This window comes from Erythrolamprus reginae, chromosome 13 (assembly GCF_031021105.1).
Source record: "Erythrolamprus reginae isolate rEryReg1 chromosome 13, rEryReg1.hap1, whole genome shotgun sequence".
NCBI classification, from domain to species: Eukaryota; Metazoa; Chordata; class Lepidosauria; order Squamata; family Dipsadidae; genus Erythrolamprus; species Erythrolamprus reginae.
In genome coordinates, this window is record NC_091962.1 from 3,655,129 (window position 1) to 3,764,438 (window position 109,310).

The 109,310-nt window shown below is 44.3% G+C and overlaps 6 protein-coding genes across 9 annotated transcripts in view; 4 read left to right on the forward strand and 2 right to left on the reverse strand.

Moving 5' to 3' along the window:
- The window catches only part of LOC139175535 (ras-related and estrogen-regulated growth inhibitor-like protein), an 11,613-nt gene extending 3,812 nt beyond the window's left edge, over positions 1–7,801 (forward strand). The window contains exons 2-4 of the mRNA XM_070766687.1: positions 197–250; positions 1,083–1,159; positions 6,738–7,801. Of these exons, the coding sequence (XP_070622788.1) occupies positions 197–250; positions 1,083–1,159; positions 6,738–7,157 (551 nt within the window). The 3' untranslated portion in view covers positions 7,158–7,801. The remainder of the gene's footprint in view (positions 1–196; positions 251–1,082; positions 1,160–6,737) is intronic.
- A 9,378-nt stretch (positions 7,802–17,179) lies between these two features.
- On the reverse strand, positions 17,180–34,511 carry GLMP (glycosylated lysosomal membrane protein). The gene is made up of 6 exons (XM_070766696.1): positions 34,368–34,511; positions 29,144–29,401; positions 27,747–27,929; positions 23,806–24,024; positions 20,369–20,646; positions 17,180–18,392 (listed from the first exon to the last, which is right to left on the reverse strand). The coding sequence occupies exons 1-6, from the start codon at positions 34,458–34,460 to the stop codon at positions 18,224–18,226; spliced, it is 1,200 nt and encodes a 399-aa protein (XP_070622797.1). The 5' UTR covers positions 34,461–34,511; the 3' UTR covers positions 17,180–18,223.
- Positions 34,512–36,521: 2,010 nt separating this feature from the next.
- CCT3 (chaperonin containing TCP1 subunit 3) lies at positions 36,522–56,946 on the reverse strand. Its single transcript, XM_070766677.1, has 14 exons — positions 56,265–56,946; positions 52,131–52,192; positions 51,387–51,437; positions 50,885–50,947; positions 50,488–50,584; positions 48,602–48,719; positions 45,825–46,011; positions 44,586–44,735; positions 42,880–43,012; positions 42,686–42,767; positions 42,311–42,491; positions 40,766–41,011; positions 39,440–39,571; positions 36,522–36,939 (listed from the first exon to the last, which is right to left on the reverse strand). The coding sequence occupies exons 1-14, from the start codon at positions 56,416–56,418 to the stop codon at positions 36,835–36,837; spliced, it is 1,761 nt and encodes a 586-aa protein (XP_070622778.1). The 5' UTR covers positions 56,419–56,946; the 3' UTR covers positions 36,522–36,834.
- On the forward strand, positions 56,237–66,989 carry TSACC (TSSK6 activating cochaperone). Of its 4 annotated transcripts, none has more exons than XM_070766691.1 (5): positions 56,237–56,523; positions 60,420–60,488; positions 62,859–62,888; positions 64,145–64,285; positions 66,484–66,986. In XM_070766691.1, the coding sequence occupies exons 2-5, from the start codon at positions 60,422–60,424 to the stop codon at positions 66,714–66,716; spliced, it is 471 nt and encodes a 156-aa protein (XP_070622792.1). In that variant the 5' UTR covers positions 56,237–56,523; positions 60,420–60,421; the 3' UTR covers positions 66,717–66,986. The 4 variants fall into 4 exon arrangements, with proteins under 4 accessions (XP_070622792.1, XP_070622790.1, XP_070622789.1 ...); XM_070766688.1 differs by lacking the exon at positions 56,237–56,523 and adding an exon at positions 56,582–56,818 and having other exon boundaries at positions 66,484–66,987; XM_070766690.1 differs by lacking the exon at positions 56,237–56,523 and adding an exon at positions 56,584–56,860.
- Positions 66,990–69,226: 2,237 nt separating this feature from the next.
- SSR2 (signal sequence receptor subunit 2) lies at positions 69,227–84,105 on the forward strand. Its single transcript, XM_070766619.1, has 6 exons — positions 69,227–69,337; positions 71,689–71,846; positions 76,969–77,067; positions 80,504–80,612; positions 82,433–82,510; positions 83,578–84,105. The coding sequence occupies exons 2-6, from the start codon at positions 71,689–71,691 to the stop codon at positions 83,686–83,688; spliced, it is 555 nt and encodes a 184-aa protein (XP_070622720.1). The 5' UTR covers positions 69,227–69,337; the 3' UTR covers positions 83,689–84,105.
- Positions 84,106–86,091: 1,986 nt separating this feature from the next.
- LOC139175599 (cystatin-like) lies at positions 86,092–100,094 on the forward strand. The gene is made up of 3 exons (XM_070766770.1): positions 86,092–86,506; positions 88,246–88,374; positions 99,687–100,094. The coding sequence occupies exons 1-3, from the start codon at positions 86,117–86,119 to the stop codon at positions 99,762–99,764; spliced, it is 597 nt and encodes a 198-aa protein (XP_070622871.1). The 5' UTR covers positions 86,092–86,116; the 3' UTR covers positions 99,765–100,094.
- Positions 100,095–109,310: the final 9,216 nt, after the last annotated feature.

Consider the following 109,310-nt stretch of genomic DNA (forward strand, 5'->3'; position numbering starts at 1 on the left):
ATCAGCTAGCCATACCCACTGGGACTTGAACCTGCAACCTTTGCCTTGTAAGGCAGAGAATTATCCTCTAGGCTACAGTATCTAATCCCTTCAGCTCTGTACCAGGGAAGGGTTATATATATATATCAGACCATCACCTCATGAAACTTGGATAGCGGAGCGGCAGCCATGACACTTCCTCTTCCTTTCATTCCAGCTTTGACTGTCCGGTTTCTGACCCGAAGGTTCATTGGCGAATACGGGAATATTGGTAAGTGAATCTCTTCTTCCCGTATCAGTTAATTTGTAATATGAGGTGCCGCAAGGAAGCCCTATTAGTTATAGGATAATAATATGAATACAGTGGTAGCTCTGCGTAGAACGTTTGTAAGAAGAAGCAATTTTTCCCATAGGAGTCAATGTAAAAGCAAATAAGGCGTGCGATCAGGGAAACCACAGGGAGGGTAGAGGCCCTGTTTCCTCCCAGGAGATACCTAGAGAGGCCCCACACAGGCGTCTCCCCACCTTTTCCAGCCCTGTTTCCTCCCAGGAGATTCCTAGAGAGGCCTCACACAGGCTTCTCCCCACCTTTTCTGGCCCTCTTTCCTCCAAGGAGATTCCTAGAGAGGCCCCACAGAGGCTTCTCCCTGCCTTTTCCGGCCCTGTTTCATCCCAGGAGATTCCTAGAGAGGCCCCACGGAGGCTTCTTCCTGCCTTTTTCAGTTACGGTTGCGGAAGCTCGGGTTCGTAAGTGGAAAATGGTTCATGAGAAGAGGCAAAAAAATCTTGGACACCCGGTTTTTATCTAGAAAGGTTCGTTTGTAGTTAAAGGTACCACTGTATAATATTTATGAATGTTTTTGCTTTATATTGGGGTATTCTTTTTTTCTTAGTTTTCTTTGTGTGTGTATTGTAATTTTCTCTTGTATTGTTTTTAATGTATATAATTCAATAAAAAAAATTTTTTTTAAAGAAAAGATTATCTTCTTCCCTGTAGCACCTCTCTGTTCTTTCTAATTTTCTTCCCTTCTTTCTTTGCTGTCCTTCCTTCCGTTGTCACCTACTGTCATTTTTTATCATTATTATTATTTCTTTACCTCCAGAATCCATTTATAATCACAACATGAAGATGGCTGGACGGAGTGCATCATTTAGTATCTGGGATTCGGCTTGCCCACAGGTAAGCATCATTCATTCATTCATTCATTCATTCATTCATTCATTTATTTATTTATTTATTAGATTTGTATGCCGCCCCTCTCCGTAGACTCGGGGTGGCTCACAACAGCAATAGAACAATTCATTTCAAATCTAATAATTAAAAAAAACATTTAAAAAACCCCCATTATTAATCAAACAGACATACAAACATACCATACATAAATTGTATAGGCCTGGGGGAGATATCTCAATTCCCCCATGCCTGGCGGCAAAGATGAGTTTTAAGGAGTTTACGGAAGGCAAGGAGGGTGGGGGCAGTTCTAATCTCCGGGGGGAGCTGGTTCCAGAGAGTCGGGGCCACCACAGAGAAGGCTCTTCCCCTGGGTCCCACCAGACGACATTGTTTTGTCGACAGGACCCGGAGAAGGCCAACTCTGTGGGACCTAATTGGTCGCTGGGATTCGTGCAGCAGAAGGCGGTCCCAGAGATATTCTGGTCCGATGCCATGAAGGGCTTTATATATATCCTGTTCTCATTTATACACACACACCAACACCAACACCAACCCACAAACACACTGGAAATCCTATCCAGTCCACACGACAATCCCATTTTTAGTCACTTTAGATCCTTGATACTTAGATTTGGGAAGGGGTATTTGGGACCTACAACACACCCTCACTCATTGTAGGAATGTACTGCGTCCAGTTTGGTCATCACACTATTTTTAAAAAAAGATGTTGAGACTCTAGAATGAGTGCAGACAAGAGCAACCAGGATGATGAGGGGACTGGAGGCTAAAACGTACGGTGAACGGTTGCAGGAACTGGGCCTGGCTGGTCTAGGGAAGAGAAGGACCAGGGGAGACATGAGAGCATCTTCCAATATTTGAGGGGCTGCCCGAGAGAGGAGGAAGGGGATCAAGCTATTCATCTGAAGGAAGCAGACAAAGAAGAATGGATGGAAACCGACCAAGGAGAGATTCAACCTGGAAATAAGGAGGAATTTCCTGACAGTGAGAACAATCAACCCATGGAACAGATGTTGCCTTTGGAAGTTGTAGGAGCTTCATCCCTGGAGGCTCTCAAGAAGAGACTGGACTGCCATCTGTCAGAAATGGTGTAGGGTCACCTGCTTGGGGGTGGGTGGGGTTGGACTAGATGACCTCCAAGGTCCCTTCCAACTCTGTTAATCTGTACGAGTTGGCCATGCTGAGATTTCACAGATTTTCAGCAATTTCTTTGCCTTCCGCGCGTGCACAGAAGCAAGAAGATGCTGAAAATCGACAAAAAGTGTCCTCGCATGAGATTTTTGCTTGCTGCGCATGCACAGAAGCAAAATCTCATATGTATATATGAGATTATATATATATACAGTGATCCCCCGCTCGTTGCGAGGGTTCCGTTCCAGGACCCCCCGCAACGAGTGGGTTTTCGCGAAGTAGCGCTGCGGAAGTAAAAACACCATCTGCGCATGTGCAGATGGTGTTTTTAACTTCCGCAGCGCTAGCGAGGAGCCGAAGATTGGGGGCGGCACGGCTGTTTTAAAACGTCGCCGCCGACATGGGGGGCTCGCTAGCACCCCCCCGAACCCCCAACCCGGGTTTGGGGGGGTGCTAGCAAGCCCCCCATGTCGGCGGCGACGTTTTAAAAACACCCGCGCGGCTTTCCAATGAGTCCCGAAGACAAACGCGGAAGTTTGACGTTTGTCTTCGGGACTCATTGGAAAGCTCCGATCGTTTTAAAACAGGCGCGCCGTTCTCCGCTGACTCCTGGCGAACTTCCCCGCTTTAGGAGTCAGCGGAGAACGGCGCGCCTGCTTTAAAACGATCGGAGCCGGCCGGCTCCGATCGTTTTAAAACAGGCGCGCCGTTCTCCGCTGACTCCTGGCGAACTTCCCCGCTTTAGGAGTCAGCGGAGAACGGCGCGCCTGCTTTAAAACGATCGGAGCCGGCCGGCTCCGATCGTTTTAAAACAGGTGCGCCGTTCTCCGCTGACTCCTGGCGAACTTCCCCGCTTTAGGAGTCAGCGGAGAACGGCGCGCCTGTTTTAAAACGATCGGAGCCGGCTGGCTCCGATCGTTTTAAAACAGGCGCGCCGTTCTCCGCTGACTCCTGGCGAACTTCCCGGGCGAAGGGCGAAGGGCGGGCGAGCGGGTGCTGGGGGGGGCTTCGCCCTCCCGCCAGCAAGAGGGGGAAGACCCAGGGAAGCCGCCCAGCAGCTGATCTGCCCGGCGCCATCTACGCATGCGTGCCCATAGAAAAAAGGGCACGCATGCGCAGATGGTGTTTTGACTTCCGGGTTCAAAAATCGCAAATTACCCTGTTCGCAATGGTCGGGGACGCAATAACCGGGGGATCACTGTATATATATATAAAACGTATCAGGAAAGACTTCATGAACTCAATCTGTACAGTCTGGAGGACAGAAGGAAAAGGGGGGGACATGATCGAAACATTTAAATATGTTAAAGGGTTAAATAAGGTCCAGGAGGGAAGTGTTTTTAATAGGAAAGTGAACACAAGGACAAGGGGACACAATCTGAGGTTAGTTGGGGGAAAGATCAAAAGCAACATGAGGAAATATTATTTGACTGAAAGAGTAGTAGATCCTTGGAACAAACTTCCAGCAGACGTGGTTGGTAAATCCACAGTAACTGAATTTAAACATGCCTGGGATAAACATAGATCCATCCTAAGATAAAACACAGGAAATAGTATAAGGGCAGACTAGATGGACCATGAGGTCTTTTTCTGCCGTCAGTCTTCTATGTCAGTGTTTCCCAACCTTTTTTGAGCCACGGCACATTATTCATGTTTTCAAAATTCTGGGGAACACTAAAGGGGGGGGCGGCGGGGCTAAAGAAAAGTTTGGACAAAAAAAATATCTCTTCCTCCATTTCACTCTATTTCTCCCTCCCTCTTTCTCTCCCTTCCTTCCCTTCTTTCTCTCCATCCCTCTTTCTTTCTTTCTCTCTTTTTTGCTCTCTTTCTTTCTCTCTCCCTCCTTCCCTCCCTCTATGTCTTTCCCTCTCCCTCCTTCCCCCCTTTCTTTCTCTCTCTCTCTTGCTTTCTTTCCCTCTCTTTCTCTTGCTTTCTTTCTCTCATTCTCTCTCCCCTCCTTTTTCTCTCTCTTTCTCTCTCGTTCACCACGCCAGCAACAGAGAGAAAAAGAAAGAGCGAGAGAGAGACGGAGAGAGAGTGGAGTGCGCAGCAGCCATCAGCCTCCTCGTCCTCCCAGACGTCCCCAGCGCCCGGCCTCGCGCCGCCTCCCGTTAGCCCGGCCGAAAGCCACACAGTCCCGGACTCCCAGATCGCTCGCTTCTCCGGCCAGCGCGGCGCTTTCCTGGGCAGATGGCTTTGCTGACCGGAGAAGCGAGCGATCCGGGAGTCCGGGACTGTGTGGCTTTGCGCCATGAAGAGAAAACGGCAGCAGGGAAAAGTCGGCCGTTTTCTCTTCATGGCGCAAAGCCACACAGTCCCGGACTCCCGGATCGCTCGCTTCTCTGGCCAGCGCGGCGCTTTCCTGGGCAGATGGCTTTGCTGACCGGAGAAGCGAGCGATCCGGGAGTCCGGGACTGTGTGGCTTTGCGCCATGAAGAGAAAACGGCAGCAGGGAAAAGTCGACCGTTTTCTCTTCATGGCGCAAAGCCACACAGTCCCGGACTCCCGGATTGCTCGCCCCAAGGCAGGAGGCGGCGGCGGAGGAGAGTGGGTGGATCGGGCGGGCAATGGGGCAGGGCGGAGAAGCCAGGGGCGCGTTTGGCCGGAGGCACCGTGGGGAGGCAGGGGCAGGGAGGTGCGGCAGTAGGTGCCTCCGGCCAAACGCGCCCCTGGCTTCTCCGCCCTGCCCCATTGCCCGCCCGATCCGCCCACTCTCCTCCGCCGCCTCTCACCGCGGCACACCTGACGGTGTCTCGCGGCACACTAGTGTGCCGCGGCACACCGGTTGGGAAACGCTGTTCTATGTTTCTATATGCACCAGGCGCATCTCCATTTCCACTACCAGAACCCTGATCCCAGCTGTACCAGCTGCAACCCACTAGTGTTCTCCGGGTCCTGTCGGCTAAGCAGTGTCGGTTGGCAAGACTGTGGGGGAGGGCCTTCTCTGTGGTGGCACCAGCTCTCTGGAATCAGCTACCTCCTGAGATCCATACTGCCCCCACCCTACCGACCTTTCGGAAAGCCTTAAAATCCTGGCTTTGTCAGCTAAGCAGTGTCGGGTGGCAGGACCGTGGGGGAGGGCCTTCTCTGTGGTGGCACCAGCTCTCTGGAATCAGCTACCTCCTGAGATCCGTACTGCCCCCACCCTACCGACCTTTCGGAAAGCCTTAAAATCCTGGCTTTGTCAGCTAAGCAGTGTCGGGTGGCAGGACCGTGGGGGAGGGCCTTCTCTGTGGTGGCACCAGCTCTCTGGAATCAGCTACCTCCTGAGATCCGTACTGCCCCCCACCCTACCGACCTTTCGGAAAGCCTTAAAATCCTGGCTTTGTCAGCTAAGCAGTGTCGGGTGGCAGGACCGTGGGGGAGGGCCTTCTCTGTGGTGGCACCAGCTCTCTGGAATCAGCTACCTCCTGAGATCCGTACTGCCCCCACCCTACTGACCTTCCTGAAAGCCTTAAAGTCCTGGCTTTGTCAGCTAAGCAGTGTCGGTTGGCAGGACCTTGGGGGAGGGCCTTCTCTGTGGTGGCACCAGCTCTCTGGAATCATCTACCTCCTGAGATCCGTACTGCCCCCCACCCTACTGACCTTTCGGAAAGCCTTAAAGTCCTGGCTTTGTCACCAGATAAAATGACACAGCTTCCAGTTCCATCTGTAAAAGGTACGCACAATTCGATTAAGGGGTTTTAAATTGTCTTTCCAATTGTCTCTTTTTAGATGCTTCTTGTCGTAAGCCGCCCAGAGTCCTTTGGGGATTTTGAGGCATATGAATTAAATTAAAAAGTGTTCGGAAACTTCAGATCGTGCAAAATGCAGCTGCGAGAGCAGTCATGGGCCTACCTAGGTATGCCCATGTTTCACCAACACTCCGCAGTCTGCATTGGTTGCCGCCGATCAACTTCCGGTCACAATTCAAAGTGTTGGTTATGACCTTTAAAGCCCTTCATGGCACTGGACCAGAATATCTCCGAGACCGCCTGCTGCCGCACGAATCCCAGTGACCGATTAGGTCCCACAGAGTGGGCCTTCTCCGGGTCCCGTCAACTAAACAATGTCGGTTGGCGGGCCCCAGGGGAAGAGCCTTCTCTGTGGCGGCCCCGACTCTCTGGAACCAGCTCCCCCGGGAGATTAGAACTGCCCCTACTCTCCTTGCCTGTCGTAAACTCCTTAAGACCCACCTGTGTCGTCGGGCATGGGGGAACTGAGACATCTCCCCCGGGCATATACAATTTATGAATGGTATGTGTGTATGTATGTGTGTTTTTAAAATGTTTTTAGTAGAAATTTAGATTTGTTGTAAATTGTTTTTTCACTTTGTTGCGAGCCGCCCCGAGTCTGCGGAGAGGGGCGGCATACAAATCTAAATAAACAAACATAATAAATGAATTAATAAATCCTCATCCTTTCATTAAAGCTCTTTTGGGACTCTCCTCCGCAGGCCTCCAATATCCAGAGCTACCTGAACGAGACGAAGCTCCACTGGGCCGACGCTTTCGTTATCGTCTACAGCATCTGCGACCGGGCCAGTTTCGCCTTCGCCCGCCGCCAGCTCCACTGGCTCCGACGTTCGAAGAGGAGAAACGAGTCCGGGAAGACGCCCATCGTTTTGGTGGGCAACAAACGGGACTTGGAGCACCGGCGGGCCGTGTCCAGCGAGGAAGGCCGGCTTCTAGCCCTGTCGACCAACTCGGGCTTTTTCGAAATTTCCACCGCCGAGACCTACCACGGTTCCTTGGTGGTCTTCCACGAACTTCTCGACATGGTCCAGGACTCGAAGCGTTTCGCGAAGAAGGCAGTGGGCCTTCGAGAGATCGTCCGCCGCGTGTCGGCCATCTTTGGGCGGAGAAATACTGAGTGAAAACCTGGCTGAAATGTAGAAGGTTCCGATGGTGGTTGTTGACCCAAACCGGAGTTCCGTTTCAAGGAACGTCAGATTTTTTAAAAAAATGTTTTCACAGAAGGAAGCAAGGGAGCGAAAACGTGATGTACTAGTCTTTCGGCACAGCTTGAAATGTTCTTCCTGATTGCCATGGGCAACCAGTGAGAAATAGTAGATTTTTTCACCCCTATCCTAGCGACACACTCGTCTCTAGCAATTCGCAGGCCTCCGTTTGTAAGACAGAGCTATCAACACATAACGGCAATTGCTCAGGCTTCGAGTAAGGAACAGGAATAAAACTGAATTTTCTGCAGGAGAGCCTTGAATTTTGACAAACTGGCATCTATACCGAACACGGAATAAAAAGGGATCTTGGAGGTCTTCTAGTCCAACCCAAAGACGGGCTACAAGAATGGTGGAAGGTCTTAAGCATAAAACGTATCAGGAAAGACTTCATGAACTCAATCTGTATAGTCTGGAGGACAGAAGGAAAAGGGGGGACACGATCTGCTGTGTTTTGTGGCACACTCACATTTTTGATTCTGGGTGAACTGGCTGTTCAATTATACGAAGCCCAACTCTGGTTCTTAACGTATGTTTTGTTTAAAACTTTGGAATATAGAGAGGAGTTAAAATATCGAAACATTTAAATATATTAAAGGGTTAAATAAGGTTCAGGGGGGAAGTGTTTTTAATAGGAAAGTGAACACAAGAAAAAGGGGACCCAATCTGAAGTGAGTTGGGGGGAAAGATCAAAAGCAACATGGGAAAATATTATTTGACTGAAAGAGTAGTAGATGCTTGGAACAAACTTCCAGCAGACGTGGTTGGTCAATGCACAGGAACTGAATTTAAACATGCCTGGGATAAACATAGATCCATCCTAAGATAAAATACAGAAAAGAGTATAAGGGCAGACTAGATAGACCAGGAGGTCTTTTTCTGCGGTCAGTCTTCTAGGTTTCTATATAACTCTCTTGCTCAGGCAGGAAAAAACTATACCATTTCGGACAAATGGTTATCTAATCTCTTGTTAAAAACTGGCGTTGGAACATTCATAATTTTTTTGGGAGGGAAATTGTTCCCACTATGTGATTGTTTTGATGGTCATGGATTTTCTACAGTTGCTTTTCACTGTGGTTGGTTTCCACCCGTTGCTTCTTGTTTTGCCTTCAAGAGTTTTGGGGAATAGCTTGATCCCTCTTCTTCGTGGTGGCCCCTCAAATAGTGGAAGACCGCCATCCTGTCTCCCCTGGTCCTTCTTTTCATTAAATAAGACATATAATAATAATAATACATTTATTGTCATTGTCAAAACAACGAATTGTCATTGGCAACGGAAGTCATATGACATCCAAGGACCAGTCCCACCATACATAAAATCAGAATAGGTAAATTTAAAAATAGAATAAAAAATAGAATAACATTTATTTACTTATTTATTGGATTTGTATGCTGTCCCTCTCCGCAGACCCACCCACTACAAATTCCCCACCTTGAACCACTCATCGAGTTCCAGTTCCTCCAACCATTTAAAAAAATATTTTAGCCTCCAGTCACCTAATGATCTTTGTTGCTCTTCTCTGGACTCTTTCTATCTTTTTTATAATGTGACCAAAACTGGATGCAGTATTTCAAGTTTGGCCTTACCAAGACCTTATAAAGTGGCATTAACCCTTTATATTGTCATATGTTTTAGCCTCCAGTCCCCTCATTATTATTATTATTATTATTATTATTATTATTATTATTATTTATTAGATTTGTATGCCGCCCCTCTCCGCATCCTGGTCGCTCTTCTCTGCAGTCTTTCTACAGTCCAATATACTGTATATATATATACAGTGTTCCCTCAATTTTCACGGGTTCGAACTTCGCGAAACGTCTATACCACGGTTTTTCAAAAATATTAATTAAAAAATACTTGAGTTTTCCCCCCTATACCACGTTTTCCCCCGCCCGATGACGTCATATGTCATTGCCAAACGTTCATCTGCCTTTAAAAAACATTTTTTTAAATAAACTTTAATAAATAAACATGGTGAGTAATAATCTAAATGATTGCTAAGGGAATGGGAAATTGTAATTTAGGGGTTTAAAGTGTTAAGGGAAGGTTTGTGATACTGTTCATAGCCAAAAATAGTGTATTTACTTCCGCATCTCTACTTCGCGGAAATTCGACTTTCGTGGGCGGTCTCGGAACGCATCCCCCGCGAAAATCGAGGGAACACTGTATATATATTTAAGTGTGGTGACCAACATTGGATGCAGGATTCTAGATATGGTCTTACAAAGGCATTAGTACCTCATTTAATCTTGATTCTATCCTTTGGTTGATGCAGCCTAGGATTGTGTTGGCTTTTTTGGTAGCTGCAGCACATATTTAATTGGTTGTCCACTAAGACTCCAAGGTCCCAACTCAGTTACTTCTGTTGAGTAAAATACCACCTATATTGTACCTGTGCATTTGGGGGTTTTTTTTGCCTAAATGTAGAACCGGACTTTTTTCGCCATTAAATTTCATTGTTAGATAGTGCCCAAATGTTGAAGTCTGCATTTTGCACCAATCTTCTGAAGAGGTGGCTATTCCTGCCAGCTTGGTGTCACCTTCAAATTTGACGAGTTCTCCGTCTATCCCCTCAACCCGATCTTGCAAGTCCCAAGAATGTGGAAGAAGAAGAGACCGATACTTTTCACCATTTGTATATACGGCAGAAAGATCAAAAGCAACGTTGGGGGAAAGATCAAAAGCAACATGAGAAAATATTATTTTACTGAAAGAGTAGTAGATCCTTGGAACAAACTTCCAGCAGACGTGGTAGATAAACCCACAGTAACTGAATTTAAACATGCCTGGGATAAACACAGATCCATCCTAAGATAAAATACAGGAAATAGTATAAGGGCAGACTAGATGGACCATGAGGTCTTCTTCTGCGGTCAGACTTCTATGTTTCTATGTTTCTAAATATCAATATTTATACATAAGACACTCGCTTTGCTGCCTCTCTTGTTTTGGTAAATACATCAATTATTACAACTCTCCCTCTCCACTCTCCTAAACGTGAATACATTTCTGAAGTCTTTCAGAGACTCTACAGCAGGGTCCCCCAAACTTTTTTCACGGGGGGCCAGTTCACTGTCCCTCTGACTGTTGGAGGGCCGGACTATAAAAAAACATATGAACAGATTCCTATGCACATTGCACATACCTTATTTTTTTCTCTCTCACTCACTCTCTTTCTCTCTCTCTCTCTCTCTCTTGCTTTCTTTCTGTTTCTTGCTCTCTGCCTCTCTCACTCTCTCTTGCTATCTTCCTCCCTCCCTCCCTTTCTCTATCCCTCTTTCTACCTCTTCCCTCCCTCCCCTCCATCCTTCCTTCCTCTCCACTTCTCTTTCCCTCGCTCTTTTCCCCTTCTCTTTCCCTTTTCTTTCTTTCTCTCTACCTCTCTCTCTCTCTTTTCCCTCTTTCACCCTCCCTCTTCTCTCCCGGTGGAGGACTCACCCGACAAGCCTCCACCCTCCAACCCCGGACTCCCATTCAATCCCCATTCAGAAAACAGGAGCTAGCAACTCAAAGAGGAGGAGGCGGGTGTGTGCGTGTATGTGTGTGTGTTGTGCCCAGCTCGGCTTTCCGCAAGCCTTACTTTACCTCGGGTGAGATGAGATTGAGGGGGACGTTCTCACTGCTTTTCCAGTGCGGCCTTGGAAAAGACCCGTGGGCCAGATAAATGACCTCAGCGGGCCACGTGTGCCATAGTTTGGGGACTGCTGCTCTACAGGGACTGAAGAAATTATTAGGGGGAAGAAATGATGAGAGCTGACTTCAGGACCAAAAAATGTACTGTACTTGTCAGCGCGCAACCCAGCTCAGCATGCTTTCTTCAATTAAGTGCTCAGATAAGGCGGCAACAGGCTTTTAGCTCTTTGGAAAGCTGTGCTTCACACCAAGCTCTTTTCCAATCCCAGTTCCACCCTGCACAATTCCCTTTTTAAAGACAAGTACAGTGTAGGAGGGAAGGCAGAATAGATGATGTGGGGTTTTTTTTTGCTTACCAGAGATGGGATTCAACCGGTTTGAGCAAAACTGGTAGTGGCAACAATCCCATCCTACATCGCTGTGTTTTGTGACGCCGTACCCATGCGCAGAAGGTGCACCTGAATGAATTGTCGTGTTTTGCGATGCTGCACGACGGCGCGCACAAGCGAATTGCTGTGTTTTGTGGCACACTCACATTTTTGATTCTGGGTGAACTGGCTGTTCAATTATACGAAGCCCAACTCTGGTTCTTAACGTATGTTTTGTTTAAAACTTTGGAATTTAGAGAGGAGTTAAAAAATTAGGGTCTGCTCACTAGATTTGGCAGCCTAAGTATTTTTTTTTTAATTTAAAAAACACATTTTTAGGGAAAACATTCAAACTGCTATGTTCATCTGATGTTTGTTAGAGTTTATTCCTTAAATTGGTAATGGGACTGGTAAATGGGTACTGGTAATAAGCTGCTTTTTAATATGAAATAATGTGCCCGAATCATGGCCTTAATGTATACTGCTCAAAAAATAATAACAAAGGGAACGCTCAAATTTATTTATTTATTAAATTTGTATGCCGCCCCTCTCCGTAGACTCGGGGCGGCTCACAACAGTAATAGAAAACAATATATAATACAAATCTAATAATACAAATAACGCATCCTAGATCTGAATGAATGAAATATTCTCATTGAATACTTTGTTCTGTACATAGTTGAATGTGCACAACAGCAGGTGAAATTGACTGTCCATCAGTGTTGCTTCCTAAGTGGACAGTTGGATTGCACAGGAGTTTGATTCACTTGGAGTTATATTGTGTTGTTTAAGTGTTTATTATTTTTTGGGCAATGTATTTTGAAGCTGCTTCACATATGATCCTAACTACACTGCTCAAAAAAATAAAGGGAACACTAAAACAACACAATATGACTCCAAGTAAACTTCTGTGAAATCAAACTGTCCACTTAGGAAGCAACACTGATGGACAATTTCACATGTTGTCATGCACATTCAACTTTGTACAGAACAAAGTATTCACTGAGAATATTTCATTCATTCAGATCTAGGATGGGTTCTTTGAGTGTTCCCTTTATTTTTTTGAGCAGTATACAAGCAGTCCATGACTTATGACCAAGTTTTCTGTCGTTAAGCAAGTTTTGCCCCGTTTTACGACCTTCCTACCCACAGTCGCTAAGTGAATCTGTCGTTCTGTTTTTTTTTAATGATAACAATATATCAGTAAAACATTCACACAACACATTTTTATTTTTATGATAATAATGTTGGTAAAATATTCACACAACATAAAACAATGTGTTCAGTGCTCAAAGTGCCCACAACCAAACAACATTCATACCCCTCCATCAAAATAATGATAATAATGATAACAATAATAATAATTTATCATATGGGGCATATTTTTATATACCATTTTAATGAAGAGCAGTATAAATGTCGTTTGGTGGGCCCCAGGGGAAGAGCCTTCTCTGTGGCGGCCCCGGCCCTCTGGAACCAACTCCCCCCGGAGATTAGAACTGCCCCCACCCTCCCTGTCTTTCGTAAATTACTCAAGGCTCACTTATGCCGCCAGGCATGGGGGAGTTAAGATATTCCTTCCCCCTAGGCCATTACAAGTTATGCATGGTATGTTGGTGTGTATGTTTGGTTTTATAATAAGGGTTTTTAGTTGTTTTATTAGTTGGATTGTTACATGCTGTTTTTATCGTTGTTAGCCGCCCCGAGTATGCGGAGAGGGGCGGCATACAAATCCAATAAATAATAATAATAATATTATAAAGTAATTCTAAATTATTCTTTATACCTTGGTCTCAAATTCTACTGACCACATGTCCTCTTACCTTGTCCCATCAGTTCCCACAGATTAGTTTCATTGGCCGAATTCATCCTCTTATCCATAATCTCAAACTGAATATGATCCACCATGTACCAATGCCAATTTTGTATTGTCCACTTTGTGGCATCCTTCCAGCCTAGGACTATTACTGCCCGAACGCTTTCTATCGCTGCTTCTTTTATTTCTCTAAATCCTCCCATCTCGTTCCTTTTGACTAAAACCGCCATTTCCTTTGTAATTGTCCATCGTATATTTAACATCCTATTAGTGTCCTCTTGCACTTCTTTCCAAAAGTTCTGCACTACCGGGCATTCCCAAAACATATGCATAAACCTTCTTAACCACAGTCACTAAGTAAATCGCTGCCATTTGATAAAGTTAATAACCCATGTCGTTAAGTGGATCTGCCTTCCCCATTTGACTTTGCTTGTCAGTCACAAAAGGGGATGGCGTGGCTCTTGGAACAAGGCAACCGTCATAAGTGCCAACCATTTAAAATTTGATCCCATGACCCTGGGGAATTCTGCTACGGTCGTAACTCTGAAAAAACAGTCGTAAGACATTTTTTCGGCGTTGTCGTAACTGAACAGTCAACTAAATGAACTGTTGTAAGTCGAGGACTACCCCGTATAATATTTCATTTGATGTTGTGCATTGTGATGAAAATAATTGTTTGTAACCGGCATGTAACCGAGTCTGCGGAGGGGCGGCATACAAATCCAAATAATAAATAAAATAAATAATAAATGAATGAGGGCAAATTGAGGTTTCTTCAGCAACCTTGATTAAAGCAAATTATGGCTTTTTGTACTGCCAGTCTATTTGAAAGTCAGATTTAATTATTTCTCCTTCGAGGAAATACAGCCGACCGTTCTCCATCTTCATGAAACATTTTAGATGGGCCAACATTTGAATTTGCAAGGTAAGGTGACATAAGATTCTGAATGAGGCTTTCTGGTCACTTAATTTTAAGAATCAATCAATCCAGGACTTGAAATTTTAGCATCCTAAGTAGCTCTAGCCGGAATACAGTGGTACCTCTACTTACGAACTTAATTCCAGGTTCTTAAGTAGAAAGGTTTGTAAGAAGAAGCAATTTTTCCAATAGGAATCAATGTAAAAGCAAATAATGCGTGCGATTGGGGAAACCATAGGGAGGGTGGAGGCCCTGTTTCCTCCCAGGAGATTCCTGAAGAGGCCCCACGGAGGCTTCTCCTCGCCTTTTCCAGCTCTTTCCTCCCAGGAGATTCCTAGAGTCCCTACGGAGGCTTCTCCTCGCTTTTTCCGGCCCTGTTTCCTCCCAGGAGATTCCTAGAGAGGCCCCACGGAGGCTTCTCCCTGCCTTTTCCGGTCCTGTTTCCTCCCGGGAGATTCCTAGAGGCCCCACGGAGGCTTCTCCCTGCTTTTTCCATCCCTGTTTCCTCCCAGGAGATTCATAGAGAGGCCCCACAGAGGCTTCTCCCCGCCTTTTCCGGCTGTTTCCTCCCAGGCGATTCCTAGAGAGGCCCCACGGAGGCTTCTTCCTGCCTTTTCCAGCCCTGTTTCCTCCCAGGAGATTCCTAGAGAGGCCCCATGGAGGCTTCTCCCCGCCTTTTCCGGTGACAGTTTCAGACGCTTGGGTTTGTAAGTGGAAAATGGTTCTTGAGAGGAGGCAAAAAAATCTTGAACACCCGGTTCTTGTCTAGAAAAGTTCATAAGTAGAGGCGTTCGTAGGTAGAGGTGCCACTGTATTGCTTTGTTGTGAGCCACCCTGAGTCTGAGGAATAGGGTGGCATAGAAATCTAGTTAATAAATAAATAATATATAAATAATATAAGCAGCCTTCATGGTCTCCCAGGGTAACCAGTGTTTTCCAGATAGTCTTGGCTGCAAATTTTACTGGGACCAAATTGAAGGAGACAATTGGTGTGAAAACCCCCACTGAGGGGAGCTGGAAGGAAGAGGTGACACCCCCCGCCCCCCAAGGCTGGTAAATTTCCACCAGACAAAAGGAAAAGTACCCACAAATGTCATACATTTGCAGGAAAGATCTGAAAGGCTGTTAAGGAAACCACATGAATTTGAAACTGGATTCGAACAGACCACCACAAACAACCCGTGTTGCAAAAAACTCTCTTTTAATTGGTCCCTGAAAGGCAAAACAGCAGCGGGCAGCTCACAAGGCTCCCATTCTACCAGAAATCCCCCACAACGCGGTGTCTTCTCAACCTTGGCCCCCTTTTAAGAGCTGTGGACTCCAAATCCCAGAATTCCCCGGGGCAGCTTGTTGGAGGCCACACCTTTTAAAGGGGCCAACACCCTTTTATGAACCACACCTTTTAAAGGGGCCAAACGCTGAGACAATGGACATTTTCATGGAACGGCAATACCCTCACGGTGTAGCCGAAAAGCTCTTAGATCCCAGCAAGGATGTTGAGCCCCCCCCCAATTTTCCACCCCAAAGCAGAAAAGACCCCACAGAAAATGAAAGGGGGCAGGCAGGTTCTTGCAAGCTCTCCTTGCCTTCCTTCCTCACCTTTGATTTAATTTGATTTTTAGACTTCCTTCAACACGGAGAGCCCTTTAAGGGCCGAAGACTTCAACTCCCAGCATTCCTAGCTAACGTGCTAAGAATGCTGGGAGTTGAAGTCTTTGGCCTTAAAGGGCTCCTCCATGTTGGGGAAAGTCTAAAACCAACTTAATCCCATCCCAAGGTCTGGAATCCCAAAGGAGAGGCAGGCTTGCTTCAAAAAGTTGCCAAGACTTGGGTTTTGGGAACTTTACAAAGATTTTTCTTTTAAAAAAAATCGATAATTTTCCAGTCTTGGCTTGATCTCTACAACACCCCATGTAGGCAGATCTACCCTGTGAAGCCCAGGGCTCCAACCCGTTTCAGCTACTTCGGGTCCCAGCACAGGGGGTCCATTTTTTCCCCCAGAGTGCATTTGACCGCAGTGTGCAATTATGCCTGCTGTTGTTTTCAAGAACAGCAGCCTGTAAACATGACTGGTGGCTAATCCAGGTCCACGACTTTTTAAAAAGGAAAAAAAAACCCTGCCAATTTCCCCCAACTTTGCTCCTTGCTGGTAACAGGTATAAACCTATGAATGATCTAAAGCAGTGTTTCCCAACCTTGGCCACTTGAAGATATCTGGACTTCAACTCCCAGAATTCCCCAGGCAGCATTCGCTGGCTGGGGAATTCTGGGAGTTGAAGTCCAAATATCTTCAAGTTGCCAAAGTTGGGAAACACTGATGTAAAGGATGTGATATTTCAAGAAAATAAAAGGCTACAAATACCCTCCAGAGGAAGGAAGGGAGGAAGGGAGGAAGGAAGGAAGGAGAAATGGAAATACGTAGGGAGGGAAGAGAATTGAGGGAAAGGGGGGGAGGAGAAAGGAAGGATAAGGAAGAGAGGAAGGAAGGAAAAGGAAAGGGAGGAAAGAGAATTGGAGGGGAAGAGAGGCAGAAGAAAGGGAGGGAGGAAGGAAGAAAGAAAAGGGGAAAAGGGAGGGAAGAGAATTGGAGGGGAAGAAGAGAGAAAGGAAGGGAAAAGAGGGAAGAGGAACGAAGGGAAGGGAAAAAGGGAGGTAAGAAAATTGGAGGGGAAAAGGAGAGAAAGGAAGGAAAAAGGGAAGAGGAAGAAAGGAAGAAAAGGGAAATGGAAAGAGGGAGGAAAGAGAATTGGAGGGGAAAAGGAGAGAAAGGAAGAAAGGGAAGGAGAGAAGGAAGGAAGAGGGAGAAAGAAAAGGAAAGGGAAAGAAGGAAGAAATAATTGGAGAAGGGGTGAAAGGAAGGAAGGAAGGAAATGGAGGGAGGAAGGGAGGGAAGGAAGGAAAAAAGATGAAAGGGAAAGAGGGAGGAAGGAAGGGAGGGAGAAGAATTGGAGAGGAAAGGGAGAGAACGGAGGAAAAGAGGGAGAGTAGGAAGAAAGAAAATGGAGGAAGCGAGGGATGGAGACAGGGAAGAAAAGGAAAAAGGGACAAGGAAAAGAGAACTTAGGGAAAGGAAAGAAATAAAAGAATGGATTCTTCTCCCCCATAGTGGAAAGATCAAAAACACGATGATTGAAAACAACAATTCAACATTCTGGATCTTTTGAGAACACGCAGGAAACACAGAACTATCCCGGGAGAGAGGTCACACCCTGTCCCGGCACACTCATTCCCCTAAAGAAGGCAGCAAGATGGTGAACAAAGGCGCACACACAATCCTTTTGGCACAAAAACTCAGAGGACGTCACGCCGAAATCGGCAAAAGCCGAGAACATTCCCTCTCTCCAAAATCCTTCCCTTTTCGGAAAAAAATATAACGCCAATCCTGGCGAACGTAAGGTCTTTGTAAACCCAAATGTCCAACCCAGGTTTGAGAATCGTGCTCCATAGATGGCGAGTGGGGTGCTGCGCGTTGTAGGAGGAGACCCTTGGAGAGACTACTAGGGGTCTCCAAACTTGGCAACTTTAAGACGGGTGGACTTCAACTCCCAGAATTCTCCAGCCAGCTATGCTGGAGAATTCTGGGAGTTGGAGTCCATAGCCGACTGAAGAATTCTGGGAGTTGGAGTCCATAGCCAGCTGGAGAATTCTGGGAGTTGGAGTCTATAGACGCCTGGAGAATTCTGGGAGTTGGGAGTCTATGGCTGGCTGGGGAATTCTGGGAACTGAAGTCCATGGCCAGCTGGAGAATTCTGGGACTTGAAGTCCATAGCTAGCTGGAGAATTCTGGGACTTGAAGTCCATAGCCAGCTGGAGAATTCTGGGAGTTGAAGTCCATAGCCAGCTGGAGAATTCTGGGAGTTGGAGTCCATAGCCAGCTGGAGAATTCTGGGACTTGAAGTCCACCCGTCTTAAAGTTGCCAAGATTGAAGACCTCCGTACCAAACCGTTAAGTCACGTTGCAACCCAATTGCAAGGTCCCGAAGTGATTCCGTCGCCCCAGAAACCCACAAAACCTTTTCCAAAGCCGCAGAAGCCCCAAAGAACGTGTCCCTCTTTCGAATCCTGATTTTGGTTTTTTTGAGATGAATTCTGGCCCTCATTTTGGGCAAAACAATAAATAAACTCCACCCCCACAGGGGCCAACTGAGACAAGGCCCCTTTTCCAAAAAATTGCTTAAAAGGAGCTCGGTGGTTTGTTTGTCAATTCGGTCCCTGGAGAAGCGTCCGCTTCGGGCCGCCCCATCAATTGATGGGGTCATACTCCGAACAAGGTTTCTGCTGTCTCGTGAGCACCGCCAGGCTGCCCACGATTAGAAGCACCGCCGGTGTCCCCAGCGCCACAGCAAGGATCCCAATGACCAGCACGGAGAAGGTCTCGCTCGGAGGTTCCCCAAAACCCACCAGGGCGGACCTGGAATGAAGAGACGGAGAAATGAGAATACATCCAACGCCCAAATCGGTCAGTGGGGAGGATGGTGAGGACTCTTTGCCAGAGGCCGAGGTTCAGCCAGGGCCTTAAGACTTTGCTGAACTTAGAAACATAGAAACATAGAAGATTGACGGCAGAAAAAGACCCCAGGGTCCATCTAGTCTGCCCTTATACTATTTCCTGTATTTTATCATAGGATGGATCTATGTTTATCCCAGGCGTGTTAAGGAAGATCATGGACTGTTTCAAAATGAATAGACTTACTATGAAAATTAAAGATAAAGAAGATTTGGAATTTTATAAAAAGGTTGGGGGATGTTTTATGAATAGATTGAAAATAAAAATAAGTTAAAAGATATAAGTCTATAAATATATGAGTCTCAGGAGAAAGGCGGCATAGAAATCTATAGAAATAAATGAAACAAAGAAATAATTATTTTGAAGGTCATGTGAAAGAATTAGAAATTGGATGGTAGAAATCCAGATGACAAACTTAAAGTAGTTTAAGATTATTTTAAATATAGAATTTTCATTCTTCTTTTTAGCGTAGTTCTTGGGAGTGATGGCGTTATGATTGATGAAATGCAAATAGAATTTGAGGGTGTTTTGTTAAAATTTTTAAGGTGAGAAAATTTTATACAAGGGTCGCCCAGAAAGTAATGCACATTTTTTTCTCGGCCTACAGTAATGGCACAAATGCGAAACTTTAGATATACATTGTTTGAATTGTCAGGAGTGCATGTGTAAATTTTGCATTTCTTCAGACAGACAGCGTAGCTGCAGAAGTGTTTTGAAATGGCGTCTGCAAGTGATGTACGATACAAGCAGTAGGTCATTGAATTTTTCACTGCAGAGAAAGAAACTGTTAGGAACATTCACAAACGTTTGTGCACAGTTTATGAAGAACCTGCAGTCGACAGAAGTACGATTAGTCGCCGGACACAAAGGGTGAGGACATTAGAGGTGATTCGCACAGTGCAGAAATGGCTTCGTGACCAGGAGTGTCTCGCTGGAGGAAGGCCATAGAACGGGACAGAGATTACGTGGAAAAATAGGGAGCGTAGAAGAAACACCATTCTTTCTTGTGTGTAAGTTTCATTGTGTACAATAAATAATTGTTCAAGAAAAAAAATGTGGTGCATTACTTTTTGGGCGACCTTCACTTGTTGTATTGTTAGGCGTTGATGTTATGTTTTCATTTATGTATGTTCAATCGGACTGACTGTGTATGATTGTGTAACAGATAAGTTTTTATAATAATGTATTTTAAATTAGTTTTTTAAAGTTTTTAACATTAGATTTGTATTTATATTGTATTGCTGTTAAGTTGTGAGCCGCCCCGAGTCTTCGTAGAGGGGCGGCATACAAAACTAATAAATTATTATTATTATTATTATTATTATTATTATTATTATTATTTATTAGATTTGTATGCCGCCCCTCTCTGTAGACTCGAGGCGGCTCACAACGGCATTATTATTAGCATTATTATTATTATTATTATTATTATTTATTAGATATGTATGTCGCCCCTCTCCGTAGACTCGAGGCGGCTCACAACAGCATTATTATTATTATTAGCATTATTATTATTATTATTATTATTATTATTATTATTATTATTATTATTATTATTAGATTTGTATGCCGCCCCTCTCCGTAGACTCGAGGCGGCTCACAACAGCATTATTATTAGCATTATTATTATTATTATTATTATTATTATTATTATTATTATTATTTATTAGATTTGTATGCCGCCTCTCTCCGTAGACTCGGGGTGGCTCACAACAGCAATACTATTATTATTATTATTATTATTATTATATTATTATTATTATTATTATTATTGAGGGGAAAAATAGTATACCCCAAAACAGGGGGCAGAACAGATGCCATTCAACCCACAGATCCAGCAAAGACACACACCCCCAAACACCCCCACGAGGGGTCCTTACCAGCTCAAGTAGCCCTTTTCTTTGAAGGGTTCACTATCATCGCTGCCAAAGGAGATATTGAGGGCAGACAGGCTGCAGCGTCGCGCGACGTCTTCCCCAAAGTACGCCCGGAGAATCCGGAACTCGGGACCGAGGGTGTGGACCTCCTGGAGGGAGTAATACTGGCAGTGGACGGTGTCTTCCCGGCTGGGGTTTGGAGAACGGTAGGCAGCTGACTTCCACTGCAAGAAGCTGGAGCCCAGGCTGTGGTTGTGCGGCTCGGAGATCAGCTGGGCCATCTGAGAGGAAAGGAAACAGGAAGGCGACGCCATTTTGAGCCGCCATTTTGAGCCGCCATTTTGGAAAGGATTTGCTTCCCTGGTGAAGTGCTTGGGGTTTTTTTGTGACCACCCACAAAAAGCAACCAAGAAACCTAGGGATCTAGCTCCCACAATGTCCGAATAACAGAATATTGACAGATTAACAGGGTTGGAAGGGACCTTGGAGGTCATCCAGTCCAACCCCCTGCTCTAGCAGGAAAGCTTATACCGTTTCTGACAAATGGCGGTCCGGCCTTTTCTTGAAATCTTCTAGGGATGAAGCTCCCACAATTTCCGAATAACAGAATAATAACAGATTAACAGGGTTGGAAGGGACCTTGGAGGTCATCTAGTCTAACCCCACTGCCCAAGCAAAAAACCCTACACCATTTCTCACAGATGGCAGTTCAATATCTTCTTGAAAGCCTCCATTGATGAAGCTCTCACAACTTCCAAAGGCAACTTCTGTTCCGTTGGTTGATTGCTCTCACTGTCAGAAAATTCCTCCTTATTTCTAGGTTGATATCTCTCCTTGATCAATTTCCATCCATTATTGCTTGTCTGGTGCCTTGAAAAATAGCTTGACCCCCTTCCTCCTATCTAGGGTAGCCCCTCAAATATTGGAAGATGCTCTCCTGTCTCCCCTGGTCCTTCACTTAAATAGCCATGCCCAGTTCCTGCAACCGTTCTTTGTATAATTTTAGCCTCCAGTCCCATTATTATTATTATTATTATTATTATTATTATTATTATTATTATTATTATGTCAGTACAACACAGCAAACGAGATCACTATGCTGGATTTCGTATTTCATCACCAGTCGGGCGCTTCCCAAGCACCTAGGACTGCATGATGTAGCGGCGAATTATGTTTGCCGATCCCAGCAAAGCGGCCTTTTGCAATTGACAGATGGAGATTTGGTCAATTCCGATGGTTTTCAAATGTCCGCTGAGATCCTTTAGTACTGCGCCCAGCGTGCCAGGTACCACTGGGACCACTTTCACTGGCTTATGCCAGAGTCGTTGCAGCTCGATTTTTAGATCTTCGTATTTCACTAATTTCTCTAGCTGCTTCTCCTCAATTATTATTATTATTATTATTATTATTATTATTATTATTATTATTTATTAGATTTGTATGCCGCCCCTCTCTGTAGACTCGGGGCAGCTCACAGCAATGATAAAAACAATATACAATGACAAATCTAATAATTAGAATCTAAAATAACAATAATACATTTAAAAAGTCTAGAAAACAAGAAACCCCAATATATAAAAAACATACATAGAGTCATATCATACACAAATAAAAAATAAAGAATTTTTTTTTCATAGTATCTATCTATCTATCTATCTATCTATCTATCTATCTATCTATCTATCTATCTATCTAATCTTATCTATCTATCTATCTATCTATCTATCTATCTATCTATCTATCTATCTATCTATCTATCGGATTTGTATGCCGCCCCTCTCCGCAGACTCGGACCAAAACTGGATGCAGGATGCTAGGTGTGGCATTACTAAGGCTTTACAGAGTGCTATTAGTACCTTCCTTGACCTTGATTGTATCCCTCAGTTAATGCAATTTAGGATTGTGTTGGCTTTTTTGGCTGCCACCATACCCTGCTCGGCTCATATTTAGCTGGTTGTCCACTAAGACACCAAGATCCCTTCTCACAGTCACTGCTATCATGCCTGGTTTCACCCACTCTATATATGCACTTTGGGTTTCTCTTGCCTAATTGTAAGACTTTAGTTTTCTCTACGTTGAATTTCATTTAGAAACATAGAAGATTGACGGCAGAAAAAGACCCCATAGTCCATCTATGCTATTATACTATTTCCTGTATTTTATCTTAGGATGGATCTATGTTTATCCCAGGCAGGTTTAAATTCAGTTCCTGTGGATTTACCAACCACGTCTGCTGGAAGTTTGTTCCAAGCATCTACTACGCTTTCGGTCAAATAATATTGTCTCACGTGGCTTCCGATCTTTCCCTCAACTCACCTCAGATTGTGCCCCTTTGTTCGTGTGTTCTTCAGGAAGCCTCCAGAGGGCAAAAAACAGCACAATGGCAAACCACCGGAAGTCCATTTTTCTGAACTTCCGGCTTTCCTGAAGGCCCCCAGAGGGCGAAACGTCCTTCCTCAAGGCCGCAAATTCAGGGGTTATTAGCTTTTCCTGCCATTTCAGTATCATACTGTAAATTGGCAAGTTGTCCCCTTCTGCAATCAGAAATCCTCTCTGGCCTGAAGCCCCGTGCGAATCCAGCCAGCGACGGCTCCATTGGCCAAACATAGAAACATAGAAGATTGATGGCAGAAAAAGGCCTCCTGGTCCATCTAGTCTGCCCTTATACTATTTCCTGTATTTTATCTTAGGATGGATCTTTGTTTATCCCAGGCAGGTTTAAATTCCTGTGGATTTACCAACCACATCTGCTGGAAGTTTGTTCCAAACATCTACTACTCTTTCAGTAAAAGTTATACTTTCTCACGTTGCTTCTTATCTTTCCCCAAACTAACCTCAGATTGTGACCCCTTATTCTTGTTTCCTATTAAAAACACTTCCCTCCTGGACCTTATTCAACCCTTTAACATATTTAAATGCTTTGATCATGTCCCCCCTTGTCCTTCTGTCCTCCAGACTATACAGATGGAGTTCATTAAGTCTTTCCTGGTAAGTTTTATGCTTAAGACCTCCCACCATTTTTGTAGCCCGTCTTTGGACCCGTTCAATGTTATCCATATCTTTTTTGTAGGTGACCTCTCCAGAACTGAACACAGTATTCCAAATGGGGTCTCACCAGCATTCTATATAGCGGAATCACAATCTCCCTCTTCCTGCTTGTTATACCTCTAGCTATGCAGCCAATAATTCTACTTCCTTTCCCTACCGCCTGACTGCACTGCTCACCCATTTTGAGACTGTCAGAAATCACTACCCCTAAATCCTTCTTTTCTGAAGTTTCTGCTAACACAGAACTGCCAATACAATACTCAGATTGAGGGTTCCTTTTCCCCAAGTGCCTTATTTCACATTTGGAAACATTAAACTGCAGTTTCCATTGCTTTGACCGAACCCTAAGGGAGGAATCTCGACTGGGCCCAAAGCGGATGCCCCGGCCGTACCTCAAAAATGGTCGGGGTGTATTCGTCATCGATAGAGCGGGCCGACTGCAGCTGCTTCTGCCGGCTTCCTTCCTCGACCGCCAGGATCTCCAGCGCAAAGTGGGAGTCGTTTCCCCGGGGCGCTACGTCTTTTATGGCGAACTCCACCTTGGTAGTGTTGGCGCTGTGTAGAAGGCGCGGGAGAAGCCCATCGCGGCTGGCCTCCTCGTACGCGGTCACCTGGTAGGCGGAGAGGAAGTGGCAGGTGGACGGCGACCCAGACCGACCTCGGTCTCCTCAGCCTTCCCTCTCCTCCCTCCCTTCTAACCCGGTTAAGAGTTAACCTTGGTTTATCGGCAAAGATTTTTTAAATTTTTCACTGCAATCACGTATACAAAATGAACTACCGTCAATATTGAATTTGTATTACAATAAATCATTTTTAAATTTTTGGTATACATAATCCAATCATTGCTACCTCCTTTACTTTTAACATCTGGACAAAAATAGAAACATAGAAGATTGACGGCAGAAAAAGACCTCCTGATCCATCTAGTCTGCCCTTATACTATTATTTTAGCTTAGGATGGATCTATGTTTATCCCAGGCATGTTTAAATTCAGTTACTGTGGATTTACCAACCAGGTCTGCTGGACGTTTGTTCCAAGGATCTACTACTCTTTCAGTAAAATAATGAAATAATACTATTTCCTGTATTTTATCTTAGGATGGATATATGTTTATCCCAGGCATGTTTAGATTCAGTTACTGTGGATTTACCAACCAGGTCTGCTGGAAGTTTGTTCCAAGGATCTACTACTCTTTCAGTAAAATAATGAAATAATACTATTTCCTGTATTTTATCTTAGGATGGATATATGTTTATCCCAGGCATGTTTAAATTCAGTTACTGTGGATTTACCAACCAGGTCTGCTGGAAGTATGTTCCAAGCATCTACTACTCTTTCAGTAAAATAATGAAATAATACTATTTCCTGTATTTTATCTTAGGATGGATATATGTTTATCCCAGGCATGTTTAAATTCAGTTACTGTGGATTTACCAACCAGGTCTGCTGGAAGTATGTTCCAAGCATCTACTATTCTTTCAGTAAAATAATATTTTCTCACATTGCTTCTGATCTTTCCCCCAACTAACCTCAGATTGTGTCCCCTTGTTCTTGTGTTCACTTTCCTATTAAAAACACTTACCTCCTGAACCTTATTTAACCCTTTGACATATTTAAATGTTTCGATCATGTCCCCCCTTTTGAGTAAAAAATAATTACTCAAATTTCTTATATGATATTAAAAAAGCTAAAAATGAAATTTTATTTTATTTTATTCTTTTTAATATATTTTTATTTACCTATTAAAATTGAATTACTAATTTGGTCTATGGCGATATTTGTGATACATTATTTGGATTTATTTTCTCCCTCGAAATTGTTATAATTTTTTCTTAGTAAGGGTTAGATTTAATTTTAAAAAACAACAACTGCTGGATGTACTGTAGTCTGAAATTTTTGCTCTTTTGTCTTGGTTTTTTTAATCTTTTAAAGGGCATTTATTATAAGAAGGTTAAGAAGCATACATGAAAATTGATTTTGAGGATACATGGAAAAAATTGAAGCACGATGGCCTAACTAATTAGATTTAATTAAGATTAGAAACAGCCTAAAAAGTGTATTAGGTAACCTTGGTTTATCAATGGTTGGCTAAGGAGGCACAACAGCAGCTTGCGCCAAGAAGGGTTCTGTGCAGGTTGTCCTTGACCTACTCCAAACTTCCTTTGCTAAGCGAGACATTTGCTAAGTGAATTTGTCCCCATTTTATGACCACAGTTGTTACGTGAATCGCTGCAGTTTTTATTTTTAATTTTTAATTAGACTTTAGTGGTTTTTAAAATAACACTTTTTAAGATATAATAATAATAATAATAATAATTATTATTATTATTATTATTATTATTATTATTATTAATCAGATTTGTATGCCGCCCCTCTCCGCAGACTCGGGGCAGCTCACAGCAATAATAATACAATGTAAACAAATCTAATATTTAAATTTAAGTTAATTTAAAACCCCAATTTAGAAACCAATCATACATACTAACATACCATGCATAAATTTTATAAGCCTAGGGGGAGGGAAAGTCTCAATTCCCCCATGCCTGACGACAGAGGTGGGTTTTAAGGAGCTTACGAAAGGCAAGGAGGGTGGGGGCAACTCTGATATCTGGGGGGAGTTGGTTCCAAAGGGTTGGGGCTGTCACAGAGAAGGCTTTTCCCCTGGGTCCCGCCAAACGACATTGTTTAGTCGACGGGACCCAGAGAAGGCCAACTCTGTGGGACCTAACTGGTCGCTGGGATTCGTGCGGCAGAAGGCGGTCCCGGAGATATTCTGGTCTGATGCCATGAAGGGCTTTATAGGTCATAACCAACACTTTGAATTGTGACCGGAAACTGATCGGCAACCAATGCAGACTGTGGAGTGTTGGTGTGACATGGGCGTATTTAGGAAAGCCCATGATAGCTCTCGCAGCTGCATTCTGCACGATCTGTAGTTTCCGAACACTTTTCAAAAGTAGCCCCATGTAGAGAGCATTACAGTAGTCGAGCCTCGAGGTGATGAGTGACTCCCGGTCCAAATAGGGCCGCAACTGGTGCACCAGGCGAACCTGGGTAAACGCCCCCCTCGCCACAGCTGAAAGATGTTTCTCTAATGTGAGCTGTGGATCGAGGAGGATGCCCAAGTTGCGGACCCTCTCTGAGGGGGTTAGTTGTCCCCCCCCCCCAGGGTAATGGACGGACAGATGGAATTGTCCTTGGGAGGCAAAACCCTCAGCCACTCCGTCTTATCAGGGTTGAGTTTGAGTCTGTTGACACCCATCCAGACCCCAACAGCCTCCAGGCACCAGCACATCACTTCCACTGCATATACAGTGTTCCCTTGACTTTCACAAGTTCGACATTCACGAAAAGTCTGTACCATGGTTTTTAAAAAAAAAAAAATTAAAAAATACTTCCTGGGGTTGTTTTCTACACCATGACGTCATACATTATCGCCAAATTATTGTTAATAAATAATTATGTTAATAAATATCAGGATCATTAAGTATCTTCTTCAACGGTGAGTACCAGTAATAATGATGAGTAATAATAATCAAAAAGGTTGTTAAGGGAATGGGAAATTGTAATTTAGGGGTTTAAAGTGTTAGGGGATGTCATGCGAAACTATTCATAGCCAAAAATAGCGTAATTACGTCCGCATCTCTACTTTGCGGAAATTTGACTTTCGCGGGCGGTCTTGGAACGCATCCCCCGCGAAAGTCAAGGGAACACGGGAGTTGGCCTTCTCCGGATCCCGTCGACTAAACAAATGTCGTCTGGCGGGACCCAGGGGAATAGCCTTCTCTGTGGCGGCCCCGACCCTCTGGAAGCAATCCCCCCCCCCGGAGATTAGGATTGCCCCCACCCTCCTTGCCTTTCGCAAACTTCTTAAAACCCAACTCTGCCGTCAGGCATGGGGGAACTGAGACATCTCCTCCAGGCCTATATAGTTTATGTATGGTATGCTTGTGTTGTATGTTTCTTTTTTAAAATAATGGGTTTTTTTAAATATTAGGTTTGTTTATTATATACTGTTTTATTGCTGTTGTGAGCCGCCCCGAGTCTTTGGAGAGGGGCGGCATACAAATCTAATAAGTAAGTAAGTAAGTAAGTGAATGAATGAATAAATAAATAAATAAACACTGCATATACAAATGGGCCAACGTTTGCGAAAAACAGGGTGTGTAGAGGGTGCCAATGGAGGAAAAACCCCTAATTTTTTCCTTACTTACCTCTTTGAAATCTTGGTGGGTTTTATACGGCCATGCGTCTTATAGTCCGAAAAATACAGTCATTGGATTTTCAGACAGACAGACAGACAAACACACAGACAAAGCCAGCCCAATTTACCTTGAACGAGACGCTTCCATTCCCGAAGGTCCCTTCGCGGCCGAAGCCTTTGAAGTCGGCGGTGAGGGCCGTTTCGTTCAGCCGCCCGTCCAGGCTGGCCCAGGTGAAATTGGCCAGGTTGTAGCCGGGGTAGACCTGGCCCGCGGACAAGTCCGACGTCTTGCTGCTGTTGTATTCCCACAGCTGCAATGACAGGGAGTCCTCGACTTACCACAGTTCATGTAAGGACCGTTTCAAAGTTACGACGGGGCTGAAAGAAATGTGGCTTGGGACCGTGTTTCACACTTACGGCCGACCGTGGCGACATCTCCAGGGTCACGTAAGCGGCCTAGAAGAAAAGCCTTCTCTGTGGGGGGCCCCGCCCTCTGGAATCAGTTCCCCCCCAGAGATTCGTACCGCCCCCAACCTCCTGAAATCCTATTTACGTCGCCAGCCTTGGGGTCACTAGAACCTAGCCTGTAGCCAACGAGTGTGTGGTATGTTTGTGGTTTAAATCTGAATGAATGATTTTTAATGTTTTAGTCTTTTTAGAATGGTTTTAGATTAGCTATTTATATTAATTGGAGTCTGCGGAGAGGGGTGGCATACAAATCTAATAAATTATTATTTATTATTATTATTCAGATGTCTTATTGTATACAGTGTTCCCTCGATTTTTGCGGGTTCGAACTTCGCGAATAGCCTATACCACGGTTTTTCAAAAAATATTAATTAAAAAAATACTTCGTGGGTTTTTTTCTATACCACGGTTTTTCCCGCCCGATGACGTCATATGTCATCGCCAAACTAATAATTTTTGCAAATAAATAACAAAAAAAATGATTGTTAATAAATAATTATGTTTATAAATATCAGGATCACTAAGTGTCTTATTCAATGGTGAGTACCAGTAATAATGGTGAGTAAATGGTTGTTAAAGGAATGGGAAATGGTAATTTAGGGGTTTAAAGTGTTAAGGGAAGGCTTGTGATACTGTCCATAGCCAAAAATGGTGTACACTTCCGCATCTCTACTTCACGGAAATTCGACTTTCGCGCGCGGTCTCGGAATGCATCCCCTGCGAAAATCGAGGGAACACTGTATATATATATATTTTAATATGTTGTGAGCCACCCCGAGTCCACGGAGAGGGACGGCATACAAGTCCAATAAGTAAATAAATAAATAATGGAGCTAGCCGAGTGTTTTACTGGCCCATTGCCTTTCCTGTTGCCATTGCGGAGTTTTGTTTGGGAGATTCTATTGCTGATGTGGCCAGAGAAAGATCTGTCTCTACCTAGGATCAAACTCACAGCCTCCTGATTATTAGGTGAGAGCCCCACCTCTAGGCCACTGTCATTAAACGTGTTGTTGTATCCCCTCGCCTTGCTTCCCAATCCCCTCCTCGACGGACTCACCCTCGGAAACACCACCGCTGTGGAATACAAGACGCTGTCAGCCGGTTCGATCCGGATGGCTCCAGCCGGGGTAGAGGAAAGGAGCCGGGCCCAGTCGACACGAAGGGAACTGTTGTCGCTTGCGGTGTAGACCAACAACACTGTGGGGACCCCGATGGTGCTCCAGACGTAGTGAAGGGTGTCGTTGAGGCCCACCGCTCGGGTGTGTAGTAGATTTACCCCCGAGCTCGCCCAGCCTGGATTGTACTCGAGAGAGACCTGCAAAAAAGAGATTTGCGACCACAGCTCAAGCTAACTTCACAAAGAAGGTGCCACTAAGCCATGAATCATGGTTAGTTAACTTGGGGGGCCCTAAAACCAAAGCCAAACACCTTGACTTACTTTGCAGGTAGTTCTCAACTTGTGACCGGAATTTGTTGTTAAGCGAGACATTTCTTAACTGAGTTTGAGTTCGTTTTAACAATCTTTTCTCACCAGGTTCAGTGAGTCAAGGCAGTCGCTAAGTTGGTGATGCAGGTTGTGAACCCCTGGGCCACCGTGATGGTCATAAGTATGAGTCATTTGCCGAGCATTTGAATGTTGATCATGTGTGACTGTGGGGAAGGCTACAAAGGTGGTAGCTGGGAAAAACAGCCACATTTTTCCCGTGCCGTTGTAAAACTTTGAACGGTCACTAAGCGAACTGTTGTAAGTCGAGGACTATCTGTATATAAAACTAGCCATCTTTATTGATACCTCTGGGACCGCCTGCTGGGGCACGAATCCCAGCAACCGATTAGATCTCACAGAGTTGGCCTTCTCCAGGTCCCGTCAACAAAATAATGTTGTCTGGCGGGACCCAGGGGAAGAGCCTTCTCTGTGGCAGCCCCGGCCCTCTGGAATCAACTCCTCCCAAATATTAGAACTGCGCCCACCCTCCTTGAAAACCCATCTATGTCGTCAGGCAGGGAAGAATTGATACATCCTTAGCTGTCTTGGTTTATGTATGGTTTGTTTGGGTTGTATGATTGTTTTTTAATAAGGGTTTTTAAAACTGTTTTAATATTGGATTTGTATATGATGTTTTAACGTGTTGTGAGCTGCTCCGATTATTATTATTATTACTATTATTATTGTTATAAAGGTGGTATTCAACCGTATACCTTTAAATTACGGATTGAGATTTTGCGAGTGTTGGATGTTTTGAAGGAAAGATTGGAAAGTCATTCGTCCCGATAAAAACCTCCTCTCTTGGGCAGGGGGTTGGGCTAGAAGACCTCTAAGGTCCCTCCCAGCCCTAGGAGTCTATACATTACCGTATTTTTCAGACTGTAAAGACGCACCAAGGTATAAGACGCACCAAAATTTCGAAGAGGTAGTAAGAAAAAAAAAGTTTTTGCCTTACCCCAGCTCTCAGGACCCTTCTACAGGCTTCCCAGCGGCCGATTAGGTCCCACAGAGTTGGCCTTCTCCGGGTCCCGTCGACTAAACAATGTTGTCTGGCGGGCCCCAAGGGAAGAGCCTTCTCTGTGGCGGCCCCGGCCCTTTGGAATCAACTCCCCCCCCGGAGATTTGAAGTGCCCCCACCCTCCTCGCCTTCCGCAAGACTTTGAAGACTCATTTATGTCACCAGGCGTGGGGGAATTAATGTACCCACTTCTGACTAGTAAGACTTGAGTATGGTTATGATTGTGTATGATTGCATTTTAATGATAGTGGGTTTTAACTATAGTTTTAATCATTAGATTTGTACTGTATTGTTATTGTTGTTGTGAGCCACCCCGAGTCTTCAGAGAGGGGCGGCATACAAATCTAATAAATTATATTATTATTATTATTATTATTATTATTATTATTATTATTATTATTATTTCCCAATCCCTCTGTGCTTCCTATTTTTGCAAAAAACAGGCCATTTTTTTTGCAAAAACAGGGGTATTTTTACCCTCCCCTAACCCACAGGAGCCCCAAATCGCCTGTGCATCCCGTTTTTCCATGCGGCAGGGTTTCAGGTGGCCAAAAATAGCTGTATTCAATGTATAAGACAACCCAACATTTCCACCCTCTTTCGGAGCACCTTATACTTCGAAAAATACGGTAACCAGTTTGCTAATCTTTGCACAATAGCGTGAACCCTGGACTAAACTGACGAGGTTCCTGCAACAGGATTACTTCAGCAACACAACACAAATTCTGCAAGAGCTATGCGAGTTAACAATACAGTGGTACCTCTACCTACAAACGCCTCTACTTACGAACTTTTCTAGATATGAAAGGTTTTTTTTTTGCCTCTTCTCACGAACCATTTTCCACTTATGAACCCAAGCTTTTGAAACTGTAACCAGAAAAGGCAGGGGAAAGCCTCCGTGGGGCCTCTCTAGGAGTCTCCTGGGAGGAAACAGGGCCGGAAAAGGCAGGGGAAAGCCTCCGTGGGGCCCCTCTAGGAGTCTCCTGGGAGGAAACAGGAGCGGAAAAGGCAGGGAGAAGCCTCCGTGGGGCTTCTCTAGGAATCTCCTGGAAGGAAACAGGGCCGGAAAAGGCAGGGGAAAGCCTCCGTGGAGCCTCTCTAGGAATCTCCTGGAAGGAAACAGGGCCAGAAAAGGCAGGGAGAAACGTCTGTGGGGCCTCTCTAGGAGTCTCCTGGGAGGAAACAGGGCCGGAAAAAGCAGGGAGAAGCCTCCGTGGGGCCTCTCTAGGAATCTCCTGGGAGGAAACAGGGCCGGAAAAGGCAGGGGAAAGCCTCCGTGGGGCCTCTCTAGGAGTCTCCTGGGAGGAAACAGGGCCGGAAAAGGCAGGGGAAAGCCTCCGTGGGGCCTCTCTAGGAATCTCCTGGGAGGAAACAGGGCCGGAAAAGGTGGGGATATACTTGGATAAAACAACAAAAGCCATTTAAAAAAAATAATAATTAAAGAGGAGGAAGGGCAACAGCAATGATTAGAAAATGATCTCAGAAGGAACCACGGAGAGCAATATTTAATGGTTTCTAAAGAAAGAGAAAACACATGATTCATTTTTCTAATTATTGAAGCGTCAGGAGGAAAACGCAGGATTTTTTTTCCCCTTCTGCTTTGAGTCAGAGGGAAAGAGGAACCATGAAGATTAGCAACTTTCATCTACTTTCTTATCTCCCAAAGGATAAGATAATCAGAATAGAGCAGGAAGGGACCTTGGAGGTCTTCTAGTCCAGCCCCCTGCTCAAGCAGGAGGCTCTATATCATTTCAGACAAATGGCTGTCCAATCTCTTCTCAAAGCCCCCCAGCGATGAACAACCCACCATTTCTAGTGGCGAGCTGTTCCACTGGTGAATTGTCCTCGCCATTAGGAAGTTTCTTCCTTTAGAAATCTTTCCCCAAACTCCATTTTCCCCCAATTGGCATTAAGCATAAATTGCCAACTCACATTATCAAATGCTTTTTTTGTGCGTTCTAAAGAAACCAACGGCATTTGCTTTCCTGGATGCGCTTCATAATAATCCAAAGTATCTTAGTATTATTCTCCTATTGTCTTTAATTTGTCTTTTTTGGTTAAAATAAAACCATAGCTGGTTGGAGAATTATGTTGAGTTGAAGTCCACAAGTCTCAAAGTTGCCAAGTTTGGGGATCCCCGGTGTTAACCTTCGTACCCATCCCTGCCACCTCTTTCACTTTCTCTCCTCCAGGATCACTACGGGCAGTCCTCGACTTACAATTGAGCCCAACATTTCTGTGGTTCTGCGTGATTGTAAGCGAGACATTCATTAAGTGAGTTCTCCTCACCTCTTTTATATCACCTCGCCTGCCACAGTTGTAAAGTGAATCAATGCTCTCGATAAGAATCTGGACTTTGCTGGTCAAAACGAGATGGCCAGAGGGGAACCCTGCGATCGTCATAAACCAGAGTCAATTTTTGCCAGGCGCCTCGACTTAAATCACGTGACCACAGAGTCGGATGCCGCGACAGTCGTAAAATGTGAAAGTAAATGGCCATCAACGTGAAGCCGTTTCCCCCCCCCAAGCGTGATTGTAACTCGGAGGGGGGCAGCATTTTAATAATAATAATAATAATAATAATAATAATAATAATAATAATAATAATGAATATAGAGAATTTTGCAAAATACGAAGATCTGAAAATCGAGCTGCAAGGACTGGCATAAGCCAGTGAAAGTGGTCCCAGTGGTCCTTGGCACGCTGGGCGCAGTGACAAAGGATCTCAGCAGACATTTGAAAACCATCGGAATTGACAAAATCTCCATTTGTCAATTGCAAAAGGCCGCCTTACTGGAACCGGCAAACATACAGTAATTTCCCGCTACATCACACAGTCCTAGGGGCTTGGGAAGCGCCTGACTGGATTTCGTATTTTATCACTAATTATTATTATTATTATTATTATTATTATTATTATTATTATAATATTTATTTTGTCCAATACACAATGAGAGTTTTAGTGGGTATATATATATTATTATTATTTTATTATTATTTATATGTCCAATACACAATGAGAGTTTTAGTGGGTGTATGTATGTATGTATGTATGTATGTATACAGTATATATATATATATATATATATATATATATATATATATATACATACACACACACACGTATATATATATATATATATATATATATATATATATATATATGTTTTCGTGTATATATATATATACACACATACACACACACACATAGTAAAATACATGATGAAGGTTATAGAGAAGATACTCATAGTAAAATATATCTAAGAAAGAATAGAAAAGAAGATATAGGAATAGAACATATCAATGAAAGAATAGAAGAAGAGATAGAGGAATACAGTAGAAGAAAGGTATAGGAGATATAGGAGAGCAATAGGACAGGGGACAGAAGGCACTCTAGTGCACTTGTACTCGCCTATTATTATTATTATTATTATTATTATTATTATTATTATTATTATTATTATTATTATTATTATTATTATTATTATTATTTATTAACAATACAACATAGCAAACACATCACTTTGCTATGTTGTATTGTTCATAATCATCATCATAGTAATAGTAATAATATTAATATAAAATAATAATAATAAAAAATATAAAATAGTAATAATTGTCAGAACAAGCTTAAAAGAAAGAAACCGAGCGATGTCCTGGCCGCCTCTTCGGGGCGGGAGAACGCCTCAGAACATGCACAGAGCGCCTCACCAGCGCGTCTCCTTGGGGGAAGCAGCCCGCCCGGCAGTCTCCCCCTTCCCCGCGTCCGGCGCTTACCTTCCTCCGGTAGCCCACCGAGTCCCCCGCGCAGCCGCCCGCCGCCCAGAGGAGAGCCAGACCGGCCCAAGAAGCCGCCGTCGCCGCCCGCATGTTTTTTCCGACTGGTGGGGGGGGGGGGTGTTTGCGAGAGCGCCGTCACGTGAGTGACCCGGCCGGCGTTCCTTCCGGGCTTCCTTCCAAGGGGGCGGGGACTCTCTTAAAGGGGCTGCGGCTTGGCCTCAGATGAACGGCAAGTGGGGGGGAGGCACGCGGGGAGGAGTGGGATCTTCCAAGCTCGGTTTGGGGCGGAGGGCGAAGGCGGGAGGGCAAAAGGAAAGAGCAGCGTCCCCCAGCCCCGGGGACAAAGTCTAGGCGGAGCTTTTCCAGCCAAAGAGAAGAGCTTAGAATATATATGGAGAGTAACCAAGGGGCCTTGGAGATCATCTAGTCCAGTGTTTCCCAATCTTGGCAACTTGAAGTTGTTTGGACTTCAACTCCCAGAATTCCCCAGCCAGCATTTGCTGGATGGGGAATTCTGGGAGTTGAAGTCCAGATGTCTTCAAGTTACCAAGGTTGGGGAACACCGATCTAGTCCAACCTTGTGTTGGAGTAAGAAACTCTCCTTCTCATTCGCCTCTTTAGAAGATCCTGGAGGTCATCTAGTCCAGCCCCCTGCTCAAGTAGGAGACCCTATGGCAGTGGCTCTCAACCTTTCTAAAGCCGTGACCCCTTAATGCAGTTCATGTTATGGTGACCCCCAGCCATAATTTGAGCGTCAATTCTCTCAACAGAGCCTCGAGCTGATTGGCGGGGAGGTCAGGATGCCCCCACTTGTAAGCGCCTGATTTGTCGGATTGGAAAAACATGTTCCAAGGCGCCAGAATAGAACTTTTACTTCCTAACACCATCCTAGGCAACCCCTGTGAAACGGCCGTTTGACCCCCAAAGGGGTCCTGACCTCCAGGTCGAGAACCACCGTTCTAAGGTATTCTGGACAACCGGCTGTCCAAGCATGGCCTCCAATGATGGAGCACCCACAGGCAAGCTGCTCCACTGATTTGAGTCCATCTGGAGATATAATGGATGAATAGTTTGGTCCTGGGTTCGAGATTCTCTGTAGGGAAACCCCTGGGAGAGAGGCCCTCCCCAACTTCCTCTAACCTACTCTCTTCCAGAACTGGATTACAAAGCCCATCTCTCCCAAGCATCATGGACATTCTGTCCTGCCAAGTGCCAACCCTTCTCGTTTTAACAATCCAGCTTTCATCTTAACAGGCAGTCCTCTACGTACGACCACAATGGAGCACATTTCTGTTGTTAAGTGTGACATTAAGCCAGTTCTGCCCCATTTTACCTTTCTTGCCAGTTGTTAAATGAATCCCTGCATGTTGATAACTTAGCAATACGGTTGTTAAGTGAATCTGGCCTCCCCACACTGGCTTTGCTTGTCAGGTCGTCACAAAAGGGGATCAGGTGACACAGCGAGGGACATAAACATAACCTGGCTGCCAAGCATCTGAATTCTGACCATATAACTGTGGGGATGCTGCAAGGATCACGTATGGGAAAATAGTCCCAATCACCCATTTTTCAGTGCCCTGGTAATTTGGGTCACTAAACAAACCGTCGTAAGTCAAGGACTGCCTCTCAGACAGACCAGTGACTAGCCTTTGCTGGAGGCGGCTGGAGCTCTCCTCCACCCACCTTCCTGCCAAGCTTGCTTAATAATAATTAATAATAATAATAATATTAGATTTGTATGCTGCCCCTCTGAAGCATCAGGGATTTAAATGACTGTTGAATGTGTGAATGACTGTTTTTGGGGGTTTTAAATTGTTTTTATACTGCTCAAAAAAATAAAGGGAACACTCAAAGAACCCACCCTAGGCCTGAATGAAATATTCTCATTGAAGACTTTGTTCTGTACAGTTGAATATGCTGACAACATGTGAAATTGACTGTCAATCAGTGTTGCTTCCTAAGTGGACAGTTTGATTTCACAGAAGTTTGATTTACTTGAAGTTACATTGTGTTTTTTTAAGTCTTCCCTTTATTTTTTTGAGCAGCGTATATTGTTTTAAACTGTTGTACGCAGAGTCTGGAAGGAGTTGGGCGGTTTATAAATCAAATCCAAAAATGTTACAGAGGAGAAAAGTGACCAGAGACGTTATCTATGAACGTGAAAGGGCTGGTTGTTTTTTTTAATTATTCATAAAGCCACCAAGCAGCTACGGAGTACATTTATTAAATAAAACGCGTTTCCTCCGGGGGAAACCCGCTAACGCAGGAGTGCGGCCGTCCCGTCTTCCTCCTCTCTCCGTGACCTAGAACTTGAAACCGAATTGGGGTTTGGCCTTCAACCGTTTTTTTGAATCCAGAGGTTGAAGAACCGCGTCGTCTCTTGAAATGTTGGCTGGGCTCCCTTTTCCTTCGGCCTCCTCTTCCTCCTCCTCCAACCCTCCCAGGTTTGTTGCCGAGGAGTTTGTTATTCCTGGGCCGCGTTAGGGGCTCCGGGCTGCTTGCTCTGATCGTCGCCTTTCTTCTTGTGGCCGGAAACGATGTCGTCGATCCGCAACAGGAGGACGGCCGTCTGGGGAGGGAGGCGGTACGTCAGAAAGAAGGCAATCGTCTCCATTTAATGACCCCCGTAATATCCGGTTCGCTTGTGCCTGTCGGGTTGTAGGAGAGCTGATCGCAAGGGGATGGCTAGACTCCGCCCACTTGCCCAGATACCACCATTTAGGTTTTTTGCCCTCTGCATCCGGGCTCTCCTATGACCGACAGGCACGAGCCAACCGGGAGCATTTCACCTCTCCCATAATCCCTGGCATCCCTGGATGGAATTTGGGCAACTGAATGGAGCTGAGTGATTACTGGCCCATTGCCCTTCCTGTTGCCAATGTGGAGTTTTGTTCGGCAGACATATTCTCATTGTGCCCGAAGAGGGAAATATCTGCCTCTACCTAGGATTGAACTCACAGCCTCCCGATTGTGGAGAACTCCACCTCTAGGCCACTGCACCACTCTTACCAGGGATTTAATTTATTTGACTTATATGCTGCCCAATCGTTTGGATCTCAGGGCGGCTTACAATAATCTAATAAATAAATAAATAAATAAATAAATAATAATAATAATAATAGGTAAAATAATACAGTAAATCAAATATAAAACAATAAAAACAGTAAAACCCAATTAACTAAAGAATCCTATGTATCACACACACATACACACCAAGCAAATGTGAACACAACTGTGACTAGATGTTAACTCTCACGCCCCCAAGCCTGTGGCAAAGCCAGATCTTCAGGGCCTTTTGGAAGGCCAGTAGGGTGGGAGCACTATGGACATCAGGGGGATAGTTAGTTCCAAAGGGCCGGGGCAACCACAGAGAAGGCCTTCCCCGTGGGCCCGCCAACTTGCATTGCTTAGTCAACAGAACCTGGAGAAGGCCAACTCTGTGGGCTTCATGCGGCAGGCTATAACCAACACCTTGAATTGTGACCGGAGACCAATTGGTAGCCAGTGCAACATGTGGAGCGTACGTGTTATATGGGTGTACAGTGTTCCCTTGATTTTCGCGGGTTCGAACTTCGCGAATAGCCTACACCAGTTTTTCAAAAAATATTAATTAAAAAATCCTTCGTGGGTTTTTTTCTATACCACGGTTTTTCCCGCCCGATGACATCATACGTCATCGCCAAAGTAATAATTTTTTCAAATAAATAACAAAAAAAATAATTATTGTTAATAAATTATTATGTTTATAAATATCAGGATCGCCAAGTGTCTTATTCAATGGTGAGTACCAGTAATAATGGTGAGTAAATGGTGGTTAAGGGAATGGGAAATGGTAATTTAGGGGTTTAAAGTGTTCAGGGAAGGTTTGTGATACTGTCCATAGCTGAAAATGGTGTACAGTGGTACCTCGACATACGAGTTTAATTCGTGCCAGACCTGAGCTCGTATGTCGATCAACTCGCATCTCGAACGAATGCCTTTAGACTTTGCTTTTGGCGCCCAGATAACTGGAAACATGGAATTCTTGCGCCACCTAGTGGACGCTCGGCTCGTATCCCGAATTTGAGCTCGGGTGTCGAACAGAAATTTTGCTCGCGTCTCGGCTCGTAACTTGGAATACAGTGATCCCTCGATTATTGAGAGGGTTCCGTTCCAAGACCCCTCGCGATAATCGATTTTTCGCGATGTAGGGTTGCGGAAGTAAAAACACCATCGCGCCCTTTTTTCATGGCCGCGCATGCGCAGATGGTGGAGTTTGCGTGGGCGGCGGGGAAGACCCAGGGAAGGTTCCTTCGGCCGCCCAGCAGCTGATCTGCTCGGCAGCGCAGCAGCAGCGAGCAGACGGAGATCGGGGTTTCCCCGCCGCCCACGCAAAGGGGAAACCCCGATTCGGCTCCTCGCTGCGCTGCCGAGCAGATCAGCTGCTGGGCGGCCGAAGGAACCTTCCCTGGGTCTTCCTCGCTGATGCCCCCGCTCGCCCACCCGCCAGCAAGAGGGGGAGAGATAGAGAAAGAGAGAGAAGGAAAGAAAGAGATGAGAGAGGGAGGAAGAGAGTGTGAGAGAGGAAGAAGCAAGATAGAGAAAGAGAGAAAGAAAGATGAGAAAGGAAGGAAGAGAGTGACGTCATCGGGTGGGAAAAATCGCAATATAGCGTTTCGCGAAGAACGAGATCGCGAAAATCGAGGGATCACTGTACTCGCATGTGGAGCAGCTCGTATCTAGAGGTACTACTGTATATACTTCTGCATCTCTACTTCGCGGAAATCCAGCTTTCATGGGCGGTCTCAGAACGCATCCCCCGCGAAAATCGAGGGAACACTGTATCTAGATACACCCATGACAGCTCGTGGGGTTGAGTTCTGGACTAACTGCAGTCTCCGAACACTCTTCAGGGGCAGCTCTCAAAGACAATAACCCCCCCAAAAGCCTTGTCCCTACATTCAGGGAACCCGAGAACATCAACTTAAGTAGTCTGAGAGATTCCATCGGAACGAGGCTTCTGCCAATGGCCAAGGAGGTCTTGGGCCGCCCCTGAGGAATTCCTTGGGCCATCGATGCGTCAGTCTCACCTCGACAGCTGTCTTGTAGGTCTGCAACTTGACAGACAGGGGCTCCCAGATGCCCAAGTCCTTCATGTCGGCCAAGGCTCCGGTCTCTCCATTGACACCCCAAGTCTGGCTGCCTTCTTGGGTGTGTTTTGCCTGTGTGTGAGAGATGTGGAGTTAAAACACCCCCCAAAATCCAGAACCTCACCACCCTCCATGTTTCACCTCCATTTCCTCAAGAACGTCAAAGGGATCGCACACCCCTCCACCTCTTCCTCATTGTCAGAATTTTTCTACAATTGTTTGCAAAGATAATGTCAAGTGCATTGGGAAGATTTGGGCGGTTCAAGTGAGTATGAAGATTTTTGCAAGTTTAAGCACCCTACAAGAATCTGAGCTACTAACCACCCAGCAGAAAAGAATCTGAGCTACTAACCACCCAGCAGAAAAGAATCTGAGCTACTAACCACCCAGCAGAAAAGAACCTGAGCTACTAACCACCCAGCAGAAAAGAACCTGAGCTACTAACCACCCAGCAGAAAAGAATCTGAGCTACTAACCACCCAGCAGAAAAGAATCTGAGCTACTAACCACCCAGCAGAAAAGAACCTGAGCTACTAACCACCCAGCAGAAAAGAACCTGAGCTACTAACCACCCAGCAGAAAAGAACCTGAGCTACTAACCACCCAGCAGAAAAGAACCTGAGCTACTAACCACCCAGCAGAAAAGAATCTGAGCTACTAACCACCCAGCAGAAAAGAACCTGAGCTACTAACCACCCAGCAGAAAAGAACCTGAGCTACTAACCGTCTAGGGAAATGAGCAGGAGATAAGAGGCATTCAAGGTGGGCTGGACTTAGATCTCTTATGGCACTGGTTCTCAAGCTTTCTAATGCCACAACCCCTTAATAAGGTTCGTCATGTTGTGGTGACCCCCAACCATAAGTCTAGCGCCAATTCTCCCAACAGAGCTTTAAGCTGATTGGCAGGAAGGTCAGAGGGACACCCCCACTGTAAACACCTGATTGCAATGTTCCAAGGCGCCAGAATAGAAGCTTTAGTTCCCGACACCAGGGGAAATTTGTCTTCCCGTGGCCTTAGGTGAAACGGTCATTCCACCCCCAAAGGAGTCCTGACTCCCATGTTGAGAGCTGCTGTCTTGTGGGCACGCAGAGACTCATAACGATATGTTCAATCCCTCCCTCAGCTACAGTCTTGCCCTTCTCTTCCCCCTCCTCCATCATCCGTGCTGTGGCCACGCCACTCCTCTCCACCCAAGGACCTTTCCAGAAAGAAAGAAAGAGCAACGTAAACAATTCGCACTGCTGGAGTTCAGAGGCCGTCCTCACCCGCAAGGAAGTGAGGACACGGATAGTGCTAGCGCCACAGTTCTGGATGAGGGTCCTGGGAATAACTTCCAGAGCTTGGGCCACGGCGCGATAGGGCCACTGCTCCACCCCGGTCATGACTTTGGACTTTTCGGTTAAGGCGTGGGCCACGGCCATCTCGGAAGCACCGCCCCCTGGCACCAGCTGGGGGTCAACGAGGACGTTGCGACAGACCTGCATGGCGTCCTGGAGGTTACGCTCCACTTCCTGCGGGAAGGAGAGAAACAGCTGGTGTAAAAGTTGAAGCAAACTCCTTAAAACCCACCTCTATTTTTCAGGCATGGGAAAATTGATTCCCCTGGGCCGTTTCCGCTTTATGTATGGTTGGTATGAGATGTATGATTGTTTTTATATTAAGGTTTTAAATTGTTTCAATCATTGGATTTGGACTGCTTTTGTTGTTGTGAGCCGCTCCGAGCCTTCAGAGAGGGGCGGCATACAAATCTAAATAATAATAATAATAATAATAATAATAATAATAATAATAATAATGATGATGATGATGATGATGATGCATTTTTGACTCTCTAAAAAAATATTTTTTGTGACAAGCGGGTAGCAAAAGAAACCATTCTTGGGAGTGGGGGCTGAGTCTGGGAATCACTGCCCCCCTCCCAGGTTTTGAATAAACTCCCCACCCACATCCAATCACCCTGGGCCATCTCTGTCTCAGTAGCCAACAAAGCAGTCCAATTCTTCCATAAAAAAGATGCCTACTACAGGTGGTCCTTAGTGGACTGTTTCAAGTTACCTTCTACATTCTACATTCACCATCCCAACAACACAAATTGTGATTTTTTTGGGGGGGGGGGGGAAGCTGGAGGTTCTAAAATTAAGAATTTATTTTCTGCTCTCCTTCTCATCCTTTAACATGCCAAAGAAATTTTAAAAATTCAGGCCCACCTCTTAAGGCACAGCTCTTCAAACTTGGCAAACTTAAGTCTTGTGGACTTCAACACCCAGAATTCTTCAGCCAGCATAGCTGTCTGGAGAATTCTGAGAGTTGGAAGTCCACAAGTCTTAAAAGTTGCCAAGTTTGGAGATTCCTGTCTTAAGGTAATATTGCTCAACGACTTGCTATAGCCCTGTGAAAAGCCAGGAGGCTGCACTGCCTCCGTTAATATTTTCGACACTGCGAGCCCTTGAAATTTATTTATTTATTTATTACATTTGTATGCCGCCCCTCTCCGTAGAGTCGGGGCGGCTCACAACAGTAATAGAAAAAACAATGTAGAATACAAATCTAATAATTAAAACTAAAAATCCATAATTTAAAAAAACATGCACACAACATACCAAACATAAACAATATAGGCCTGGGGAAGTTATATCAGTTCCCAAACCTCCACCAGAATAGTGGCTCGACAGCCGCCACTCACCCAAGCAGTGCTGACTGCAAATCAGAGTAAGAAAACTACCATTTTCTTCAGGAGCAAAATTAAAACCCTACTCTTTGCCTTGTCTCAAAAGTTATTGGGGGTGGGGGCACCTGGAGAGGTTGCTCACCGCTAGAATGTCTTTGCTGGCACCGCGGAGCAGTATGGTGCAGGCCTTGGGCTCTTTGCAGTCTGTGATAAAAGTAAAATACTCGTCTCCAATTTTCTTCACTTCGAAGAGCTGAGCACCGGTCCCCACATCCTCTTCGCGCAGCTCATCCGTGCGGCTGACAATACGAGCGCCACAAGCCCTGCCAAGGAGGGGGGGAAAAGATGCTGAGCTGACACTGAAGGACTGGCTTAGGGATGTCAATCATGCCCCATGGGCCTCCCTTCGGTCGGTAGCCGGCTTTACACCTAACCTCGTATTTCCCTGCTAGTGGCAGATTCAGAAAGAAGGTTCAGCCGTTGGTTGAATGAAAGTCAGTGATTTGGGCCTCCTCACCTTGCAATCCGGTTGTTGTCGGTTTTCCTCACCCGGCGGATGGCTGTGATGTTAGCTCTCATCAGGAAATGCTGAGCCAGGTCTAAAGATTAATTTAAAAAAAGGTTATGGTTACGTTAGTCTCCCTTCCTAACAGGGAAATTAACAGGGAACAGCCAAACGCCGGTTCAGTAAGAATGGATGTTGAGCTTTACCGGAGATTCCTTTCTCCGTGATGATGAGGTCAGGCTTGAATTTGATCAAGTGATCACACATCTGTTGAACAAAATCCTCTTCCATCTGTAGGATGCGGGCAAAGTCTTCCTCGCGGGTTATCTCAATATCGGTCTGCAGAAAAGGAGGCAAAGGCTTCTGGGTAAGTTCACAGCTGGGTACGGCATTTAATCAACATCCCATCACCGGCTCAAGGTTGACTCAGCCTTCCATCCTTCCAAGGTGGGTAAAATGAGGACCCGGTTTGTGGGGGCAATAGGCTGGCTCTGTTAAGAAGCGCTATTGCTAAACATGTTGTAAGCTGCCCTGAGTCTAAGGAGAAGGGCGGCATAAAAAAAATTGAATAAAATAAATAAGAAATAAAATACAAATGGGTTTTAACAGCTACCATTTCCCCATCTATCTAGTGTTCCTTCTTATTGCACGACTGAGTTGAGTTCCAGTCCCGCCTTAGGCATGAAAGCTGGATGACTTTGGGCCAATCATCTGGGCATTTTAAAGAGGAAATTGGACTGCCATTTGGCTAGGATGCTATAGGGTTCCTGCTTAGGCATGGGGTTGGACTTGATGACCTGCATGGTCCCTTCCAACTCTAACAAAATAAGTAAGTAAGTAAGTAAGTAAGTAAGTAAGTAAGTAAGTAAGTAAATAAATAAATAAATTAGAGACAGTGAATTCTACTCCCGCCTATAATCATGAAAGCCAACTGGGTGACTTTGGGCCAATCAGCAGGAGACGGCGAGTTCTACTCCCGCCTTAGACGTGGGCCAGTCCTGGAGTCTGGGGAAGGCTCTGCATTGGAGGCAGAGAGGCGGCCAAGGCCACGTGGCAGTTATCAGCTGCCTCCAGAGTCAGACCTCAGCCAGGGAGAGGAACAGCTGGAGCCTGTTCCCAGCATGCGCCTGCACATGCGCAGATCCGCCAGAAGACAACAACAATTAAGAAACCAGGGTTGACTTGGGAGTAAGGGCACAGCTTGGAGATGATTGGCCCCTCCCACAGGACATAAAAGAGGAGCAAACGGGGAGTGGGCTTTTGCAGGAAGCAATCAGTTCCTTTGGTCATTGCAAGAGTGGAAAGTTCCATTTGTGACTCTTTAATAGACTCTGTGCCATGTTTTGTCTTGCCTGTGTTTGGAAATTAGCAGCGTTCCAAGTGAGATAAGGTTGATGTTGATAAATATGACTGTTTTACAAGCCTTGTGGATTGTGAATGAAAGGAATTCACAATCTGTGCAAATAAAAGAGGTTTTACCAGGACTAAGACTCTGCTTTATGCTTTCTAAGGAAGCCTAGGTCACAACAGCCAACTGGGTGACTTTGAACCAATCACCAGGTGAGTTCTAGTTCCGCCTTAGGCATGAAAGCCAGCTGGGTAACATTTGGCCTGTCAGTCCCAATTCACCAGACAGGGTTGTTGTGGTGAACACGGAAGGAAGGAGTATTGTCTTAAGTTGCTTATAAAAGTAGACATGGGCTATAAATAAAGGTAATAGTGTGAGATACAAAGTACATCTTTAAGTCAAGCCAAAATCTCTCAATATGCAGAGATTTTGGTTCAGGAAGGAGTCCCTCAAGTCTTTGTCAATATGCGGAAGTTGCCTGAAACCCCTGCTTCGCTCCCTGCCCCACCCACATAAACGTTTTCCCGGTTCAGAAGAGGCGAGGAGCTCCAGGGGCTGACAGACCTGACTCTCCCCCTTCTTGAATTCCAGCGAACAGTCCAGCAAAATGATCCGGGGGTTCTTGATGCTGCGGCGCATGCGAGGATGAGTGATGTCTTTATTAATCATGATCCCAGGCAGGACACAGGAATCCTCAATAAAACCCCCAGGAATCTGAAAGGCGACAAAGAAGGTATTCAGATCTCATAGCAAGCGCCATGGGATCGATCGGTTTCTATGCTCAACCCCTTGTCTTAACAAAGGATGGCAAAGTGTTGGTGATGACCTATAAAGCCCTACATGGTATCGGACCAGAATACCTTAGGGACCGTCTTCTGCCGCATGAATCCCAGTGGCCGGTGAGGCCCCACAGAGTTGGCCTTCTCCGGGTCCCGTCGACTAAACAATGTCGTCTGGCGGAACCTAGGGGAAGAGCCTTCTCTGTGGCAGCCCCGGCCCTCTGGAATCAACTGCCCCCAGAGATTCGAACTGTCCCCCCATACCTTCCGCAAGACCCTGAAGACCTATCTATGTTGCCAGGTATGGGGCAGCTAATGTATCCCCTTCTCTGGCCATTAAGAGTTATGTGTAGTTATGAATGTACAGTATTGATTGTTTTTTAAGATAGTGGTTTTTTAGTTATAGTTTTTAACCATTAGATTTGTATTGCATTGTTTTGTTACTGTTGTGAGCCGCCCCGAGTTTTCGGAGAGGGCGACATACAAGTCTAATTATTAATAATAATAATAATAACAATAACAATGAAATTTAGGCTTTTCTTTTCAAGAAGCAACCAAGTGAGTCAAGTTCTCTCTTTCAGGATCAGAAAGGCATTTTTGACTGACATTTTTTCTTCAGAAACCCCCACCGGTCAAAATGTTCATTTTACGATAGACAAACAAGTATGGGCTTAAGTCACAAGTGGAGAGAGCAGCTTTTTCAGAGCTCTCCCTTTCTCAAAGAACTTCTCAAAATAAGAACATGGAGCCTAAGATTGGGCCTTGGTCTGTTAGTCACATATTCTACTATGACGTCTCCATGTTACTAGACTTTTTCCTAACTTGTGAATTTTTGCAAAGCTGAAGATCTTGGGAATCGTTTCTGTAAATTACTAAAAAAAAAAAAAAAAAGGCAGCATTACACGTGATCTTATTTCCACAACACAAGGCAGCACCCGTGTAGATTCGCCAATTTTTTCCTCCTCCAGGCCTTCAGAATCTCCCAACCCAATCCCTACAGAAATCCATTTTCCCCCCTTCGTACCTTTTCTACTTTAGCATACTTCTTGATGTCAATTTCCTTCCTGCCGTTCTCTTCAAACTCCACTGTTCTGACCGCATCCAGGGCAATGCTGCAGGCCAGATCCGACCAGCGGTTTATAGCCTTGGTGCTGATGGCACTCTTGATGATTTTAAGCATGGCCTCGCGGTTGCTGACGTCAACGGCAGTGCTGCAAAAACCAAGCACAAAGCCTGTCGTCCAGAAGCCCATCAGAAACCAGAAGCATCTTTCCCAATAGACAAAGGAACTCTCCATACACTTGCTGACCTTTTAGTTTTTAGGGTCCTTCACTTATGAGCATCACTGAGCCCACAATTAAGGTTGTACATTGTTGCAGTTGTTGAATGGGTTACCACACGATCATACTTGATTTTATTCACTTTTTTTCTGGCAGTTGTTAATTCAATTCAATTCAATTCATTAGATTTGTATGCCGCCCCTCTCCGAAGACTCGGGGCGGCTCACAACAACGATAAAAACAATATTACAATGGCACAAATCTAATATTAAAAATAACTAAAAACCCTATCATAATTAAATACCAAACAGCACATACATACCAAATATAAATAATGTTTTATCTAACGGGCTTTTTTTTTTTTGCCAGAAATTGGGAGTAAATGCTGGAAACTGGCAAAAAAAAAGGTCAAAAATCACAATCAGGTGACCATGAGTGCTATAAAGTTGAGTTGGTAGCCAAGCACCCAAAAACGCAATCGCATGATCATGTGCTTAGGGCATATCCAATTTTTCAACGTTTAATTACCAAACATTTGGGGTGCTCAAAAGTTGTGACATGCCTTGTACTGTACTAGTGTGTGTAGCCAGCAGAACTTCAAAACTGGGTCATAAAGACCTTTTGGAGGGATTCTAGCAACAACTGAGCCATCAATCAATCGATCTTTATAGGAATTCTACCACACCTGGCGACTCATCAACTCCGACTAACACAGGGTGCCTGGGAATTATGGTCATGGTAGTTCATCCAATCCAGGGGACATCAGGTTAAGGAAAGGCAGTCTAGTCTCTTTAGCAAGCTGTGCTGGCCTGATTTCATTTGTAAATAATTTTGATTTATAGAACTGTCTTGTTTACAAAGATGGAAAGGGGATTTATATCCAATTTAGCTGCCCAGAGTCCTCGGAGAGTGGCGGCATACAAATCCAAATAAATCTAAATTAAATCTAATCCAGCCAGTGTTCCCTCTTGGCTGTTATCTAATACAACTGAAAAGTCCCAAAAGCTATAGTGGCAATAACAATAACCATGAGGAGGAATTGATAAGAGCCTTTTCCAACTGAGGAATTATATTACCAGGGAGGGAGGGTTTTGAGACCTGCAATTTGTGTCAGTGGGAATTTGGTACTTGTTTTGTTAGTTGGAAAATATTAGCAGACTTAGGAAGAGAGAATGAGTGTTTATTAAGTACCGAGCATGGGATTTTTCACTGGGGGAAAAAAATCCCAAATGGAGATTAGGCTTGCTTTTAAATACAAGGAGTTCTCAACTCGCTCTTCCTTCAGCAAGTGTTCAAAATTACTATAGCACTGAGCAAAGGGATCTAACGATGAGTGCTTGAAGTTATTGCCAGTGCATCATCCGCATAATCATGATTACAATCTGGATTCTTGGCAACTCGATTCACACTTATGGCAGCTTGCAATCTTTCCTGAAGTTTCCTCAGAAGGTCAATGGGGCAGGGAAGGTCCAGGCTATTTCCTTCTCCACTGTGCTGCTCCCCTCCCCTCCATTCTTTCCCCCTAGGCTTTTACAATTTATGTATGGTATGTTTGTATGTATGATTGGTTTTAAAATAAGGTTTTTTAGCTGTTTTAGTATTGGATTGTCACATGTTGTTTTTACCACTGTTGTTAGCTGCCCGAGTCTACAGAGAGGGGCGGCATACAAATCCAATAAATAAATAAATAAATAAATAAAATTAAATTAAAGTACTCTAACGAAGTCTTGATGATCCAAGAGTTCTTTCCTTGGCCCAGTGCCCTTTTTGTTTCTTTAGCAACCTCACCTGGGAGCTGGGATAGCCGTCTTTATTTGTTTTGAAGCAAAAAGCAGCATAGTGCATAAAATTCCCAGAAATAACATATAAAATATAAACCATCAAAAACAGACCTTTTGGCTAAGATTAAGTATACAGCAGTCGTTGAGGAAAGCGATCACACGGGCACCTCATATAACAACCACAGTGACTTACAACGGTAAGGGAAAGGTGCTATTATGGTTTTAAGTCGATGACTATGCGTATGAGGTATAGTATATACAGGTAGTCCTCAACTTATAACCCCAATTACGCCCAAAATTTATATTGCTGAGAGAGACATTTGTTAAGCGGGTTTTGCCCCATTTTACCACCATTCTTGCCACAATATCACTGCACTTGTTAAAGTAGTAACACGGTTGTTAAGTGAATCTTGTTTAATCCATTGACTTGGCTTGTCAGATAGGTCACAAAATGTGACCACATGACTCTGGGGGTGGGAGACACACTGCAACTGTCATAAATGTGAGGCAACTGCCAACAATCTGATGCTGCAATGGTTATAAGTGTGAAAAATTGTCATATTTTTTCACTGCCATTGTAACTTTGAACAGTTGCTAAACGGAATTATTGTAAGTCGAAGCCCGCCAGTAGTCACAGTATGTCAACCCAAGTCACTTCCTCCCTACCGCTGCTTCCTTCAAATGCTCAGAAATGCACCCCCAATTTCTCTGCATCCCCCACATTTCCTCCTGCTGCTCACCTGATTCTTTTCAGAGCGCTGATCATGTCATCCAGGGCTTTTCTGTAGGCGCTGATGATAACCGTGGGGTGCATCTGCTGCTCTAGGAAATGTTCTGCCACTGACAACATTTCTCCAGCTGAGGGGGAAGAAGAGACTGTGACCACCGTGACACTGAGTTGAAGCCACTTGTGAACAGAAGCACTCCTGCAGTGCTTCTCAAGCTTGACTATGTTAAGACATGAGAACTTCAACTCCCAGAATTCCCCAGCCAGTCAATTCGGGGAGTTGAAGTCCACGTCTTTAAGGTGGCCATCCTTGAGCCTTTTCCACGCCCCGTTGACAATATCCATATCAATAATGCTTCAGAATTCCAGACCCTAGCCGAAGACGCATTTACTGATGTGAATTGGTTATGGGAAACATATGCAAGGTTATTACTGCCTTGCAGAGCCCTTAGGATGCTATATATCACGTTTACCTAGGTACCTAGCAGATGACCTACCAGTAGGATGGAAGCACTCAACAAAGTTTTGAGAGAATAGCTGCAAGGCAGAAATTTAGCAGATAATAATCTTTTCTTAGTTTTCCCAGTTCCAAGTCTATTAAAAGGATCGGTTTTCCATTTATATTTCATTATACAGTATATTTCATTTCTATTCTATTTTCCACTTCGGAGCTCAAAATGACTTCAATGGAGTTTTCTCTTTAAAAACAAAATGCTGGGCTGAAAAAGCGTGACTGGTCCACAAGCACACAGTGGCTGGAGGTGGGGTAAAGGAAAATTAGTATTTAGGGATGCCAAATGGCAACTTAATAAAACTAACTTTTGAGACACTCCACTGGGGAAGCAAGTGGACTTTGCTCACTTGTCATGCTGAGATCTCCCCTTTAGGTCTTTTAATGATACTAAATATATCTCAATAGGTTGACCTTGTGTGGCCTTATGCAACACCCAAAATATACAGTAACACCTCGTCTTACGAACCTAATTGTTTCCTGCAGGAGGTTCGTAAGGCGAAACATTGTTTCACATAGGAAACAATGTAAAATGAATTAATGCGTGCAAGGAAAAAAAAACACAAAAAACGCTGCCGCCCGGCTGTCACCTTTTGAAACAGCCAGGCGCTTCTCAGCCTTCTCCCAATGCCGAACCCGGAAGTTTGGCAAAAGTTCGGGTTCGGTGGCCGCTGAGAAGCCCCATCGCTTAGCTGTCACCTTTTGAAACAGCCGGGGGGGCTTCTCGGCGTCCTCCCGAACCCGAACGCCAAACCCGAACTTTTGCCGAACTTCGGCCAGCCAGGAAGGACGTCTTTGTGACGTCAAAGCTCTGCCCATGGAATTCCCTATTGGGATTCCCCACCTCCTTTCCAGCCTCCCAACCGGCCCGACAGCTCCGCGGCTCTTTTGAAAAGCTAACAGTCGAGCGGCGGGACTTCTCAGCGTCCTCCTGAATCCGAACGCCGACCCCGAACTTTTCCTGAACTTCCAGGTTCGGCGTTCGGGAGAATGCCGAGAAGCCCCCCGTCTGTTTCAAAAGGCGACAGCCGGGGGGCTTCTCGGCGGCCTCCCAAACGGCAAACCCGGAAGTTCGGCAAAAGTTCGGGTTTGGCGTTTGGGTTCGGGAGGACGCCGAGAAGCCCCCCGGCTGTTTCAAAAGGCGAAAGCCGGGTGACGGGGCTTCTCAGCGGCCACCCGAACCCGAACTTTTGCTGAGCTTCTGAGTTTGGCGTTCGGATGGCGGGTTTGTAAGACGGAAAAAGTTTGGAAGAAGAGGCAAAAAATTTCTGAACCCCGGGTTCATATCTTGGATTGTTTGTATGGCGAGGGGTTCGTATCACGAGGTACCACTGTATCTTGCGATCTAAGGTATTTCAATCTTTCTTATCCACAACTGCACATCCTACCGAGAATAATCACAGATGTGGTCCCATCGCCCACTTCTTCGTCCTGAGTACGGCTGATTTCTATCATGGATTTGGCAGCTGGATGCTGTACTTGAATCTGTAAGAAGGGAAGGAAGAGTGTACAATTTGTGTTTCATACGTATTTCTGCATTTAGAAAGTATAACCATTTTAGTCATTCAAGGAAAAGGAACTCCTCCGCCCCGAGTCTGCGGAGAGGGGCGGCATACAAATCTAATAAATTATTATTTATTTATTTATTTGATTTTTATGCCGCCCTTCTCCTTAGACTCATGAAATTCTGGCCTCTATCTTTAGCTAAGGCTCTGTAACGAAATACGGGGAAACCACATTTCAAATTATGCCTGTCTTGTGGATGTTGCTACTAAAGTGACTTACTTCTCTAAGAATAGCATTGCCATCATTTGTCATGACGATTCCGCCCATTGGGTCCAACAACATCTGCACGGGAGATTCAGAAGAAACTCTTGTTAGTATCCACAAAATGCAACACAGGTTTATGCAAGTTATCTCTTGTGAATTTCAGGTGGTCCTTGCATTCATTGAGCGATCATTAAAAGTGACAGCAGCACTGAAAAAAATATGGCTGGTCCTCACACCATTGCAGTACATACACACACCCAGTCACATGATCAAAATTTGGGCAAATGCATTTGCTATGATGGCAACATCACAGGATCATGTGACTGCCATTTGCAAGCTTCCCAGCTGGCTTCTTTGCTTCACAACAGTGTGAGATCTTTAACTGCAGTGTTCCACTGAACCACCACTGCAAAAAAGGTTGTAAAATCAGCCGTGGCACACGTAACTGTCCTGCTTACCAATGGGAATTCTGGTCTTAAAGAGTGCCTGTAAATGAAGCAACAAAAATAATCCTCACCTTCATCATTGCCCTTGGTCCTAGGCAGGTTCTGATGATATCAGCAATAGTCTAAAAGGAGTAGAGTACAATAAATTATGTTTATTCAACAGTGAACTTGCAAACTATCCTGTTTGTGTCTGTGCAACGGTTAGAAAAGTTAAGCCATTTTATATCTGAAAAAAAGGTTAACTCCCTCAAAATAATTTGCTTTTAAAATTAGATGATTTACAAAATAAAGTCCAGACTTTGTTTTGCACCCAGAAGAGCTGTTGTTCTTGAGAGTCTATCAAACTTAAATTTGGCTGAAACAAAATCCAGAGGGATCCTGGAAACATTTTAAAGGGCAAGATGGATAATGCAGGTATACATTTACAAGCAGAGCAATTGAGATTTCATAATTGCAACTGTGTTATATATAACCTACTGAGCAACTGTGAATTTCTTACAGTGAGGTCAGTTAAAACCCATTGACATTCACAATAAATGCTACAAAACATACTTTCAGAAACTACATTTTTTTAAAAATTAAAGAGCCTCTCTAAACTTCTCAGTTGACAAAGGTAGCTTTTTTTGTTTTGCCAAGCTCACTGCTACATCTTTTACAGCAGAATATCAGAGAATTAACCAGCATTTCCTCTATAGATATGCAGCTTTAGAACAATAAAAAAACTATATCCTCAAACAAATTCCCATACTCTTTGGAACTTTGATGGTAAATGAACATATGAACATACTCATCTCCCATATTCTTGGAATCCATACCTTAGCAGCATTAATATTTCCAGTCTGGACTTTTCTTCCAGACTCACGTTTTGTGTTTTGACCTAAGGTGAAAAGAGAAAAGGGAAATAGCTTCATGCTCAAATACTCAAATTACTGTATCTCATCTAGAAGGGCATCATTTAGAAACTGCATTACCCAACATACTAAATTGGCTTAGTTTTTATTCTCATTATTTTGGGGGTGGCTTAACCTTATGGATCATCCCTGCTACTGGTTGGTTTAGGGTTCCCTATGTTGCAAACCCAGAAAATCTAATAATATTCAATGCACGTACAAGTAGCCCTCAACTTATTTAGTGACCATTGGAAGTTACAATGGCATTGAAAAAAAGCAACCAATGACCATTTTTCACACTTCCAACTTTTGCAGTGTTTCCCCGATACACGATCAACATTCAGATGCCTGGCAATTTATGACAGTTACCACGTCCCCATCATGTAAACACCTTTTGTGACTTTTGACATTTTAAAATCAATGGAGAAGCATTCACTTGACCATATTACTAATTTAATAACTTCAGTGATTCACTGAACAACTGTTGCAAGAAAGGTTGTAAAATGGGGCAAACATCACTTAACAACTGTCTCACTTAGCTACAGAAATGTTGGCCTCAATTCTGGTCGTAAATCGAGGACCAACTGCATTCCTTTTAGTTATTCAGTAAAAACATTCAATTAAATAACTGTCTCCAGGCTGTAGCTTTGCAGATTACAATTCCAGGGCACTTGGGGAAGGGACTCACAGTTGTTCCTTTACAATTTGCACCTTGCTTAAGGCTCATTTCCCTAGACTTTTAGTACTTCCAAGTCTCTTTTGTTGATGGGCCATCCTTTTATTCTTCATCCCTTACAGCTAAGTACAGTGGTACCTCTACATACTAACTTTATTTGTTCCATGACCAGGTTCTTAAGTAGAAAAGTTTATAAGAAGAAGCCATTTTTCCCATAGGAATCAATGTAAAAGCAAATAACACGTGCAATTGGGGGAACCACAGGGAGGGTGGAGGCCCTGTTTCCTCCCAGGAGATTCCTAGAGAGGCCCCACGGAATCTTCTCCTCGCCTTTTCTGGAGGCTCGGGTTTGTAAGTGGAAAATGGTTCTTGAGAAGAGGGAAAAAAATATTGAACATCTGGTTCTTATCTAGAAAAGTCCGTAAGTAGAGGCGTTCTTAGGTAGAGGTATCACTACCACTGTATATTGTTCTTCTACATCCCAATTATTTCCAGAGGATGGGTTATGGAACTCTAAGCCCCTCAGAATTAATGGTTAAGATGGGCAGCTAAGGAAATTTGACTGACTGGCTGAATAACAAAAACAAATCACTTCCAGTAAAATTCACCAGCTAGATGTATTCACACAATCTGCCACCCTTGGTTCAGGACTGCAAGAACTTGTAATGTTGACTGACAAGCCAATCCCACTAAAAGAATTCATCACGTAGACCCAGAAAATTGATTACTTCAGGAATAAGGTGACAGGCTAATGTGCAAAGCCAGCTTGACATTTTCACAAAAAATGATCGCAAACAGTTCTTTTACTCCTCCTGGCAACCAGGCAAAAGGGTGGAGATTTATTCTCCATAGAGCCCAAGGATACCACAAGAACCAATCGGTGGAAGCTTTATAGAAAGAGATCCAAACTCAAAATAAGGAATTTCCTAACTAGGAGAGCCATTAAGCATTGGAATACAGATGGCCCTTGAGTTACAACAACAATTGAGCCCAACATTTCTGTTGCTCGATTGTTAACTTTTGCCCTTTTACAACCTCCCTGGCCAGTTAGTAAGTGAATCACTGCAGTTAAGTTAGTTAATATGATTGTTAAATGAATCTGCCTCCCCCATTGTCTTGGCTTGTGAAAGATAGCAAAAGGGACCTTCAGACACTGCAACCATCATAACTATGGGTCAATTGCTGCCTGGGTAGGGGGATGGACTAGAAGACCTCTAAGACTGTTGAGACTAGTCCCATAGAAGCTTCACACCTGGCCCTGAGCCCCCAATTTCTGTGGCTAAGTGAGACAATTGTTCAATGAGTTTGGTCCCATTTGACAACACTTTCTTTGGAGAGGAGCGGCAGAATACCTTTGGGACCACCTTCTGCAGCACGAATCCCAGTGACCGATTAGGTCCCACAGTTGGCCATCTCTGGGTCCCATCGACTAAGCAATGCCGTCTGGCGGGACCCAGGGGAAGAACCTTGTCTGTGGCGGCCCCGGCCCTCTGAAATCAACTCCCCTCGGAGATCAGGACTGTCCCCACCCTCCTTGCCTTTCGTAAGCTCCTGAAAACCCACCTATGTTGTCAGGCATGGGGAAATTGATATACCCCTCAGCTATTATGGTTTATATATGGTTTGTTTGGGCTGTATGATTGCTTTTTATTATAAGGGTTTTTAAAACTGCTTTTTAAACATTGGATTTGTACACTGTATATTGTTTGTTGTGAGCCATTCCGAGTCTTCGGAGAGGGGCAGCATACAAATCTAATAAATTATTATTATTATTATTATTATTATTATTATATTATATAAATCCAATCCAATAAATAAATAAATAAATAAATTTTCTTGCCCTAGTTAACAGAATCATGGCATCTGTTTGACAATTCACACAGTTAAGTGAGCCTGGCTTCCTCATTACTGTACTTTGCTTGTCAGAAAGTCATCCAAGTAGATCAGTGACCCTGGAACACTATATGAATCACTTGTCGAGCCTCCAAATTTTGACCATATGACCGGATCAGTATTGGGTTCCTGGATGGACGGTGAGCAATAGCGTGCACAACTCTGTGTCTCTGACGTGTGCAACCATGCGAAAGAGATTTGGCTTCTGTGCATACGCAGGAAACCAAATTTCGTGCGAGGACGCTCGCGCATTTGATATTTTGGCAATTTTCGGCATTTTTTGCTTCCACGAAACAAAAAAATTGCCAAAAATCAGTGAAATCTCATGCGTGCGAGTCTCCTCACATGAGATTTGGCTTCCTGTGCATTTTATTGGCCAAGTGTGATTGGACACAAAAGGAATTTGTCTTGGTGCATATGCTCTCAGTGTATATAAAAGAAAGAGATACATTTGTCAAGAATCATGTGGTACAAGGCTTAATGATTGTCCTAGGGGTCAAATAAGCAATGAAGAAACAATATTAATAAAAATCTTAGTAGACAAGCAACAAGTTGCAGTCATACAGTCCTAAGTGGGAGGAAAAGGGTGATAGGAATGATGAGAAAAACTAGTAGAAGTGCAGATTTAGTAGAAAGTCTGACAGTGTTGAGAGAATTATTTGTTTAGTAGAGTGATGGCATTCAGGAAAAAACTGTTAACGATGGGGACTAGGGACCTGGACCAGATACTGCAACGGTCATAAGTGTGAAAAATGGAGCCAACTCACTTTCTTCAGCATAGGTGTGTAACATTCATTCAAGTGAACGAACCCTTGTTAAATTGAGGATTATCTCTAGCTGGGGGGGAAAGGCACTTATGACCCTGTTTCACCTCCACAGCATCCCCCACAATCATGCGGGGATTCAGAATTCAGATGCTCAGGTCACGCTTTATGACCATTCACACTTTAAAACCGTCCATCACCTTCTGACAGACAAACTCCACGGGGAAGCCCAATTCAGTTAATCGTTTTACTCATTTATCAGGCCGCAACGATGTGCCGAATAAGGGGTAAAACGGGGCAAAATTCGCTTTGTGGCAACTGCCCGACTTCGCAACGGTCGTAAGTAGAGGACTGCCTGTATTAAATTCCCCTTTTTCGGTACTTTTCCCTCCTCTTTCTTTAATAGTGCCGACGCCCCTTTCCAACCGATACCTAGATGTCCTTAAGAACGAGGCTAGAGGATACAAGAGAATTTCGGTCGTTCGGGGTATATCGGGAAGGGGACGCCTCGCGAGGGGACTTTGTGAGGAAATTGAAGACCACGAGGAGAGAAAATGGATTTTTTTTCCCGGCATGCACTAGGGGCTGGTCGAGCGAAAGGAAGCACATGAGGGGCGAAGGGACCCCCAAAATAGGCTATTCTGAGGGGAAAGTTGAGGGGGGGGGTCACTCGGGGAGGGGTCTCTTCCCTGCCTCCCGACCAGCCCACCTTCCCCTCAGACTCACTGAGAACGAGGACGGGGCGCTGGCCCATCATCTTCCCGGCGAGGCGAGGCAGAAGCCGGCGAGGAACCTTCTGGAGGCGGACAAAAAAAAAAAAGAGCTCGGAGGGCGGGGTAAAAAACGCCGTTTCACCGCGCTCGGACAACCTACCCTGCATGCCGAGGCGGCTCCTCCAATCCGCTATACCGCCGCCCTCAGGGCGACCAATGAAGGCGCGTCTGCTTTTGCTGAAACTCCGCCCTCCCCTTCGAGGACCAGCAAGGTGCGTTGAGAGAACAACGGATTATTCCCCGCCTCTTCTTCCTCCTCCTAGGCAAGCATGCTTGGGAAGGCCGCACGCGCGCGCAGATCTCTCCGTCGCGGCCCGCCCGGCCGCGCCTGCGCACAAGGCTAGACGCCGTCCGCGCGGGAGATGGAACTTTTGAAAGGCGAAGGGTGGGGAAGGCAAGTGCGCGTGCGCACGAGCGGTCGTCAGCGGTTAAGGTCGATGAGGCCTTCTCGGCGGCGGTCGCTGCAGTTCGTGCCGCCTTTCGTCCCCGAGCGGCCGCACCCGAGAGGCGAGTTTGGGGGAGGTCCCTGCCTCGCCTAAGCCCAGACACGTATGTCTTTAGCCTCAGGAACATCGTGGGAATTGCGGTCTGGACGATGCGCCGAGTTAACATCGCTCCGGCCCCGCCCTTCATGCAATGAGGCATGACGGGAATTGTAGTCCGCTCTATGATCTAAAAGTGCAGAAGGAAGTCATAGAGAAATCTGCGCCCTGAAATAAGCGGGTTAACTTTATATTACAGGGCCCTAAAAGGGGAGTTTTACTGCATGTGCAACTTATTTTAACACTACAGTACAGTATTACAATCAAAAAGGTGCTCCCCCCCCCCCCGAGACAACTGGACTTTCTGTTTTTTTCTTTGAAGACTTTTCGCTTCTCAGAAGCTTCATCAGCTCTGATAACAATACCGCTCTAATAGAGTGTTTCTCAACTTTAGCAACTTCTTTAAGATTGTGGACTTTGACTCCCAGAATTTCCCAGAACTTTGCTTTTGTGCATGTCCAGAAAGCAAAAATGCACTGAAATCTTGTGAGCCATAGGTTCGCCATCATGGCTCTATCATATAACTTAACAACTTTTAAAGATGGGATACTCCCATTTCTGTGTTTTTGTATCTTTAAACTGGATTTATGTCACATAAATTAATTCAGGTGAAAAATGGAACTCCTGTATTCTAAACTCTCCCCAAAGGTAGAAATTAGTCAAAATTAGTGTCCTGTTTCACATAATCTAAAAGACGGGATCAGTTCTCACAACTAAATAACCCAATCCCTTTTTGGGGAAAATTGCAGAGAAAGGCAGTGCAAGTAATCCAAGGATTTTAGGAAGGATTCTTATCCTGGGGTTTCTCTCTTTGATGCAGTGTATGGGAGGAAGTGTCGCACCTCCCCCTCCTCTTCTTCTTCCTCCTCCTCCTCCCCCCCAAATTCCGAGCTTTTATTTCTTTCCTAATGGATTTGCACACATTATTTGCTTTTACATTGATTCCTAGGGGAAAAAATGCTTCTACTTAAGAACTTTTCTACTTAACAACCAGGTCACAGAGCGAATTAAGTTCTTAAGCAGAGGTACCACTGTATTGCTAACATGTTGTAAGCCGCCCTGAGTCTAAGGAGAAGGGCGGCATAAAAATTGAATAAATAAATGGAGTTCTAGCCTGCCTGCACATTCCGACACCCTTCCCTTCCCCCTCCACACATGCAGAGCCCCCCTCCCCGCTGTCCCCCGCCTATGCGCACAATCCTCCCCTTCCCACACTTGCACACCGGCCTCACCAGCCCAGAAAAAAAACAGCCAAATGGGCAAATCGGAAGTTTAAAAAAAACATACGTCAGGAAGCTTCCTCGAAGCCTCCGGAGTGCCAACGCCAGCACAACAAGCAAACCAGAAGTTTGTTTTCCGAACGTCTGGTTTGTCCATTGGGCGTATTTTTTTGCACTCTGGGGCTTTAGTGCTGAAAATCAGTTGGCCACTGCGCTAACAAGAGTGACCTAAGCCGTTCCTCGAAATTCCGAGGTCTTCTAGTCCAGTGTTCTTCAACCAGTGTGCCGTGACACACTAGTGTGCCGCGAGACATGGTCAGGTGTGCCGCGAAGAAGGAAGCTCAGGTTCTGGTCTTGCAACGTTTTGCTGAGAGAGAGAGAGAGAGAGAAAGAGAGAGAAAGAAAGAAAGAAAGAGAGAAAGAAAGAGAGTGTGTGTGAGAGAGAAAGAAAAGAGAAAGAGAGAGAAAGCAAGAGTGAGAGAGAAAGAAAGCAATAGAGAGAGAGAGAAAAGGAGAGGAAGGGAGAGAGAGAGAGAAAGAAAGAGAAATGAACAAAAAGGGGAGGAAAAAAGAGAAATGAGAAAATGATTGAGACAGAGAATGAGAGGAAAGAGAGAGAAACAAAAGAGAGAGAGCGAAATGACTCTTGATTTAAAGCATATGATAAAAAGCACCCAAAGAATAAGAGAGAGAAAAAACCCAGCCCTCACCTGTTTTTGGAAATGGTTCAAAAGTGTGTATATATACACACACACACACACATAAGGGTGGGGAGGAGACAAGGATGGAAAAAAAGAGGAGCGTGTCTTGGGGTGTCATTTTGTTTGGTGGTGTGCCCCAGGATTTTGTACATGTAAAAAATGTTCTAGTCCACTGTTCTAGTCCAACCCCTTGCTCAAGCAGGAGAGGGTCTATCAATCAATCCGATTGACATATTACGTTAAATGTTGAATATTTAATACTTGTCGATGGGAGATAAATCATCAACCTCCAGATTTTTTGGGGGGGTGGGGGTGGGCAGGAGGAAGCATGAGGGGGCTAATCTGTCTGTCTAATCATCTATATCTCTATCATCTGTCTGTCTCTCTGTCTGTCTGTCAGTCTGTATGTATGTATGTCTATCTAATAATCTATCATCTGTCTTTATGATGTCTTAGATAGAGAAAGACAGATGATAGAAAGATGATTAGAATGATTCATTAGATGAATCTATCATCTGTCTGTCTGTCTGTCTGTCTGTCGTGTACCCTCCCATGCGGCATGTGTGCCATAGGTTCATCATCACAAGTATAGGGCAGTGATGGCGAACCTATCGCACGCACGCCACAGGTGGTGCGCAGAGCAATACCTGAGGACATCTGAAGCATTGCCCTATGCGCGCATTGGAGAGCTGATTTTCGGCTTTTGGGGCTGTTTTCGCTCTCTCCAAGCTTCGGGAAAGCCTCCTGAAGCCTAGGGATGGTGAAAAATAGCCCAATGGGCCAACCGGATGCTTTTTCCCAAACTCCTGGGTTTTTTTTTTTTTGCCATGCTCAGACTTCTGGAGGCTTTCCTGAACCCGTGGGATGGGGAAAAATTGCCCAACAGGCCAACTGGAAGTCTGGAGGTTTCAGTGAGGCAGCACAGCTATGTGTGTGGATGTGGTGAGGGGAGCAGCATGGGGTTTGTAGGGGGAGGGCATTATGGTCATGGGTACGAACATGCACGCTATCGCAGGTACACACATTACGCAGCCTGTTTTGCACCCTGGCCAAACAAAGGTTCGCCATCACTGGTATAGGGTCTATAGAGGAGAAATGATCGAAACATTTAAATATGTTAAAGGGTTAAATAAGGTTCAGGAGAGTGAACATAATTTCATTTTTAGCTTTTTAATATCATATAAGAAATTTGAGTAATTGTTTTTTACTCAAAAAGGGGGACATGATTGAAACATTTAAATATGTGAAAGGGTTAAATAAGGTTCAGGAGGGAAGTGTTTTCAATAGGAAAGTGAACCCAAGAACAAGGGGACACAATCTGAGGTTAGTTGGGGGGAAGATCAGAAGCAACGTGAGAAAATATTATTTTACTGAAAGAGTAGTAGATGCTTGGAACAAACTCCCAGCAGACCTGGTTGGTAAATCCACTTAATTTAAACATGCCTGGCATAAACATAGATCCACCCTAAGATAAAATACAGGAAATAGTATAAGGGCAGACTAGATGGACCGTGAGGTCTTTCTCTGCCATCAGTCTTCTATGTTTCTATCCTTGACAAGGAGGTTGGACTAGAAGACCTCTATGGTGCCGTCCAATTCTGTGCTCCCTATTTATCTTCATTGGATGGCTCTCCCTTTTTTCTAGGCATGAGTTCCAGTCCTTTTCAGATGGAGCCGGACCTAAACCTCCAGGAGGAGAAGCAGCATCGGAAAAGTAGGTGCCCCCTCCCTTCTGACCCTCTTCCCTGTGAGCAAATATTTAAAGGAAGGAACCTGTCCAGGTAAATGATGTGGGGTGGATACTGTATTTTTCAGAGTATAAAACCCACCTTTTTTCCTCCCTAAAAGAGTCTGAACATCTTATACTCTGAATGTTTTAGAATCTTTTTTTCCAGCCCTAACTATATGCTAACGATCTTCCCAGTTCTTATCTTGCAGGCTCTTTCCTTGTTACTCTCTGCGAAGAATGTTTTCTAAGCCCTAAGTCTTTTTTTAAATTGTTCTACTTCCTCCGAATGTTTCTTCCCAGCCCTAACTAGACACTAACCATGTTCCCAGCTCTTAATGGCTTACAAGCTCTTTCATTGTTACTCTCTGCGAAGAAAGTTTTTCCAGCCCTAAGTTTTTGCAGGCTTTTTTCCCCATTGCTCTACGTACTACCGTACTTGTTCCGAATGTTTTTTTCCAGCCCTCACCAGGGTTTAGCAATGTTCCCAGCTCTTACCAGCTTGCAAGCTCTTTCATTGTTTCTCTCTCAAAATAAGGTTTTTTTTAAAAGCCCGAACCAGGAGATAAAATAATGTGCTGAAGTTGACCAGACTAAGGAAGCTAGCCTGATGAATCTGGTAGGCAGGTTTTCCCCCTGTTTTCGTCCCCAAAAATTAAGTGCGTCTTATACTCCGAAAAATACAGTAAGTAAGCAGGCCCCTTGGCTTATCTTCCATTCAAGCCACTCCCAGCCCAGCATCCTCTGAAGGCCTTGGACTTCAGTTCTCACCTTCCTCAATCCAGTCACCTTGAGCGGAGGTGGAGAAGAAGCAAAACACCACATTGTTGTTAAGGCACCAGGTGTGTAGGTGGAGAAGGCTGCAGGTGGCCTAGCTCCCATGTCATCCTAACCAGGTTTATTTTAACCATAGATTCAGCGGTGGGCTGCCTGCCCATTCCCGAGCCGCTAGCAAAGATAAGTGGAACCCACTACTGCTACACAACATATAACATACCATATTTTGCAGAGTATGACCTACCATTTTCCCACCTAAAAAGGGTTGAAAATATGGGTGCGTCCTATACTCAGAATGTAGCTTTTTCAAACTTTTTTTCCGCAGCCCTAACGAGGCTTTCCGGCTGGCAGGCTTTTTTCATGGCTACTCCGAAGACGTTTTTTTTCCAGCCCTAAATCTTTGCAGGCTTGTTTTCATGGCTACTCCGAAGAAGTTTTTTTTCCAGCCCTAAATCTTTGCAGGCTTGTTTTCATGGCTACTCCGAAGAAGTTTTTTTTTCAGCCCTAAATCTTTGCGGGCTTGTTTTCATGGCTACTCCGAAGAAGGTTTTTTTCCAGCCCTAAGTCTTTGCAGGTTTGTTTTCATGGCTACTCCGAAGAAGTTTTTTTTCCAGCCCTAAATCTTTGCGGGCTTGTTTTCATGGCTACTCCGAAGACGTTTTTTTCCCAGCCCTAAGTCTTTGCAGGTTTGTTTTCATGGCTACTCCGAAGACGTTTTTTTTTCCAGCCCTAAGTCTTTGCAGGTTTGTTTTCATGGCTACTCCGAAGAAGGTTTTTTTCCAGCCCTAAGTCTTTGCAGGTTTGTTTTCATGGCTACTCCGAAGAAGGTTTTTTTCCAGCCCTAAGTCTTTGCAGGTTTGTTTTCATGGCTACTCCGAAGACGTTTTTTTTCCAGCCCTAAATCTTTGCAGGTTTGTTTTCATGGCTACTCCGAAGACGTTTTTTTTCCAGCCCTAAGTCTTTGCAGGTTTGTTTTCATGGCTACTCCGAAGACGTTTTTTTTCCAGCCCTAAGTCTTTGCAGGTTTGTTTTCATGGCTACTCCGAAGAAGGTTTTTTTCCAGCCCTAAGTCTTTGCAGGTTTGTTTTCATGGCTACTCCGAAGAAGGTTTTTTTCCAGCCCTAAGTCTTTGCAGGTTTGTTTTCATGGCTACTCCGAAGAAGGTTTTTTCCAGCCCTAAGTCTTTGCAGGTTTGTTTTCATGGCTACTCCGAAGACGGTTTTTTTCCAGCCCTAAATCTTTGCGGGCTTGTTTTCATGGCTACTCCGAAGACGTTTTTTTTCCAGCCCTAAGTCTTTGCAGGTTTGTTTTCATTGCTACTCCCTCCGAAGATTTCCCCACCCTCCCCAGCCCTAACCAGGGGTTAAAATATTGTGCTGAAGCTGACCAGACTAAGGATGCTAGCCAGATGAATACCTGATAGATTTTTTTCATCCTATTTTCCTTCCCGAAAACTAAGGTGCATCTTATACTCCAAAAAATACAGTATATGGTATCTCTGTTCATGCCAAATTAAATGTGCCTGCTAAGTCAATAAGAAGGGCAGTGCAAGCACTCATAACAATTACTGTTCCTTTCCAGGTACTTCAAGGAGATCTTCGCAAGCCTCACGTAGGTGTTCAAAAATTTTATATGGGCTAATTGATTTTTTAACCGAAATCTGCTTTGGCTACGGAGGATTCCTGCTTTTTTTCTACGATTCTCCCAAGCAGGAATCCATAGCCAGGCTTCTCGTTTTATTAATTTTGTTTTCACACTTGCTTAATTTTGTATGCTGGTCATCTCGCCTGTAATTTGGCTTACGGCCTGGAGGGGCCTTTTCCCTGCTGCAGAAAATAGTGCTGTGCCTTGCGACCATTGGTCCCACTTAACAACCGTTGTAGCATTCCCCACTGTCGCATGGTGAAAATTCAGACGCTTAGCAACCAGTTCATATTTATGATGGGTTGCACTTGCAGTGTCCCCGGGGTGATGCGATCCTAAGCCGGGTTCACTTAGCAACCATGTTAACTAACTTCAAAATGGCAGTGATTCGCTTAACAGCCGTGGCGAGAAAGTTCATAAAATGGGGCAAAATCCACTGAACCACTCACCGTCTTGCTCAGCTCAATTTTGGGCTCGATCGTGAGCATAAGTTGAGGAATGAATGGCTGGCAGCCTTCAAGGGCCTCCAGTTGGGTGCTTTTAATTAAAACCACCACCAAGCCAGGCTGCGAAGGTAATCCTCAATTTTACATTTAGCGCCTTTTCAAAGTTTTGGCTGGGAGCCACCCAGAGTCCTTCGGGAATTAGGTGGCATATAAATCCAAATAAATAAGTAAACAAGTACTATGGACCTCCCTCCCCTCAAAATAATTACTTATAATAAAGATTTAAAATTCCAATGCAAGTGATTGCATAGCTAGCATTTAAAGCTGTTTGCAGTGTCACATAACTATAGATTAGTCTTCGGAGAGGGGCGTCATACAAATCTAATAACTTGTTGTTGTTGTTGTTGTTATTATTATTATTATTATTATTATTATTATTATTATTATTAGATTGTAGGGGGGGAGGGGGATTGCCAGCATTTACTTCTAGTTTCTGGAGTGATGTAGAGGCCTAGAGATGGAGCTTTTGTCTCACAATCAGGAGGCTGTGAGTTCGATCCTAGGTAGAGCAGATGTTTCTCTCTTTGGGCACAATGAGAATATAGCTGCTGAACAAAAAACTCCTCATTGGCAACAGGAAGGACAATGGGCCAGTAAAACACTCAGCTGCCCAGACTTCACGGATTACAGAGTCATTAAAAGAAGATAATGACCTGGAAAACCCAAGGTTCTTAGCAGCATCCCTCTTAATCTTAATTTATCTCTCTCTCTCAACAGAAGACCTGGACGGCCTTCCAGCCACGTCTTTTAAGCCTCTGTGTCCAGCCAAGCCCTCCCCCAGTTTTCTTGAATTGCCCTCGCCTCAATGGAGGCCGCACCCTGGGCCAGCTCGGACAGGGAAAGGAAAGCGCTATTTTTGTAAGGGTAGTCCTGCGTGTGAATGTGGCTTTGTCAGAGTGTGCACAGAGTGTGACTACTGTTTTGAGACAAACCAGAAGCAAAATACAATACACAGGGTTTTGTCTTTCAAATGTGGGTTTATAAACCAGACCTTCTATTTACATACATACGTACATGTGGTAGGCAAATACCAGGCAAGCAATCCATCTTGAACTCTACACGGAGAACTACTATGCAGATAGAACATGAGGAGATACACGAGGAGAGGGGAGACACCTTCTCATAGCTTCCATTATATAAGATTCTTAGAGTGGCAATAACCCTACTATCCATCCATCCATCCATCTATTTCTCCATCTATCTACAGTGATCCCTCATTTTTCGTGGGGGATGCGTTCCAAGACCACCCGTGAACAACGAATTTCCGTGAAGTAGAGGAAATATATTTTTTTATGTATTTAATGAGTATTTGGACTTTTAAAACCCACCCTTTGCATTAAACAGTCATTCTATAATGTTTCTCAGCTGGAACTACATGTGATATCCTACCAGTTTCTTTAACAGAGTACAGTAGGACTGTAGAAGAATTTTATGAATTTTTAATGGATTTAACATTTTCAAAGGATTTAATGGATTTAAGCCTCCTTTGAAAACCCATGAAGTAGCGAAGCTGCTAAGGATGAACCGTGAAGTAGCGAGGGATTACTGTATATCTATCTATCTAATCTATCTCATATCTATCTATCTATCTATATCTATCTATCTATCTATCTATCTATCTATCTATCTATCTATCTATCTATCTACCTACCTACCTACCTACCTACCTACCTACCTACCTACCTACCTATCTATCTATCTATCTATCTATCTATCTATCTAATCTATCTCATATCTATCTATCTATCTATCTATCTATCTATCTATCTATCTATCTAATCTATCTCATATCTATCTATCTCTGTCTGTCTGTCTGTCTGTCTGTCTGTCTATCTATCTATCTATCTATCTATCTATCTATCTATCTATCTATCTATCCATCTCTATCTGTCTGTCTGTCTGTCTATCTGTCTATCTATCTATATCTATCTATCTATCCATCTCTGTCTGTCTGTCTGTCTATCTCTCTCTCTCTCTCTCTCTCTCTTATCTATCTGTCTGTCTGTCTGTCTATCTATCTATCTATCTATCTATCTATCTATCTATCTATCTATCTATCTATCTCTTATCTGTCTGTCTATCTGTCTATCTAATTATGTATCTATCATCTGTCTGTCTGTCTGCCTATCTATCATCTATCTCTTATCTATATTGGCCTGCCTGCCTACCTACCTACCTACTTACCTATATCTATCTATCTGTCTGTCCGTCCGTCCGTCCGTCCGTCCGTCCATCCATCCATCCATCCATCTATCTATCTATCTATCTATCTATGTATCTCTTATCTGTCTATCTGTCTATCTAATTATCTATCTATCATCTGTCTGTCTGTCTGTCTGTCTGCCTGCCTATCTATCATCTATCTCTTATCTATCTTGGCCTGCCTACCTACCTACCTACTTACCTATCTCTATCTATCTATCTATCTATCTATCTATCTATCTATCTATCTATCTATCTATCCATCCATCCATCCCTGTCTGTCTGTCTATCTATCTATCTATCTATCTATCTATCTATCTATCTATCTATCTATCTCTCTCTTACCTATCTATCTATCTCTTACCTATCTATCTATCTATCTATCTATCTATCTATCTATCTATCTATCTCTTATCTATCTATCTATCTATCTATCTATCTATCTATCTCTCTCTCTCTCTCTCTCTCTCTCTCATCTATCTGTCTGTCTTTCTGTCTATCTATCCATCTATCCATCCATCCATCGTAGATTCTTCTTACCTGCTGCTATTGGTGTGCTGCCGCGCAGCCTGAGGATTCTCGTGTGCTTGCATCCCCAACGGGATTTTGCTTCCATGCATGCGCTGGAAACAAAAACGTGCCAAAATTTTGTGAGGGGGATGCGCGCAAGAAAGAGATTTTGGCACATACATGGATACATGCCTACACTGAAGTAATGTAAGCTTTTCCGGAGCTTTTCCTGAATTTGTTGCTGAGGAGATTGGGGAGGTGGGGGTGGGCTGCGCTCCTTGGGGCTCCTCAGCAAGCCAAATCACCCTTCCTCTGCCCGCCTTCTCCCGCCTTCTCCCTTCCAGCTCCGGACCACCAGCCGCAGGAATGCTTCGGCCTCCTTGAATGCCTGCACAACAACATGCAGATCCAGACGCAGATCGCCCAGGAGCAGTTGGCGCTGCTGCAGGACATCCGGGAGTCCATGAACCTCCTCATCTTCCAGCAGGACCAGCAGAATGGGGAGCTGCTGCGGAGCCAGCTGGAGCACCACGCCCCCAGGGACCCGGCCTCCTCCGCGCCCCACCCGGGCAGCTAGCAGGGAACGCTCGGGCCTCTCTCTCTCGCCAACGCAGGCCGTCTACATTGGGCAGCTGCAGGCCTACGTTGGGCAGATGTCGTCATTCGGCAGGTGGCAGTGCCCACTAGGCCAGATTTTGTGTCGTGGGACTGACTGGCAGCTGTGCAATGCAAATAAAGTGCTTGTCATATTTTTGGCCCTCGTCGTGGCTGTTTTGCCCCGCCAGGAATCCGCTTTTGACCCTAAAGGCACAAGATCCTTGGCTGGGTTAATACTGACTTAAGTAAATCTCTGAGAAACAGAACACTGGGAGTTTGGACAAGTTTATTTATTTATTTTATTTATTCAATTTTTATGCCGCCCTTCTCCTTAGACTCAGGGCGGCTTACAACATGTTAGCAATAGCACTTTTTAAAAAGAGCTAGGCTATTGCCCCCACAATCCGGGTCCTCATTTGACCCACCTCGGAAGGATGGAAGGCTGAGTCAACCTTGAGCCGGTGATGAGATTTGAACCGCTGACCTTCAGATCTACAAGTCAGCTTCAGTGGCCTGCAGTACAGCACTCTACCTGCTGCGCCACCCCTTCAAGTGGTGAAGGCACCTGGCTAGAAACCAGGAGGCAGTGAATTATAGCGCCATCTTAGGCGTGAAAGCCAATTGGGTGACTTTGAGCCAATCACCAGGAGAGGGTGAGTTCTAGTACTATCTTAGGCATGAAAGCCAGCTGGGTGACTTTGGACCAATCACCAGGAGGCAGTGAGTTCTAGTGCCATCTTAGGCACGAAAGCCCATTGGGTGACTGGGCCGATCACCAGAAGGTAGTGAATTCTAGTGCCATCTTAGGCATGAAAGCCAATTGGGTGATTTTGGGCCAAAAGCCAGTTGGCTAACTTTGGGCCAATCACCAGGAGGCAGTGAGTTCCAACGCCATCTTAGGCATGAAAGCCAATTGGGTAACTTGGGGCCAATCACCAGGAGACAGTGAATTCTAGTACCGTCTTAGGCATGAAAACCAGGTGGGTAACTTTGCTTCAATCTCTTCCTTTCAACTCAGCCCACTTCACCGGGTTGTTGTTTTGGAGAAAGTAGGAGTGGGGAGCAATCTTAGGTACATCTACTGTACCTGAATTATTTATAAAAACAAAAGATGAATATAAAATACATAAAGCCAGCAGTTCCCAGGTGATAGGCAGGCCTAGCCGGACAGCCACATCCGACTGCAGCATATCTCATATTCAGGCTAAGATATTTTTCCTGTAACTAAATCTGGTGGTCTATTTCTAGCCAAACAACAATTTTGTTGTCTGCATTTTAATGTAGAGAGTGTCCTCGACTTACAGTTCATTTAGTAACCAAAGTTATAACAGCACTGGGGGGAAAAGTGACTTGTGACTGTTTTTCGCACTCAATACAGCATCCGTATCGCCATGCAATCCAAATTTGGATGCTTGGCAACTGACACATATTTATGGCACTTGTAGCATCCCAGGGTCAAGCGATTCCCCTTTTGTGACCTGACAAAAGTCAGTGGGGAAGCCAGGTTCACTTTTAGTGACTCTGTGACTAGCTGAACAACTGCAGGGATCCATTTAACATCCATGTCAAGAAAAGTCGTAAAATGGGGGGAAATTCAATGTTCCGCTTTGCGATATAAATTTTGGGCTCGATCGAGGGTGAAATGCTCCCGGTTCATTTGTGTTTGTTGGTCGTCGGAGAGCTGGTCCTGAAGGGAGTGTGAGGCTCTGCCATCCTGCCCCAATGCCGCCATTTGGGTTCTTTTACCCTCTGGTGTATGCACAGAATGCTTTGTGCATGCGCAGAGGGCTAAAAATGGCAGCATCCGGGCAGAGCCTCACGCTTCGACTCTTCAATGACCAACAGCCACAAGGGAACCAGGAGCGTTTCACTTCTGGCCTCACTTGTGGTCATAACTCAAGGACCACCTTCCTTGACAGACTGCCATCCATCAGAAACGGTGTAGGGTTTCCTGCTTGAGGAAGGGGCTGGGTTACATGACCTCAAAGGTCCCTTGCAACTCTGGTTATTCTGATATTTTTAATTCCGATTTTTTTTTTTCAACACACAGTTTGGGGTTTTCTTTCTTTCTTCCTTCCTTTTATTTATTTTTTTTAAATTTTGTTTTGTCCAATACACAATAATACACAATGATGGTTATAGAGGATATAAGTAGAATGTATCAAAGAGAGTATAGAAGGGAAAATATAGGAGTAAAATATAACTAGAGAGAATAGCAGAAAAGATATGAGACAGAAGGGATAGAAGAGATAGACGAGAAGATATATGAGATATAGGAGACTATAGGACAGGACGATAGGCACTCTGGTGCACTTATGTACGCCCCTCCCTCCCGAAAGGAACCTTTCTTTTTAAAAAACCCAGAGGCATCTATAATGGACCATGGCTCTCTTGACTTTATGGGGTGGCCCTGTCTCAGGCGCTGCCCTGAGCTGAGGGAAAAAGGTGCCGGGCCTGAAGACTCCATATCCCAGGGAGCTCAGCGGCAAAGCGCAGGAAGCACGTGACGCTTCGGAGGGGCGGGGCCGGAACCGCGCTTCCGAGGCAGCCCCGAACGCTGACGTTCTCTTCCGTTCTGCTGGCAGCTTGCAGGAGTCAAAGGTGGGAGGGGGCTGCGCGCTCCCAGGGCTTTATTCATGGGGAGGGGGCTGTCGGGAGGGGGGAAGGGGCTGTTTGCTTGGAGAGGGGGTGGTGGGGAGGGGAAGCTTTCTGGGATCTCTGCTTAAAGGACATTCCCCCCAATCAAAGAGCCTTGGGAATTGCGAGGAGGTCCAAATCCTGGCTGGGGGGCGCTGCCTAAATGCTACCAAGATTGTTCTCCCTTGCGGTTCCACCTTTTCTCTTTGGCTGCCAGCCTCAGCTCGCCAGGCACTATCTGGCTGGGTAGGACTACAGTTCCCATCATCCCCAACCAGAAGCTACCCCCCTGCATCCCAGGCGTCCTCTGGTTGGGTAGGACTGCAGTTCCCATCATCCCCAACGAGAAGCTACCCTCCTTCTGCATCCCAGGCGTCCTCTGGTTGAATAGGACTGCAGTTCCCATCATCCCCAACGAGAAGCTACCCTCCTTCTGCATCCCAGGCGTCCTCTGGTTGAGTAGGACTGCAGTTCCCATCATTCCCAACGAGAAGCTACCCTCCTTCTGCATCCCAGGTGTCCTCTGGTTGGGTAGGACTGCAGTTCCCATCATCCCCAACCAGAAGCTACCCTCCTTCTGCATCCCAGGCGTCCTCTGGTTGGGTAGGACTGCAGTTCCCATCATCCCCAACCAGAAGCTACCCTCCTTCTGCATCCCAGGCGTCCTTTGGTTGGGTAGGATTACAGTTCCCATTACCCCCACAAGAAGCTACTACAGGTCCCATCATCCCCCAACAAAAGCTACCCTCCTTCTTTCAACTCCCCTCTGTACACCAGGCATCCTCCGGTTGGATAGGACTACAGTTCCCATCACTCCCAACCAGAAGCTATCCTCTTTCTACACCCCAGGCATCCTCTGATTGGGTAGGACTATAGTTCCCATCACTCCCAACCAGAAGCTATCCTCTTTCTACGCCCCAGGCATCCTCTGATTGGGTAGGACTACAGTTCCCATCACTCCCAACCAGAAGCTACCCTCTTTCTACACCCCAGGCATCCTCTGATTGGGTAGGACTACAGTTCCCATCATTCCCAACCAGAAGCTACCCTCCTTCTCTCACCCCGCTGCACACCAGGCATCCTCTGATTGAGTAGGACTACAATTCCCATCATCCCCAATCAGAAGCTATGCTCCTCCTCCCCCCTACACCCCAGGCACTCTCTGGTTGGGTAGGACTGCAGTTCCCATCATTTCCAACCAAAACCTTCCCTCCCCCTCCACCCTAGGTGTCCCCTGATTGGATAGGACTACAGTTCCCATCACCCCCAACCAGAAGCTACCCTGAGAGCCTTTCAAAGCAGGTTGAAGTAGGCCAAGAAGGAGGGTTGGCTGTTCCTTGATTTTTCTTAAAATTCTTCCTTTCCAACTACCACCAACCTATAATGGTGGTTAAAGGTGAAAGCTGACAATCTGGTTAAAAATCAGGCACCAATTAACCACAGCACCAAACTGCCTGTCCACAACTCTTCTTTTCAATTGAGCTTAATGCTGTGGACATCTGTGGTTGTTCTGGGCGATTGTAGGGAAGCAGATTACAATTTATTGATTGATTAATTGATTGATTTGATTTGATTTGTATGCCGCCTCTCTCCGTAGACTCGGGGCGGCTAATAACAGCAATAAAACAGCATATAATAATAATCCAATACTAAAACAGTTAAAAACTCTTATTATAAAACCAAACATATGTACAGACATACCATGCATAAAATTGTAGAGGCCTAGGGGGAAAGAATGTCTCAATTCCCCCATGCCTGGCGGCAGAGGTGGGTTTTAAGCAGCTTACGAAAGGCAAGGAGGATAGGGGCAATTCTAATCTCTGGGGGGAGTTGGTTCCAGAGGGCCGAGGCCGCCACAGAGAAGGCTCTTCCCCTGGATCCCGCCAAGCGACATTGTTTAGTTGACGGGACCCGGAGAAGGCCCACTCTGTGGGACCTAACTGGTCGCTGGGATTCGTGTGGCAGAAGGCGGTCCCTGAGATATTCTGGTCCGGTGCCATGAAGGGCTTTATAGATCATAACCAACACCTTGAATGGTGACCGGAAACTGATCGGCAACCAATGCAGACTGCGGAGTGTTGGAATAACATGGGCATATTTAGGAAAGCCCATGATTGCTCTCGCAGCTGCATTCTGCACCATCTGGATAATAATCATAATTCCCAGCCAGTTCTTGAACTTGCAGCCAACTGCTGTGGCTAAAACCAACCAACGTTTCTCGCGTAAAATGACCGATGTCTCGGCCCCTGGAAGTTTGACAATGTTTTTTTTCCTTCTCGAATAAATGGATCCTTCGTTTTCTTCCTTCTTTCCAGATGAAGCTGCTGTTGCTGCTTGCCTTCCTGGGGGTTTTCTCTCGCGTCCGTTGTGAGGAAGGGGCCAGGCTTCTGGCCTCTAAGGCTCTTCTAAACAGATACGCTGTCGAGGGCCGAGATCTCACTTTGCAGTACAACATCTACAATGTTGGTTCCAGGTATGTCCGGAGTAGTCGAAAGGGTGGGGTGGGGGAGCTGCCCCTTGCTTTTCTTGGGAAACCCCACAATCCTTGGGGGGCTAGGGAGAGGCGGCCTTGCACAAACGGGCTACTTTAAAGACGTAACTCTATTTGACAATTTAAGCAGGCCTCAACTTACGAACGGTTGCTAAGTGACTGTTAGTTCATTTATTTATTTTATTTATTTATTGGATTTGTATGCCGCCCCTCTCCGCAGACGCGGGGCGGCTAACAACAGCAATAAAACAGCATATAATAATAATCCAATACTAAAACAGTTAAAAACCCATTATTATAAAAACCAAACAGACATACAGACATACCATGCATAAAATTGTAAAGGCCTAGGGGGAAAGAGTATCTCAGTTCCCCCATGCCTGGCGGCAGAGGTGGGTTTTAAGAAGCTTACGAAAGGCAAGGAGGGTGGGGGGAGTTGGTTCCAGAGGGCCGGGGCCGCCACAGAGAAGGCTCCTCCCCTGGGTCACACCAAGCGACATTGTTTAGTTGACGGGACCCGGAGAAGGCCCACTCTGTGGGACCCAACTGGTCGCTGGAATTCGTGCAGCAGAAGGCGGTCCCTGAGATAATCTGGTCCGGTGCCATGAGTATCCTAACATGAGTTAGTATCCTACACTGGGCTTATAACCAACGTTAGAATCCTAAAATGAAAAGCAGAGTATATGTAGCAGCGGTGGTTGTTCAGACAACAACCCAGACTAATACAGTGATACCTTGTCTTACAAACTTAATTGGTTCTGGGATGAGGTTCTTAAGGTGAAAGGTTTGTAAGATGAAACAATGTTTCCCATAGGAATCAATGGAAAAGCAATTAATGCGTGCAAGTCCAAAATTCACCTCTTTTGCCAGCCGTTTTTGCGCTGCCGGGATTCCCCTGAGGATCCCCTCCATAGGAAACCCCAACTCCAGTCTTCTGTGTTTTGGCCATGCTGCAGGGGAATCCCAGCAGGGAAATCCCAGCATCGCAAAAACGAGTGTTTCGCTGGCAACGGAAGTCCGGAGGTGGGGTTTCCCAGCAAAGGGAGCATCAGGGGAATCCCAGCAGCACAAAAACGAGAGCTTCGCTGGCAACGGAAGTCCGGAGGTGGGGTTTCCCAGCAAAGGGAGCATCAGGGGAATCCCAGCAGCACAAAAATGGGGGCTTCGCTGGCAACGGAAGTCCGAAGGCGGGGCATCCCAGCGGCAGCAGTGGGTTTGTAAGGTGAAAATAGTTTGTAAGAAGAGGCAAAAAAATCTTAAACCCCGGGTTTGTATCTCGAAAAGTTTGTATGATGAGGCGTTTGTAAGACGAGGTATCACTGTATACCGTATTTTTCAGAGTATTTATTTATTTACTTATTTACTTATTTTATTTATTTACTTATTTTATTTATTTACTTATTTTATTTATTTACTTATTTTATTTATTTATTATTTATTCATTTATTCATTTAGACTTCTATGGCACCCAATCCCGAAGGACTCAGGGCTGCTTACAACAATGTAAATTACAACAACAATAAAAAGAACTCAAGAAAAAACAGTCTAAATTTTAAAACCCCAATTAAAACTCATAAAAACGCAACGGAGTATAAGACACACCTTAGTTTTGGGGGAGGAAGATAGGGAAAAGAATCTGCTTACCAGGATTCATCTGGCTAGCGTCCTTAGCCAGCACATTATTTTATCCCCTGGTTAGGGCTTTAAAAAAAACTTTATTCGGAGAGGGTAACAATGAAAGAGCTTGCAAGCCAGTAAGAGCTGGGAACATCGTTAGCACCTGGAAAGAAACATTTGGAGCAAGTAGAGCAATGGGAAAAACCCTGCAAATACTTAGGGCTTGGAAAACATTCTTCGCAGAGAGTAACCATGAAAGAGCTTGCAAGCCGGTAAGAGCTGGGAACATAATGTTCCAAATATGCCCATGTTACACCAACACTCCGCAGTCTGCATTGGTTGCCGATCAGTTTCTGATCACAATTCAAAGTGTTGGTTATGACCTATAAAGCCCTTCATGGCACCGGACCAGATTATCTCAGGGACCGCCTTCTGCCGCACGAATCCCAGTGACCAGTGAGGTCCCACAGAGTGGATCTTCTCCGGGTCCCGTTAACTAAAGAATGTCGCTTGGCGGGACCCAGGGGAAGAGCCTTCTCTGTGGCGGCCCCGGCCCTCTGGAACCAACTCCCCCCGGAGATTAGAATTGCCCCCACCCTCCTTGCCTTTCGTAAGCTGCTTAAAACCCACCTCTGCCGTCAGGCATGGGGGAATTGAGACCCTCTTCCCCCTAGGCCTTTACAATTCTATGCATGGTATATATGTATGTATGTTTGGTTTTTTTTATATTAATGGGTTTTTAATTGTTTCTAACATCAGACTACTATTGTACACTGCTTTATTGTTGCTGTTAGCCGCCCCGAGTCTCCAGAGAGAGGCGGCATACAAATCCAATAATAAATAACTAAATAACTAAATAACTAAATAACTAAATAACTAACTAACTAACTAACTAACTAACTAACTAACTAACTAACTAACTAACTAACTAACTAACTAACAAACAAATCCTGGCCAGAAGAATGTCAGGGTTCCAAGTAACATACCCTTAGCAAGCAAAACTCGGAGACAGGTGATTTCCTCAAAGAATAGCTTCATTGGATATATCATATTGACACAAACCTGGTGAAAACTGACTCTAAAGGTTCCTGCGGTTTTCACATGAATTAAAAATAAAAGTTTCTCACTTTCTCAAAACAATCACACGGTCCAGTCATGGCACTGTCTGGTTGCCTAGTGACATCACTCCGCCTTCCTCCGACCAAGTGTGAGAATGTCCTTGGTTCTCAAGAGAAAAGTATTGTGTTTTGACTGCACAATAGCAAAAGCATTTATACAGTGTTCCCTCAATTTTCGCGGGTTCGAACTTTGCAAATAGCCTATACCACGGTTTTTCAAAAAATATTAATTAAAAAAATACTTCGTGGGTTTTTTCCTATACCACGGTTTTTCCCACCCGATGACGTCATATGTCATCGCCAAACTAATAATTTTTGCAAATAAATAACAAAAAAATAATTATTGTTAATAAATAATTATGTTTATAAATATCAGGATCACTAAATGTCTTATTCAATGGTGAATACCAATAATAATGGCGAGTAAATGGTTGTTAAGGGAATGGGAAATGGTAATTTAAGGGTTTAAAGTGTTAAGGGATGGCTTGTGATACTGTTCATAGCCAAAAATGGTGTATTTACTTCCGCATCTCTACTTTGCGGAAATTCAACTTTTGCGGGTGGTCTCGGAACGCATCCCCAGCGGAAATCGAGGGAACACTGTATACCGCTTCAAAGTGCTTTTACAGCCCTCTCTAATCGGTTTACATAATCAGCCTCTTGCCCCCAACAATCTGGGTCCTCATTTTACGGACCTTGGAAGGACAGAAGGCTGAGTCAACCTTGAGCCGTTAGTGAGATTTGAACTGCTGAACTACAGCTAGCAGTTAGCTGAAGTAGCCTGCAGTGCTGCACTCTAACCACTCTGCCATTAGCTATCGCAAATCTCCCTTCTCTGTCACTCAGCTTTCAGGATTGACACGGCCTCCTCCAAAGAGGATTCATGAATTGTGGCAGCCTCGTGATCTGTCAATCAGCAAAGAGGGACAATTCATTCCAGTGTGTTATTTGTGCCTTTTAGATGTCACAGACTGAAACTGATCTAGATTCCAGAGACATTAGTAGACATGCCAAGAATGGATTTAATATCCATGATGGCATACAGATTATGCAAGATGTAATAGATGTAATCAAGGAATTGAGTTAATGGTTTTAATTGTTGAAAGTTTAGGATTCCTCTTCTGCCTTTTGTAACTTTTTAGGACAATGAAGACTTCTGAAACTCAAAACTTAAGTTTGTTGGTCCTAATAAAGTTACTGTCCAACAATGGATCTAGTTATTGTTTTAATTACTGTATAGGATATACCGGAGTATAAAACACACCTTAGTTTTGTGGGAGGACAATAGGGAAAGACATCTACCTACCAGGTATTCATCTGGCTAGCATCCTTAGTCTGCCGCATGAATCCCAGTGACTGGTGAGGTCCCACAGAGTTGGTCTCCTTAGGGTCCCATCGACCAAACAATGTTGGCTGGCGGGACCTAGGGGAAGAGCCTTCTCTGTGGGGGCCCCGGCCCTCTGGAATCAGCTCCCCCCAGAGATTCGTACTGCCCCCACCCTCCTTGCCTTCCGAAAAAGTTTAAAAACTCATCTTTGCCGCCAGGCCTGGGGTTCCTTAGACCTTCCCCCCTGACCGATGAATGCTTAGTCTGACTGCTGAATGAATGATATTGATAGTTCTTAATTAGAATTTTAATTGTTTTTTAAGGTATAATTGGATTGTTATTATTGTTTCCTGTTTTTCTGTACATGCTGTGAGCCGCCCCGATTCCTTGGAGAGGGGCGGCATATAAATCCAATTAACCTCACCTATAAAAAGATATTGACAAAATTGAACGGGTCCAAAGACGGGCTACAAGAATGGTGGAAGGTCTTAAGCATAAAACGTATCAGGAAAGACTTAATGAACTCAATCTGTATAGTCTGGAGGACAGAAGGAAAAGGGGGGACATGATCGAAACATTTAAATATGTTAAAGGGTTAAATAAGGTTCAGGAGGGAAGTGGTTTTAATAGGAAAGTGAACAGAAGAACAAAGGGGACGCAATCTGAGGTTAGTTGGGGGAAAGATCAGAAGCAACGTGAGAAAATATTATTTTACTGAAAGAGTGGTAGATGCTTGGAACAAACTTCCAGGAGACGTGGTTGGTAAATCCACAGGAACTGAATTTAAACATGCCTGGGATAAACATATATCCACCCTAAGATAAAATACAGAAAATAGTATAAGGGCAGACTAGATGGACCATGAGGTCTTTTTCTGCCGTCAGACTTCTATGTTTCTATGTTTCTAAAATGGATCAAAATTTACTTAACAACTACCTCACTTAGCAACAGAGGTTTTGGGGCTCAGCGGGGGTTGTAAGTCAAGGCCTGCCTGTAATTCTTTGTTCCTGTTCTTCCTTCTTTTCCCTTCTGTGTCCCGCAGTGCTGCCTTAGATGTTGAATTGTCGGATGACTCCTTCCCTCCAGAAGATTTCGGCATCGTCTCAGGGATGCTCAACGTGAAGTGGGATAGGATTGCGCCGTATCCTTTCTGTTTTGTTTCCGAAAGATTCGTGATGTGATTGGTCGATTTATATTTATTTGATTTTTTAAAAAAAATTCTTTATTGTTTTCAAAAATATTTCTCAAATGTTTTGTTTAAGTTTTACAGATCTTATTCCATCTCTATTACCTTTTGTATATCTTCCATTTCTCTATAACACTTTTTTTAATAGTATACATTCAATTATATATATCATTGGTATTTGATTTGTTTTGGATGCCAACTGTTCTGTCCGACCCAGTTAATTATCAGTAATTAATCCCCAATGACGTCTCGAAAGCAAAGTCACTATGTATATTTGTCTATTTACAAAAAAACGTGCTGGAAATACAATATGAATGTCATTCCGACTGCCCAAAAGTCCACCGTTATCAGCACAGTTAATAAGAAACCTCCGACATAAGATAATAAATTCAAGTCATTAGTTTTTGGCATTGAGAGATACTCATGAAGCCTGAAGCCTGACTGCTGAGGGCCTAGAGATTCATTCATTCATTCATTCATTCATTCATTCATTCATTCATTCATTCATTCATTCATCCCTCCCTCCCTCCCTCTCTCTCTCTCTTTCTTAGATTTGTATGCCACCCCTCTCCATAGACTCGGGGCGGCTAACAACAGTAATAAACAGCATGTAACAAATCTAATGTTTAAAATAATTTTAAAACCCTAATTGAAACCCAACATACACACAAACATGCCATGCATAAATTGTGTAGGCCTAGGGGGAAAAGGGTAGTTCAGTTCCCCCATGCCTGACGACAGAGGTGGGTTTTGAGGAGCTTACGAAAGGCAAGGAGGGTGGGGCCAATTCTGATCTCCGGGGGGAGTTGATTCCAGAGGGCCGGGGCTGCCACAGAGAAGGCTTTTCCCCAGGTCCCGCCAGACGACATTGTTTAGTTGACGGGACCCGAAGAAGACCGACTCTGTGGGACCTAACCGGTCGCTGGGATTTGTGTGGCAGAAGGCGGACCCGGATGTATTCTGGTCCGATGCCACGAAGGGCTTTATAGGTCATAACCAACACTTTGAATTGTGACGGGAAACTGATCGGCAACCAATGCAGACTGCGGAGTGTTGGTGTAACATGGGCATACCTGGGGAAACCCATGATTGCTCTCGCAGCTGCATTCTGCACGATCTGAAGTTTCCGAACACTCTTCAAAGGTAGCCCCATGTAGAGAGCATTACAGTAGTTGAGCCTCGAGGTGATGGGGGCATGAGTGACTGTGAGCAGTGACTCCCGGTCCAAATAGGGCCACAACTGGTGCACCAGGCGAACCTGGGCAAACGCCCCCCTCGCCACAGCTGAAAGATGGTTCTCTAATGTGAGCTGTGGATCGAGGAGGACGCCCAAGTTGCAAAAGCAATAGAACTTAAACTTATATACAGCTTCCCAGTGCTTTACAACCTTCTCTAAGCGATTTACAGAGTCAGCCTCTTGCCCCCAACAATTTGGGTCCTTATTTGATCCACCTCGGAAGGATGGAGCCCCTCCCTGATGAAAGCAGGTTGCAACGCCTTGGTCTCTTCAGCCTTGAAAGATGGCGTTTAAGGGGTGACTTGATCGAAGTGTATAAAATCATATATGGGATAGAAAAGGTGGATAGGGAAAAATTCTTTTCTCTGTCAAATAATACTAGGATGAGGGGGCCCTCCCTAAAGCTCATAGGGAAGAAAGCGAGGACAAATCAAGGGAAATATTTCTTCACCCGGAGGGTCGTTTATGGAATTCACTTCCAGAAGAGGTGGTGACAGCTGTCAGCCTTGGTAGCTTCAAGGCAGGATTAGACAGATTCATGGAGGCCAAGTGTATCCATGGTGGTTATTGAAACGGATGTCCAAGTGCCGCCTCTATGTTGGTTGAGGCAGGCAGGATTCCCTTGAGTACCATTTCTTGGGGGTCAAGGGAAAGGGATGGTTTTGCCTTCTCTTTCTGCTCAAGATTGCATTGGCTGCCGATCAGTTTCTGGTCACAATTCAAAGTGTTGGTCATGACCTTTAAAGCTCTACATGGCATTGGACCAGATTACCCCCCCGGAACTGCCTGCTACCGCACAAATCCCAGCGACCGATAAGGTCCCACAGAGTTGGCCTTCTCCGGGTCCCGTCAACTAAACAATGTCGTTTGGCGGGTCCCAGGGGAAGAGCCTTCTCTGTGGCAGCCCCGGCCCTCTGGAACCAACTCCCCCCAGAGATTAGAACTGCCCCCACCCTCCCTGTCTTTCGTAAACTACTCAAGACCCACTTATACCGCTAGGCATTGGGGAGTTGAAATATTCCTTCCCCCTAGGCCATTACAATTTATGCATGGTATGTTTGTGTGTATGTTTGGTTTTATAATAAGGGTTTTTAGTTGTTTTAGTATTGGATTGTTACATGCTGTTTTTATCATTGTTGTTAGCCACCCCGAGTCTACGGAGAGGAGTGGCATACAAATCCAATAAATAATAATAATAATAATAATAATAATAATAATAATAATAATAATAAAGATCCCCATGGACAATTGGTGGGCCACTGTGTGACACAGAATGCTGGACTCGATGGGCTTTGGCCTGATTCAGCAATGGCTCTTCTTATGTTCTTATGGAAGGCTGAGTCAACTCATTGAACCGACGAGATTTGAACTGCAGGCAGTTGGCAGTTAGCAGAAGCAGCCTGCAATGCTGCCTTCCAACAACTGTCCCGCCATGGCTCTTGTGGTTGCAAAATTGAAGGTGTGATCTCATTCATTGCAGCGTGAGGCTACCAAAGAGTTTGGACATCTCCTATTCTAACCGCTCATGCCTTCAGTACAGTGACACCTCGTCTTACAAACGCCTCGTCCTACAAACTTTTCGAGATACAAACCCGGGGTTTAAGATTTTTTTGCCTCTTCTTAAAAACTATTTTCACCTTACAAACCCACCGCCGCCGCTGGGATGCCCCGCCTCCGGACTTCCGTTGCCAGCGAAGCACCCGTTTTTGTGCTGCTGGGATTCCCCTGAGGCTCCCCTCCATGGGAAACGCCACCTCCGGACTTCCGTTGCCAGCAAAACGCTTGTTTTTGCAATGCTGGGATTCTCCTGCTGGGATTCCCCTGCAGCATCGCAAAAACACAGAAGTCCGAAGGTGGGTTTCCTATGGAGGGGAACCTCAGGGGAATCCCAGCAGCGCAAAAACGGGAGCTTCGGCTGGCAAAAGGGGTGAATTTGGGGCTTGCACGCATTAATCGCTTTTCCATTGATTCCTATGGGAAACATTGTTTCGTCTTACAAACTTTTCACCTTAAGAACCTCATCCCGGAACCAATTATGTTTGTAAGACAAGGTATCACTGACCAAATGGTCATCAGCCTGTATCCCAAAGCGATTTTTTTTGCCTGCTGCTTTTTCACCTGTGTGTTTGATTTCCTTAGCGTTGACTTGCTCAGGGCCAGCAACGTGTCCCACACCGTGGTCCTAAGGCCACTGAAGGCCGGCTACTTCAACTTCACATCAGCCACAATCACGTACCTGGTGCAGGAGGGGGGGCAGGTGGTGGTAAGTCACAGGTGGCTTGGCCCGAGGCCAGGATCTGCCAGCATTGCACTTACTAAATCAGTAACTTTTTAGGCAATGTTTATTATTTATTTATTTTTAAATAATTTTTATTGATTTTTATAATATAAATAAATACACACAACACAGTGCACAGTGATATTCCTGGAGTTGGGGCATTGCGGGGCAGTGGTTAAGACACTGTTAACCCACAGTGCCCGTGAAGTGATAGCAATAGCAGTAACATTTAAACGCATAAACTGCTTCACAATGCTTTTACAGCCCTCTCTAAGCAGTTTTACAGAGTCGGCCAACTTGCCCCCAACAATCTGGGGGTCCTCATTTTACCGACCTCGGAAGGACAGAAGGCTGAGTCAACCTTGAGCTGGTCAGGATCGAACGCCTGGCAGTGAGCAGAGTTTAGCCAGGCGTTCGATCCTGATCAGCTCAAGGTCGACTCAGCCTTCTGTCCTTCCGAGGTCATTAAAATGAGGACCCAGATTGTTGGGGGGCAAATGGTCCGACTCTGTAAAACTGCTTTCTAACCATTGAGAAGGAAGGGAGAGAGGGAAGAAGGAAGGAAGGAAGGAAGGAAGGAAAGGGAGGGTGGGAGGGAAGAAGGATGGATGGGAGGGAGGGAGGGAGGGAAAGAAGGAAGGAAGGAAGGAAGGAAGGAAGGAAGGAAGGAAGGAAGGAAGGAAGGAAGGAGTCTTCAGAGAGGAGCGGCATACAAATCTAATAAATTATTATTAGAAGGAAGGAAGGAAGGAAGGAGTCTTCGGAGAGGAGAGGCATACAAATCTAATAAATTATTATTAGAAGGAAGGAAGGAAGGAAGGAAGGAGTCTTCGGAGAGGAGAGGCATACAAATCTAATAAATTATTATTATTAAGGAAGGAAGGAAAGGGAGGGTGGGAGGGAGGGAGGAAGGAAGGAAGGAAGGAGTGTTCGGAGAGGAAAGGCATACAAATCTAATAAATTATTATTATTATTATTAAGGAAGGAAGGGGAAAGAAAAATAGAAAGAAAAGGAAGGAAGGAAGAAAAGAAAGGAAAGGGAAAAGGAAAGGACTTAGAATATATACTGCTTCATGGTGAAAGCAAGAAAATAAAGGAAGGAAGGAAAGAGAAAGAAAGAAGCAATAGGATTTAGACTTATATACCACTTCACGGTGCTTTTCAGCGGTTTACCGAGTCAGCCTCTTGCCCCCAACAATCTTGGGTCCTCACTTTACCGACCTCAGAAAGATGGAAGGCTGAGTCGACCTTGAGTCGGTCTGGATCGAACTCTTGACAGTTTGCAGAATTGGCCTGCAGTATTGCATTGTAACCCCTGGGAAGGAAGGGAGGAAACAAAGAAGGAAGGAAAGAGAGGGAGGGAGGGAAGGAAGGAAGGAGGGTTGGAAAAGAAAAAGGAGAAGAATAAAAAAGGAAGGAAAGAAGAAAGAAAGAAAGAAAGAGAGAGAAAAATAAGGAATAGGATTTAGACTTCTATACCGCTTCATGGTGCTTTACAGGGGTTTACAGAGTCAGCCTCTTGACCCCAACAATCTGGGTCCTCATTTTACCGATCTCGGAAGGATTGAAGGCTGAGTCGACCTTGAGTTGGTCAGGATCAAACTCCTGCAATGCTGCCTTCTAACCACTGCACCACCATGGTTCTTACAAGGGATACAAGCAGTACAAGGGTAGCAGATGAGTGAGTTTTGGAGGGGCGGGGAGATAGGGGTCTGGGATTGTTTGGGTTCTGGGGATAAAGTTTGGGGGTCCTGGCCTCCAGTGTGCCCCACTCATCCAGACCCCTCCTGACTTTCTTCCCTTAGGTCGGCTTCACCAGTGCCCCAGGGCAAGGAGGAATCCTGGCCCAGCGAGAATTCGACCGGAGATTTTCACCACATTTTGTAAGTGTTCAATCCGACACTCCTAATTTCCATCACTGGGAATAACTGAGCCCTCGGTTTATGACGCCCGGTTGAAGTTAAAACAGAGCTCCCTAGGGCCACTTACGATCCAGTGTCAAGGGTTCCAATGGCCACACTCAATGTATGCAATCACATTTCAAGCGCTTGGCAACTGGTCGGGCTCTTTGCAGTACCCTGCACTCATGTAACTGTTTGATTTTATTTTTTTTCCCCCTGTGGGGAAACATTTAAATATGTGAAAGAGTTAAATAAGGTTCAGCAGGGAAGTGTTTTTGATAGGAAAGTGAACACAAGAACAAGGGGGCACAATCTGAGGTTAGTTGGGGGGGAAAGATCAGAAGCAATGTGAGAAAATATTATTTGGCTGAAAGAGTAGTAGATGCTTGGAACAAACTTCCAGCAGACGTGGTTGGTGAATCCACAGGAACTGAATTTAAACATGCCTGGGATAAATAAACTGCTCAATACCTCTAACTATGCAGCCAAGCATCCTACTTGCTTTCCCTACCACCTGACCGCGCTGCTCACCCATTTTGAGACTGTCAGAAATCACTGCCCCTAAATCTTCCTCTTCTGAAGTTTTTGCTAACACAGAACTGCCAGTACAATACTCAGACTGAGGATTCCTTTTCCCCAAGTGCATTATTTTACATTTGGAAACGTTAAACTGCAGTTTCCATTGCTTTGACCACTTATCTAGTAAAGCTAAATCATTTACCATATTACAGACGCCTCCAGGAATATCAACCCTATTGCACACTTTAGAGTCATCGGCAAATAGGCAAACCTTCCCTACCAAACCTTCCCCTATGTCACTCACAAACATATTAAAAAGAATAGGACCCAGAACAGACCCTTGTGGCACACCGCTTGCAACCAGTCTCTGCTCAGAATACTCGCCATTAACAATAACTAGATGACCTCTGAGGTCCCTTCCAACTCTTTTAACCGGCATCTGATATCAGGCAGGGTGGGTGGGTGGGTGGGTGGGCCTCCGTTTTTTCTCTCTCTCCGTTGACTCCTTTGCTTCCATCTCTTTTCCAAAGCTGGACTGGGCAGCCTTCGGGGTCATGACCTTGCCGTCCATTGGCATCCCGCTGCTGTTGTGGTACTCGAGCAAGAGGAAGTACGACACCCCAAAGAACAAGAAGAACTGAGCGGCCCTCCGGATCGGACGCTCCCCTCGTCCAGGGAGGGGGCCAGGAGACGGAGAACCCAGGCAGAGCTCAGCTCACGGAGGGAGGGGTGGGGTGGGGGGTCCTTCTTTGCCAACTGAGGACTTATTCTCCAATTTGAAAGGGCTGGTGGAAGCGGAGGGGATGTTTTTTCCTCTGGGCCAGCCACCCCACCCCCATTTTTGTCTCCTTTGGAGAGCTGCTCTCCTCGATCCCAAAAAGGATCCGAAAAGGAAGGGTTCCAAAGTGCAAGGAAGAAGATCCCATCCCTGGTAAACATCGGAGCCATAAAGAGATCGAATTGCTTTCTTATCTACCCCCTGAGGGATCCCTCCGGTCTGCCCGGGCAGATTCCTTTTTTTTTTTTTTTTTTAAGCGAGAAATAAATCTTAAACTCTATCCGAGTTTGTTTGCTTTATTTTATTTTATTTTTTTGTTTTATTTTATTTTTTGTTTTATTTTATTTTAATTTTTGTTTTATTTTACGTTTTGCTTTGTTTTATTTTATGTTTTGTTTTGTTTATTTTATACTATTTTATTTTAATTTTATTATTTTGTTTTATTTTATTGTATTATTGTATTTATTTTATTTTATTATTTTATTTTATTTATTTTATTATTTTATTTATTTTATTTTATTTTATTTTATTTATTTATTTATTTATTTATTTATTTATTTATTTATTTATTTATTTATTTATTATTTGGATTTGTATGCCGCCCCTCTCCGAAGACTCGGGGCGGCTCACAACAAGTGAAAAAACAATACATAATCCAATTAATTAAAATATTTCAAATTTTTTTTAAAAAACCCTATACTAACATACACACACACAAGCATACCATGTATAAATTCAACGTGCCCAAGGGGAGATGTTTAGTTTCCCCATGCCTGACGGCAAAGGTGGGTTTTGAGGAGTTTACGGAAGGCAGGAAGAGTAGGGGCAGTTCTGATCTCCGGGGGGAGTTGGTTCCAGAGAGTCGGTGCCGCCACAGAGAAGGCTCTCCCCCTGGGGCCCGCCAACCGACATTGTTTAGTTGACGGGACCCGGAGGAGGCCCACTCTGTGGGACCTAATCGGTCGCTGGGATTCGTGCGGCAGAAGGCGGTCTCGGAGATATTCTGGTCCGATGCCATGAAGGGCTTTAAAGGTCATAACCAACACTTTATTTTATTTATTTTATTTTATTTATTTTATGAATTTGATTTGATTTGATTTGATTTATATGCCGCCCTTCTCCTTGAGGACTCGGGGCGGCTTACAAGAATAAAATGGACACAATAATAATAAATAGAATTTAAAATACCACAATTTTTTAAAAAGCCACGATAAAAACAATCAAGTGCATTATTCGAAAGAGGGGAGGAGGAGGAAGAAGAAGAGCTGACACTACTTGAGCAGGGGGCTGGACTAGAAGACCTCCAAGGTCCCTTCTGACTCCTAGTATGCATACAGAAGGACAGAATAGAATGGGCAGTCTAACTTCCAAGGTCCCTTCCTAGTGCATTGTTCAGAGAAGGAGGAGAAGTAGATCTGGCTGTCCTATTTGAGCAGGGGGCTGGACTAGAAGACCTCCAAGGTCCCTTTTGGCTCATTCTAGTATAAATACAGAATAGGCCGAATTAACTCCCAAGGTCCTTTTCCAACTGCATTGTTAGGAGGAGGAGGAGGAAGAGACCTGGCTCTCCTATTTAGGTTGGACTAGAAGACCTCCAAGGTCCCTTTTGTCTCATTCTACTATAAATATAGAAGTACAGAATAGGCTGTATTAACTCCCAAGGTCCCTTTCCAGCTGCATTATTTATTATTATTATTATTATTATTATTATTATTATTATTATTATTATTATTATTATTATGAGAGCTGATTCTGTTTGAGCAGGGGGCTGGACTAGAAGACCTCCAAGGTCCCTTTTGTCTCATTCTACTATAAATATAGAAGTACAGAATAGGCTGTATTAACTCCCAAGGTCCCTTTCCAGCTGCATTATTTATTATTATTATTATTATTATTATTATTATTATTATTATTATTATTATTATTATTATTATTATTATTATTATGAGAGCTGACTCTATTTGAGCAGGGGGCTGGACTAGAAGACCTCCAAGGTCCCTTCTGGCTCATTCTACTATAAATACAGAAGTAGAGAATAGAATAGGCGGTAGTATAACTCCCAAGGTCTCTTTCCAGCTGCATTATTCGGAGGTGGAGGAGGAGAGCTGGCTCTCCTACTTGTGCAGGGGGCTGGACTAGAATTACAGTGTTTCCCAACCTTGGCAACTTGAAGATATTTGGACTTCAACTCCCAGAATTCCCCAGCCAGCATTGAAGTCCAAATACCTTCAAGTTGCCAAGGTTGCGAAACACTGGACCAGAAGACCTCCCAGGTCCCTTCCGATCCACCAATGGCCGCGGGGCGGGGCTGGTCGGAAAAGGGGCGTGGCCTCCGTGCAGGTGGGAGTGGCGTTGCGCTACCACCTCCAATTCCAGCAGCCGCACCTGCGACAACTCCGCTTGGCGGCGACGGTTGTAGCTGCTTCGCTTTGCCTGTTGCTCCCCGGACAGCCCGCCCCATGGTGCGCTCCCAGATCCCGGCGGCCCTCGGCCTGCTCTGCGCCCTCCTGGCGCTGCTGCCCTCGGGGGTGCCGGGGATGATCCCCGGGGGTCTCAGCCCCAGATCCGTCACCGACCCGGAGGTGCGGAAAGCCGCCGCCTTCGCCGTGGAAGAATACAACGCGCGCAGTTCGAACGCCAACTATTTCAAGAACTTGCGTATTGTGGACGCACAGTCCCAGGTATGTGGGGGGGGGGGGGGGTTTGAGGGGGGGGGGAAGACAGTTGGAGAGGGGGCCAGCCTCGTTGGGGTCTTTTAGGAATAGCCAAAGTACCTGGTTGGGGGGGGGGGGCTGTGGGTACAATGGAAGAGAATTGGAGTGGTTGTAGGTACAATGAAAAAGAATTGGGAGGGCTGTGTAGGTACAATGGAAGTATCTACAGTACTTCTTGGAGTATCCTTGGAGTAGTCAGAGGACTGGGAATTATTTTCCAGAGCAATTCCCAGTCCTCTGACTACTCCAAGGATACTCCAAGAAGTACTGTAGATACTTCCATTGTACCTACACACCCCTCCCAAATCTTTTCTATTGTACCTACAACTACTCCAATTTTCTTCCATATATTTATATATTGTATTAATCCAGGTAGTCGCAGGGGTGAAATATTATCTGAAGATGGAGTTGGGGGCTTTTAGGTACAATGGAAGCGAATTGGGGACTGTAGATACAATGAAAAATAATTAGAGTCATTGTAGGTACAATGGAAGGGAAATGGGGGACTGTAGGTACAATGGAAGAGAATTGGGGGGGCTGTAGGTACAATGGAAGAGAATTGGGGGGGCTGTAGGTACAATGGAAGAGAATTGGGGGGGCTGTAGGTACAATGGAAGAGAATTGGGGGGGCTGTAGGTACAATGGTAGGGAAATGGGGGCTGTAGGTACAATGGAAGGGAAATGGGGGGTTGAAGGTACAATGAAAGAGAATTGGGGGGCTGTAGGTACAATGGAAGAGAATTGGGGGCTGTAGGTACAATGGAAGAGAATTGAGGGGCTGTAGGTACAATGGAAGGGAAATGGGGGGCTGTAGGTACAATGGAAGAGAATTGGGGGGCTGTAGGTACAATGGAAGAGAATTGGGGGGCTGTAGGTACAATGGAAGGGAAATGGGGGGCTGTAGGTACAATGGAAGGGAAATGGAGGCTGTAGGTACAATGGAAGGGAAATGGGGGGCTGTAGGTACAATGGAAGGGAAATGGAGGCTGTAGGTACAATGGAAGAAAATTGGGGGGCTGTAGGTGCAATGGAAGGGAAATGGAGGCTGTAGGTACAATGGAAGGGAATTGGGGGGCTGTAGGTACAATGGAAGAGAAATGGGGGCTGTAGGTACAATGGAAGAGAATTGGGGGGCTGTAGGTACAATGGAAGGGAAATGGGGGGCTGTAGGTACAATGGAAGGGAAATGGGGGGCTGTAGGTACAATGGAAGGGAAATGGAGGCTGTAGGTACAATGGAAGGGAAATGGGGGGCTGTAGGTACAATGGAAGGGAAATGGAGGCTGTAGGTACAATGGAAGAAAATTGGGGGGCTGTAGGTGCAATGGAAGGGAAATGGAGGCTGTAGGTACAATGGAAGGGAATTGGGGGGCTGTAGGTACAATGGAAGAGAAATGGGGGCTGTAGGTACAATGGAAGAGAATTGGGGGGCTGTAGGTACAATGGAAGGGAAATGGGGGGCTGTAGGTACAATGGAAGGGAAATGGGGGGCTGTAGGTACAATGGAAGGGAAATGGGGGGCTGTAGGTACAATGGAAGAGAATAACTCTGTTATTCTCCTGTTGTTGGGTTATTTTTCCTCTCTAGAGATAAATTACTTCCTGTGTTGCAATCTATGTAGCTGAGCCAGTTCTGGGTTCCCCCCCCTGTCATTCACATTAAGGTCACATTAATGCTGGTGTTTATTTTCTTTTTGTTTTAATCCAGGTAGTCGCAGGGGAGAAATATTTTCTGACGATGGAGTTGGCAAAAACCCAGTGTGAAAAGACCCATGGCAAACCGAAGGTGTACAAAGAGATCCAGAACTGTGAACTCCCTCCAAGGGGTCAGCAGGAGGTAAGATCAGAGGCCAAAATCGGATTATGTATTTAAACATTCAATGGACAAAAGCTTTTTGAGATCGGGAGGCCCTGCTTTAGAAAAACAAAACAAAACAAAAAACCAGATTAAAATTCTTTTCCTGGATGGTTTCAATTTAAAACCAAGGTGAAGCCGAGCTGGAAGAAATGTGAATTTTGAGGCTGGGATTCCAGACCAGAGGAACCCAGCACAGGGGTCGGCAAAGTTGGCTCTTTTCTGACTTGTGGACTTCAACTCCCAGAATTCCTGAGCCAATCATGCTAGCTCAGGCATTCTGGGAGTTGAAGTCCGCATGTCATAGAAGAGCCAACTTTGCCTACCCCTGAAGTCCCAGCAGGTTCATTGGGTTAGGGCCATGATGGCGAATCTATGGCAGGCAGAGACATATCACAGGACATGTGACGCGTTGCCCTATGTCAGCGTGCATGCAAGCCAGCTGATTTTCAGCCTTGAGGAAGGCCGTTTTGCCCTCCGGAGGCTTCAGGGAAGCCCTGGAGTGCAAAACACAGCCTCGTGGGTGTTCTGCCTGGCCTCGAGCCACCCAGGAACAAAGTAATTAATCAAACGGAAAAGTGTAAAAATCGAACAAGGATTGTTCTTTATATTCAGAAGGTTGCAAACCATGGAGTTTCAGAGCAATGTTAGTTTAAGAAGTCAATAGGTCAGAGTTAATTACTCTGGTCAGTGCTGGAGCCTTTCAGGCTTACGTCAGCCAGAAATAACTCACAATTTGAATGTCCAGAAATCCACAGCAAACACCAAACCACAACTCTTCAACGCTGAGTGATATACTCCCACACAAACCCCTCCAACCCTCCCCTTTTTCAAGGTTACAGCAGCGTCATTAATTCTTATCACCTGTGACCTATCATTTGTTGCTGCGTTTGTGCAGCTGCTTTTCTCTTCCCAGCATTCTCCGGACCCGAGCATTCAGAATAGGGTTGTTCATGAATTCTTCCCCTTCTGATTCAGATGAACCTCTGGCTGGAGATCTGACTGACTCCATTCCCCTCTCTGTCTCTCCAGTCCCTTCCTGCTCCATTTGTGTCTCTGCTTCTGGTTCACTGTCTGATTCGTCCTCCAGCCAGACTGGTCTTCCGTAAACAGACGGCTCCCACTCCTCAGCGTCAAAATCGGTAGCCAACCACAACAATGGGCAAACCAGAAGTTTAGAAATCAGACTTCCTGTTTGCCCATTGTGCTATTTTTTTGCATTCCGGCGTTTCAGGAAACTTCCCTGAAGCCTCGAGTGCGAAAAACAGCCCAGTGGGCAAACCGGAAGCCTGTTTTTCCGAACTTCCGGTTTGCCCATTTGGCCGTTTTTTCACCGTCCCAGGCTTCAGTGAGGCCTGTGTGAGGATTGTGTGCATACACACAGACAGTGTGGGGTGGTGCGCATGTATTTGGTCGAGGGAATGTGTGTGGGCATGTGCCCAGGTGCTACACACACACAAACCCTTTTAGCACATGAACCAAAACAGGTTCGCCATCACTGGTATAGTGGCATTATTTTTTCCTAGATATTTTTTGATTTCCTAGCAAACTCAAGGGACTCTTGAATAGCTTATGCCTCTGTCCGCTGCACAAATTGAGAGAAGTGGGTGAGTTATGGGCCAAGGAGGTTGTGTGAAGGCAGGGCAGAGCAGCCTCCCCACAGCTGTTGGGGCACCGGTTTTTTTTTATTTATTTATTTATTTATCTATCTATCTATCTATCTATCTATCTATCTATCTATCTATCTATCTATTTATATTTGTATGCCGCCCCTCTCCGCAGACTCGGGGCGGCTCACAGCAAAACAAAACAATTCGTGACAAATCTAAATTATAATTTAAAATATTTTTAAAAACCCATTTACTAAACAAACATACCTACAATCATACCATGCATAAATTGTATATGCCCAGGTGAGGGTAGGGGCAGTTCTAATCTCTGGGGGGAGCTGGTTCAAGAGAGTTGGGGCCGCCACAGAGAAGGCTCTTCCCCTGGGGCCCGCCAACCGACATTGTTTAGTTGACGGGACCCGGAGAAGGCCCACTCTGTGGGACCTAATCGGTCGCTGGGATTCGTGCGGCAGAAGGCGGTCTCGGAGATATTCTGGTCCAATGCCATGAAGGGCTTTAAAGGTCATAACCAACACTTTGAATTGTGACCGGAAACTGATCGGCAACCAATGCAGACTGCGGAGTGTTGGTGAAACATGGGCATACCTAGGTAAGCCCATGACTGCTCTCGCAGCTGCATTCTGCACGATCTGAAGTTTTGAATTGATCCCGCCCCGGTTGGACCTGAGCGATGCAGGACCTCCAAAATCCATCGATGACTTTATGATCTGGCAAAACCCGAGCACTTTCTTCGGCAGCTAAACAGGATTACTGTATTTTCTGGAGTATAAGACCCGCCTTAGTTTTGGGGGAGGAAAGTAGGGTGAAAAAAAATCTACCTACCAGGCATTCCTCTGGCTAGTGTCCTTAGTCTGGTCAGCTACAGCATATTATTTTATCCCCTGGTTAGGGCTGGGGGAAAAAATAGCAATGAAAACAAGCCTGCAAAAACTTCAGGAAAAAACCTTCAGAGTAACAATGAAAAAATCCTGGAAAGCCAGTAAGATCTTTAGGGCCTCATTAGGGCTAGGGGGGGGAAAAAAGCTTTGAAAAAGCTACATTTGAAGTATTAAATGCAAATTTTCAGCCTCTTTTGGGGTGGGAGGAAATGAGCATCGTATACTTTGAAAAATACCGTAAACTGGATGGATATTCTTTAGCGGTTTGGTAAAATTAGGAGTTAAAATTGTCTCCCAAGATTTATTTAGCCGCCCCGAGTCTGCGGAGAGGGGCGGCATACAAATCTAAGCATCTTTGGGTCTCTCTCTTGTTTTCTGGCAAATTGGTTTTCCGTGACTCTTGGCAGGAAAAAAAACCCCACCCCAAAGTACAGATTAAGACGAAACCTGGCTTAAAACCAGTAACTCTGGGAGGGAAGTATTAGTGCCACGTTATAGATCCTTAGTAAGGCCACACCTGGAATGCTGCATTGGGTTTTGGTTACCACGTTACAAAAAAGGGGTTGAGGATTTGGGAAAAATTTATCTATCTATCTATCTATCTATCTATCTATCTATCTATCTATCTATCTATCTATCTATCATCTACCATCTACCATCTACCATCTATCTATCTATCTATCTATCTATCTATCTATCTATCTATCTATCTATCTCTCTCTCTATCATCTACCATCTTCTATCTATCTATCTATCTATCTATCTATCTATCTATCATCTATCTATCTATCATCTACCATCTATCTATCTATCTATCTATCTATCTATCTATCATCTATCTATCTATCTATCTATCTATCTATCTATCATCTACCATCTATCTATCTATCATCTATCTATCTATCTATCTATCTATCTATCTATCTATCTATCATCTACCATCTACCATCTACCATCTATCTATCTATCTATCTATCTATCTATCTATCTATCTATCTATCTATCTATCTATCTATCTCTCTCTCTATCATCTACCATCTTCTATCTATCTATCTATCTATCTATCTATCTATCTATCTATCTATCTATCTATCTATCATCTATCTATCTATCATCTACCATCTATCTATCTATCTATCTATCTATCTATCTATCTATCATCTATCTATCTATCTATCTATCTATCATCATCTACCATCTATCTATCTAACTATCTATCTAACTATCTAGCTATCAAAACATGTACAACATAATAGGTATGGTAGAAACATAAACAAAAACAAATAGGTACAAGTAAATTTGGACAATAGGACAGGGATGGTAGTTACAATGGTGCGCTTATGCACGCCCCTTACAGACCTCTTAGAAACGGGGTGACGTCGACTGTAGACAGTCTAAGGTTAACGTTTTTGGGGTTTGGGAAGAAACCACAAAGTCAGGTAATGCATTCCAGGCATTGATTGTTGCCGAAATCGAATTTTCTGCAGTCGAGATTTGAGCGGTTTAACTTTAAGCTTGAATCTTATTTTGTGCTTGTGTGTTGTTGCGGTTGAAGCGGAAGTACTCATTGACCAGTAGGACATTAAGGTAGGTGACTTTATGAACTACCTTTAGATCAGATCAAAGGCAAGGTAGCTCTAGGTTTTCTAAGCCCCAAATTTCAAGTCTGGTGGAATAAGGAATTCTGTTGCAAAGCGGAGGGGTGGAGGACTTGTGAAATATAATGCTCAAAGCAATAAAGGGAAGACTCAAAGAACCCATCCTAGATCTGAATGAATGAAATGTTCTCATTGAATACTTTGTTCTGTACAAAGTTGAATGGACTGTCAATCAATGTTGCTTCTTAAGTGGACAGTTTGATTTTTATTTATTTGTTTGTTTGTTTTATCTGTCTGTCTGTCTGTCTGTCTATTTATTTATTTAGTCCAATACGCAATGAGAGTTTTAGTGGGTATATATCTATAAACACATAGTAAAATACATGATGAAGGTTATAGAGGAGATACTCATACTAAAATATATCTTAGAAAGAATAGAAAAGAAGGTATAGTAATAGAACATATCAATGAAAGAATAGAAGAAGAGATAGAGGAATAGAAGAAAGGTATAGGAGATGTAGGAGAGCAATAGGACAGGGGACGGAAGGCCCTCTAGTGCACTTGTACTCGCCCCTTACTGACCTCTTAGGAATCTGGAGAGGTCAACCGTAGATAATCTAAGGGTAAAGTGTTGGGGGTTTGGGGATGACACTATGGAGTCCCGTAATGAGTTCCATGCTTCGACAACTCGGTTACTGGAGTCATATTTTTTACAGTCAAGTTTGGAGCGGTTAATATTAAGTTTAAATCTGTTGTTGTGCTCTTGTGTTGCTGTGGTTGAAGCTGAAGTAGTCGCAGAAGTTTGGTTGACTTGGGAGTTATATTGTGTTGTTTATTTTTTTGAGCAGGGTATTTCTGGACTCTCTCAAGTGCATTAATTAGGGTGATTAACTAATTAACTAGGATGATCCAGGGTCCCTTCCAACTCCATTCTGATTAATGCTCTCAGCAGACCATTAACCCACAGTAGCTGCTCTGTTTGGGTTTCTTGGCAGGCCACTTCCACAAATATTTTGGCCGCTGAGTAATGAGCTTATGTTCGGGTGGAGCCGAACAATCCCGGATGGATTTGTTTCGTTGGTTACCCCACTGTCAAAATTAGCCCGGGCGTTGACACCGCAACATTCAGAGCCCAAGAATGTCACAGGCTGTCTCCTTCCTGCTTTTAAAACATTGCTCATCCTCCATCAGAGAAGAAGGCGGGCCCTTTTTAATTCTGATGACTGCCACTCATCCCCAAATCATGTAAATAGGTCACCTGAAATACCGAATGATGCTCGTGTGTTCTTCCCTCTTAGGCTGTCATTCATTATAAAACTCTGCAAAAGTAGCAGAGGTTGTGGGGGAAAAAAGAGATTTTGTAACCTAAGTATTATTATAGAAACATAGAAGTTAGACCAGAGCTTACAAAACTTTCGCCAGACCCATCCTTGAACACAGCTCATCTGTTTGGAACCCATATTGCATCTCAGACATTAACACCCTTGAAAATAGCCAAAGATACTTCACTAGAAGAGCCCTTCACTCCTCCACTCGAAATAGAACGCCCTACGAGACTAGACTTTCCATCCTGGGCCTAGAAAGCCTAGAACTAAGACGCCTTAACCAAGATCTAAGTATTGCCCACAAGATCATATGCTGCAACGTCCTGCCTGTCGGCGACTACTTCAGCTTCAACCACAACAACACAAGAGCACACAACAGATTTAAACTTAATATTAACCGCTCCAAACTTGACTGTAAAAAATATGACTTCAGTAACCGAGTTGTCGAAGCGTGGAACTCATTACCGGACTCTATAGTGTCATCCCCAAACCCCCAACAATTTACTCTTAGATTATCTACGGTTGACCTCTCCAGATTCCTAAGAGGTCAGTAAGGGGCGAGTACAAGTGTACTAGAGTGCCTTCCATCCCCTGTCCTATTGCTCTCCTATATCTCCTATACCTTTCTTCTATTCCTATATCTCTTCTTCTATTCTTTCATTGATATGTTCTATTACTATATCTTCTTTTCTATTCTTTCTAAGATATATTTTACTATGTGTATCTCCTCTATAACGTTCATCCTGCATTTTTCTGTGTGTGTGTGTGTGTGTGTGTGTGTGTGTGTGTGTGTGTGTGTATATATATATATATATATATATATATATATATATATATATATATATATATATGTAGATTGTTCTGAGTTCGGGTTTTGCCCTGTGTAATATTTTGAGTGTCTATGCGACGTTTCGGTGAAATCACATTCACCATCATCAGGCTGAAGTTTTAAGCTTCGTGTTGCTGTAAATATGTAAAAACACTTATTTAACCCTTCAACATATTTAAATGTTTCAATCATGTCCCCCCTTTCGCTTCTGTTCTCCAGACTATACAGATTGAGTTCATTAAGTCTTTTTTTTAAATCGGTTTTTCATTTTTAGAACACCACAATATTTTGACCCAGATCCCTACCCATTTTCTTACACTGCATTGACTTAATAATATGCATGATGTGATATATTTACATAGTTCTTATTTTTCATTGGTCAGTTCTTTGGGATTGGGCAGGATAGAAGTCAAATAAAATAAATAATACTATATTATAACCTAATGTTATTTTTATTACACTTACGCGACTTTTTTTTTTTGGCTGCAATTCGTGTAGATTACAGGTAGTCCTCCAACTTACAACGGTTCCCTTAGCGACCGTTCGAAGTGACAATAAGTACACGGCCTTTTAATTAATTACAAGACACAATCGGCTTCATCGGTTGCAACCTGGAAAGCACTTTATGCCTTGAGAGCAACAAGAACATCAGTTCAACAGGAAATACAGTGGTACCTCTACTTAAGAACTTAATTCGTTCCGTGACCAGGTTCTTAAGTAGAAAAGTTTGTAAGTAGAGGCAATTTTTCACATAGGAATCAATGTAAAAGCAAATAATGTGTGCAAACCCATTAGGAAAGAAATAAAAGCTTGGAATTTTGGTGGGAGGAAGAGGAGGAAGAAGAGGAGGAGGACAGTCGCTGCCGAAGGAAGAAGGTGAGGTGAGGGGAATAAAAAAAAATCCGAAACTTTAAGGCTTAAAAAATAAAGAGGGACTCTAAGGAGGCGAGGAGGAGCACGTGCCTCCCATACACTGGCTGCTGCTGCTGCTACCTGCTTCCTTTTCCTTCCCATGCTGAAGGGCTACCCTCTCCTCTTGCTCGCTCGCTTTGTAGCCGGCACCTTTCCTTTGCTGTGGTGACTCCTCGGCTGCCCAGAGCAGAGGGAGCGTTTTTTTTCTCTGGGCGCTGTTGTGATTCCGTCTGAGGCTCCTCAGGGAACGGCTGAACCTCTGCCGGCTCCATGCTCAGAGGGGGAGGATGAGGAACAGGAGGAGGAGGAGGAGGCCCAGGCAGACGGGGAGGAGGAATATCAGGCCGAGGGAGAGGGAGAACAGCCTGAGTCCCCCGGGGTGGAGCTCTCCCCAGCAAGCAGCTTGGAGTCCTTGGATGAAAATGCACAAGCCATCATCGATCTCAGGCAGAGAAGAGCAGCACAACGAAGGGGACAATTAGCCAGGTATTTCCAGCCCTAAATAGGCAACAGCTGGGTTTGGGTGTGGCTCTCCCCAGAAAGGCTGAAAAGGCAGACCCACCCTTCCTGTATTGTGGAGTATTATCTTCGGGAGTCCTGGGACCTGGCTGTGATCTTTGGCGTTTCTGACTCTGGCTTGTGGCCCTGAAGGCTGAAACCTTGGGGGGAAAGACGTGGGTCTTATTCTCTACAGTGGTGGGTGTGCCAGCAAGAAGTCTGCTGTATTGTCTGGCCGTCAGGACTCTGCTGTGAAGCCTCATAGCCTGCCTGTTGGGAAGAACAGGTTTTTCTCTGTGTTTATTTTTCAAACTATAAAGTGCCTTTGCTTTTACCAGCGTGTCTGGCTGCTTTTTTCAGTTGGTGTTGAAGTCTGGGGGCACCCAGACAGAACAGGCGCTGGCAGAGGTTTATTCCCTCTCCAAGCGCCCATAGAAAGGAAAATGCTTCGTTTGCTCTGGGCTGCCAAAGCGCCACCAAAAGGCTCCTCTGGCAGCCCAGATTAAAGGGAGATTGGCAGGAAATTTTGTGCCGCTCTCAAATTTCCTGGAAAATTTTTCCTGGCTCGGGTTCTTAAGTAGAAAATGGTTCTTAAGAAGAGGCCAAAAAAAAAAACCTTGAACACCCGGTCCTTATCTAGAAAAGTTCTTAAGTAGAGGCGTTCTTAAGTGGAGGTACCGCTGTGGTTCCCCAGTGAATAAAGTAAATTATTAACTCATTAATATAAACCTATTGAGATGCGCAGAGCCGGGAATGCAGCAACCTCGTCCTTCCTCCCTTCTTCTTTTGAAAAAAATTGGTTAAGCCATTTTTGGAGGTTGTGTTGGCAGCCCAGAGCTTCTCCCTGTCTCAAGGGAAGGTGGAACAAGCAACTTTGTCAAACGCTTGGCTGTTGATTACATTCCTATGGAAAGAAGATTGCCCCATCACAGTATCTGTTTGAGCCTCTTGCCCAATAAAACATCCCGCTGACCGGCCTGCCATTTCCTGTGTTTTCGTCCTCTTCCTCTTTTTCCCCCCTGCATCTCCCGCAGTGTTTGGGCCACAGCTTCCTTCGCATTTAAGGTAGAGTTGGAAGGGACCTTGGAGGTCATCTAGTCCAACCCCCTGCTCCTACAGGAGGACCTGTACCAGGGGGACGGCTAACATTTTTGCTGTCGCATGCCAAGGGAATTGTTGTAAAGGGGAGGACTATATAAACAGAGAATAAACCCCACTCCCTTCTAGTATGGATGAGTTGGGTCTTGAAACCTCTGTAAGTAAACAACCAAGTTCAGAGACTACCCAGGATCTCAGTCCCCTCCTCCTCCTCCTCCTCCTTTCTATAAACTCCTTCCATTCTAGCACTGATAATGTTCCTTCCTTCTTTCTTTCTTTCTTTCTTTCTTTCTTTCTTTGATTCCTTCCTTCTTTCTTGCTTTGATTCCTTCCCTCTTTCTTTCTTTTCTTTCTCTTTCTCTTTCTTTCTTTCTCTTTCTTTCTTTTCTTCTTTCTTTTTCTTTCTCTTTCTTTCTTTCTTTCTTTCTTTCTCTTTCTTTCTCTTTTTCTCTTTCTTTTTTCTTTCTTTCTTTCTTCCTTCTTCTTCTTTCTTTCTTTCTCTTTTTCTCTTTCTTTCTTTCTTTCTTTCTTTCTTCGTTCCTTCCTTCTTTCTTTCTTTCTTTCTTTCTCTTTTTCTCTTTCTTTCTTTCTCTTTTTCTCTTTCTTTCTTTCTTTTCTTCTTTCTTTCTTTCTCTTTTTCTCTTTCTTTTTTCTTCCTTCCTTCCTTCCTTCTTCTTCTTTCTTTCTTTCTTTCTCTTTTTCTCTTTCTTTCTTTCTTTCTCTTTTTCTCTTTCTTTCTTTCTTTCTCTTTTTCTCTTTCTTTCTCTTTCTTTCTTTCTTTCTCTTTCTTTCTCTTCTTCTCTTTCTTTCTTTCTTTTCTTTCTCTTTCTCTTTCTTTCTTTCTTTCTCTTTCTTTCTTCCTTTCTCTTTCTTTCTTTTCTTCTTTCTTTTTCTTTTTCTTTCTCTTTCTTTCTCTTTCTTTCTTTCTCTTTTTCTCTTTCTTTCTTTCTTTCTCTTTTTCTCTTTTTCTCTTTCTTTTCTTCTTTCTTTCTTTCTCTTTCTTTCTTTCTCTTTTTCTCTTTCTTTTTCTTTCTTTCTTTCTTCCTTCCTTCTTCTTCTTTCTTTCTTTCTCTTTTTCTCTTTCTTTCTTTCTCTTTTTCTCTTTCTTTCTTTCTTTTCTTCTTTCATTCTTTCTTTCTCTTTCTTTCTCTTTCTTTCTTTCTCTTTCTTTCTTTCTCTTCTCTTTCTTTCTTTTCTTTCTCCTTCTCTTTCTTTCTTTCTTTCTTTCTTTCTCTTTCTTTCTTTCTTTCTCTTTCTTTCTTCCTTTCTCTTTCTTTCTTTTCTTCTTTCTTTTTCTTTCTCTTTCTTTCTTTCTTTCTCTCTTTCTCTTTCTTTTTTCTTTCTTCCTTCCTTCCTTCTTCTTTCTTTCTTTCTTTTCTTCTTTCTTTCTTTCTTTCTTTCTTTCTCTTTTTCTCTTTCTTTCTCTTTCCCTTTCTTTCTTTCTCTTTCTTTCTTTCTCTTCTTTTCTTTCTTTCTTTCTTTCTTTCTTTCTTTCTTTCTTTCTTTCTTTCTTTCTTGTTGGGCCATGAAACATCTGCAAGAAAACCAGAAGGCACCCAGGATCCCAGTCCTTTCTTCCTCTTCCTCTCCTCCTACTCCTTCCCACAAATCCCACTCCCTTTTAGCACTGATGATGCTCCCTAGTTGGGTAATGAAACGTCTGCCAGAAAACAACAACAACAGTAATAATAAAAATAAAACAACCAAGTTCAGAGAGAACCCAGGATCCCAGTCCCTTCCTCCTACTCCTCCTTCCCATTTCCACAAACTCCAGTCCATTCTAGTACTGATAAGGTTACCTAGTTGGGCCATAAAACGCCTGCAAGAAAGCCACCAAATTCAAACAGCCTCATTTTCAACTGTGACTAACAAGTTTCTTTCTTTCTTTCTTTCTTTCTTTCTTTCTTTCTTTCTTTCTTTCTTTCTTTCTTTGATTCCTTCCTTCCGTCTTTCTTTCATTCATTCTTTCTTTCTTTCATTCCTTCTTTCTTTCTTCGATTCATTCTTTCCTTCCTTCCTTCCTTTCTTTTTTTCTTTCTTTGATTTATATGCCGCCCTTCTCCTGAGACGCAGGGCGGCTTACAACATATTAGAAATCCACATATTCTAAAGAAACCCCTCAATTAAAACCTCACAAACAGGTCCACACGTCACACACCCAACATTCCGACGTGGGGAATGTTTCAATGGCCCCAAGCCTACCAGCAGAGATGGATCCTCAAAGTTTTGGGGAAGGCAGGGAAGGTGGTGGTGGTGGTACGGATCTCCATAGGGAGTTGGTTCCAAAGGGTCGGGGCCGCCACAGAGAAGGCCCTTCCCCTAGGCCCTGCCAGACAACATTGCAAAAGTCCGACTCTGGGATGTATGACGCAGAAGGCGGTCTCGGAGATAATCTGGTCCGATGCCCTGGAGGGCATCATTTAGAAAGTTATCGTTTCTGTGGATAATTTATATATACCCCCAAATGTCTTGAGCACCGATGATCTAGTTTTCCTTCTCCCATCACCCTCTTCATTCTCTTTCAGAAACTGACTTGCCACTTCGAAGTCTGGTCTCGTCCTTGGCTGAAACAGACAGAGCTGACACGGATGGCCTGTAACTAATCTGGGCAGCTGGGATGGACTTATGAGAGGACCCCGACACGGGCAAATTGATTCTGCGTGTGTCCAGCAGCCGAGAAACCACTGGGGTTACAAAGCCAAATTTGCCCCCTCTCCCCTCCTTTATGTATGACCCTTTACAAATCATAAGTAAAATAGGTTCATTTAAGCCCCTGTTTCACATTTTCCACGACATGCAGTATGCACAACAGTGTCGTTTCTCCTTCCTCAGTTTCCCTTTCTTTTCTCTGGCTGTGTTTGCTGTAGTTTTCGTTATAGAAAATTTTGGTGAGTCGGTTAATTGGACTTAATAAAGCTATCAGCATGATGTTACCGCCTTGTGTCTTTCCCTTGTTCAAATCCCGTCCAATGTCCAGGTTTTGACCCCCACAAATGACACCAGGGCTTCTCCTAAAAAGCCTTTGCTTTGTCCAGCTGGGGAAAATGGGGGTCTGCCCTGGACTTCTGTTTTGCAAGCCCCATAGGGGGGAATTTGATTTTCGAGGGAGGCAATTCAAGAATTTATTTATTTATTTATTTATTCTTTGTCCAATATACAATACATATGAAAGAGAATAGACATTTAGTAATATATATAATGATAGAAAGTAAGAAAGAAGAGAAGTAGGAGGAAAGGAGAGAAAATGTACGAGATATGAGATAAGGAAAGACGATTGGACAGGGGACGATAGGCACATCAGTGCACTTATGTACGCCCCTTACTGGCCTCTTAGGAACCTGGAGAGGTCAATCGTGGAGAGTCTTAGGACAGTGACTTCTTCGCATTTCATAAAGGTTCTAGGGCTTCTGTTAGAACAGAACAGAAAATAATAATAATAATAATAATAATAATAATAATAATAATAATGCTGCAAAAAGATCGCACAGACTGACTACAAGCATAGACATGATGCTGTGGCACAGATTATCCACTGGAACTTGTGCCTGAACTACCATCTACCAGTGGCAAAGAACTGGTGGGATCATAAGCCCGAAAAAGTGGTCAAAAATGAGCAAGCAAAACTACTGTGGGACTTCCGACTTCAGACTGACCGAATTCTGAAGCATAACACACCAGACATTGTGATCGTGGAGAAAAAGAAAGTATGGATCATCGACATCGCAATCCCAGGGGACAGCGGAATTGAGGAGACGCAGCTAGAGAAATTAGTGAAATATGAAGATCTAAAAATCGAGCTGCAACGACTCTGGCATAAGCCAGTGAAAGTGGTCCCAGTGGTACTTGGCACGCTGGGTGCAGGGCCAAAGGATCTCAGTGGACATTTGAAAACCATCGGAATTGACAAAATCTCCATCTGTCAATTGCAAAAGGCCGCTTTACTGGGATGGGCAAACATAATTCGCCGCTACATCACGCAGTCCTAGGTGCTTGGGAAGCGCCCGACTGGTGATGAAATACGAAATCCAACATAGTGATCTCGTTTACTGTGTTGTACTGACATAATAATAATAATAATAATAATAATAATAATAATAATAATAATAATAATAATAAATGTAGCGGTGAATTATTATTATTATTATTATTGTTATTATTATTAGTATTATTTATTAGATTTGTATGCTGCCCCTTTCTGAGGACTCAGAGCAGCTCACAACAAGCAATACATACACAAATCCAATATTAAAACAGTTTTTAAAAACCCTTATAAAAAACAATCATACAATCCATACAAAATAACCCATGTATAAAGCATAATGCTTTATTTTTGTTATGAGTGTATATATGTTACCATTCTCTTATTATTATTATTCTTTTTTTCTCACTTATAGATTTACATGTATATACATTCTGTAAATGTTGTATTGTTTTGTCTTTTTATGTTTTTTTAATGTATATAATTAATAAAGTATTTATAATAATTATAATAATAATAATAATAATAATAATAAATGTAGCGGTGAATTATATTATTATTATTATTATTATTATTATTATTATTATTATTATTTATTAGATTTGTATGCCACCCCTTTCTGAGGACTCGGAGCAGCTCACAACAAGCAATACATATACAAATCCAATATTAAAACAGTTTTTAAAAAACCCTTATAAAAAACAATCATACAGTCCAGACAAACCATACATAAATCGAAACAGCTAGGGATATGTCAATTCCTCCATGCCTGGCGACATAGATGGGTTTTCAGGAGTTTGCGAAAGGCAAGGAGGGTGGGGGCAGTCCTAATCTCCGGGGGGGAGTTTATTCCAGAGGGCCGGGGCCGCCACAGAGAAGGCTCTTCCCCTGGGTCCCGCCAGACATTGTTTTGTCGACAGGACCTGGAGAAGGCCAACTCTGTGGGACCTAATCGGTCGCTGGGATTCGTGCAGCAGAAGGCGGTCCCGGAGAATAGAATAGAATAGAATAGAATTCTTTATTCACCAAGTGTGATTGCACACACAAGGAATTTGTCTTGGTGCATATGCTCTCAGTGTACATAAAATATAGATTTGTCAAGAATCATGTGGTACAACAATGTCACAGGGGTCAGATAAGCAATGAAGAAACAATATTAATAATCTTAGGATACAAGTTACAGTCATACAGTCCTAAGTGGGAGGAAAAAGACAGGAATTATGAAAAAAAACTTAGTAGAAATAGAAGTGCAGACTTAGTAAAAATGTGTGTTTTGATGGCTAATTAGTCTTATTAAATTTAGCAGAGTCTCTTATTTCTAGCAGAAGGTATGCACTTCTATGTGTATCTGTTAAATTCTCCAAAATGCTAACTATAGTTAAATAATTATACTGTATTCAACTGAGTTTAGATTTTATTATTTCTCTTTCTTTTAATTTACATAACCATTCACACACACCCTTCCACCGCCCACCACAGTAAAATATCTGTATATAACCACCGTAGTAGAATCCTAGAATCATAGAGTTGGAAGGGACCTCCAAGGTCATCTGGTCCAACCCCCTGCTCAATGCAGGATTCATTAAAACATCCCAAAAAGATGACTGTCCAGTCTCTGTTTGAAGGCGAGCCCATCCCCTCCTGTGGCAAACTGTTCCACTAGTTTATCACCCTTACTGTTAGAAAGTTTTTTTTCTCATATCTCATCTAAATCTACTCCCTTGCAGTTTCATTTCATTGTTTCTAGTCCTTCCCTGTGCTAATGAGAACCATGCTGATCCCTCTGCTCTGTGACAGCCCTTCAGATATTGGTAGACAGCTATCAAGTGTCTTCTCCTTTGCAGACTAAACATCCCCAGATCCTTTAAGCGTTCCTCATAGGACGTGGTTTCCAGACCACTCCCCATCCTTGTAACTCTCCTTTGAACTTGCTCTAGTTTATCAATGTCCTTTTTAAATTGGCCCTCCCAAGAACTGAACACAGTATTCCAAGTATGGTCATACCAAAGTACAGTAATGTAGAGAGGAATAATTATTTCATGTGAGTGGGGGAGTTCTTCCTGAGCCTAAAGCTCCCCCTAGTGGCTGTCTCTGTCAATACAGTGTCACTCTGGGCAATGGTGTCTCTTAAGGGCGTACATAAGCGCACTAGAGTGCCTTCCGTCCCCTGTCCTATAGTCTCTCCTATATCTCGTATTTCTTCTCTACTATATCCCCTATAACCTTCATTGTGTATTATTGTGTATTGGACAACAGAGTTGGCCTTCTCCGGGTCCCGTCGACTAAATAATATCGTTTGGCGGGTCCCAGGGGAAGAGCCTTCTCTGTGGCGGCCCCGACTCTCTGGAACCAGCTCCCCCCGGAGATTAGAACTGCCCCCACCCTCCTTGCCTTCGGTAAACTCCTTAAAACCCACCTTTACCGCCAGGCATGGGGGAATTGAGATATCTCCCCCGGGCCTATAAAATTTATGTATGGTATGTTTGTATATATGTCTGATTAATAATGGGTTTTTAAAAAATGTTTTTCAATTATTAGATTTGTTATGAATTGTTCTATTGCTGTTGTGAGCCGCCCCGAGTCTACGGAGAGGGGCGGCATAGAAATCTAATAAATGAATGAATGAATGAATGAATGAATGAATGAATGAATGAATGGCATGACAAAATGAATAAATGTTAAATTGACAAGACACTATTTTTAACACGAAAAGGAGCTACAATTGCTCCGCTCAACGTAGAAGTCTTCTTCATACAGAAAGAGAAAACTAATTATAGTTTAGATCAATACAGAAAAGTAAACATATCAATAAGATATCTCTATATAATATGTGCTATTATAAAAATTTTAACTTTTCAATGCTTTCCACCCATTATATAATTGTGGTTTAAACCAATTCGGGGGAAAATGAACTTATCTATTCAATATCTCTATATGATATACAGTGATCCCCCGATTATCGCGAGGGTTCCGTTCCAAGACCCCTTGCGATAATCGTAAACTCGCAATGTAGCGGCACGGAAGTAAAAACACCATCTGCGCATGCGCGTCCTGTTTTCCATGGCCGCACATGCGCAGATGGTGGAGTTTGCATGTGGGCGGCGGGGAAGACCCCTTCGGCCGCCCAACAGCTGATCTGCTCCGCAGCGCGGCAGCAGCGAGGAGCCGAAGATGGGGTTTCCCCGTTGCCCAGGCAACGGGGAAACCCCAAGATCGCTTGCCGCTTGCCCGTTCGCCCGCCCGCCCGGCTGCTCGCTTGCAGCAGCTGAGTCCTGAAGCCAGACGGCAAAGGCGAACTTCCGCGTTTGGCTTTGGGACTCAGCTGGGAAGCGGCGCTGGGGTTTCCCCACCGCCTACGCAAACTCCTCGCTGCCGTTCGCCCGCCCTTCGCCCGCCCACGCCGTTCGCTCACGCCGCTTCCCAGCTGAGTCCTGAAGCCAGACGGCAAAGGCGAACTTCCGCGTTTGGCTTCGGGACTCAGCTGGGAAGCGGCGCTGGGGTCTTACTGGCCGCCCACGCAAAGGGGAAACCCCGGCTCCTCGCTGATGCCCGCCGCTCGCCCTCCCGCCAGCAAGAGGGGGAAGACCCAGGGAAGCCGCCCAGCAGCTGATCTGCCCGGGGAACGCAAACTCCACCATCTACGCATGCGTGGCCATAGAAAAAAGGGGCGCGCATGCGCAGATGGTGTTTTTACTTCCGGGTGGAAAAATCGCGATATAGCGATTAGCAATGATCGAGAGCGCGAAACTCGGGGGATCACTGTATTCTGTCTAGTGAATTTAGCTATTTAACACTTTATTTTGATATCTTTCATTGGCAAAATATTTATTGGACTCAAGGATGAACTTTATAGAAAAGAGGAGATGTTGAAGAAAATCCATCTGGATGTCAAAGAACCATGTCAGAAGCTCAGAAGGTGTGAATTTGGGCTGAAGCAAACCGTCTCATTCTTGATTTGTGTCAGAAGAAGTAAAGTTGGGTGTGAACGCAGCTTGCACACCAGAGGTCACTCAACTGCTGGACACATTCAGAATCCTTAGGCAGAGCAGAAGAGGTCCTACGAATGTCTAGATCAGCGGTCCCCAAACTACGGGCTGTGGGCCGCATGCGGCCCGCTGAGGCCATTTATCCGGCCCGCCGGTGATTGACAGGAGCACAGGGAAAAGAGAGCAAGAAAGAAAGAAAAGGGAAAGAGAGGGAGGGAAAGAGAAGTGGAGAGGAATGAAGAGGGAAGGAAAGAAGGAAGGAAGGAAGGAAGGAAGGAGAACTGGAGGGACAGGGGAAGGAAGGACTGTTTTGGGGAGGGGTAATTTTTTTTATTTTTCTCTTAACATACATTCAAACAATATAGTGTACCATCTAATTTTCCATGAATAAAATGCGGTATTTTGTTAGTAACTAATATCAGTCATCAAAAAAGTTGCAAAAGTTTTTTTTTCTAATTTTGTCATCCAGTTACATTCATTTTTTAAATTAAATTCCCTCCTTAATGCTCCTTCAAAAAGTACACCAATTATTTTTCTAACTTATTAACCATTATGCTAAAGTGCTTCCTTCTTTCTTTATACATTTTTCTATAAGCCAAGAAAACCTTGTATAGCCAACCAGATGTTAACAAAAGAAAATTAAAAACAAAACATAAACATATATGAATTTCAGACTTCTTCCCCTCCTCTAAATAGTACATTCCCATTTTGTTTTTTACTTTAAGATAAGGTATGTGCAGTGTGCATAGGGATTTGTTCATATGGGTTTTTTTATAGTCCGGCCCTCCAACAGCCCGAGGGACAGTGAACTGGCCCCCTGTGTAAAAAGTTTGGGGACCCCGGTCTAGATCATAAACAGATGATAACTTGCAACAGCAGAATTCTCATAGGGAGAACTTTAAAGTAGCAGATTGGTTTCTGCAAAGGAATGAGAGGTGGGGGAAAGAGTTGGAAGGGACCTTGGAGATCATCTAGTCCAACCCCCTGCTTAAGCAGGAGACCCTGCACCATTCCAGACAAAGGTTTGTCATTTCATAAAATTTTCCATTGATGGAGTTCCCACAATCTCTGGAGGAAATCATTCCCCTGGTTAATTTTTCTCACTGTTAGGAAGTTACTCCTAACAGCATTGGACCAGAATATCTCCGAGACCGCCTTCTGCCGTACGAATCCCAGCGACCAGTTAGGTCCCACAGAGTTGGCCTTCTCCAGGTCCCGTCGACAAAACAATGTCATCTGGCAGGACCCAGGGGAAGAGCCTTCTCTGTGGCGGCCCCGGCCCTCTGGAATCAACTCCCCCGGAGATTAGGACTGCCCCCACCCTCCTTGTCTTTTGCAAAATCCTCAAAACCCACCTCTGCCGTCAGGCATGGAGAAATTGATTCCCCCGGGCCGTTTCCTGTTTTACGCAAGGTTCGTCTGAGATGTATGATTGTTTTTTTATGCTAAGGGTTTTAAATTGCTTTTTATTGTTGGATTTGTACCTTTCTTCTAGGCATAATAAATCAAAAACTTAAAAAAGACTATTATTATTTAATACAACACGTGATCACTGCAATTAGAATTACAATAGCGCAAAATTGGAAGAAAGAAGAGACACCATCAGAAAGAGAAATGATAAAAAAAATATACGACTGTGCAGAAATGGACAGATTAACCCAAAAACTTAAAAATAAAGAAGAATCAAAATATTATGAAATTTGGAAAAGATTTTATGACTGGGTCGAGACAAGAAACAAAAATAATGGTAGTAAATAAACTAGATGTTCTTAAAATCAATCCGAGACACAAATTAAGATCAAATCAATCTGACTTTAGATTAATTGTATGATAGAACAAATGTTTGACAACTGCTGATGCCATAAGCTGTATATTGATATCCAAAGAAAAAGAACTGTGAGGCTAACAGTTCAATGAGGAGGGAGGGGGAACTAGGGGCAGCTCTGTATAAGGTATTTTAGAATTTAAGTACAACAAATACACAAATAATAATTACACTGTGAAATGATACAATATGTACAACAATATATGCCTGCTCTTTTTTAATTCTTGTATTATAATAACAATTTATTTTAAAAAAATAATAATAATAGTAATAGTTTTAGGTTGTTTCTCTCCTTCATAACTTTCCATCCGTTGTTCCTTGGCTTGCCTTCTGGAAGATAAATTGACCCCCTCCTGTTTGTGGTAGCCCCTCAAATATTGGAATACGTCTATCCTGCCTCTCTTAGTCTTACTGAATTTGTGCAATCGTTCTTTGCAATTTTTTGGTCTCCACTACCCTAATCCTTTTTGTTGCTCTTCCCTGGCCTCTTTCTAGAGTCTCAATAACTTTTTTTTAAATATCTGCATGCGAGTATGGTCTTATGCAAAACTGCATGCGATATTCCAAGTATGGTCCTATCAAGGTATTATTATGCAGAAGTAATATTTCATATCTTTCCACCTGTTGCTTCTTCAGGTGCTTTGGAGAATAGGTTGACCCCCGTTTTCTTTGGGGCAACCCCTGAAGATACAAACACCGCTATTGTGTCACCTCCTAATATTTTGGATTGAAGTCGTCCATGAAAATAATTAAAACCTCCTTTGCCGAGGTGGCTGCTGAGCTCAGAGGAAATACATTAGAAGCCTAGAAACCTAGAAGATTGACGGCAGAAAAAGACCTCATGGTCCATCTAGTCTGCCCTTATACTATTTTCTGTATTTTATCTTAGGATGGATATATGTTTATCCCAGGCATGTTTAAATTCAGTGACTGTGGATTTACCAACCACGTCTGCTGAGGTTTGTTCCAAGCCTCTACTACTTTTTTAGTAAAATAATATTTTCTCACATTGCTTCTGATCTTTCCCCCAACTAACCTCAGATTGTGCCCCCTTGTTCTTGGGTTCACTTTCCTATTAAAAACACTTCCCTCCTGAACCTTATTGAACCCTTTAACATATTTAAATGTTTCGATCATGTCCCCCCTTTTCCCTTCTGTCCTCCAGACTATACAGATTGAGTTCATGAAATCTTTCCTGATAGGTTTTATGCTTAAGACCTTCCGCCACTTTTGTAGCCCATCTTTGGACCCGTTCAATTTTATCCATATCTTTTTGTAGGTGAGATCTCCAGAACTGGACACAGCATTCCAAATGTGGTCTCACCAGCGCTCTATACAGCGGGATCATAATCTGCCTCTTCCTGCTTGTTATACCTCTAGCTATGCAACCAAGCATTCTGCTTGCTTTCCCTACTGCCTGACCGCATAGTGGGCTGCCCATCTGTCAGAAATTAGTGCAGGTTTTCCTTGGGGGTCATGGGGTTGGACTAGATGACCTCCAAGGCCCCTTCTGTTAATTTCTTTTCCAAGCATAAAGCAAAGGTCATCTTTTGACAGGTGGATAACGAGGATTCTACAGAGCCAGGGTGGCGCAGTGGGTAGAGCGCAGTACTGCAGGCCACTAAAGCTGACTGCTAAATCTGCAGGTCAGCGGTTCAAATCTTATCACCGGCTCAAGGTTGACTCAGCCTTCCATCCTTCCGAAGTGGGTCAAATGAGGACCCAGATTGTGGGGGCAATAGGCTGGCTCTGTTAAAAAAAAAGTGCTATTGCTAACACGTTGCAAGCCGCCCTGAGTCCAAGGAGAAGGGCGGCATTAAAAAATCGACATTTGGAACCCATATCTCAAACGTTAACACCCTTGAAAATGTCCAAAGATACTTCACCAGAAGAGCCCTTCATTCCTCCACTCGAAACAGAACACCCCACGAAACTAGACTTACAATCCTGGGTCTTGAAAGCTTAGAACTACGACGCCTTAATCATGATCTAAGTATTGCCCACAAGATCATATGCTGCAATGTGCTGACTACTTCAGCTTCAACCACAACAACACAAGAGCACACAACAGATTCAAGCTTGATATTAACCGCTCCAAACTTGACTGTAAAAAATATGACTTTAGTAATCGGGTTGTCAAAACGTGGAACTCATTACCGGACTCTGTAGTATCATCCCCTAGCGCCCAACATTTTACCCTTAGACTATCCATGGTTGACCTCTCCAGATTCCTAAGAGGTCAGTAAGGGGCGTACATAAGCGCACTAGAGTGCCTTCCATCCCCTGTCCTATAGTCTCTCCTATATCTCATATTTCTTCTCTATTATATCCTCTATAACCTTAATTGTGTATTATTGTG

Excerpts from the sequence above, each read along its gene's own strand:
- GLMP (XM_070766696.1), bottom strand. The coding sequence starts at position 34,460 with ATGCGGGCGGCGACGGCGGCTTCTTGGGCCGGTCTGGCTCTCCTCTGG. Across the intron at positions 24,025-27,746 it reads ATGGAAGCGTCTCGTTCAAG|GTGACCGCGTACGAGGAGGC; the intron begins GTAAATTGGGCT and ends TCCGCCTACCAG. Across the intron at positions 18,393-20,368 it reads GAAAAGGGCTACTTGAGCTG|GTCCGCCCTGGTGGGTTTTG; the intron begins GTAAGGACCCCT and ends TCTTCATTCCAG.
- CCT3 (XM_070766677.1), bottom strand. The coding sequence starts at position 56,418 with ATGCAGGGTAGGTTGTCCGAGCGCGGTGAAACGGCGTTTTTTACCCCG. Across the intron at positions 48,720-50,487 it reads CACATCTGTGATTATTCTCG|CTGGAGAAATGTTGTCAGTG; the intron begins GTAGGATGTGCA and ends CTTCCCCCTCAG. Across the intron at positions 46,012-48,601 it reads AGCGCTCTGAAAAGAATCAG|CACTGCCGTTGACGTCAGCA; the intron begins GTGAGCAGCAGG and ends TGGTTTTTGCAG.
- TSACC (XM_070766688.1), top strand. The coding sequence starts at position 56,674 with ATGGAACTTTTGAAAGGCGAAGGGTGGGGAAGGCAAGTGCGCGTGCGC. Across the intron at positions 56,819-60,419 it reads CGAGCGGCCGCACCCGAGAG|GCATGAGTTCCAGTCCTTTT; the intron begins GCGAGTTTGGGG and ends CCTTTTTTCTAG. Across the intron at positions 62,889-64,144 it reads GAGATCTTCGCAAGCCTCAC|AAGACCTGGACGGCCTTCCA; the intron begins GTAGGTGTTCAA and ends CTCTCTCAACAG.
- SSR2 (XM_070766619.1), top strand. The coding sequence starts at position 71,689 with ATGAAGCTGCTGTTGCTGCTTGCCTTCCTGGGGGTTTTCTCTCGCGTC. Across the intron at positions 71,847-76,968 it reads ATCTACAATGTTGGTTCCAG|TGCTGCCTTAGATGTTGAAT; the intron begins GTATGTCCGGAG and ends TGTGTCCCGCAG. Across the intron at positions 77,068-80,503 it reads AAGTGGGATAGGATTGCGCC|GGCCAGCAACGTGTCCCACA; the intron begins GTATCCTTTCTG and ends TGACTTGCTCAG.
- LOC139175599 (XM_070766770.1), top strand. The coding sequence starts at position 86,117 with ATGGCCGCGGGGCGGGGCTGGTCGGAAAAGGGGCGTGGCCTCCGTGCA. Across the intron at positions 86,507-88,245 it reads TTGTGGACGCACAGTCCCAG|GTAGTCGCAGGGGAGAAATA; the intron begins GTATGTGGGGGG and ends GTTTTAATCCAG. Across the intron at positions 88,375-99,686 it reads CTCCAAGGGGTCAGCAGGAG|AAACTGACTTGCCACTTCGA; the intron begins GTAAGATCAGAG and ends ATTCTCTTTCAG.